We start from the raw sequence: 139,781 nt of genomic DNA, 5'->3' as shown, positions 1-139,781 counted from the left end.
TTGTTCCTTTATTGATGAACATGTAAATTGATCTAGGCTTTTATCACAACAAACAGCACTGCAATAAACGTCCTTATACACGCATCCTTATCATAGGATGCTTTTATTTCTGCAAGGAAGGGAGATGCCCAGTGATGGGACCACTAGATCAAGGCTATTTCCTATTTCGATATATATTGCACACAGTTTATCCAAAGGGTTGCAGCCGTCCCCACTTCCATCAGGAACTTATGAGAGTGTCCATCTCCTCTAGCCTCACCAAGTGCTAGACTAGACACTCTTCCCACCAGCAACTGAAGAAGGGGCGTGTATAAGTATCCTTGGATTGTTTGGGTCAATAGTTTTGGTCTCCAAAAGTGTACACTTTCCTAAATCCATCCTTGTTCACTGAATGCACCTTCTCCTCCTGCTTATTCCATTTTCTTTCTCTAGATTACAAAGATCAGAGCATCTGTAAAGCACCAGATTCTTTGCAGTTAATAATGTGTTTTCTCCCACAAATACAGTTATTCCTAAAGGAAACCAACCAAGAAGAAATCCAAGGATGCCTATGAACAATAAATCCACATCTGACCTTATCTGACCCCTTCTAGTCTCTGAACCTATCAAAACCTGGAGTAGACATCAGGTGGAGAGCACAGATTTGTTCATCAGCAGACTGGAATCCAGGCTTCATCACTTTTTGCCCTGTTATACAATTAAACTCATGATCTCATCTATAAAATGGCAACAGTCCAACTTCTATTTAATATTGCTTATGAGTACAAAGTGTCCAGCATGGTGCTTGGCAAATAGTAAGCTTTTACTAAATGACTGTTGTATGATAGATCCCACAATTTGATATCACCTTTGAAATATCAGCCATACGTTTATATAAGTTGTTAGACATCTAAATCCACAACCAAATGTTATCTTCTTAATGAGATACTTCATAAACAGAACAGAGTTTTCTAGGGTTTTCTGAAAATAATGAGCATTGGTTTCTTTGTATTCATTTATTCCAATTGTTACTTGATGTCTTGTTTGGGACAAAGTGCTCTATCGCACAGGCTCAAGCAGACACAAAGGAAACCAATACTTAATTTCAGTACTGAAGAGGTTGACGGTCTAAATGGACTTAAGCAAGCATCAACCAATGCGTGATGTGCGTTAGGAGAAGGAGCTGAAAAAAATTAACTGCGAGAGTTAGGAAGTGCTTCGAATATATCTGACAATTTCAAGATCATGGCATTTTTTTTATGGCCAGGTAAACACACACACACACACACACACACACACACATACTCACCTTTCTAAGATTTTCTACTAGAACGTTTAATTTATTTTCCTAAAGTGTTTTTGTTTTTTCTTAAGAACAAAAAAGTTGGAAGCATGGATAAGCAAAATATGGTATACACATACAACAGAATATTACTCAGCTTTGAAAAGGAAATTCTAACACATGCTACAATACAAATGAATCTTGAAGACATTACGCTAAGTGAAAGAGGCCAGACACAAAAGAACAAATACTGTATGATTCTTGGGAAGCCCTGGCAGTCCAGTGGTTAGGACTTGGCACTTTCACTGCCGAGGGCCGGGGTTCAATCCCTGGACGGGAAACTAAGATCCCACAAGCCGTGTGGCCAAAAAAGAAGAAGAAGGAAAAAAAGCAAATGCTGGAACTTCCCTGGTGGCGCAGTGGCTAAGAATCCGCCTGCCAATGCAGGGGACACAGGTTCATGCCCTGGTCCGGGAAGATTCCACATGCCGCGGAACTAAGCCTCTGCGCCACAACTACTGAGCCTGCGCCCTAGAGCCCGCGAGCCACAACTACTGAGCTTACGTGCCTCAACTACTGAAGCCCGTGCGCCTAGAGCCCGTGCTCTACAACAAGAGAAGCCACCGCAATGAGAAGCCTGCCTGCCACAACAAAGAGTAGCCCCTGTTCACCGCAACTAGAGAAAGCCCGCGCGCAACGATGAAGACCCAACGCAGCCAAAAATAAATTAATTAAATAAATAAATTTTTTTTAAAAAAGCAAATACTGTATGATTCCATTTACTGTAATATATGAGGGACCTAAAGTAGTCAAATTCATAGAGACAGAAAGTAGGATGGTGGTGGCCAGGGGCTGGGGGAGGGGGAGGGGGAGTTAGTGTTTAATGGGTGCAGGGTTTCACTTGAGAAGGTGAAGAAAGTTCTGAAGGTGATGATGGTGACGGTCGCACAGTAATGTGAATGTACTTAATGCCACTGAACTGTGCACTTAAAAATGGTTAAAATGGGGGCTTCCCTGGTGGCGCAGTGGTTGAGAGCCCGCCTGCCGATGCAGGGGACACGGGTTCGTGTCCCGGTCCGGGAAGATCCCACATGCCGCGGAGCGGCTGGGCCCGTGAGCCATGGCCGCTGAGCCTGCGCGTCCGGAGCCTGTGCTCCGAAGCGGGAGAGGCCACAACAGTGAGAGGCCCGCGTATCACAAAAAAAAAAAATTAAAAAAAAAAAAAAGGTTAAAATGGTAATTTTCATGTTAGGCATATTTTACCCCAATAAAATAAAAGAATAAAAGCATTGGTTTTGTTTAGCACACATGGTTAATCATTTCCATCTGCAACAGTGCTCTGGCTGTCTCCTTCTGTCTCAAGGGCTCTTTTTACCTCACTTTTCCTGGCCATTTTAAACAATACTGGGGATCTGAGCTTAGGCTCACTCCAATCTGGGTTCAATTCCTGGCCTTTCACTTCTAAGGGGATAACACAACTAGCCACCTCCCGGAGTTGTTGTGAAAATTAAATGAAGTGATACTTGTAAATGGTTGAGCACAATACCTGGCGCTCGTAAGTGCCCAGTAAATGTCACCATTGCTGTTATTAACTTCATAATTGCTCATTCTTTTTTTTTTTTTTTTTTTTTTTTTTTTTTTAGCGGTACGCGGGCCTCTCACCGTTGTGGCCTCTCCCGTTGCGGAGCAAAGGCTCCAGACGCACAGGCTCAGCGGCCATGGCTCACGGGACCAGCCGCTCCGCGGCATGTGGGAACCTCCCGGACCGGGACACGAACCTATGTCCCCCGCATCGGCAGGCAGACCCTCAACCACTGCGCCACCAGGGAAGCCCCATAATTGCTCATTCTTAGGCAGGCATGAATGTCCATTTTTGGCTCCCTTTTTGGAGGTAATATAGCTTGGGATAACTAGAATCATAACTTTATCTAAAGAAAATAATAAATCAAAAAAATTGAACTGTCACCACTGGAGACTCAATAGCACAATCTGGCAAAGAGTTACTCCCAAAGGAATTCCCTTTAGTTCCCCTGTTGAACTTTGTGCTGTCGCCCAAGTCTGGACTATATCTCATCATATTAAGCTCCTAGTCATGAGATTAAAAAATAGGAATGTGAATGCGTTTGGGGGGGTCACCTTTTAATGCAGATATAAATAGGGACCTGTAGTCCTCAAAGAGTGGTTTACGCCTATAGCCCGAATGAAGGCTGGGTGACCCAGTATTAAGTACAAACCCAGCCTAGCAGGGCCTGAGCAGTCACCAATCAGGAACCAGAAAAGTTCATTCTAAACATGCATGTGATGAGTTCACTCACCACAACCAGAGCACTTGCGAGGTGGGTGGGAACCCTAGAGTCACCATTCATTCAAGTCAGTCTGGAGGTATGACCGGACCCCACTGTCCCCCATGGACTCACTCACCTGGAGAGTTTGTACCATGAAACATGTACACCAAGTTCATAGCACAACGTGATAGAGGAAGCATCCAACACTGTAAATGTCCTTAGCACTTTACTTGGTACCATGGCTCTAGCCATTGTCTATTTGTTATATGTTTATTAGCAGCTGAAGCCAAGTATGTAGATTTAATTTTATTCCAATGCAATTACATGGCTATATCACGGAAACTCACTGAGCTGCTTGCTCAGATGGAAGATTTCTTTGGAATTAAAAGGCTCTGAGACAGATGCAAACTATTATATATAGAATGGATAAAGAAGATCCTACTCTATAGCACAGGGAGCTATATTCAATATTCTATGATATACCATAACGGAAAAGAATATTTTAAAAAAGAATGTATATATATGTATAACTGAATCACTTTGCTGTACAGCAGAAATTAACACAACATTGTAAATCAACTATATTTCAATATTTTTTAAAAGGCTCTGAGGAATTTAATTTATCCTAGCCTCAGTGGTTCACAAGATTTTACTTCCTTACAGATGTGATTTTTAAAAACTACTGGAACCCTTGAAAACACACATGCATGGCTTATCTTCTTCACATGCTATTTACTTCCCCCCACCTCCCTTTAAGTGACTGACCTCCAGGGCTGAAGCCTGCTGGCAAACACAAGTGACACACACGTCCAGGCTCCACTGCAGCATCCATCCCCTGCTCTGGCCAGTTTCACCTTCAGGACAAGCGGAGAGTCAGCAAGCCGGCTGAGCCGTCAGCCAGGCTGCTTCTTCCCCTTTGTCCTGGCCCAGGTGATATGACAAGCTCAGACAAATAAAACGAGCACGTGGCAAACGGGATATACTTATTCCTATTTTTAATCTGGCCGAAGATCAATAGAATCATGAATTTTGAAGAACTGTCAAGCTAAAGAATGGAAATGAAATCACAATTCAGATGCGAGCTATGGATTTTAATGTGAATGGCTCATCCTTTAAGTTTCTATAGCTCCATATAAAGTACAGCCTGGATAATGTGTGGTTTATCACTCATGCATCGTACTAGTTTGGTTCGGTTTCAGAAGAAATACATTAAGGTGAAATTAGACTATGCCTGCCCAGATGACCTAGTAATCGGGGAAATGAGTACATAAATTCCAGAATTTATATTTACATATAAATTACTGCATGTTAGATGAGATGCCAATTACACACTCAGGGCCCAAGAAAATGACTGTCAGGTGGATGTGTGGCCGTAAGGGGCCAACTGTAAGGCACCCTTTAGCCAGGACTCTGAGGTGAGGAAAGGCTGAGGGGCACACACAGGTGGCATTTCAGATCTCCAGTATCCATGTCAGCTGAGACTGGCCCAACAAGCCCAGGAAAGTCTGGGTACCTCCTTCTCCCCATTGTATAGTGACCCGAGTCAATGGCCAGAGGTCCCTCTGGGCAGTCCTGAGGGAATCGCACAGTGTTTCTTTCCTTCCTCCTGGGGTCTTAGCCATCTCTTCCACCAGTGGATTCTGAACTGAGCCCAGGAACGTGGCTTTTTATTGGGGCAGCTCCCCTCGGCTAACTGCTCCTCTGTTACCGCACGCACGCTTTCACTCATCCAGGGTGAAGTCCCAGAAATGCCTTCTGTTCGAACACCACCTTGCAATCTCCTATTTTCCTGTAGCTTTGTTTGCCTTCCAATGAATGTGTTAATGAACACTTATAGGTCATCTTTCTGAACGGATAAAGAAGATGTGGTACATATATACAATGGAACACTACTCAGCCGTAAAAAAGAATAAAATAATGTCATTTGCAGCAACATGGATGGACCTAGAGATGATCATACTAAGTGAAGTAAGTCAGACAGAGAAAGACAAACTCCATATGGTATCACTTATATGTGGAATCTAAAATATGACACAAATGAACTTATCTACGAAACAGACTCACAGACATAGAGAACAAAAGTGTTGTTGCCAAGGGGGAGGGGAGGGGAGGGAGGGAAGGGCTGGGAGTTGGGATTAGCAGATGCAAACTATTATATATACGATGGATAAATAACAATGTCCTACTGTATAGCACAGGGAACTATATTTGATATTCTGTGGTAAACCATAATGGAAAAGAGTATACATACATATATACATATATATATATTGGTACCATGGCTTGAAGAGGAGAAACGATGGCAGCTGGTATGCAACATATACATCTACCCATTTTATTTTAGCATTTTTACATCTGTAGACATATATGAATGTAGCAATCCAAAATAAAGTGGGATTACAATTTGGCTTTGTAAATGCTTTTTTAAAAACCTCAGATGCAAAAGCAGAGATTACTTGAAAGTAATCATCTTTATCATACGAGTGATTTCAGAGGGAGAGATCAAATTATTTAAGGGGATGAACACGGGAGGAGCTCACGCAAATCCACTAATGTTGAATCGTTTCACTGAGAGGCTGCTCCCGTTCCAGTTATTTGTTTGTCCGTGAGAGCAGGACAACACACTATAGCCTGGCTCTTGTTAACTGGCATGATTTAAAGGAAATCTTCTTTAACGCCATGTGAGCATAAAAGCACTACACTTCCTATCAATAGGCGACAGAATGATCACATTTTCTTTCAGTTTTCACAATTCACCTTCTTCCGTTTCAATCACTGCCTTTTAACCAACCTTAACTTCACGTGTACCGCTTTCCATTTTTTCATATTCACATCAATCATTTTTTTCCATTCTAGAATTTGAAAAATTCCTGATTTTCCTAAACCGTGAAACTTTATCTGGATCCATGCTATGCTGATACCAGTGTTTGTCATTGTTGCCCTGGTAGACACTTTTCACCATGGGTGTTAAAGGATCTCCTGATTAAAGAGTCACTATTATTTCAGAATTTGCAGCCATCTTCTCCTTGTACTTTTTGGTTTATTTTGTTTTTTAGTTAACTTCTATCTCCACAGAATGTACCATTTCACAGTTCCCTTGCAAGATCTTAAAAACCTGCCCCAAATCACAATGGAATTCTCTAAGCAACAATATACCACATCTCTTCCATATTTGCTAAGTATAATTTATTTGAACATTTCTGCCTCAAAAAGACAAACGTGTTGAGCATCCAAGGAGCAGTCTGTACAGATCCCCACTATGAAATCAAATTGCTCATACTTACAGAAAAATAAATTTCTAAAGCGTCACTTAGACCCCCAAACTGTCTTACCTTGTTCATGTCCTTTGCATCTTTCTGAGTATCTAATTGCTAAGTGTTTCATGCTGTCTTTGGATTCATATTCTGTAGGCCATCTTTAGCGAAACTCAAGCGTTACCATAAGATAATTTGTCATTTGAATAAGGCGCGGAGTATATTGATTTCTAAGTCCTATAGATACAGACTTAAGGCAATCAGACTGGATTACAATGAAACGAGAAGGGGTGTTTGAAGGGCACTGGGTAAGTGCCCAGCATCCTCTTATCAGGTTGGGAATTGATTGCTGCTGACCACATTCTTGGTGTAGCCCTTGGTCCAAGGCAGTGTGTCTAACATCATCGCCATCCCCTGCAGCAGACACTCTAGTCTGCCCAGCACCTCTTCCCTCCTCCCCCTCCCCCCGTGGTCCTGCTGAGCTTTGATGCTTTCATGGCACTTACCCTGCTGTGGGGGGCAAAAGTGACCCAGGCCTGCAAGGTCTCCCCCAGGTACTCAGGATGGTTCGGGGATTGGCATATGACTAGACAGTCAAAGTCTTCCCAGGGACTTTGGTTTGAGTTACTAGGAAACAGGCTCACTTTTTGTCTGTGATCGCAAGCCAGCCAAGCAAGCGATGCTAAAATCAACACGAGCAGCAGAGCCAAGAGGTGGAGAACATCAGGTCCCGATGCTGTTGTTTGAACACCCACAACCCCATGAAGCAGTGTGTCCCCCTAGAATCTCCACTTTCAAGATCCAGTACTCCCTCCATTTTTGCTGGAGCAGGTTTGAGTTGGGTTTCCGTCACTTGCCGCCAAAAAGCGAATATATCACCTACCCCACGACACCCCAGATCCCCAAGGCAGTTCATCTCCCAAAAAAGAACTGCTGCTGATTTAGTCTCTATGACTATCTGGCCTGTAAAGCCGGGAAGGCCCAGAGTGCACAGCTGGAACACAGAACCTGCGGTTGCATTCAGCACTCAAAGACTCCACCAGAGCATCCTTGACCTTGGGCCAGTGTGCTCACTCCCCTTTGCTTTGTCCTTCCAAATGATGTGTTTCCCAGCAGTTTCTAAGCAACTGGGGTCTCCAAAGTACTCTTTTAATTGTTTGTTTGGTTTTTTTCCTTTTATTACAAGTAAGCGGAAATAAATAGAATGAAAGAAAAAAATATCCATACAGAGAGAGCCAATGACAACACTTTATGCTTTTCATTCCATTTTCAAATAAAAATAGGGATCATCCTGTTCTTCGTATTTGGACCTTTTTATTCTCTTGTTTCAGTTTTCACTTCTGAGTGAATTTGGAAGAGCAGAATCCTGCTTTCCCGGTCCCCATATGTCTTATAAGCATTGACTGGGGGAAGGAAGGCCTTCCGTCTAGCCAGACCTTAAGGAGGCACGTAACCCAGACCCCACAGCCTGCTCCAGGAGGACTCCGGCCTGTAGCCCTTGTTAAAGCAACTAAACAAGGAGCCCATTAGACAGAAGTGGCTCCAGGGCTTTGGTGGCCTCTGCAAGCCAACCAAAACCAAAGCCTGAGATGCCTCGAGGGTGAGAAATTGAAACCTGAGGATCACAGCCAGCCAGGCTTCAGGCTGCCTCGTCCAACCATTTCCTTGCTTTGCTTCCCCACCTTCTCCGTGTCAGTCTTTCCCCAGCTCTTGTCGGCTGAGCCCCCCTAACCATTAACGGTTTGGCCTGCCCAAACAGAATCAGTTTTTGCTCAAATAAACTCTTAAAAATTGTAATATGCCTCAGTTTACCTTTTAACAGCCTGTAACTATGATTCAGCAATGAACCCATTTTCTTATTCCAGGTAGGTCTTCAGGGCCAAGTTGAGAGAGAGGGGATGGAGTAAGGATGTTCCATAGACAATGTGAAGTCCAGGGACTTCCTGGCAGCCCAGTGGTTAGGACTCCACTCTTCTACTGCAGGGGCTGCGGGTTCCATCCCTGGTCGGGGAACTAAGATCCCGCATGCCGCGTGGTGTGGCTAAGAAATAAGAACAACAAAATAATGTGAAGTTCTAACTCCACTGGAAAAGAAGCAGCCTCGCACGTCATAGGGATAGGTAGAAGAGGTTCCTGCAGGGGAGAGGTCCTTGTGGGATTCGGCAATTCAGTCCCAAAGGAGAGATTCTGTCGTGGAAGTGTGTTTGTTACAGCAGCTGTGCTCTGGATTACCAGAGGATTTAGGGGCATGCTAGTGGGCATTCAAGCTAGTGGGGAGATCTCAGGGGAGACTGGACCCGCCCAAGCCCGAGCCTCTTGTATGGCCCGTGTGGCCCTCCCTCCCTGGCGGTGGTATTCTAAACGGAGTCTCCGAGACTTAGGGAGGAAAGGCTGCTGGGAGGGACTCGAATCTAGGATAAGACCACCCTGTGGGCTAGGGCTTGGGGTTTCTGGAAAGGAGGGTGGAGATTAGAGAAAGGTGATGCTGTGCCGGAGAGCAGATGTCCTGAGTTGAGGAAGCACGTTCGGGACGGGAGCTTATGGGGGCTGGACTTGAACTATGGATGGCTGGACGGTTTTCCTTTAACTACGGGGAGAGATTCCTAGGCCCTGGCCCACAGCTACTGAATCTGATTTCTTGAGAACAGAGGCCTAGGTATCTGAGTGTCTAATGGCACTGCATGTGGTTCTATGACCGCTAGTTTGAGAAACGCTGATTTAACATGACCCTGACCATGCTTAGCTCACTCGCCCTCCTCCTGCGTGGGGAGCAGAAAGGAGTTCGACACGGCCTCCCACTGGCCAGCCTGCTTGAGGGTAGGAAGTCAGAGCATGCCTTTTGCCCTAGGGTACGAGAGCTTGGTGATGGGCCCCCCACTCACCCCCAGGCTTTTTTCGAGGGGGGAGTATCATTTGGAGCAATGGACACCGGCCTCACTGCCATCTGAGGCCTCGGCATCATGGTTTCTCGGTCTGTGCTCCAAGGCCTGCCTTCCAGGGGGACCACAGACCCTCTGGCGCAGTTTCCTCTTGGGCCTTTGAAGAAGCCCCTGTCTCCACTTCAGGGCTGACTCCGCGGGGAATGGGGCAGAGTTTCTTAGGATATACCCCTTCTCTGACATGCAACATCAGGATGTGCTCCCCGGCTCCTAGGCCTTCCTTGGAAATGACTGTGTCAGTGATGCAGCCCAGACGAGTCTTCAGGCCAGGCTCTGAGCCTCATCTTGAGCTGTTAAGGGCTAAATTGTGTCCTCACCAAAATTCATATGTTGAAGTCCCAGCCTCTGGTACCTCAGAAAATGACTGTATTTGAAGATAAGTTCTTTAAAGACATGGTTAAACTAAAATGAGGTCATTAGGGTGGGCCTTAATCCAGTCTGACTGGTGTCCTTCTAAGAAGAGGAAGTTTGGACACACAGACACCCGGGAGGTGTGTGAAGACAGAACGGTGAGAAGGAACCACCTTCAAGCCAGGGAGAAGCCTCAGCAGAAACCAACCCTGCCGACACCTTGATAGTGGGTTTCCAGCCGCCATGGCTGTGAGAGAGACATTTCTGTTGTTTAATTCCCCAGTGTATGGGATTTTGTCCTGGAGCTGTGGCAGCCCAAGCAGACCAATGCACAGGTCAAAGTTCACGAAGGGTCTGCACCCTGGTTGTTCTGCTGTGTTCCCGAGGGTTTGTAGCATCTTAACTCTCATCAGCTCCTGAGTGACTGTTTCCCTACATCCTTGCTAACCCTACTACTAAAGTCTGGTTGACCTTTGTTTGTATTTTTCTATAAGTGAAAAGCGTTCACGTTTATTACCAATTTGTTCTTACCCTAATATGAACTACATCTTTCGCTTATTTTTCTATTGAGGTGTTCCATTTTTCTCACTGATTTGCTGGAGTACATTTTTTAAGTAAAAATATTGACTCTTATGTCATATATCTGGCAAATATTTTTTCAGTTTTTGTTTCTTGTTAATTGTGTTTATATTTTGGAATGGGAACTTTTAAATGTTTTATATGTCCAAAACTCTTTAATTGCTTTTGTATTTAGAAAATCCTTTTCCACCCATGCATCAGACGAATGTTTAACTAAATCTTCTTCAATTTTAAAATGATTTCATGTTTCATTTTTTAAATTTTTTAATCCAATTTTTATTCATTTGGTGTCTGGCATGGGAATAGGATGTGAACTGATTTTTCCCCAAAGATCTAAATTTTGCCATACAGTTGAAAAATATAATATCTAGTCACAATCCTTCAAAGTGAAATGTTTTCTTTTGCCTAAATTACTACTTACACAGCAAAGTCTGATTCTTGGTTATTATTATGTTTCATTAATTGCTTTTCTTCATTCATCAATACCACTATTGGTAACATCACACACACAATTATTATACTTATATAATAATTATATTATAATATAATTATTATAATTATTATATCTGATAGGGCAAATTTTTCTTCATTACTTCTCCTTTTAGACTTTTTCCTACTATTCCTTTCTATGATTTTTAAGTATTTTATAAAGTTCTCCCAATGACCTCCTTGAGATATTGGTTAGAATTATATTGTCTACTAATTAAGTAGAAAGATTCAACATCTTTCCATCTTTCTCTCCAAGAGACTGTGTCTCACTTTCTTCAGACCTATTTGTTGTATATGTCTCCAAACTTTTAGATTTAGTCTTAATAATCCTTACCGTTCTACTTAGGACCATTGCTAGATATTTTATTTTTTGTCACTGTTGCAAATGAGACATTTTCCCATGAAGATTCCCAATTACTGAATCACTGAATCAAAAGGAAACTATTGATTTTGGGATGTTACTCTGAATACTGCCATTTTGTTGAGCTCTCTTATCAATTAAAACAGGTTTTCCATTGATTCTTATTAAGACTCTAGTTAGATTAGCATCATTGACAGCCAATATGATTATCTGGAATCCTCCTTCCAGTTAGTATGGGTCTTACTTCTCCTTCATGCTAAATAGCAGAGGGGATAACAGTTGCTTGGCTCATTTTTTTAAAGTACATGGTTCTTTCTTAATCAGAAAAATGGAATTTCCATACTCGAGCTTTCTGAGTACAGAGAACATACCTTCGTCCTGGCTGCTGTTTGACTATTATCCCGTCAAGAGAAACGGTGCTGAGGGTGGGTGGTTTGAGGAGCACGGACCGATTCTCTGATAGTTCAGCATTTCTCCCTGGATCAGACTAGATCAGAGAGCCACACATTTGCTCCCACTGTCTTGGCCTCAGAGATGCCCTCCCAGAGCTGTGCATTGCCCTCCTCCCTTAACTACATTAGGAGTAATATAAAATCACCTGCAGAATCTATCACAATTTTTTAAGGATTTTTTTTAGGTCATTGTCTATGTCATCACTTGGTAACCTAAATACGAAGAAAGACCTATGATAGAAATGTTTTCAATACTAAGGTCCCAGGAAAAGCAGCTGGTGTAACTCACTAATGTTGGATTTCAGGGTCTCTGGTCCTCCAAATCGCTGGGGGCTCACTAAGTTGTCCAAACAGGGCTTTGGTAACAGAGGGGTTGGGTTAACCCACTGAAGTATGGGCCTAAATAGCTAAGCAGATATAGAGTCATGTTAAAACTAGGCTTGGGACTTCCCTGGCAGTCCAGTGGTTAGGACTCTGCATGCGCTTCCACTGTAGGGGGCACAGGTTTGATCCCTGGTCAGGGAAGCAAGATCCTGCAAGCTGCCCAGCACGGCCAAAAAAACCCCCAGACTTGTTCAACATGGAAAATAGGAAAAAATCCAAGTAAAAAAGTCAGAGGAAGGTCTATCAGAGGAAAAGAGCAGATGGGCTATAAGAATCATAAGTAAAAGTCCTTTTATATGAAAATACAAAAGCTACATGCTTGTGCACCTTGAATCCAGGATTCTTTCATTGAAAAGTGCTTTCTGATGACAGCTTTGGCTTCTATGAAAGATTATTACCAGGATCAGTCAGATGAAAATTGTTTCTGAACTGAATGTAAAAAAACATTGCCAAGAACCTCATCCATTATTCAATGTCTCAAACTTAAGGTCCCAGTTGAAAATTTTCATTCTGAAATTCAGTTGTGGGAAAACTCTGACTCCTTTTTCCAATTCCAAGGTTTGCTCCTTTCCGGTAACAATATCTGGGTATCACTGAGTTTCCCTTTTCTCCCCACACCCCCCATTGCTAAGAAGCTCAGAACAAAATTTGCCACTCAAACAGGGAGTGAAACCAGCCCTCAGATATATTATTGACATATTATTTATTTTTATGCTCCTAATTTCCCCATATTAATTTATTAACCTTATCATTAATACTTTTTGCAGGTCATACTGAATCCTTTTGGAAAAAAAAGACTGGGTATGTATGGTATTTGGGGAGTTTTTTGGGGTTTTATTTTTATTTTTTAATTGATAGATTCCATCATTGATTTACAATATTTCAAGTGAACAGGAAAGTGATTCAGTTATACATATATACCTATTCTTTTTCAGATTCTTTTCCTCTATAGGTTATTACAAGATGTTGAATATATTTCCTTGTGCTCTACAGTAGCATGTATGGTATTTTGTTTGCTGTTGTTAGGTAGTTGTTTTAACGCTCAAACGAGGTCCATGATTGACATATTAAGAAGAGTCAGGGTCGTCACACAGTGGAAGTTGCTGGCACCATCCCACTCCTGCAGCTAAGGAGGGATCGCAACTCAACCACGTAAATGCAGAAGCCAGCCAGGTTCCTCACCAGAGCCGGAGAACACATGCGCCATCCAACGAAGCAAGCTGCCACTCAGCCCCTAAGGTTAGAGCAGTTTCTTGAGGTCATGCAAGCCTGGATTGCCAGATTTTACAATTTTTCAAGAAAAGCTACAATTCAATATTTTAAAGGGAATCCTGGTTTTTGCCATGTGGACAATTGGTTCAAATTCTTTAAAACATTCCAAATCAGCAGAAGATAAGACAGTGGCTGACAGGGAATGGGGGGAAAGGCAGAGTTGTTGTTCAGTGGGTATAAAATTAGTTATCCAGGATGAATAAGTTCTAGAGATTTGCTGGACAGCATAGTGCCTGTAGTTAATATGCTATAGTGCACTTTAAATGTGTTAAGAGGGTAGATCTCATGCAAAGTGTTCTTAACACACACACACACCAAGGAAAGGGACACACAGGGAAAGTTGTGGAAACAGGTGATGGGTAGGTTTATTACCTCAATGGTGGTGATGGTATCATGTGTGTATGCATATGTCCAAACTCACCGAATTGTATATATTAAATAAATGCATATATATGCAATATATATGTGTATACACACATGCACTCTGAGACATCTGAGAACAGGTATCAGAAACCCAGTTACCAGGATGACAAAACAGGAACTCTGCTACTAGTTTGCTGATGTCATAATGGCACCAAGGATCACACTAATTTAAACTTGAACCATAAAGCTCTTGGTCTGAGAAAACCAGAAGTTTTGAGCTGTCTCAGATTTTGTGAGCCTGGATCAGTAGAAAGAAGCCTGAACTTAAAATCTGGAAACATGGCCTTGGTCTCAGCTCTGATACCAAAGAATCCCCTAGATGTTTGTGGAGCCCGTGACATTTCCTGAGGCCTCCATAGCACTTCCCACACATGAAGGAGGTTAGATATATGTGAATCCTTCAAATTCTTTACTTTCTTATCAGATATCCCAAAGGTATGTGAACACCAGAAATTTCCACTCATCATTAAAACATGTCCTTCTACAGAAGAATTGTCGAAATTTCCAATGTTGCCACTAGGCTTACACGAGCTGAATTTTCAACAGTGAGTGAAAAAAAAAATCAAGATTAAAAAATAGGGGACAACTGGACTTCCAATATCTCCACCAAAGGAAATTCTTTTTTTTTTTTTGGCGGTACACGGGCCTCTCACTGTTGTGGCCTCTCCCGTTGCGGAGCACAGGGAGAGGAGCTCCAGACGTGCAGGCTCAGCGGCTGTGGCTCACGGGCCCAGCCGCTCTGCGGCATGTGGGATCTTCCCGGACCAGGGCACGAACCCGTGTCCCCTGCATCGGCAGGCGGACTCTCAACCACTGCGCCACCAGAGAAGCCCCCAAAGGAAATTCTAATATCACACTGTCCCATCAACAAGAACACAGTCACAATAGGCGTTAGGGCTTTGACTACTTTTTGGAAAGGGTTGAGCTACTGTTTCTGATTCACATTCAGGTGCCACTTGGACACACACTTTTGCTTCCCCTCATCTTTTTTTGTAAATAAAAAAATCACAAGCTATGAACAGCCAACTGTTCCTAAAGCTTTCGGAACACACGACCGCTTGATTGCTGTAATGAGTGACTCGAGTTTTTCCTTAAGGGCACCAGAAAATTCATCCACCTTTTCTTCTTTTTTAGAAAACTGAAAGGTTGGGATGCAAACGATATTGCAGTCTTTCGCCAGCCCCTCACGCTCGTCAGCGTCCACTTCCAGGAACACCACATCCTTGTGCTTCATGGACAGGGACTGGAAAAGGGGCTTGATTGACCTGCAAGGCCTGCACCACGTGGCCGAGAAGTCCACAGCCACCAGTCTCTCCCCAGCTTCCTTCAGCACCACCTCGATGTCTTCCTTGCTCAGGATCACCTTCACCAGGTCCTCCTCCAGGACCTCCATGGCTTCATCTGCCGACTGCACGTTGCCTTCTATTAGCTGGGTGGTGTCTTCTAAGGACTTGGGGGTGTCACCCTCCTTGGGCAGAAGGGTTTTGGCTGAGAACTTTGGGGTATCACACTGCTTGGATAGAATGGTTTTGGCTGAGAGCTTGTGGGTGTGGCCCTGCCTGGGCAAAATGAATTTTGCTGGAAAATTGGGGGTATTGCCCTGCTTGGACGAGGTATTTTTTTCTGAGGAATTGGGGATGTCAGTCTGCTTGCACAGGATGGTTTTAAGTGGGGAATTGGGGGTGTCACTCTGCTTCGGTGGAATGATTTTGGCTGGGGAGTTGGGGGCGTCAGCCTGCTTGGGTGGGTTGATTTGGGTTGGGGAATCGGGGGTGTCAGCCTGAGCAGGCAGGATGGTTTTAGCTGAGGACTTGGGGGTGTCACCCTCCTTGGGCAGAATGGTTTTGGCTGAGAGCTTGAGGGTGTTGCCCTGCTTGTACAGAACGGCTTTGAGGGGGGAATTGAGAACTTCACCCTCTTTTGGTGGGATGGTTTTTTCTGGGGACTTGGGAGTGTCACCCTGCTTTGGTGAAACGATTTGGGTTGAGGAATTGGGGGTGCCAGCCTGATTGGGCAGAATGGTTTTTTTCTGGGGAGTTGAGAATGCCACCCTCGTTTGGCAGGATCATCTTTTCTGGGAAATTGGGGGCTTCAGCCTGCTCGGAAGGGATGGTTTTTGCTGAGGAACTGAGAAAGTCACTCTGCTTGGGCAGGATGTTTTGGGTTGGGGAATTGGGGGTGTCAGCCCGCTTGGGGGGGATAGTTTGGGCTGGGGAGCTGAGGGCGTCACTGCCCTGCTCAGGTGGGAGTGTGTCCATGTCCTGTAGGACTTCAGACCGCTCCGCAGGTATGTGTTGAACGTTGCCGACCTCATGGACAAAGGCCTCCGGGGTGTGTGCTGGGATCAGGAGTGTCACGTGGCTGGATAGAACCTGTAATGATGGACTCTCTGAAGCAAAGGGTAAAAAAATAAAAATGTCAAAGAAGAAACAAAAACATTCTGATCATCTACTCCAAGGAAGACGGGTGTCATTCTCAGAGCTCGTGAATGTAGTCTTATAACAGATGTATTCATTTGCATAATCACATTCAGCAGAAGGCCAAGCAGCATGCGATTACATGTACTCTTCATGTAGGTTTTTTGTTTAACTACAACTTTGTCTGCTTAGTTCGACACTGCAGCCAATCCCCTTAGCGCATAGGTGCCCCTTCCCTCCCCCTTACCTGTACCCTCACCTGCATTCATGTCTGCTTGATTGACTGGCCTCATTTCCGGTTCTTCCGGGGCTCCAGCTTCATCACTTTCCATTTCCGGTCCTTGTCGCAGCCCACCCCTACTTCACAGATGCCTCATAGTGCCAGCGAGGCCATCCCCTGCAACCTTTTCCAACTGAACATCATACAAGGAGTAACAACGTGTATTCGGGTGGTGTTCACAGCCGGTTTGCCCTCTTCGTCCTCACAAGGGTCCTCCTTGACAGTTTCATGACAGCCTGGGTTTTGGGGCTGCTATGTGCGTGAGGCTGTGCCCAATGCCTGAAATGAACTCACAGCCATTATTTCCTACAACACAACACACCACTGAGGTAAGTCCCATTACGATCTCCACTTTACAAGTGAGAAAACTGAGTCTTAGAGAAGTTATGTGACCCGCTCAAGGTCTCAGAGCTCACGGGGGGGCAGGTTCTGAGCCCACACTCTGAACACTGGGCTGGGCTGGGCTGCTTGCCGGATGCCCTGGCCAGGGTGGGTAACTTGAGACCACCTCTCCTGCCCTCTCCCTCTAGGATCCCCAGCTCCTGCTTTCTCTTTATGACTCACCCACCGTAACCATCAACATCCTCTTAACCATGTTACTTTCTTCTGCAAATTCCTGTGTGCTGGTCAGATGTCCGGTTTGGACATTGGGAAGGGAGATTACGTCACAGAGGGGTTCCCTAAATGAGAAGAGGCAGAAGTGAAAACATCGCCCCCATCCATGTAGACCAAGAACCAAGAGAACAGTACCTGTGTCCCCTCTCCAGATAGAAACCTCGCCACGGACACAGATTAGATGTGTTCAGAGGAAAGCTGGAAGCATTGGAGGATATGACTCCTGCTCCATCTGGAAGACCAGGGAGGGCCCACATCCATGTGGACTCCACATCCACATGGCAGCATGGGTCACAGGCAGATTCTTGGGCCAGGGATCAGGAAGTCCTCACACCCCGGAGTGGGGCCGTGAGTGTTCTAAGACCAGAGAACCAGTAGAAGCTCAAGGAAGAACAAAGAAGCCACAGTGGAGGTGGATCTGCGGTCAGAGGCAAGGAACAGAGGCACAGGCTTGAACAGTGGGTGACAGCACGGGGCCCCAGCCCTAGATAGGATCTACTGTCCTTAGCAGTTCCCAGTTCAGGGACCAGGCCAGACCAGCCACTTCACATGGGGACTCAGCAAGAGTTAGAAGGCCCAGGGACAGCTCATCCACACAGCCTTGTGCACCCACATATTATGGAGAGGGCAGGAATCAGGAAGACTGAGCTGCCACCAGAATAAAACCATGTTCCTTAGACTGAAATTCCACAAATGGGCAGACTGAATTCCATGGCCCTGCTCCTCACCAACCCTCCCAAATCCCTCTGAGATCAGGCTCATTGGGGAAGAGTAGACACCTTGTAAGAAAATTGTAAAGTCTCATTATATCTGCACATCTTAATAAAAATGAGGAAATCTGTGACCCCGTGACATTCATACTTGGGTATCTGAGTTGTGTTTTTGGTTTGGCAGAGTTTTTCCAATTATTTCTACTCTTGATTCTGAAATTCAGATGGATTCCAGGCAATTTGAAATATTGAAATATTGATGCTGCTGAATAATTTTCACTCAACTTGTCATAAAACGTATTTTTTTACTTTCAGCACAAGCTCATCCCCAAATTGCTCATGAACCCTTATGTTAGTCGTGGTTCTGCCAGTGAAACAATCAGCTATTTTAGGCATAGAAAGATTTGTCTAATCAGAAAATAGCTGGAAAGGCTGCTTTTGGGCAAGGTGTCCAGGAATGATTCCCAGAAAAAGGAACAATGCCGCAGAACTGGCCTGCCAGGGTGGCTGCGACCTCCTTTTGGAGGACAGCAACCACGCAGGGCAGGTGGTCAGGAGCAGGGGCCCCAGCCAGTGGTGGCAGAGAAGGAGGCTGGGCCCAGGTGAGGGGGGATTTGTCACCACAGGTGACAGAGCTGGAATTTTATTTAATTTGCAATTGGTGTCCCAGAAAGTTTTGAGGAAACATGATCTGATATACATTTTAGCAGATTCACTGTTAGCATTTATTCAACCATAGATTTGAGGGCCAAAGACAGAATTCAAAGAGATCTGTTAAGAAACGATCGCATAGTTGAGAGAGAACATATTGAAAGCCTCAACTGGGACAGTGGAAGGATGGTTCAGGGTTGGAGAAATTCCAGACATAGATTTACATTGTTTGATAAATGCTTGAGAGGAGCTGAAATTGAATCTCGAATGTGGAGCCTGGGCAGCTGGGAGAAAGCAGTGCATGAGACACACAGGTAACAGGGGAACGGGGCCTGCGTGCCCAGAGGGGCATCGTCCCCGAGGCAGGACACCCACCTGGCAGCTGGAAATCAAGGTCTGATCTCCGGAGAAAAGTCAGGCCAGACCACCATCTGGAAGACAAACACCCAGAGGCGATAGTTGAAATCCTAAGATTGCAGGGGATCATTAGGAAGGGGTATCAATGGAGGAGGCTTAGGAGCACGGATTTGCAGGAAGCACCTGCTTTGAGCAGGTATGTGTAAAGGGGGAGGAGCCAGGGGAGCCTTGGAGCCCAGGCCAGAGGCCAGAGAAGGAGCATCAGGAGGTAAATCAACAGCCTCGGGTGCCCTTGGGGAAGTGGGGGGAGTGAGAAGAAAGAGGGCAGTCGTGGGGCAATTAGGTACCTAAATTCAGGTGAGGAGTGAACAGAAGGTCACGGTTCTCCTTTAAGAATTCAATTAGTGTGAAGGAAAGAGAGGGCAGCTTGATGGGGAAAAGGAGATGGACTGTAGTTTATCAAACCTAGAGACAATTTATGCATATGTGTAAGTGAACAAGAGGAGAAAACAGTGCAGAGGGAATTTTAAGATGGAAGTGTAAAAAAAAAAAAAAAGCTTGAGTTGGGATCCTTTTCTGAAGGAGCAAAAAAGGAGAGAACAGGTACAAATGTGGAGAAAACTCAAGGTAAAGGCAAGCAGAGAACACTAGCTACCCTTGGGTCATCCGGGCCCACTTGGGGACAGGGTTTGGGGACTGGGTTCTCTGAAGGAACTCAGTGCCTTGGGCCCTGTAAAGTCAGACTTGTCAGACGCTGATCCAGAAGCCATTTCAAAAAGCCAGTGAAGAACTTGAGTCCTGGCTGAATGATGGGGTCAATGTCAAAGTCAGGGACAAGGAAAAGATACATGAAGCAGTCTGAGCAGTGGGTGAAGGGTCAGCACACCCGCAGTTGGGATCAGGTAATAGTTGAGTGAAATCTCGTTAATCATGATTCAGCTCTGCCAGCCTGAGCTGCTTAACCCTTGGGTCCCCGGCCAGCACCTCCTCCTGAGATGCAAGAGTGGTAGCCTGGCCTCAGCATGGTGGGGGGCTGTCCTGCTCCTCAACTAAGTAGACCTCAGAAAGCCAACTGAACCCTCTGTGCTCCTCCTGCACAAATGAGAACAATCGTGCATCCTTCTCAGATTCATGTTGTGGATAAAATGAGATACAGTTTGAAAGGATTTAGCTCATGGGAAGCATTCAGTGAATGTGGATTTCCTTTCCTTCATTATTTTATTTTTACAGTCCTTATAATGAGAGTAAAGAAAGGGGAAAACAGAAAGTCGTCAAAGGTACAAACTTCCAGTCAGAAGATATATGAGTCCTGGGGATAGAACGGACAGTGTGGTGATGATAATTAATAACACTATGTTGCATATTTGAACACTGCTAAGACAGTAGATCTTAAAAGTTCTCAGCACAAGAAAAAAAATTGTAACTTTGTGAGGTGACAGATGTTAACTAGACTTACTGTGGGTGATCATTTCCCAAGATATACAAATATGGAGTCATTATTGTACATTTGAAACTGTTATGTGTTAATTATACTTTAATTTAAAAAGTTAAACTTGGGGGCTTCCCTGGTGGCGCAGTGGTTGAGAGTCCACCTGCCGATGCAGGGGACACGGGTTCGTGCCCCGGTCTGGGAAAATCCCACATGCCGTGGAGCGGCTGGGCCCGTGAGCCATGGCCGCTGAGCCTGCGCGTCCGGAGCCTGTACTCCGCAAAGGGAGAGGCCACAACAGTGAGAGGCCCGCATACTGCAAAACAAAACAAAACAAAACAAAAGTTAAACTTGGGACTTCCCTGGTGGCACAGTGGTTAAAAATCCGCCTGCCAATGCAGGGGACACAGGTTCAAGCCCTGGTCCAGGAAGATCCCACATGCCGCGGAGCAACTAAGCCCACACGCCACAACTACTGAGCCTGCGCTCTAGAGCCCACGAGCCACAACTAGTGAGCCCACGTGTCACAACTACTGAAGCCCGTGCGCCTAGAGCCCGTGCTCTGCAACAAGAGAAGCCACCACAATGAGAAGCCTGTGCACCTCAACGAAGAGTAGCCCCCACTCACTGCAACTAGAGAAAGCCCACATGCAGCAATGAAGACCCGACACAGCCAAAAGTAAAAAAAAAAAAAGTTTATTAACAAAAAAAAGTTAAATTTTTTAATTAAAAAAAAACAGGAGAAGATAACAGAAGCTAGCATTTGACTTCTGCTTCTCTTACCAGTCTATGGTCGTAGGCGACTTACTAACCTCCTGGGTCATGGTTTCCTCATCTGTAGAATGGAGAGAATAGTATCTGCCTGATAAAGGGGGTTGTGAAAATAGAATGAGGTCATATGATGTAAAACACCTGGGACAGTAGCTGGAGCAAAGCAGGTCGCTAAATTCGTGTTTGCTCTCGTTTACGAGCACCTGCTCCGTGCCAGGACCAGAAGAGGTGCTTTCTGTCGAGTGAAACCCGTAAAGCCCACTCAGGAGGCACTGAGGGGTGTCAACGTCTGTGTACACAGGGCCCTGCTGGCTGCCCGGAGCCCCCATGGGCAGCGCTCTTCACACGCATGTTCTCCTTGAATCCTGAGGACACACCTGCAGGGTAGATGTTATGGCTTTATATGGAGGATATCATACCTTGTATGACGCCTTGGGGGCAGATGTTTCCAGAATTCGGAATTTTGTTTGGAATTTATAACAGTAATATGGTGCATCTATTACAGAACATGCAGCAGAGTCAGGGATCGAATCCTACAAGCAAACAGCAGGAATTCTGCAACCGAAATGTGCAGACATTCCCCCGTCACCCCTGCCTGTATGGATAAGTAGCTATAAATAGCATCACATCAGTTCAGGTCTGGTTTTACGGCCAAATGAGTCCATATCAAACTTAAGAAAAAGTCCCTTCCAAAGCTTTTGGGATTCCAGAATTGTGGATGTGTGCATATGAATTATTTTCTGCATTTTATACGTGAGGAAACTGAAGTTTAGAGAGATTGATCTTCCAAACCCTCCCACAGCCAGCAAGTTACTTAAAAAAATTATTCAACTGAACATTATAATAAGAAAAAGACAAACTTGGTAAAACTTAAAATATTTATTAGTATGAATCAGTGTGTGTTAAACCAAAAATTACAGATACAGTTGGGTGATGTGGAGGGCAATGCTTTACTACAGAATATAAGGTGGAAAGGTCCTAATGTCTGCAGCGGCATCTTCTATACATGAGAACTGGGTCCAGCCCAGACAGAAGCCCTTTACAAAAACACGAGCAAGGGAGCAGTTTACACGACTGAGCGGTGACAACGGATCACTGGGTCTGGTTTCAGCAATGATGGTTAAACCAGAACCTAACAGGTCTGAATGAGGCTTGGAGTCCTTTTATTTATGAGCTCACTCTTTCTTCAAGTTGCAGTGAGCGTGGCAGAGCAGGGAGAAGCAGGGCCCCTGAGGGGAGCCAGTTTCAGCCATCACAGGCCACGGTCCTTGATCTCAGGGGGCCATGCTTTGGTCACCCGAGCCTCCCTCGGTCCTCGGTGGGTCCCAGCCCTTTGCTTGGCTAAAGGCTGGCTTTAGGTCTTCAGCCGTCTATGGTTTGCAAGGGAAGTCATCTTTAGTGCCCTGATGTACCACTTTCCACTATGAAAATGGCAGGTCAATTATGTGCGTAGGTAAAATGTTTGCATGACCCTACTGCCATTTTAGAGATTCCCACCGGGAAATAATTCCTCTGAGAGCCCGTGCCTGCATTACATGACACAGAGTCACGAGCCAGACTCAGCCAGTGAAATGGATCACATGTCGGCATAACAAATATGAAATCATATTTACACATATACACACGTGTACCGCACAGGAGAGGAAGGAAAACAGAGGAAAAGAGCACATATGGGGAAATTGGACAAAGGATGCTGCTTGACATTTTGGAGCAACAGTAATTTCCAGGCCTTTACATGATATTACGCGGTTATAGTTCAAAGATTAGAACAGCCAGAAAGTAATCTCAAGGCAAAATAAAGGAAGATCTGAAAGCCTCCTGTGGACAAGGCTCGAGCACTTATCTTCAGGGAAGACGCCGTGTTCCAGTGAATGTGTGTGTGCCCAAGTGCCATCTACTCTTTCTACCAATTGCTCCAAGGACTGACTATAGACACATTGTCAGCTGATGGCTTGAATAGTTAAGGCCATACAGGAAGGCAAAAGAGTGGTTCCCACCCTCGTGGGCTTCTGAAATCAAGTCATGGGCTCATGGGCGGGTAGCTTGCTGGTTAAGACCGGCTGTTTTATGCAAGATGCGAGCACTGAACACTTGCTGGGCTGTGTACCTCCTTAGCTAGGCAACCTTGTCTAGAGACAAGCCCAGGTCCTCGGGGACAGCTGGATGATGAAAGATTCCAAAATAAGCCTACATTACACCTGGAATTAGGTCATTTGAATTTGCAACCCACATTTTTTTTAACTTTGGAAAGAGGCAAGATAATCGCTTGGCCTGCAAGCAGAATCACGGTAGCCCATAATAGTGAGAAGGTGAAGAAAACCCTAAAAATCCGTGCAAAGGCCCTGCCAAGGTGTCCACGTGCCAATTGCTAAGTTTTTGAGGAACCCGTCTGGGAGAGCTAAGAGGCACTCTTGAACCAAAAATAAGTGTTTCCAGCGTTCACGTCCTAAGACTGTCAAGTTACGCTTGCAAGCTGGATGAAGCGGTAAGAACATCAAACTAACAACACATTCTCGAGTTTGAAAAACCTAAATCTTGAGATTTCAACCTGTTTTCTTGATTGCAGTCCTCATGAAGAAGTGTGAGCTCGGCCCTGGTCTCTCAAGGACTCTCGCTTTTTTGGATGGCAGACTCAATGTCCCCGCCCATCCAGGGCTCAGGGGCAGAGCATGGCAGGACCCAAGCACGGTTACTGAAAGTCTGAGGTTTTTACTCAGCTTACGATCTCTTCCCTGATTTTTACATTGCAGGTTTTCAATTAATGTTTGTTGAGCCTTGAAGGTACCAGCTGGCCCTGATGCCATATTACGTGATCAACCACATCTCACCCCCCAAAAAAGGCACCAGTCTGAATATCCTCCAAGAATCACCTCCCAACATGAGCCCTCATAGGAAACCGACTGCTTCTTGATCCCAGGTTTTTATGAAAGTTAGAATGGAAACAAGATTTGAATTTTCAATGGGGATAGCTTTTCCTCCTTTCCATGCCTCCTTTCCTTTTCCTTCCATTGGATTCAGACATCTTTAATTAATTGAGCGGACAGGAAATCTGAAAAGGGTGGGTTCACTGAAGTTTGTTCTCAGCCAACTGGCATTCCAGGGTTGGCCCTCTGGTTAGCCTTAATACCCACACCCCCAAAGCTCGGCATCTTCTTAAAGACTTTCTCTGACTTTGCAGTTTTGGGGGGGTCTAGAATCTTAATGTGCTGGTACTTCCTCTGGCTGGCTTTCCTGTAACCTATTATTCATTGATATCATTAGAAGTTGGCCTACAATTTAGATTCAAACATCCTCCAGGCAATCTGTTCCCTGGATACGACACTAAGACAAACTCTCTTAGTAAAATTACACTCTGTGTGAAACTCCCCTAAGAGGGTAGGAATTTATTACTGTGGAGGTGATGCAAATCAGGTGGGCTCTGGAATAATATTTATACCCTGCGTTTGTCAGTTTACACAGTAGTGACACAGTAGTAATGACTTCCAAACCAGGCCTCCAAATCCCAGAATGACATGATATACTGCAGTCAGATTTGGTTGGTTGGTTTATATGACCACAACTTAGAAAAATGTTCACCAAGTAAAAGTCACAGATGTAGATGAAAGTTCCTAATACATCTTTCTCCACTTTCATGACAGCGCAAGTCTACAGCAGATGGTCCAATTACACTCCACTGAAAGGGAAATTCCATGAACCTTTCAGTGGAGGTTGGTTGAGTAATTAAGGCAATGGCACTGAAGAAGTTCCTGAAATTTGGTTAGAAACATAGGAAATCAGAGTGGAACACCAGTTTCGAATCTCACACACATACGTCAGTAAGACTTTTGTACAAATTTAAGAATATTTTGAGGCTTTTAACAAAAAAACTCAACTAGAATTAATACCTAAAATCCATTCCCTCCGAGTGAATTTCACACACCAAAGGCCCTTTTCTGGCAGTGTGGTGGTTCTTCCCAAAATCCTTCCCAGAATCCAGAAACCTTGTAGAATCCTTTTCCAGGGACATTCCCTGCCCCGTTCCCTGCAGGTCTCACCTCCCTCTGAGCCAGGGGCCAGGCCACCAAGGGTGGTAGGCCCCCGCAGCAGCGCACGGGGAGGGGAGCTCCGGCCTCTTCAAGCACAGGGGACCCCAGCCCCAGGTCAGCAGCACCGCCGGCCGGCCTGAGAGGTTGGCTTCAGTTTGATTGTTCCGTTGTTTCCGTTTTCATGGGGGTCCAACGGTGGGATCTGGCGACCTGGAAGGAACGGAGGCCAAGGTTGAGTTCCTGTTCCCAGCCAACCCCACCCTGCTTCCACTTCTCCAGTCATGTGCGGGTCGCACATGAGGCAGAGGGGCTGTGCTACTAGCTCTTTCCCCCTCTCCCTCAGTTGTACGAAGTCAAGCTCAAGTGTAGAAAGTTAAGGAAAAGTAAAAGCAGCTTTCTGATAATAAGTATTTCCCTGGAGGTGGAAGCCCTGCTCCAGAGCCGGCATCCCTCTTCTCTGCACAAACAGCGGCCACTGGTTCCTCCCAGCCTTCCCCTGCATCCACCACCGGAATGAGTTCCTTCTCAGCTCCCAGTGAGGCCTCATCTTTGTGCTTCTAAAAACAGACCTGGCTTGGGAACTGTGATGGTCCCAGTAATGTCACGTATTAACACTGAGCTCCTGTCCCTCATCCTGCCAAAGCACTTAGAGCATTAACTGGAAAGCCTTTGGAGACATTCTTCACAGGAAACAGTATCTTAAGTGTCATTCGCAGGTAATCTTATTTTAATTTAGAGAATTAGCTGAGAGTCTCTGCTAACAAATCCAAAGTAAAAATTAAACAGGTAGTGGAGGGGGATAGGGTGTCGTAGTTAAAGAGTATGTGTTTTGTTTTTTGTGGGTTTTTGTGGGGTTTTTTTGAAGATGATAAAGAAATTCTAAAGCTGTGCTGATGGGTACACATAAAAAACACTGAATTGTACATTTTGGGGAAATGTATAGTAGGTGAGTTTTGTCTCAATAAAGCTGTCTTCTAAAAACGCAATGGAATGGAAATAATAAATATTTGTGTAGAACCTCACAGTTAAAAGATTTTCACAGGCACATCTTCACTGGGTCCTGTGAAGCTGTGAAATGACTGCTATGATCACCGTTTTACTATTAACTGGAGAACTTAGGCTACACCTGAAGGTCAATACCAAGGGGCACAGGTGGCTCTCTGATTATAACCTACATCTTGACTTTTTGATGGATCTCAAAGCCTGTGTCCCTCCCACTCTACCACGATAGCTCTTGATGCTACTTTTCTAACCCCCATGGAAAAGGCATGAAACGCTAGCTCTAAAACAGGGATTTTAAAAAATCAGCTAATTAGGGCATCAGTTACTAGGTAACCAGTAATTAGAGATGGAAGGGAAATTAGTTCCAAGACAAAGCCCTTCCATGCAAGTGGATGCCCTAAGGACCATAGAGAGTCAAAATGCCCCCGAAGAGGTGCATTTTCACAAGGGTGGAAATCGTCAATTTCACAGGTATTAATGAGTTGTGTAAATTGGGTGATATGGCCATTCGTCAAAGCTCAAGCATAAAGATTAAGGTCATTGGCAATTACTCAAAATTCAAAATTCGTGGTAGAGCTCTTATTCGCTTACGGGGCAGACATGAAGGCTGGAGGGATTTCTGCAGCTACTGCTTCTGCCAATTTGTGTCCTCCACAAAGCTGTACAAAGCTTCTGCAGGCCATTCTCCAAACAGTTCTGTCCTGATCCAGAAGCAAGTATGTACTTTCCTGTTCTGGGCACGCTGTGTCTGTCTTATTAGTCATAAGAAAAGGGAAGGAAACAAAATGCCTCTCCTACTTTGTCAATCTTAAGTGATAGAGGGGAATGTTCCCAGTGACTACCCAATACTCTGATATATTTAGGTCAGATCTTCCTGGTCAAGAGTTCCATACCCCTCCAGAGAAAGCGCTGTGTTTTGGAGGGATGGTAGTGTCAAGTTATAGCATTACTGATGTTATTTATTTATTTATTTATTTATTTATTTAAAGTATAGTTGATTTACAATCTCGTGTTAACTTCTGCTGTACAGCAAAGTGATGCAGTTATACATACATATATATACATTCTTTTCCATATTCCTTTCCATTATGGTTTATCGCAGGATATTGAATATAGTTCCCTGTGCTGTACAGTAGGACCTTGTTGTTTATCCATCCTATATGTAATAGTTTGCCTCTGCTAATCCCAAACTCCCAGTCTTTCCCCTTCCCTCCCCCCGACCCCTTGGCAACCACAAGTCTGTTCTCTCCGTCTGTAAGTCTGTTTCTGTTTCATAGGTAAGTTCATTTGTGTCATATTTTAGATTCCACATACAATTACGTAAGTTGTGTAAATTAACATTTCAGGTGCCTCCTGAGGTTGTTAGGAGCTGTAACAGGGGCTTTTGCATCTGACATATTTTGGGACAAAATTATAATTCTGACCGGTGCATGCCACTGCCCTAGTTAACTAGTCAAGTACTGTTTACCGATCAGTTGTGACTACATCAAGATCAGTATCCTACACTCAAATCAACCTCATGGTATTCTTAAGTTGTTAACTCTAAAGTTAGCAAAAGAGCATTAAGCTGTAAGCCCTCCTATATGTGGCCGATTCCACACGCCAAGTGTCATAAAGTTTCATAAGTTTTTTTCCTAGGAAAAGTACCTCAAATATAGAAAAAGCTCATCCAGAAGATTAAAGTCACAAAAGTGGAGTGAAGAGCTAGAAAGGGCAATGCCGGAGCGGCGCATCCCATGCCATCAGCACCCTCCTTTGTCCCCATTCCTCCTCCTCTTCCCTGCCCCTCACTTCTCTCCTCAGCAGACAGTCAGTAGGACAAGGTCTGGGAGCAAGATGAGGTAACACCCGAGGCAGCCCCTCAAGGAGACGCCCCTCTTGTTTGTGTTAAGCTGTGAGCCACGTTTCTGAATCAGTGTCGAACCCGGCTTCTGAGAGGAGCCAGGTTCTCTTTATCTTCAGAATATCCCAAATCTCACTGAATAGAACAAAATATTTCTCCAAGACAGAATTACTGCAGTTTGTTTACATATTTGGGTTCCATGTAAAATTTTGACAAAAGGGCTGTTTTGCTAAAAAAAAAAAAAAAAAAAAATTAAAAATTAAAAACCGCTGATCCAAAACACCTTTGAGGCCATCTGCACTGGAATGTGAATTAAAGTCTTAGATTGGTGTCCTGTGACACATCAAGGCATTTTTATGGGTATCATGACATTTGTTTCTAGGTTTTGTTCCTGAGAATTGGGCTGCCCAAACCTATTATGCATGTACAATTTTGTCATCATCGTGTAGATGTGGATAAAATCTTTTCATCATGGTCAGTTGGAAAATGTTCTTTACAAATGTAGCAATTTCTCATTGAAATTGCCCTCCTGGGGGAACATAATAGATTTCATGGTTCCCCAATGAAGAGGGAAGGTGCTAACTAGCCATGTGGCTCCAAGTACATCAATTATAGTAACTGCTTCCCTTTAAGGAATAAAGAGCTGGTATTACAGCCTTAAAATTCCCTTTTAGGGCTTCCCTGGTGGCGCAGTGGTTGAGAGTCCGCCTGCCGGTGCAGGGGTCACGGGTTCGTGCCCTGGTCCGGGAGGGTCCCATGTGCCGCGGAGCGGCTGGGCCCGTGAGCCATGCCCGCTGGGCCTGAGCGTCCGGAGCCTGTGCTCCGCAACGGGAGAGGCCACAGCAGTGAGAGGCCCGCATACCGCAAAAAAAAAAAAAAAAAAAAAAAAAAAAAAAAAAAAATTCCCTTTTAATACCAATAAAAAGACATTTTCACACTTGTTCTGTGAAAAAAGTTTCTTCAGTAACTCCTTAAAAAAAAAAAAAAAAGAATTACTGCAGTTTCCTTAAGACTTTGTGTTTCTCATCTGGTGGAAAGAGTTTTGAGATCTGAGTGACAGCGTCCCAGGTGAGTGAATTCAGACATGCTATCTGCTCTCTCCAAGACGGACTTTCCTCACCTGCAAAAAGAACACGGGAAGTAGCCTGACAACCACCACGCATCACAGACGCTGTGGCTAATGTGCCAGGAACCCAGGACAATGGGCAGGTCCCCAGCATCCCAGGCTCTGGATGCAGCTACGTATCAACCTCTGCCTCCCCCTCCACGCAGTGGATGCTTAGGGTTCAGTTACTAGGATGGGGCCCATCCTGCTCTTCTCCTAAACACTCAGCCGGGGAGGGGCCCACATGTTCCAGCTTCAAACAGTAAGAAGAAAGGAAGTGCTTCCATTTTCAGGCAGAGAAAGGAAAGCCGGGCCCTACCAACGACGCAAGCACCTTAAAAAGTGCAGGAAGCCACCAGCGCTGTGAAAACACACCAAGAACTTAGATCTTGTGGTCTGAGTTATTTGGAACTTACTCAAAGCTTAAGTGCACTTACACAATAGAATAGTTCCGGAAAATGCCATAGCGTTTGGTACCAAGGTGATCACCTTGGAACACTGTTGAATCAGTATTAATTACATGGCCACAGAATAGGACAAAAATATACACGCAAACATCTGAAAGAAACATCACTGCATGTTTCTGCTCTTATAAAATGTCCTCTGAGTACACAACCTCCAAACAGCTCGTTCTGGAGTATAAATCCTATGGCAGGGTGTTTATTTTAATTAGGTTTGGACTGTGTAAGATTCTGCTTGGGAAAAGTTAAAAGACTTTTTTTTTTTTGGAGTTCCGTTTTCCTGCAAGTTGATAGTCCAGAGAAAAAGCAGGTTTAATAAATGATTACTCAAGAATTCAATATGTGAGAAAACAAACTCCAAGCCTATCAACTGTATCATGGCTCTGGACTGCGGCTGTAATGCTTTTACACACAACAAAAATAAAACAGCAGGCTCAGCTGCAGCTGTCTTCTCGCCCTGTGTGGCGACCGGCCGCTCTCTGCACAGGCCTGGAGTCCTCCCTGACAAGTCGCTGTTTGCGTTCTTCTCTCTTATCCCAGTCCCAGGATTTATGAGGCTCAGCTTTGTTTGATTGGTGTTAGAGGTGCTGCTGGTTCTTGCCCTGTCACTTCCATTTCTTGATCCTGATTTTCTGAATCATCCAGAGACCAAGTTTACTAGGACTTGGCAGTCTTTGCCCTTGATCATGACCTCCACGTCTCTCCATTTGGAGGGGGGTCTCTATGGCCCACTGTGGTGCTCACAATCACGGGACCCTGCCCTAGAAATACGGAATGGGGCAGGTGACACATGCATGACACTCGAGGTCATCCTCTCAACTGTCCTTTTGCTGTCGTAAAGAAGACAATATTGGGATTATGAGATGACCTGGAACATTAGAGTCTAGACCTCAGAAGGTGCTAACATTCTGTGCAGGACCAGAGTGGCTTACGATTCAGGAAGTGGATTCAGCCGGAGGCTGGCAGAAAATCCAGGTCAGGGATAATGAGAGCCTTAATTTCGGTGCAGTGGAGAGAAGTAGAAAACAGGGTTGGAAGGAGAACCGTAGGAAGACACCTGGCAGACGTGACAATTGATTGGATGTGGGAGGGTGAAGAGATGGGGGAGGAAAACTGAAGTTCAAGTCTAGGAGCCGCAGGAACGGTGATGCCCCAGCAGAGAAGGAAGGGAGGGGGCAGATCACCACTGGCCGTTAGTCCAAAATGCCAAACACGTGTCCTCAGAACGGAGGGGCTTAAGTTACTCTAAAATCATTAGGCTTCTTTACCATTCAAAGGCCTCGTTTCCTTTTATTTATGTTTTTAATTAATAGACTCTATTTTGGGGAAGGGAGGTAGCTTTAGGTTTACAGAAAAAATTGAGCATAAAGTTCAGAGAGTTCCCATACACTCCTTCTCCTAACGCCCAATTTCCTCTATTTTAACGTCTCACAGGGGTGTGGAACATTTATTACAATTGATGAGCCATTACTGATCATTAAGTGAAGTCCATGGTTTCCATGAGGGCTCACTCTTAGTGCTGTACATTCTATGGGTTTTGAGAAATGTATAATGACAGGTAGCCACCATCACAGTATCACACAGAATAGTTTCACTGCCAGAAAAGTCCCCGAGTTCCACCTATTCATCCATCCCTCCCTCCTTCCTGCCCCTAGCCCCTGGCAACCACTGATCGTTTTACTGTTCCCATAGTTGTGCATTTTCCAGAGTGTCATATAGTTGGAATCATACAGTATGTAGCCTTTTCAGACTGGCTTCTTTCACTTAGTAAATATGCATTTAACATTCTCCTGTGTCTTTTCATGGCCTGATAGCTCATTTCCTCTTATCGCTGGAAAATATTCCATTGTGTGGATATATCCCTTTTAATTTTTTACTTTAACATTTAAAAATTATAAGACGCAAAAAAAAAACCCAAAACAAAACCACAAGCCACAAAGAACAAATCTAATAAGCTAGACTTCATCAAAATGAAAAACTTCTGCTCTTCCAAAGACGTTGTCAAGAAAGTGAAAACGCAAGCCACAGCCTGGGAGAAAATATTTGAAAGACAATTATCTGATAAAGAGCATGTATCCAAACTATATAAATAATCTTTAGAACCCAATCATAAGAAAACAACTCAATACAAAACGGGCAAAAGTTGAAAAGACACTTCCCCAAAGAAGACACAAGGACTGCGAATAAGCACATATGAAAAGGCACTCAACGTTATCTGTCGTTAGGAAGATGGACGTCAAAACCACAAGGAGAGACCACTATATTCCCATTCGAACGACTGAAATTTTATCAACTGATCATTCCACATGCTGGCAAGGAGCTGGAGCTACTGGAGCTCTCCTGTATTGGTGGTGGGAATGTAAAATGCTAAAACTGCTTTGGAACACAGTCTGGGGGACCCTTAGAGTGTGAACCATTACCTGTGAGATAAGCCAGTTGCGCCACTTCTAGGTATTTACCCACACAGACTTGTACATGAAAGCTCATCACAGCCTTGCCTGTAATTAATTGCCAAAACCTGAAAACAACCCAAATGTTTAGGTGAATGGATTAACAAATTTTTACTCACGTTATGCAATACCACTCGGTACTAAAATGGAACTCAGCAAAATCCATTGTGTGTTAAACTCGGATCAGGACAACTGACCTAATTGCTCACATAAAGAAATTGCAAGGAGGGAACCTACTGCTAAGAAGGCGCTTAAAAGACACACCAGCTAATTTTATCAATTTTATCCACTGTGTGTGGAGCTTATTTGTATCCTGATCCAAACAAACTATAAAATGCAAACAAAGAAACCATTTATGATAATTACGAACCATTGAAAATCTGAACACTGGATGTTTGATGATATTAATATGATTATAGCATTATGATTATTAATGTGAGCATGTCATTGTTTTATGTAAAAAAAAGTTACATGCTGAAAATATTTACAGATGAAATGATGTCTGGAATTCCCTTCGAAATAATACAGGCGGGGGGTCGGGGGGAGTGGGTGGTAGGGATGAAACCAGCTTGGTTATGAGTACAGTCTGCCCTCTATATCCGCAGGTTCTGTATCCGCAGATTCAACTTACCGCAGACTGAAAATATTCGAGAAAAAAAAAATTCCAGAAAGTTCCAAAAAGTAAAAGTTGAATGTGCCACATTGGCAACTATTTGAATAGCATTTACATTGTATTTACAGCTATTTGCATAGCACTGACATTGTCTTAGGTATTATTTGTAATCTAGAGATTATTTAAAGTATATGGCAGGATGTGCTTATATACATATACTACACCCTTTTATATAAGGGATTTGAGCATCCTCGCTGGGGTCCTAAGCAATCCTCCAAGGACACCAGGTGACGACTGTACATGACGGTTCATTATGTTATTCAGTTTACTGGTGTATATGTTTAAATTTTTCTGTAATAAAGTCTTTTGTTAAGTTCCCTGCAATTTCACTGCCATGAAACAACCACTGTTAACATTTTAATGTGTGTGTATCTTCCCAATACTTGCCCAGAAGAATATATTTACTATTATATATTATATGGTTCATATTTTATAAAATCAGGATATTATACAAACTGCTCTATAACTTTGATTTCACACTCAACAATTTATCTTTTTATGTCACTAAGACAGAGTTACAAACTCATTTTTAATCACTAGTTTATACTGGTGTCCCATGATTTTTAAAAAATTATTTCCCAAGTTTTGGACAGTTAAGTCATTTCCTGTCTTTCACCATCATGAATAATGTTACCATAAACTGCCATCTGCAATAAGTGATACAGACTCACAGTTGAGAGCCTGGGTTCTGGAGCCCTGCTGCCTGGCTTCTAATCCTGACCCTCTGTGACCTGGAGCAAGTCACAAACCTCTCCACACCTCAACTTCCTCAGCTGTAAAACAGGGATGGTAACAGTGCCTATTTCATAAGATAAACGGTGCATTAATGAGCTAATGTATATTTAAGCAATTGCAACAATGGTGCAGAATGACAATATGTTCTATGTGAAACATCATTACTACATTTTGCACGGCAGGTCAATTTCTTCTTTAGAATCACTGGGATAAAAGATATGCATGTTTAGGGCTTTTGAGACACAACTTACCCACATTCTGAAACTACATTCTTTTGCAGAGGTCTCCTATCATTGCATTTGGTACATTAACTTTTGAGGGGTTAAGAAAGTGGACAGGCTTTGTCTTTGTCCTTTCCCTGTCCCACAAAGGCTAAACTTACCTTCATTTGACAGTTTGCTGTACTATTATAAAATGTGCAAATGTTGTGTTTTGTTTTAAAATTTCTTTGACCTGCTCCAAAAGTGTCCACCTAGAGAATTTCAGAATCCAGTGGACTTAAAATAGCTAACACCCTGTGCAACCAATGATTGCAGACAAGACACAATTACTGCCCATAAGCCTTAACTTCCTGTCTTTCTTGTTAACACCCTATTCTAATTTTTCCAAACTCATACGCTTGTACCTCTAATTACATTCACTTTAAAAAAAAACAAACATTTCCGGCTTCCCTGGTGGTGCAGTGGTTGAGAGTCTGCCTGCCGATGCAGCGGACGCGGGTCCGTGCCCCGGTATGGGAAGATCCCACATGCCGCGGGGTGGCCTGGCCCGTGAGCCATGGCTGCTGAGCCTGTGCTCTGCAACGGGGAGAGGCCACAACAGTGAGAGGCCCGCGTACCTCAAAAAAAACCCCCCAAAACCCAAACATTTCTCACCTTGTTCTCAAACTAACAACAAGCAAAAGCCTAGTTTCATCTCCAGGTGTGATGTTCAGGACAAAGCCTGTGTTCTCTAGTCAGTATTCAAGTTAACTGATCAGAAGCACAGCTGTCCGGCCTAGGTCCTGCCCCAATCCAGACATGTTTCTGTTGAGCCTGCAGCCCCAAGTCTTTTTGCTCTCAGGGAGAGATTCTTTTTAAAGGGTAGGGTATTTGAGTTGAATAACTGAAATCCACAAAGCACACCTTGTGTTCCCCATGCTCCAGAATCCAGTCTGCCAGGCTCCTAGCAAATCCAGCCTCAGAGGACTTGCTCCTGTGCTCACCTTCCTCCTTCCAGGGAAGGGAGCCTGGGGTGCATCTCAGGACCATGCTGTTCCTTGTTCCCCATTCAGACCACTACCCAGTGTTCCTGGTTCTACTCCTAAAAGACTTCTGAAATTCACATCCACGTTTTTCCTCCTCATCCAGGCCTCTCTCCTAGAGGACCGCAACAGCATCCTCCTCCGCCAGACACATTCTCCAGGGTGGATCTTCCCACTACAAGGCCTGCAAGCATCTGCCTCGGTCTCTAACACCCCCTTCGTGCCCCCCTCCCCCCGTGTGGTCCCTGAGCTCCCACCCTGCAGCCCACCCACCTCCTTTGTCTTCCTTAAAGTCTCCACCACTTCCTGCCTCAGGAACTCACACACCATGTCCACATGGCCTGACTGCTCTTCCTGAGCTTTCTGCCCTCTTCTCATTTTTTGGGTCTAGCCTAAAACCATCTCCCTGGGGAGACCTTCCCCAGCCAATCTAAAGTCCCCACCTGTAACTGTCCCCACGGTCCTTGTACTTTTGCTTCTCAGCCTTGACTATGATGTGTAATTACACACCCACTTGACTGTACCCACAGCCTGTCTCCCCACTCAACCGTCAGTCTGTTTTGTTCCCCAGGCTGTCCTTGGTGTCCAGCATGGCCCCCGACCCATAAAAGAGAGAGGAAGAGAGAGATAGGAGGCCTGTCCAATGGGCTGGTGCTAGCCAACTTAAGTACTCATAGAAAAGTGACACATTTCACTTGATCTAGTGAATCCACTGAAATATTATCTCCTGGAACAGCATGAGATGAGCTGGAAGGTCTAGATTCAAAAACCTCAATTGGGCACGCTCCTATTTCCTAGCCTCATCTTTATGGGGAATGTGCCAGAATGAGATCAGCTCTCAGAGGACTTACAGCTCACCAGAAGAAGAGATGCATACCTGGAATCCTTGGAGAATCATTCAGAGAAAGAATATGTCCAAGTGTCAAAGTGATGGAGCAGACCATAGTAACCTCAAGTCAAAGGTGAGAGCCATGCATGAGACTTCACGAAGGAAGGAGATTCCAGGGAATTAACATCTGTGGGGAGGAAGGGGGGAGCATCTCATGCAGGGTGGGGCAGGAGAGAGCGAATGTACGAAGGAGGGAGCAAAAATGAAGCCTTTACTGCTGTCAGGGCTCCTCACCTGCCTCTCAAGATGACTGAGACGGGCATAGTAGTTTCATAGTGAAGACCATACAGGTTTGGGACAGCAATCAAGTATTCTCTGTGTTTCCACACACCAATTTAAAAACTCAATGGACAATAATTTTCTTGGCTAAGAATCCTTCCTATGTTTTAACTCAAAGAGGAAAACATTAGTGTTCAAACTGAAGGTATAAAAACCCGGGGAAAAAAAAGAACAACCCCATGGGACTTCCCTGGCAGTCCAGTGGTTAAGACTCTGCATTTCCAAAGCAGGGGGTGTGGGCTTGATACCTGGTTGGGGAACTAAGATCCCACATGCCACATGGCGCAGCTGAAAAAAAAGAACAACCCTGAATGGAGATGCACGCAAGAACATTAGCCACACACCGTTGGGTAAAGCGGGTCCAAAAGTGAGTGGTGGAAAAGGGCACCAGGAGCATACCAACCAGAGAATGGAGTGTGCACAGACCACCCCAAAGGGCAGCACCAAACACCTGACAGGGCAGCTTCAGTCTGAAAACAGTATTTTGCTAGCAATTTCCAGTTATGAAATATATTAACTTATGTTCCCAAAACACAGTTGTCTCATTTCTGGCTTAAGGGCCTTCTGGGAATGTAAAAGGGAAACACTGGTCTCTTGCTCTGAGTCCGTATGAATCAATTTTGCTTAAGCACACCTCTTTAACGGCTTTTCTTCTCACTCCTCCTGCGTGGTTTTCTGTGACTGCTCTCTCCCGGGCATGTTGTCTCTGCAACCCTGCTCTGGGGGGCACAGGTGTCAGCAATATCTTGACCTATTTTGAGTTCAGGGAGGAGCACATGTACTACAAGCTGGAACAGGGGGCAGGAAAATAAACGAGGCGTCTGCTGTAATATATCTAGGTGTGCTCCGTACTGTGTTTTAAGTTAACCTGTAAGTGGGTGACAACATTCCACTCTGGAGACATGCACCTGAAGGAATAGAGGCCAGGGAGGCACCAGGGTCCACATTATAAATATGGACGGAGATCTCGCCACTGTCTGGGTATCCACAGGCTTCTTCGCTAAGGTAATTCTAACCAAAGCCTAATGAAACAGAAACAAACAACTGTTTATTTGACATGGAAGATGAGGAGATATAAGAATTCAATGGCTTCTCTATGAATTAATGATTTGAAGCCATGATTACCCAGTGCTATAAGCAAAACGCTATTTTTTTTTTTTAATTAAATGAAGCAGACCACCAGGCTCTCAGGAATTGCTTATGCAAAGTCCCCGTCACTTTGATCCATAAAGACCTCATATGCATGAAGGGATTTATGCTGGCTGAACAGAGCAAAGGAACAGCTTTTGAGTTGAGAGGCTAATGCTTGGGCTTAGGCTTGTTTTCTTCCTTGAAGTCCTTGTGTCATTTTATATTGAAAGCATGACTTTGCAGAAACCTCAGAAGGCCCCCTAGCTCATGCAGAAATCCCAAGGTGAATTTCAGGTACACAGAGCTGCGTGGATGCTGGGGAGAGGGCTCTGGAAAATACCAGGAGCTGCACAGGGACGGCTGTGAATGTCACAGTTGTCAGGAGCTCTCCTGCTGCATTAATTAAAACCACTAATACATTCATAAAAACAAAATGTTTACTAGCTGTACAACTAGCCTGACGTACCAGAAAAGATGAACGTCCCCAGAAAAGACAGAGTTTGAAGAAATACGAGGTTAGCGGAATGAGCTCAATCCAAACCCTCTGAGACGTCACCCAGACTCACATGACGCAGCCCTGCACCCTCGGCCCAATTTTGGGAAGGAGCAGAATGTTGGGGGTAGGAGTTTATTAATTTATTAATTTATTTATTTTTGCTCTGTTGGGTCTTTGTTTCTGTGCGAGGGCTTTCTCCAGTCGTGGCAAGTGGGGGCCACTCTTCATCGCAGTGCGCGGGCCTCTCACTACTGCGGCCTCTCATGTTGCGGAGCACAGGCTCCAGACGCGCAGGCTCAGGAGTTGTGGCTCACGGGCCTAGTTGCTCCGCGGCATGTGGGATCTTCCCAGACCAGGGCTCGAACCCGTGTCCCCTGCATTAGCAGGCAGACTCTCAACCACTGGGCCACCAGGGAAGCCCAACACTATTGTTTTGAGGGTGAAACCACAGCAGGAACACAAATCCTTCTGAAGGAGGAAGGAAGGGAACCGGATGTGGACCCCAGCGAACAAGTGGGACCAGGGCTGCAGAGAGCTCCACTGCTTCTTTCGCGTGTTCCTGGGCCCTGTAAGTAACCCAGGTCAGAGTTCCTCATGTACGGTGAAGTCTCCTTCAAGCCAAGAGAAACAAGCAAAATATTCCCTGCTGTGGGTTCTCAGAGTCTGAAGTAACAAGCCAAAACCAGCGGAAAGGAAATCAAATCTGTCCTGGGAAGCACAGCCCCTCTGCCTCTGAGAGGCTCGCCAACAGGGACTGCAGGCCGCATGGAGACCAAAACATCAGTTTCCCTTTTGGAATTCCCTTCTGGAATTGCCTGCAGCCCAGATTCTTGAGAACAACTGCCAACTGTTCTGGGGTTCAGCCTTTCCTGAGATGGGCACCCCAGGACTTTGGGTCCCTGCACCTGGCTAGGCACACGCTCCGAGGGCATCTCAGGACACAGTTTCCTGAGACAGCCACCGGCAGGTCGCTCTCTGGGGGGACCCAGGATGGAAAGCTGTTACCAAGGAAGCTGTGAAGGTTTAAGCTGGCCGTCAGCTGGGGAACAGCTGCAGATAAAGGTTATTCGTGAGACCAACATAAAGATAGGGAAGCAAACACGACCCAGGACTGGGGACAAAGACAAGAGCCATCAGCTCCCATAAGTAATTGACCAGATGGACCCAGAGATGATCATGCTGAGTGAAGTAAGCCAGGCAGAGAACGACAAGTGCCATATGATATCACTTCTTACATGTGGAGTATAAAACTATGTATATAAATGAACTTATTTACAAAACAGAAACAGCTCACAGACATACAAAACAAACTTACGGTCACCAAAGGGGCAAGGGGAGGGATAAATTAGGAGTTTGGGATTGACATATACACACTACTATATATAAAATAGATAACCAATAAGGACCTACTGTATAGCACAGGGAACTGTGCTCAATATCTTATAATAACCTGTAAGAGAAAAGAATCTGAAAAAAAGTATATATATATATATACACACACACACGTATAACTGAATGACTTTGCTGTATACATGAAACTAACACGACACTGTAAATCAACTATACTTCAATTAAGAAAAAAAAAAAACTCATCAGAAATGAGGAAAAGTTTTCCACACCAACTCTCCACCCACTTCCCAACTTCAGGTCACATGAGATGGAGACACCACTTTTTGCCCACGATCACCAGGCAAAAGAAATGACTAAAAGCTTCTCTTGTTTCGTTTGCCCAGAGTCATTCAGTTTCATGGGTGATTTTGGTTTTCTATACCTTTATCACTCTCTCTTTTCTTTCTCCTCCCCTGGACATACTAACATAAAATGCTATAAAATACATAATTCTTTGATGAAAATACATTTTATTTTTCAACAGGATTACTTCATTTTGATTCACGAAACCCAGACTCGGCAGGTAAAAGCACAGATTCGTGGAGATGGAGAATGAGGATGCACTGTGCGGCTCCGCAGTAACCAGGGCAGAACTGCAGGGTTTAGTATCTGTGGCCTCGGACAAATTCACACAGAGGAAATGCTCTCCTCTGGAGCTCCCTGGTTTTTATCCTCTGACTCCCAGAGCATAAAAATGCAAGCTATGCGGAAAACACAAATCAGGTACTTACTGATTCCTTGAAAGAGCTCTTCGATATTAATTGCATTCTTTGCACTGGTCTCAACCACAACAGCACCAATGGACTCTGCGTACTCCTTAGCATCCTTCAAGGGCACCTCCCTGGAAAAGAGGGCAAACCCAGACAGAGATGAATGCTCGCTTGTACAGGATAAATAACCCGACAGAGCACAGAAGAAGCTCACGTGCAAACAGCTCCCTTGTGGTCCTGCAGAATAATAACTCGGTTGCTCAGCAAGGATTGAAAACCTAGGATGGGTGAGGCTTTTTCAAGTTTAAAACCTGGTCTCTGGCATCCGTGGAGATAAACTACTGTCCCCGGTCCTACTGAAGGAAAGAACTCCAGAACAGTAGGAAAAGGCTTTAGGAGCAAGGCCAGCTTTCAGAGTTAGGGTTGATTACACAATTTTTTCCCATAATAATGACTCAATATTTTTTAAAAATTGTGTATGTGCGCATGCATGCATACATGATTTTCTAAGGATTTCCAATATACTGCCTTTTATAAATCAGAGAAAATATGTGACACGATCTGGAAGTTTGGCAGTATGTTCACAACTCCAACGGCACATTTAGATGAATAATCTAAAAAGACATTTATTGATGTACTTTTCATGTGAAGATACTGTGGTGCACCCAAACATTTAAAAAGACACAGTTCCTATTCTCCAGAAGTTTGTTGATGTAGTCAACCAATATTTAGTGAGTGCTGTTGTATGCCAGCCTTTCTTTCAGGTGTAGAGAAAACCCTAGTCCCTGCCTTCTGGAATCTACACTTGAGAGCGAAGACACACACACCCACGGACACGGTAAGACACAACATTGTCATATGTGCGTGGATAGCAAAGTGCTCAGGAGTAGCGGGGTAGAGAGCCATGCATTCGATCAACGGAACCCAGGCAGGTGCCTTGGAGGAGGTCACTGAAGTGTGGCCACGAGCGGCAGTGAGAAGATGGACCAGGGCCTGTGATACAGCAGCCTGATGAAGGCCCCCCAGGTGGGGAGCGCCCTCAGTCCCCCATCCCAGGTGCCATGGAAAGTCAACTCTGCACCCAGCACTGCCTTGGGTACAATGGAGGGTTGACAATGAAGGACGTGAGGTCTGAGCGCAGAGAAAGTCAGTGATGGGGCTGAGAGGGTCCAGCAGCGATCGTGGACGGGCAGGTGGGCACCTAGTGGTCACGGAGGGCCAGCGACAGCGTCAGCTCCACATCCTAGGGAAACAGGGGCATGAAAGGGACTAGAGGGGGAGGCAGGGGAGAGAGAGTCTGCCAGCTCCTCCAGTGCTGCAGGCAAGAGAATGCAGGGCTGGGCTAGGAGGATGCTACAGGGAAAGGGCAGAGGGGAGGGGAAAATCAAAACTGGGAGGGCAGTTCTTCCATAGGCCTCATCGATGGTTTCAAGTGGTGCATAAAGTTACTGGGAAGGGCTTCCCTGGTGGCGCAGTGGTTAAGAATCCTCCTGCCAATGCGGGGCACATGGGTTCGAGCCTTGGTCCAGTAAGATACCATATGCCATGGAGCGACTAAGCCCGTGCGCCACAACTACTGAGCCCACACGCCTAGAGCCCATGCTCTGCAACAACAGAAGCCACCGCAATGAGAAGCCCGCGCACCGCAACGAAGAGGAGCCCCCGCTCGCCGCAACTAGAGAAAGCCCGCGCGCAGCAAGGAAGACCCAGTGCAGCCAGAAATAAAATAAATAAATGTATATTTTTTAAAAAGGGCTTCCCTGGTGGCGCAGTGGTTGAGAATCCGCCTGCCGATGCAGTGGTCACGGGTTCGTGCCCCGGTCCGGGAAGATCCCACATGCCGCGGAGTGGCTGGGCCCGTGAGCCATGGCCGCTGAGCCTGCGCGTCCGGAGCCTGTGCTCCGCAACGGGAGAGGCCACGACAGTGAGAGGCCCGCGTACCGCAAAAAAAAAAAAAAAAAAAAAAAAGGTCTTTAGTTTTTTGGTGGCGGTGAATTTTACAGTTGAAATATTTCAGAAGGGGGCTTGTCTAGGTGCAGTTTGGCAAGTCACCCTATTTGTTCTGTCTTCCTGGCAGTCTTTATCAAACCACAAATTGAAGGGTGGGGCTCCTCTCTGCCCAAAGGTGGAGCAGATAAGACGGGCTGTGTCTGCTCATCTCTCCCTGGGGTAGGGGCCCACCTGGCAACCAAGGAAGCTGCAGCGACACCTCCCCTGTGTTCTTAACTCCCCTCTCATCAGCCCCCTCGCTGGACGAAGAGGAGTAGAATAGTTTCTGCCAGGGTTACAGTGAGAACAAAGTCACTTGCAATGCAATACAACCTATCCATCCTGAGGACCACAGTAAACCTCTGAGAAGGGTTAACTGTCTCCGAGCCAACAATGCTGGACCCTGAAATGCAGAGATAAGAGAAGCAAAGCGTGTCCTCAGATCTCCCCCAGGTTTCCAAACGGGTCTCGTTAAACAAATGACTTGCCAAGGTGACACAGTGACTCGGGGCAGAGACAGGGGCCAACGCAGGGCCCTCGGGCTCTGCCCCCTTTGCTCCTGTCACAACCAGCAAACAGGCGCCCACATTCCAGAAGCTGTCCCTTCAATCTTTACAGACAAAGAAATAACCCCAAACTGCAGCACATGCTGGAGGCGGGGCAGAGGCAGGGCCGGGTGCAGCCCGTCCTGTAGAACAGGTTCTCAAGCCAGGAGTCTGGAGGCCAGGCAAGTCCCGCTCCTCTTAGATGAACTGAGATTAGAAGGACCACCCACTCCTGGGTCTGCGAAATATGTCTTTTTGATATCAGACGAAATATGTCTTTGTCCCTGGTTCTTGGTGCAGAGCTCCTGAAGCCCATGGAGCTTCCGAGTGGTTGGTGCGTCTTTGTTATTCATGAAGAGCCCCCAGGAGACCACACCTGAGTTTCTGATGGGGCGGGGCCCAGTCAGAAGTGGCTGCAGGACTGGAGCTGGTTGCCCAGCTGAGTAGAGGAGGGGGAACTTTCAGCCCCACTCCCAACCTTGGGTGGGGGGCTGGAGATTTAATCAGTCACAACCAAGTAATGACACCTCAATAAAAAGCCTTGAACACAAGGCTTGGGGAGCTGCAGGTTGGTGAACACACGGAGGTGCTGGGAGGGTGGGGTGCCCGGAGAGGGCATTCGAGCTCCACACAACAGCCCTTCCCTACCCCCCAAACCTTGTCTTATGTGTCTCTTCCACTTGCCTGGTCTTGAGTTGTACCCTTCATAAAAATGAATCATAAGTCTAGTGCTTTCTTGAGTTCTGTGAGTCTGTTCTAGTGAATTATTGAACCTGGGTGGGCCAGTCATTAGACCCCCAAAATGCGTTGTCTGCTGGGCAGAAGTCTGGGTGACTTGGGTATAACCAAGACCTGAGCTGGTGTCTGAAGGGGCGGGCAGTCTCACGGGACTGAGTTCATGACCTGTGGGGTCGGTGTTAACTGTGGGTCAGTCAGCATCAGAAATGCGCTGAGCTGCGGGACACCTGGCTGGTGTCCAAGAATTGTCGCTGGAACAAATGGTACAGCTACAATCTGAAAGGAGAGCCCTGGGGAGGTGAGTGGGTGCTTCCTCGGGGCCCCTGGCAGATGTGTGACCATCCGGTGATCTTGGAACCCCCCAGCTGTGTCTCGGGGAGGCCACACACAGCCCGGGGAGACTGGAAGGTGCCAGCATCAACCGGTCTTCTGTAATCACCATCGCAGAAGACATGGCATCCATGACTTTCCTTCATTTCTTTCAACAAATATTTACCGAATGTCTGCCATAGGCGGGTGCTGTGATAGGCCTTAAACAGGTAAATTGAAACGAGTCCACCCAAGCCAAGGTATAAACACACAGCTAGTCGATTTTGATGGGAAAGAGTATTTTCAGACTTTCAAGATGAAGCTACATACACAAAGTCAGGACTCCCAGAAGTCACCCTGGAGACCACGGAGAAAAACACCAACTTCCAGGGACCATAAGAAGCAACGGAGTCAGGATGAGCGTGCAGAGCTGGGTGACAGCGGGGCGGGGGTGGTGGTGAAAGCATCACGGGTCAGGATCTGGGACGGGTGGCTGCCTCCAGCAGACTGGCCTGCGTTGGGCATGCGGTTACAGCCTCAGAGGGCTCACGCCGTGTGAAAAGCAAATGGGCCTGGAAAACATCACTTCTCTATTTATACTCACCACCTTTCTGCCACAAACCGGCGGCTCTCCCTGTAAACCTGCTGTTTCCTAGGCCAGAAGTCCTGGAGCTGCCTACAAGGCGTCCCCTCCCCTCTCTCCCCGAAGTGATCAGGCCCTGGTCCCCCATTACTCAGGTTTCTGCTGTTGCCTCTAACTGGTCCTCCAGCCTCCTGCAATCTATCACCGCCAGGCCCGCCGTGGGGATCTTTCAAAACTACAAATCTATCAAGTATTCCCATGAATAGAATTCTTCCATCTCCCAACCAATGAAACCTAGCGCCTTAGCAGGACGAGACTTCCTGCCTTAGTCCTCCCCGTTCATGCCCGAAGGGACAGCCACTCTGAGACCTCGCTGTGCTCACGTCTGTTTCTGGGCCTTGCACCTGCTCTGGTCCACCCCTCCCCACCCCCTTCCACACGTGGCCTCCTGGAGAGCTCCCCGCAGCACCCCTCCTCGAGAGCAGCCTGGGGGCTGCCATCATCCTGGAGAGATTCTGTCTCCCTAATGGGCTGTGGATCTCTTACGATCAGGACCACGTTTTGTTTTTAAGGGGCCATGATCCGAGCGGTGCCAGGCACCTAGGAGGTGATTGGTAAGTACCTGCTGAATGACTGAGTGACAGTCACCCGAGTGGGCTGCAGCAGAGAGGAGGACTGAGGTAGAGGGACCATGGGGTCTTGGGAGGAAGGATGGGGAGTGCTGACAAGGACAACTGGAAAAGTCCTGGGGGGGCGAAGACTGACCCAGCCTTCTGAAAGGGCCAGGAGGGAGGCTTAGGGCTGAAAACACAGGAAAGGGGGCGTCTCCTCCCAGCCCCAGGCTTGGATGGTAATCAGGTGTTATATTTCAGCGGGGTCCTCGCAGCGCAGCGTGGACGGTATGTGTCTGGGACTCAGGCAGAGCCCACCAGGCCTGGGAGGCTCCCTGTGGGGCAGGAGGGCAGTAAACAGCATTCTTGTGGCTCCGGATTTGTCAACAGGCTGTGCCGCCCAATGAGGGTCCATGTTTTGTTGGTGGTGGGTGTAACCCGGCAACACGGCAGCTGACTCATTCCAACCCCAGGGCTATTTAATTCCTCATAAGCCTCCTCCACGGAGGGCAGGGAGAAAGGAGGTCAGGGATCCCAAGAAGGAGCTCCTGGTCCCCACCTGTCAGGAGGGGAATCCAACCTGCAGGCCAGGGCAGAATAGCACTCTGCCCCTAGGGGTTCATTGGCAAGTTCACCTCCTGTGTCCCTCCTAAAAGTCAACGGAGACAGGTGACCTCCACTGGGCCTCCCGTGCAGAAGAGCAGTACTGTGGCAGTGAATTCTCGCTCAGAATCTCTGAATGACAGGTGGCCTAGTCAGGACCCAACGTGAGGAAGGTAGCTCAACGTGCTGCTCAGAGAAGCAAAATGTTCTTCTCCTTCAGTAAACAGCCTCATCATGTCTCCCTCGCTAGGGTCTTAGCCCCTGTGCTGCCAGATGGGCGAACGCTTTACCATTTTATTTTATTTCACTTATTTTTGAATTTTATTTTATTTATTTTTTTATAAGCAGGTTCTTATTAGTCATCAATTTTATACACATCAGTGTATACATGTCAACCCCAATCACCCAATTCATCACACAATCACCTCCACCCCACCGCCGCTTTCCCCCCTTGGTGTCCATACGTTTGTTCTCTACATCTGTGTGTCTATTTCTGTCCTGCAAACCGGTTCATCTGTACCATTTTTCTAGGTTCCACATATATGCGTTAATACACGATACTTGTTTTTCTCTTTCTGACTTACTTCACTCTGTATGACAGTCTCTAGATCCACCCATGTCTCAACAAATGACCCAATTTTGTTCCTTTTTACGGCTGAGTAATATTCCATTGTATATATGTACCACATCTTCTTTATCCATTCAGCTGTCGATGGGCATTTAGGTGGCTTCCATGACCTGGCTATTGTAAATAGTGCTGCAGTGAACATTGGGGTGCATGTGTCTTTTTGAATTATGGTTTTCTCTGGGTATATGCCCAGTAGTGGGATTGCTGGATCATATGGTAATTCTATTTTTAGTTTTTTAAGGAACCTCCATACTGTTCTCCATAGTGGCTGTATCAATTTACATTCCCACCAACAGTGCAAGAGGGTTCCCTTTTCTCCACACCCTCTCCAGCATTTGTTGTTTGTAGATTTTCTGATGAAGTCCATTCTAACTGTTGTGATGTGATACCTCATTGTAGTTTTGATTTGCATTTCTCTAATAACTAGTGATGTTGAGCAGCTTTTCATGTGCTTCTTGGCCATCTGTATGTCTTCCTTGGAGAAATGTCTATTTACGTCTGCTGCCCATTTTTGGATTGGGTTGTTTGTTTTTTTAATATTGAGCTGCATGAGCTGTTTATATATTTTGGAGATTAATCCTTTGTCCGTTGATTCGTTTGTAAATATTTTCTCCCATTCTGAGGGTTATCTTTTCGTCTTGTTTATGGTTTCCTTTGCTGTGCAAAAGCTTTGAAGTTTCATTAGGTCCCACTTGTTTATTTTTGTTTTTATTTCCATTACTCTAGGAGGTGGATCAAAAAAGATCTTGCTGTGGTTTATGTCAAAGAGTGTTTTTCCTATGTTTTCCTCAAAGAGTTTTATAGTGTCCAGTCTTACATTTAGTTCTCTAATCCATTTTGAGTTTATTTTTGTGTATGGTGTTAGGGAGTGTTCTAATTTCATTCTTCTACATGCAGCAGTCCAGTTTTCCCAGCACCACTTATTGAAGAGACTGTCTTTTCTCCGTTGCATATCTTTGTCTCCTTTGTCACAGATTAGTTGACCATATGCATGGGTTTATCTCTGGGCTTTCTATCTTGTTCCATTGATCTATATTTCTATTTTTGTGCCAGTAACACATTGTCTCGATTACTGTAGCTTTGTAGTATAGTCTGAAGTCAGAGAGTCTTATTCCTCCAGCTCTGCTTTTTTCCCTCAAGACTGCTTTGGCTATTCAGGGTCTTTTGTGTCTCCATACAAATTTTAAGATTTTTTGTTCTAGTTCTATAAAAAATGCCATTGGTAATTTGATAGGGATTGCACTGAATCTGTAGATTGCTTTGGGTAGTACAGTCATTTTCACAATATTGATTCTTCCAATCCAAGAACATGGTTAATCTCTCCATCTGTTATCATCTTTAATTTCTTTCATCAGTGTTTTATAGTTTTCTGCATACAGGTCTTTTGTCTCCTTAGGTAGGTTTTTTCCTAGGTATTTTATTCTTTTTGTTGCAATGGTAAATGGGAGTGTTTCCTTAACTTCTCTTTCATATTTTTCATCATTAGTGTATAAGAATGTAAGAGATTTCTGTGCATTAATTTTGTATGCTGCAATGTTACCAAATTCACTGATTAGCTCTAGTAATTTTCTGGTGGCATTTTTAGGATTCTCTATGTATAGTATCATGTCATCTGCAGACAGTGACAATTTTACTACTTCTTTTCCAATTTGTATTCCTTTTATTTCTTTTACTTCTCTGATTGCCATGGCTAGGACTTCCAAAACTATGTTGACTAATAGTGGTGAGGGTGGACATCCTTGTCTTGTTCCTGACCTTAGAGGAAATGCTTTCAGTTTTTCACCATTGAGAATGATGTTTGCTGTGGGTTTGTCATATATGGCCTTTATTATGTTGAGGTAGGTTCTCTGTATGCCCACTCTCTGGAGAGTTTTTATCATAAATGGGTGTTGAATTTTGTCCAAAGCTTTTTGTGCATCTATTGAGATGATCATATGGTTTTTATTCTTCAATTTGTTAATATGGTGTATCACACTGATTGATTTGCATATATTGAAGAATCCTTGCATCCCTGGGGTAAATCCCACTTGATCATGGTGTATGATACTTTTAATGTGTTGTTGGATTCTGTTTGCTAGTATTCTGTTGAGGATTTTTGCATCTATATTCATCAGTGATATTGGCCTGTAATTTTTTTTTTTTGTAGTATCTTTGTCTGGTTTTGGTATCAGGGTGATGGTGGCCTCATAGAATGAGTTTGGGAGTGTTCCTTCCTCTGCAGTTTTTTGGAACAGTTTGAGAAGGATGGGTGTTAGCTCTTCTTTAAATGTTTGATAGAATTCACCTGTGAAGCCATCTGGTCCTGGACTTTTGTTTGTTGGAAGATTTTAAATCACAGTTTCAATTTCATTGCTTGTGATTGGTCTGTTTATATTTTCTACTTCTTCCTGGTTCAGTCTTGGAAGGTTATACTTTTCTAAGAATTTGTCCATTTCTTCCAGGTTGTCCATTTTATTGGCATAGAGTTGCTTGTAGTAGTCTCTTAGGATGCTTCGTATTTCTGTGGTGTCTGTTACAACTTCTCCTTTTTCATTTGTAATTTTATTGATTTGAGTCCTCTCCCTCTTTTTCTTGATGAGTCTGGCTAAAGGTTTATCAATTTTGTTTATCTTCTCAAAGAATCAGCTTTTAGTTTTATTGATCTTTGTTATTGTTTTCTTTGTTTGTATTTCATTTATTTCTGCTCTGATCTTTATGATTTCTTTCCTTCTGCTAACTTTGGGTTTTGTTTGTTCTTCTTTCTCTAGTTCCTTTAGGTGTAAGGTTAGATTGTTTATTTGAGATTTTTCTTGTTTCTTGAGGTAGGCTTGTATAGCTGTAAACTTCCCTCTTAGAACTGCTTTTGCTGCATCCTATAGGTTTTGGATCGTCGTGTTTTCATTGTCATTTGTCTCCAGGTATTTTTTGATTTCCTCTGATTTCTTCAGTGATCTCTTGGTTATTTAGTAATGTATCGTTTAGCTTCCATGTGTTTGTGATTTTTATGTTTTCCCTGTAATTCATTTCTAATCTCATAGCATTGTGGTCAGAAAAGAGGTTTGATATGATTTCAATTTTCTTAAATTTACTGAGGCTTGATTTGTGACCCAAGATGTGATCTATCCTGGAGAATGTTCCATGTGCACCTGAGAAGAAAGTGTAATCTGCTGTTTTTGGATTTAATGTCCTATAAATATCAATTAAATTTATCTGGCCTATTGTGTCATTTAAAGCTTCTGTTTCCTTATTTATTTTCACTTTGGATGATCTGTCCATTGGTGTAAGTGAGGTGTTAAAGTCCCCCACTATTATTGTGTTACTGTCGATTTCCTCTTTTATAGCTGTTAGCAGTTGCCTTATGTATTGAGGTGCTCCCATGTTGGGTACATATATATTTATAATTGTTATATCTTCTTCTTGGATTGACCCCTTGATCATTATGTAGTGTCCTTCCTTGTCTCTTGTAACATACTTTATATTATTTATTTTTGTGGTACGCGGGCTTCTCACTGTTGTGGCCGCTCCTGTTGTGGAGCACAGGCTCCAGACGTGCAGGCTCAGCAGCCATGGCTCACGGGCCTAGCCACTCCGTGGCATGTGGGATGTTCCCAGACCGGGGCACGGACCCGTGTCCCCTGCATCGGCAGGTGGACTATCAACCACTGTGCCACCAGGGAAGCCCAACATTCTTTTTTTTAAAGTCTATTTTATCTGATATGAGAATTGCTACTCCAGCTTTCTTTTGATTTCCATTTGCATGGAATATCTTTTTCCATCCCCTCACTTTCATTCTGTATGTGTCCCTAGGTCTGAAGTGGGTCTCTTGTAGACAGCATATATATGGGACTTGTTTTTGCATCCATTCAGCAAACGTATGTCTTCTGGTTGGAGCATTTAATCCATTCATGTTTAAGGTAATTTTTGATATGTATGTTCCTATGACCATTTTCTTAATTGTTTTGGGTTTGTTTTTGTAGGTCCTTTTCTTCTCTTGTGTTTCCCACTTAGAGAAGTTCCTTTAGCATTTGTTGTAGAGCTGGTTTGGTGGTGCTGAATTCTCTTAACTTTTGATTGTCTGTAAAGCTTTTAATTTCTCCATCGAATCTGAATGAGATCCTTGCTGGGTAGAGTAATCTTGGTTGTAGGTTCTTCCCTTTCATCACTTTAAGTATATCATGTCACTCCCTTCTGGCTTGCAGAGTTTCTGCTGAGAAATCAGCTGTTAACCTTATGGGAGTTCCCTTGTATGTTATTTGTCATTTTTCCCTTGCTGCTTTCAATAATTTTTCTTTGTCTTTAATTTTTGCCAATTTGATTACTGTGTGTCTTGGCGTGTTTCTCCTTGGGTTTATCCTGTTTATCCTCTCTGCACTTCCTGGACTTGGGTGGCTATTTCCTTTCCCATGTTAGGGAAGTTTTCGACTATAATCTCTTCAAATATTTTCTCGGGTCCTTTCTCTCTCTCTTCTCCTTCTGGGACCCCTATAACGTTTAATGTTGTCCCAGAGGTCTCTTAGGCTGTCTTCATTGCTTTTCATTCTTTTTTCTTTATTCTGTTCCGCAGCAGTGAATTCCACCGTTCTGCCTTCCAGGTCACTTATCTGTCCTACTGCCTCAGTTATTCTGCTATTGATTCCTTCCAGTGTAGTTTTCATTTCAGTTATTGTATTGTTCATCTCTGTTTGCTTGTTCTTTAATTCTTCTAGGTCTCTGTTAAACATTTCTTGCATCTTCTCGATCTTTGCCTCCATTCTTTTTCCGAGGTCCTGGATCATCTTCACTATCATTATTCTGAATTCTTTTTCTGGATGGTTGCCTATCTCCACTTCATTTAGTTGTTTTTCTGGGGTTGTATCTTGTTCCTTAATCTGGTACATAGCCCTCTGCCTTTTCATCTTGTCTCTCTTTCTGTGAATGTGGTTTTTGTTCCACACGCTGCAGGATTGTAGTTCTTCTTGCTTCTGCTGTCTGCCCTCTGGTGGATGAGGTTATCTAAGAGGCTTGTCCAAGTTTCCTGATGGGAGGGACTGGTGGTGGGTAGAGCTGGGTGTTGCTCTGGTGGCCAGAGCTCAGTAAAACTTTAATCCGTTTGACTGCTGATGGGTGGGGCTGGGTACCCTCCCTGTTGGTTGTTTGGCCTGAGGCAACCCAACACTGGAGCCTACCTGGGCTCTTTGGTGTGGCTAATGGTGGACTCTAGGAAGGCTCAGGCCAAGAAGTACTTCCCAGAACTTCTGCTGCCAGTGTCCTTGTCCTCACGGTGAGCTAGAGCCCCCCCGCCCCACCGCCTCTGCAGGAGATCCTCCAACACTAGTAGGTAGATCTGGTTCCGTCTCCCCTGGGGTCACTGCTCCTTCCCCTGGGTCCCGATGCACACACTACTTTGTGTGTGCCCTCTAAGAGTGGAGACTCTGTTTCCCCCAGTCCTGTCAGAGTCCTGCAGTCAAATCCCGCTGGCCTTCAAAGTCTGATTCTCTAGGAATTCCTCCTCCCATTGCCAGACACCCAGGTTCAGAAGCCTGACGTGGGGCTCAGAACCTTCACTCCCGTGGGTGGACTTCTGTGGTATACGTGTTCTCCAGTTTGTGAGTCACCACCCAGCACTTATGGGATTTTATTGTATTGTGATTGCACCCCTCCTACCATCTCACTGTGACTTCTCCTTTGTCTTTGGATGTGGGGTATCTTTTTTGGTGAGTTCCAGTGTTTTCCTCTCAATGACTGTTTAGCAGTTAGTTGTGCTTCTGGTGTTCTCACAAGAGGGAGTGAGAGCACGTCCTTCTACTCTGCCATCTTGGTTCAGGGCCTCCACTTTACCATTTTAAATGTAACATAGGGACTTCCCTGGTGGCAAAGTGGTTAAGAATCCATCTGCCAATGCAGGGGACACGGGTTGGATCCCTGGTCCAGGAAGATCCCACAAGCCGTGGAGCAACTAAGCCCCTGCACCACAACTACTGAGCCTGCGCTCTAGAGCCCAAGAGCCACAACTACTAAGCCCGCGCACCACAACTACTGGGTCCGCGCACCTAGAGCCCATACTCTGCAACAAGAGAAGCCACTGCAATGAGAAGCCACGCACCACAATGAAGAGTAGACCCCGCTCCCCACAACAAGGGAAAGCCTATATGCAGCAATGAAGACCCAACGCAGCCAAAAATAAATAAATTAATTTATATAAAAAATATAAATGTAACATAAGTTGATATAATAAAGTGCTCAAAACTATACCCGGCACATAGAAGGTGTTTACTTAATACATCTTTACAAAGATGGCACCACTTTCTTAGAGAATGCCAAAAACATACAGGAAGTGAAGCAAGTGGAGGAAACAAGTAAGTAGGAGGCTCAAACTGCCTCAGAGCCTGAGTACATTTATTTGACTCATGCCCCTCATTTTACGGCCCAAGAAGGCTCTCAGGCCAGTCATCACTATTCCACAGAAGAACAGGGAACACAAGGTACATCATTAAATACACTAACCACCATAAATCATCCCAAGGGTAAAATTACATCATAGTTTAAAGTCCTAACTCCATGAGAAAAATCTGACATTAATTCTGAGTAACTTTTATTCAAAGTTGGTGCACAACTTTTCATAAGCCACGGATATTTCTTGTTCTGTAATATTCTTACCCATGTTCTCTGCACACTTTGGTTTGGATTGTTTGGATTTTTAAAAATTTATTTGTAAGCCCTCTTTGCATACTAAGGAACCTAGCCTTTTGTAATATATTTTCCACATTTTTTTTCAGCTTAGCATTTGTATTTAGACGTTGTGTGTGGCATTTTTTCCACACAGGAGTTTTCATGTAGTCAGACTTATTGATCACTTTCTTCTATGACTTCTGAGTTTTGTATCATGATTAAACAGTTCATTCCAATTCAAATATTATTTTAAAGATTCCACTGCTTTCTCTAAGTTTTATGGTTTTGTTACTTTACAGTTAAATCCTTGATCCACTTTGAATTTATTTTCTCTCATTTTTTTCCCTAATTATCCCAAAACCATGTATTGAACTATCCCCTTTTTTGGACTTATTTAAATATCATATTTATCAGATACTAAATATCGCTATGTATTTCACCTTATGTCTTGATTCTGTAGTCTGTTCATTGATTTTCTGTCTAGTTCTCTGACAATGCTGTACTGTTTTATCACTAAATCACTAAAATATATTTCAATATGTGCTGAGATTAGTCCTTCCAATGCTATTTTTGCCTGTTTTTTTTTTCTAGGTGAATTTTAAGATCATTTTGTAAAAACCTTTTAAAAGTGTAACTTTAAATTATCTGAGGTAATTTGCCTGGAAGCTCAGTGAATTTATGATGCAGGGGCATATAAGTCTTCATTAATTTAGAGCAAACTGACATTTCTACAATACTACTCAGTTTTCTTATCCAAGGAAAAAGTACCTTTTTTGTCCTATCCTAGAACTGTAACATTCATCTATATAGGTCTTGCTCAATTCTTGCTAAATTCATTCCTAGGAATTACAATAGTTCAAATTTTAAAAATGACACACACACCAAAAAAGTCTATTACTCATTTACATTGTTACTTCTAAAGAGGGTTTTAACTTCTACTTGATTTTCTAATTGATATAGGTAGAGAATACTGTTTTTTTTTGGCTGTGTTGGGTCTTTGTTGCTGCACGCAGGCTTTCTCTAGTTGCGGTGAGCGGGAGCTACTCTTTGTTGCGGTGCGTGGGCTTCTCATTGGGTGGTTTCTCTTGCTGTGGAGCACGGGCTCTAGGCGCGGGCTTCAGCAGTTGTGGCACTCGGGCTCAGTAGTTGTGGCTCGCGGGCTCTAGAGCACAGGCTCAGTATTTGTGGCACATGGGCTTAGTTGCTCCGTGGCATGTGGGATCTTCCCAGACCAGGGCTCTAACCCGTGTCCCCTGCATTGACAGGCAGATTCTTAACCACTGCACCACCAGGGAAGCCCAAGAATAGTTCTTGTATATAGGTAAAGAACAGTTCTTCAGTAGATAATCTTGGTTTTCCTAATCCTGCTTGCAATTAAAGAAATTCACATGAAAATGAGGATCGCATCATTCATGCATCTGACTGGCCAAGATGAAAACGTTTACTATCTGCAGTGCTAGCATGTGGAGACAGAGGAGGGCTCAAACACTGCTTACAGGGTAACCATGTGATTCCAGAGTTTGTGGGTAACTGCATAGCAACCATGTCTCCTAAGAAGTTTTCAGGTATCTTGGAGCAGGTGCACAAAAGTCCTCATTTTCCCAGAAAATTAAACACATATGGCAAAAAACAAGACACTCTGATGCTAAAAATAAAGAGACAAAATGACACACATCCAAGCTTCCCCGCACTTCTCTCTGTCACATTAACAACCATCACTAAGCTTCTCTAGACGTCTTCAGAGGACGCCCCATACATCTTGTAGGGCATCAGTCTCAGATGTGTTCTACAGACCTCCTAGCCCATGATTATTCAGGGCTTGTTAGAAATGAATACCCCTGTGCCCCAGACCTACTGAAGCAGAATGTTTAGTGGGCACATCCCAGAAATAGGCATTTTAGCAACTTCACGACAGCTTCTTATGCTTTCTATAGCTTGAAAACAACTCTTTTAGAAGGTAGACTGTAAAATATTGAGTTTGATATTTCTGCAGTCTATCCAATTCGTAATCTGACACTATCAAGTCCAGAGTTTGGAAATCTGTATTAAGATGACTATACGTAGGACATAATAAAGTATACATTTATCAGGCACCATTTTATAAGTGATAAAAGAATAGTGGCCTCATGAGCTCTTCCCAACAGAAAACTTCTGGTGTTTCTGGTGTGTTCTAGCGTGTATATTATATTTCTAAAATACCATACCAGCAATAACCAAGCATTTTATATTCTGCCAGACTCCTGGGATATGACAGTTACCATTTCACTGAAAAATGTTTGCCCTGTAATTTTACTCTCTCCTCCAACCACAGTCCCCTTCCAAACAAGGTCAAACTGAAGCAACCAACTAAGCTAGCCATGAGGACCCAGCAAGGCATTGTGAGCAGGAGAGGCTGTTGAATGTCTGCTGGCATTATTTTTTTCAGAACCCTCCCATGCGTTTAAGGCATTCTAGCCAAAAGCAATACATTCCACCAAAGCCCATCAGAGGAAAGCTGCAGGCTATTTGCAAAGGCTGTTGTGTGTCATGAAGTGGTCTCCGTCAAGCTGGTCTCCCCAGCTCCCTCAAGCAGCCACTGAAATGAGTAATCAGGGCTTACTGTGCTCCTACCAGCTCGTATTTTCTGTAAATATCCAAGATATTTGTGTAGCACCCAGAGGAGGCAACCATGTTAGCAATAATTAAAGCAGCAAAATCTCTGTTCAAAATGCCAGTTCTTTTAGACCCTCAGATTGGTTTATCTGCCAGGTGGAACTAAAACTTAAATGAACTTAAAAAAAAAAAGAATTACTACCTTCTCAATAAATATCTGATTGGACAATAACTCTTTACGATGATCTAAGCGCTTACAGTTAAAGCACTTGGCATGTGTACCCTGGGAAGGATTTCTGTTCCTAGGGGGCCGAGGCTGCTTATTAATGTGTCTGCAAATGCTATTAACCTGGGGCCAAATTCCTGGTGTCAAGTTCAAACAAGCAGTGTCAGGTTCCTGCCACAGACTTAGATGGACTGTTCCTCATGGAAAATGTCAGAATTTGAATCGAATGAGGACTGAGCAGAAAACACAGATTCCTGATGGGGGCCTGGCCATTGCTTTGTTTCCAAATACCCCTTCTCCAGACAGAAATGTAGGCTAGTCCCAAAAGGCCAGAGAAACCACTGGAAAAAATCATTAGCTCCAAATTCTCTGAGCAGAATCAAATCAGCTGCCATTTATTTTCTCTCGGTAGATCAGAAATTATTTTCCCTCTTGGATCCTGTTTGTACTTCTTAGGAGAGGAACACAGAACGAACATCGGCTCTGGGACAGACTACCTGGGTTTTTTGTTTTGTTTGTTTTTGTTTTTTTTGCGGTACGCGGGCCTCTCACTGCTGTGGCCTCTCCTGTTGCGGAGCACAGGCTCCGGACACGCAGGCCCAGCGGCCATGGCTCACGGGCCCAGCCGCTCCGCGGCACGTGGGATCCTCCCAGACCGGGGCACAAACCCGCGTCCCCTGCATCGGCAGGCAGACTCGCCACCAGGGAAGCCCCAAAACTATTCTAAACTAAAGTTTATTTAAATATTTTTAAAATCGGCCATAAAAATAAACACTCTCCAACACACACATGTAGATGTGCGCCCCAACACTCTCCTAATCTCCACCAGACCACGACTCACACATCCACACCCACACCCTACACTCTCAGGAAACCTTCCCTGGGACCAACAAATACCGGTTACAGAGATTCCAGACTATATCAGAAGTCCAAGACCATTTATCAAGACTCATGATAAAGCTGTGATAATTAAGTCAGTGTAGTATAGGTATGAGGATAGGTAAGTCGGCTTGTGAAACAGAACAGAGAGCCCTAGAAACAGACCTGTGCACCCAGGACACGTGACAAACGACTGAGGTGGAACTTCAGTGGGGAGAGAATGGGCTTTACAACCAAGAGTGCTGAGACGACTGGAGGTCCACATAGGACAAAATAGGCAGCACACATAAAATCAGTGCCAAGTGACTTAAAAACAGACAGGAAAACAAAACTGTAAAGTTTTTAAAAGATAACCAACACAGTGGAATAGCTTCATGATCTCGGGGGTACAGAAAGATTTCTTAAATGATTCACCCTCCCTCAACCATTGCCCCCCAAAAAAACATAAAGGAAAAAATTGATAAATTCTCTTAGGTAGGAATTACAGGCTTCTGATGCTGTAAAAATATAAAGAGAGGACTTCCCTGGTGGCGCAGTGGTTAAGAATTTGCCTGCCAATGCAGGGGACACGGGTTCTAGCCCTGGTCCAGGAAGATCCCACATGCCGCAGAGCAACTAAGCTCGTGCGCCATGGCTACCGAGCCTGTGCTCTAGAGCCCACGAGCCACAACTACTGAGCCTGCGTGCCACAACAACTGAAGTCTGCGCACCTAGAGCCCATGCTCCACAACAAGAGAGGCCACAGCAATGATAAGCCCGTGCACCACAACGAAGAGTAGCCCCCGCTTGCCGCAAAAGAGAAAACCTGCGCACAGCAACGAAGACCCAACGCAACCAAAAATAAATAAATAAAAGTTTAAAAAGTATATATAAAGAGTGAAAATACAAGACATAAATTTGAAGAAGATATTTCAACACATACCATCAAATTAGATAGATAGACAGATAGATAGATAGATGAATAAACAAGATGAAGGTAAATATCCCAAGAGAAAAAGTGGCAAAGTCTTGAACAGGCTCTTCACACAAGATGAAACTTGAATGGCCAATAAATAAAAACATGCCAACTTCCCTGGTAACTGGCGAAACACAAACTGAAATTCTTATCAGATCTCGCTCCATGCCCTGGCGTCTTACAGCACTAAGGGCGTTGAGTAGCAGGAAGTCTCCTGCACTACTGATGTCCTCTTTGGAAAACATTGGCATCACCTAGTAAAACTGAGCTTGCGCCCACCCTGTGACTCAGCAATTAGACTCTTACACACCTGAACCTAGAGGAATGCTAACACGTGGCACTATGAGATATGCAAGAATGTTCAAGAAGCAATGTTCATAATAACAAGGCAGAAATAACGCAAATACCCATCACCTGTAGGATGGATAGATAAGCTGTGTTGCACTCATCAAATAGAACCGTGCACAGGACTTCCCTGGTGGCGCAGTGGTTAGGAATCCACCTGCCAGTGCAGGGGACACAGGTTTGAGCCCTGGTCCGGGAAGATTCCACATGCCGCGGACCAACAAAGCCTGTGCACCACAACTACTAAGCCTATGCTCTACAGCCTGAGAGCCACAATTACTGAGCCCGCGTGCCTAGAGCCCGTGCTCTGCAACAAGAGAAGCCACCACAATGAGAAGCCCGTGCACTGCAACGAAGAGAAGTCCCCGCTCGCTGCAACTAGAGAAAGCCCGCGCGCAGCAATGAAGACCCAACGCAGCCAAAAATAAATAAATTTGTAAATAAAAATTAAAAAGTAAACAAAGTGTATTAAGACTGCCTTTAAAAAGAAACAAAAAACGTGTACAGCCGTGGAAACGGACAAGGTACAGCTAACGTTCGTTGTGATGAAATCTCCCAGGCATGTTGAGGGTAAGAGACAAACCATCATATAATACACTCATGGTTATTCCATTTACACAAAGTTCAAAAACAGGCAAACCTAAATCTATTGTTTAGATATGCAAACATGGGTGGCAAAGTACAAAGAAAAAAAAGTGATTGTTATCACAAAAGTCAGAGCAGCAGTTACTTCTGGATGGGGAGAAGGGGATGTGATTGAGTAGGTACAGAGCTGTTCATTTTATTCTTTAAAATTCGTATTATTCTTTAAGATATATGTAAATGTGTTATAGATTCTTCATTAAGAATACTTTATAACTGAAACAGAGAGCAATTCCAGATCCCTCTCTGGGGAGGTCAGTCTTCAGTTCCTTCCCTCCCACCTGGATAACAGCAGTAGATACAGGCTCAGCCGCTGCACAGCGTCAGAAGAAGGTAGAAACACGGGAAGGTGCATCTCAGGGCCCAAAACACGCCTTTAACAGTGCAGACTCTACTCTGCTTCCTCATCTCATGTAAGGAAAATGCTGGATGTGTTATTCATTCACTCATTCATTTACTTGTTTGTTTGTTTGTTTATGCTGTGTCGCGTGACTTGTGGGATCTTAGTTCTCTGACCAGGAATTGAACCCAGGGCCCCGGCAGTGAAAGCTCGGAGTCCTAACCACTGGACCGCCAAGGAAGTGTTTTAATACTTGTGTTTTAATACTTGCCATAATATTTCCACACCTTGCACAGTAGTGGCTTTTGATGTTTGTTGGCTTTTTTGCTCTTTAGTATTTGGAATAAACTGGATTTTTATCATCCAACATCTCAAGTTCTGTTATTTGGTCTGTATAATTTTAAACAAACTCTTATACCCATTTTTGGCCCACTGTCAAGACTGGAATGAGTTTTGGAGTCACACGTAAGAAGTGAAGGCAATTCATGTATTCTTAGTAAAAAAATATTTATTTCCAAATATATTGTTCATCTACTGAAGACCTCAACTTTCTCCCCAGAACTTGAAACCACTGGTGCCTGATGATTTCTGACTGGGTTGGCATGTGTTTCAGGAAGCTGCACAGGGGGCACTGAGCCTGCAATGTCCAGCTCTCACCCTGGTTTCCCGCTGTAGATGACACAGGAAATTGCAAGAAGCCTTACTTGCTCAAGAATCCAGAGAGGCTCCCACGCCTACCGTGGTGTTGGCAGATAGGTTCCATTGCTTTAGCTGGTGGTGAGTACATGCAGCTCTGTGTTAAGAAGAAGCCTGAGACCACAGAGGCTCAGGAGAAGACAGAGCCATGACTGATGGGCAATGGAGCCCAGGGAAGAGACACAGAAGTAGGAGGCAGGACCTCGGGGGTTTGCCATCCTGGCCCTGCACATTGAGCCCAGACACTCTGCATACTTTTAAGCCACTCACCACCCACCCATCTTCTCCCCATTCCCGAGGGCAGATGATCAGGTAGCTACTCTTGATGTCCCCCCCACCCCTCCATGACACCTGTCAAAGGCCCTCCCACGCCCATGCCTTTGTCCATGATCTTACCTTCCTGGAATTTCCTCCTACCCAACTCATCCTTAACAGCTCAGCTTGTGACACATTTTATCCATGAGCCTTTCCAAATCACCATCTGCAACTACAGACTTTCCCCTTCCTGAATCCCTTTATCCTTCCTGCACCTTAACTTTGGAACTTTATTAAACATAGTCTTGTATTACTCATTAGATATTCCCCCCCCCTGTATATTCTTCTTGGCTCCCCAAATAGAAATAAATAGCTCTAAGAAAATATTTTCTTCTCTTTTCTTGTACTTCCCATAGTACTTTGCTCCACACAGAACTACCAAAAGTTATTTGCTAATCGAATAACTGAAAACTGGTAGAATAAATCGCCTTCCTCGTCCCCCAGCCTAGTTTCACTTCCACCCCAGCTGCTCTGTTCTTGGAAGACAACCTCTACTCCAGGAGAAAAGTCTTGACTCATCGGCAGCAGCCCAACCAATCTCTCACAATGTTTCTCTTGGAGACACCAAAAGTGTTGCTATAAGATCTCAGAGACCCTCATTCCATTCCTCAGGATTCCATCCCTGATCATCTCCTGGGTTGTATTTAGAAGGGGAAGGGAGGAAGCTTGGGCATCCCCAGGTCATCACCCACCACCTCTCCAAGCCCCAGACTCCACCACTACTTTCGGTGGGTAACTTCCATCTGCTACCATGGGCAAGATAAAATAAATCAGGCCTCAAAGGCTCTCTCCTATCAGCACTTCTACACCATCACTCCTTCACCCTTTCTGATCCGTTCACAGCCCTAAGGATGTCAGAAGACCCCTGAGCTTGAACCCATTAGAGGAAGGCCAATGTCTAAGTGATCAAGAAAGGCAGGAAGAGTTCCTAATCTGGAGAGGTCACAGGGGGGTTTGTGTACAGAGTCAAGAGTCCAAAATCAGGAAAAGAAAATCAAGGAAACAGAACTGGAGCCTGCTATGAGGTAGGGGTGGGGTGGGTGTAATTTCTCCAATAAATTACTTATTATGATGGCTACAGATCAAGGCTGCTTGAAAGGCTGATGGGGAAAAGTGAAGGGGGGATTCTGGCTGAAGTGTCAGGGGTGGGATAGGGAATCCTCTTCTTCCTCTAACCTCAACACCTGGAGGATCCTTCCCCCCATCATTGATTAAAGCAGATGGTTCCTGAAATACCTGCAGTGCCTCACATGAAAGCACCCAAGCAAGGTGATCCAAATTCCTGGCCCAAGCCAAGGCAACCAAGTACAGGCTGGATCTGGGGGAGCCCCAGCATCCAGGAGGGGGCTGGGTGCAAGATGCTGGTCCAGCGGCATCTGATATCAATCAGATGGAGGCAAACCAACCCACAATTGCATCTTTTCTCCTGATGACTATCATCGTGAGATGCAAAGAAGGGGGCAGGGGCTTCCCTGGTGGCGCAGTGGTTGAGAGTCCGCCTGCGCCTGCCAATGCAGGGGACGCGGGTTCGTGCCCCGGTTCGGGAAGATCCCACGTGCCGCGGAGCAGCTGGGCCCGTGAGCCATGGCCGCTGAGGCTGCACGTCCGGAGCCTGTGCTCCGCAACGGGAGAGGCCACAACAGTGAGAGGCCCGCGTACCGCAAAAAAAAAAAAAAAGGGAGCAGAGAACTGGAGCTGCGTCTGAAGGGGACAAGATGGTGGGTCAGTGGTGCTTCTTCCATATCCTGAATGATGCTGGACCAATGTTTCCAGCCTCCGTGAGCTCCGAACGGCAGCAGGGAGGCCCGGGCAGGTGTGGCCCGCAGTCAGAAGCCCAGCCAGGTTCCAGGACCACCACCCCCACCACCACCCCCACCCCCGCCCCCCCGTCCCCAGCCTGCTCCTGCCCTATTGAATCAGAATCTACGGAACTGAATCCTGGAATCTGAATTTAAACAAGTGTGCTAAGCAATTCTTATGTTCATGGAACTTTTAAAACTCCTAAAGCGAGGTGATCTATTTCTTCTTTTACTTTTCAAGACTTGTTTGCCCAAAATTTCCCACCAGGCCCAGGACAAGGCCGTGCAGTCTCTGGCAGGCTCTCCAGACTTTCTGAGAAGAAGGTTTCTTTTCTCTCTAGACCCCAGGCCAAATGTGCCCTCATCAGAGCCACCTGGAATTAGCCCGAGGCCTCGTGTTACTAGTTCAGAAGCCTGGGACCCACCCTACTCAGCACGTATCAGCAAATGGTCACTGTCCGGGCTCCAAGCTGGCTGTGCTCCTCCAGCTGGCCACCTCCGGCCCTACACAGTCAGTTCAGCACAGGTTCTCTGATTTTCTTTCAACTATGTATGTTCCTAAAATGTCCCTAATCTGCAACGCCCCCTCCCAGCATCAGCAGATGGTAAGGAGAAGGGAGGTGCCCCATCCCCTAGGCTCCATCAGGAGTCACACACACTTCTCCCCAAGGCCTGTCCTCACTGGGGAGGGAGGGGGCAGGAAAGCAGGGAAGGGACGTCCCCGGAACACCTGCTGTGCACAAGCTGGGGACAGTCTTCTCACACATAGTATCACCAACTCCGGTTTGCTTCCTCGCCTGGGTTCAGAGAGACCACACATCACTCCAACTCCACAATAATCTGAGCCTGAGGAGATTCTGTCTAGAATTCTTCAAGATATTCAGGAAAATCTCTCACAAAGATCAGGAGCCTTAAAAAAAACACCCAAACTAGAAGTCCTGAGTTCCTCTGACCAGATGCCTGTGAGGGCCTTTCACGCTGGGGTGTGGTCAGACCCTTCTATCCTCTTCTGGAATATCGGTGGATGTGAAACCCACGGACCCCATGATTGGCATCTCCCCTGCGAAGCACTTCTGCATACAAACGCCTCCAGCAAGCTGAGTCAAGTTCAGGGAGTTAATCCCATTTCAAGTCCAGGCACTTTCAAAATATGCCAGGCCTAGCTCTACTCAAGGATTTACAAGCTTACACAACCAAAGTCTGTTAGGTGAGCCCGGCTCCCGCTACACACACACACACACACACACACACACACACACACACGCACACACGCACACATGCACGCGCGCACACACACCAAATCTACATACTCTCCTTCTCCAAACCCCAGTGAAAAAGAAACTATAGTCTTGTGGCAATTACAGAAGAGCAAAGTATTTTAGATTAGAGTAAAAGAAGGTTAAGCTCTAAATAAGGTCTGGGGTGGAGACACTTGGCTAACTCCCCAGAAAAATCGTACCGGCAGGCGGAATCTGGAGCAGCTGGATTGGTTGGCCAAGAACGCAATTCCACTGCCATGGAAAGGAGTCAACAGCAGGTGTCGTTAGGCTCGAAGGCCTATCATTTACCAGACTATTTCTGTCTAGCGGGAGAAAGTTTATCCTCTGGGCAAGGACCAATCCACCAGACTTCCCCTTCCCCACTTTCCTAAATGGGAGTTTTTAATATAGTTCCCGTTTTTCTTTTGTACAGTGGGTGTGGCGGGGGAGTGGTTAAATTCATCCTTTGGCTCAGTGTTTACAAAACTTTAGTTAATCATATATAATATACATAATATGCATGTATATGTGCACATATACATGTCCACACACACACACCACTGCCTAAGATTTACTTACTATTTTTATCTAAATCCAACTTTAACTGAAATTTGTACTGGGGTAGCTGTGGATTCACACGCAGTTACAAGAAATAATACTGAGAGACTCCTTGTACGCTTTGCCCTGTTTCCCCAAATGGCACCGTTCTGCAAAACTGTAACATCACACCCAGGATACTGACACCAGTACACTCCATCTTGTTCAGATTCCCCTGGTTTTACTGGTGCTTGTGTGTGTGTATTATCACTCGTGTAGGTTCGTGTCCTCCCCACAGAGAGGTGGACGTTTCCAGCATCACAAGGATGCCTCGTGCTGCCCTTTTACGTCCATGCTGTCCTTCCCGCCCCCCTCCGCCCACCTCACCCCGACCATAACCACTAATCTCCCTCTAATTCTAAAATGGTTTCATTCCCCAAAGTTATACAAGTGGAATCATACAACATGAAACCCTCGGTACTGGCTTTATTCACTCAGCATCTTTCCCTGGAGGTTCGTGCAGGTTGCTTGTACCCGTTTTGTTCCTTTTCACTGCTGAGTAGTATTCCATGGTGTGATGCACCCTGGTGTGCCCACGGAAGGACATCTGGGCTGATTCCAGCACAAATAAGGTTTCCGTGGGGACTTCCCTGGTGGCACAGTGGTTATGAATCTGCCTTCCAATGAAGGGGACATGGGTTCGATCCCTAGTCAGGGAACTAGATCCCACATGCATGCCGCAACTAAGAGTTCACATGCCGCAACTAAGGAGCCCGCTGGCCGCAACTAAGGAACACACATGCCTCAACTAAGACCCAGTGCAATCAAAAGTAAATAAATAAATAAATAATTTTAAGAAAAGTTTCCATTAACTTTCATGTGCAGGTTTTCTGTGAACGTAAGTTTTCATTTCTCTGGGATAAATGCCCAAGAGTGTGATTGCTGGGGCATATAGTAATTTTATATTTAGTTTTTAAAGAAATCGCCAAAGTGTTTTCCAGTACTTCAGCAATGTACGAAGGATCCAGTTCTTCCCCACCCTCACCCGCACTAGTCGTTATCCCTCTTTCTTATTTTAGTCATTCTGATGGTCTGATTATGACATTCAACATCTTTTCAGGGCTTTGCTCAACATCTTGATATTCTCTTGAGTGAAATGTCTGCTCATCTCTTTTGCCCATTTTAAAATCAGACTTTGTTAACCATTAAGTCTTCAGGGTTCTTTATGTAGCCTACATGCTACTCCTTTGTCAGACGTTTGGTTTGCAAATATTTGCTCCCAGTCTGTACATTGTCTTTCATCCTCTTCACACGGGCTTTCACAGAGCAAATGTTTTTAATTTTGAAGAGGTCCAATTGATCAATTTTTCCTTAGATACACTGGGCTTTTGCTATCAAGTCTAAGAACTCTTTGCCTAACCCCAGAGTCTCAAGATTTTCTCTTAAATTTTTTCTAAGAGTTTTACATTTTACATTAAAGTCCATGCTTCATTGTAGAGTAATTTTTATGTAAGGTGTGAGGCTAGGGTTGAAGTTCTTTTTTTCCCTCTTTTTTAAAGTTTGGCAGTTCCTCAAATTATTAAATACTGAGTTACCAAATGACCCCCGAATTTTACTCCTACGTATACACCCAGGAGAAATGAAAACATATGTCCGTATAAAATTTGTACATGATTATTCACAGTAGCACTTTTCATAATAGCCAAAAGGTGGAAACAACTTGAATTTCAACTGGTGAATGAAAAAATAAAATGTGATATATCCACACAATGGAATAACAGTCAGCCATGAAAATGAATGAAGTAACTGATACAAACTTCAACATGGATGGACCTTGGAAGTATGCTGAGTGAAAGAAGCCAGGCACAGAAGACCACATTTGTATGATTTCATTTATACAAAATGTCCACAAAGGGCAAATTAATAAATACAGAAAGGTAGATTAGTGGTTGCTAGGGGCGGGAAGGAGGTGGAAATTGGAAGTGGCTGTAAATGGGCATGATGCTTGTTTGTAGAGTGGAGATGTTCTGAAATGAGATGTGAGGCTGACTAGACAACTCTATACGTACACAAAATTCATTGAATTGCATACTTGAAACAGATGGGTCTTATGGTTTGTCAATTATCTCAAGAAAATATATTAAATGCTTAAAAATTTTAAATTTACTAGCATCAAACTGGGTTTTCTTGTTGAGTTAATCAGAGGTTTGAAGGAGAATCGCAAAGGGAGTTATGTCCTTGATTCAATAACAAGGAGAATTTAAGAGAGTTTTGTGTCTAACAAGAGATCCACATTCTACCCGTTAAACCACAACTACGGGAGCTGGAGAAGCCACATTCAGACCCACTGAGGCCAAAACAGGGGGCGTGGGCTCATGGGACAGTGACGCCATGATGTCACACTGGTAGCTGGATGTAGCGCTGGATCGTCTCCCTTTGGGGATGGAGTATAGATAAGCAGACAAAGCAGAATGTCTGCTGAGGAGAATACAAAACAGTGAATTCCACCCGGAGAAACGGTGTGACTTCGGTGCCAGCGGCCAAACCAACATGTCACAGACATCAGGCTGGACTTTTCCAGGAACTGCCCCTCTTCAAAACCACCCACCCTCCCATTCTTGTGATTATGGTGGGAGAAATCATCTGTCCCACCCACATCCCCTCCCTTGGCCACAAATGCTTTCTCATGAGGCAATCCTTTTATGGCAATGTAGAAACAAAGAGAGCGCCAGGCCAGGATCTTTCTAGAAACCAAAGCTGGAACGTATCAAATACCAGAGCTAAAGGCACCCCTGTTTTTTTTACCATGTGGATCCCAGTACCTTCCAAAAAGTTCCCCTTTTTCCTGAAATTTCAATTGAGTTTCAATTCCCTATAGGCAACAGTCCTAACTAATTCCATTCACATTTAAATCGTTTTCTGCGTAAATTGTCATCCATTAGTTCTCCCACGACACACAAGGCTTAGTTCACTGAAAGTCACAACTTTATCACAATTCGATGGTGTCAGATGAGAGCAAAGGCTTTCTCTCAGCAGAGGCTGCCTCAACCCACCCACCCCAGCTCCTTCCCATGACAAAAATTAAACCATTCATCTGGGAATTCTAGACAAGCAGGCTGTTTCAGGATTACTGCAGAAGGCAGAGATGTGAACTAAGTCTGGGGAGTTTAAAGATTTGTCCAGCCCCCAGAAAAACAAACAAGTAAGTGGTGGTTATGGCTGTTATTATAAACCAACCTGATGCAATATGATATAAAGCTTCTGAAATCCCAAAGAAATAGAGCAATTTGGCAAAGGCCATCTTAAGGGCTTTTGCAAGATCTATTCCTGTTGTTCATTACACTTTGGTTTAATTATGTTTGGATTAGCAAAACCTGAAGCATGTGTCATTGTCTTTACGAAAATCAACTACTCGAATTGCTGAGAATTAAATTAACCAGGGGATGGAGACAACACAAATTCACTGTTTTCTTTTTTACTTCAGTTTTATTTAGTAAAAATAGTTAGCTTATCAGGCTAGATAAAGCTATCATCACAGCTCTAGTCTACGCAGACTGGGTCCCTACAAACCTCTCTCCTGGCAGAGGAAGTTCAACATCCAGTGTCTCTGGGGGAAGCCAAAATGTTCACATACAATGCATCAAATTCAGATCTTAGAACAAAACAGTGAGATCGTATAGACTGGCTACATCCTTAAGTTAAAGTCTAGAACTAAAACAAGCAGGGATGCTGTGGAAAATGTGAAGAATTCTAACCCTCCTCACCATTTGAAAATGTTACTAAAATGGTAATAGTAGTAATAATGACAAAACAGAAAAGGTAACAATAAACAATAATAAGGGAATTCCCTGGCAGTCCAGAGGTTAGGACTCTGTGCTTTTACTGCAGGGGGCACGGGTTCGATCCCTGGTCGGGGAACTAAGATCATGCAAGCCGTGCGGCGTGGCCAAGTAAATAAATTAATTAATTTAAAAAAATATTAAAACCATTCAGCCCAAAGACATCTAGAGTCAGGGGTGTAACTGTACTCTGTACAGGAGATTTGATTTAAATATTCATGAGTGGGTCCTCCCTCAAATGTGCATCTCCCTATTATTTTTCCCTCAATTCTACTCTGGTTGAATAAATACCACCTTGATCACCACAAGTGAATGACATCGATTAAATTATGACACCGAGAACGGACTTAACCACACAGTTGTGACAGCCTTTTACGCACAGACATTCGGGATGGAGGACTTGAACCGCACAGATATTTTTTAAATGCATCTTACCTAATATCTGAGAGGTCGCACTTGTTTCCAGCGATAGCCATCACAATGTTTTCTGGACCATGTTCTTTCAGTTCTTTCACCCATTTCTTCAAGGTATGAAATGAATCCTAAACCAAAAGTGTAAATCAATCTTGGGAAAGACCCATCAGTGTAATATTTGAACCATGTAAAAATACAAGCCCAATATAATTTAATGAAGAAAAACATCTTCAGGGGGCACACAAAGGTTAACATCCTACCCCAACCTTGGCACAAAATTTAATATTAGCTAAGTTATACTTACAGAGCCTGTAAAAAGTTCCCCTTCTAAAATGGAAACTTGAAGTTAAGATAATCATATCAGTAATTTTCTTTTATAAATAACATTAATGTTAGCCTTACCTCAACTTGAGTAAGACAAAGCAATAGGACTGAACCAATGTTCTTGCTTAATCAGAAAAGAAAAAATATATACGTACATACACACACACACGCGCGCACGCGCATAAACACACGCTTTATAGAGTCCTATTTTCCTAACTGCTCTTCCCTCACAATGACCTCCAGGAAACAGCCAAGGTAGCCACTCCATTTAGGAAGCAGTGGTCAGGAACTCATGGATGGTCACAGCATCGAATTAGTTAAAGCAGTTAACTAAGCTCAGTCAAGCAGGTCCTGAATGCTGAGTTCCAGGAGTGGGGGAAATGCCAGCAGACCACTGCCGTTATTCATTGACGGGTATCCTGGGTCCTCAAAATAATAACTAAAAATACACTCATCCCATATGCATGCAGACACACTATACATATATAAACATCATCCTTGGCGTTTCAAGTTGTATGATCGAAACACTAATAGGAAATAAGTATCTATAACCATCAAACATGCAAAATTTAAAAGTAATTTTCCTTTTCCTAGAAATCTGACATTCTGGAGACCAGTATTAGCAGGCATAACCTTGCCCTTACAAACAGTCGATTTTAAAAACGAATGATCATTGTTGTTTATTTAATTTAGCAGGTAGATTTGAAAGGCTTAGCTACATATAGATGAGAGAAACTCAAAATTTGGTGTTCACTCTCCCCAACCAGCATACTGTGGAATCTCACCCCAGGCTGCTGGTAAGACTCAGTGATGTCTCTGCCTTGGTCTTTCTAGGAGGATCACCATAAACAGCACCTAAATTCTAAAGGGGACCTTCTTACCTGTTTGGTAATATCATACACTATGACAGCTGCTGCGGATCCACGATAGTACATGGGAGCCAGTGAATGAAACTGTTTAGGAACAATGGATAGTTTTAGGCCAAAGTGAACATACTTTATGCAATCCCAAATTAAACATAAAATTATCACCCTACATCATCCCTATAGGATCCCTAGAATTTCCCCAGAATCCAGATCAGATGACAAACTTTCCTCCTCGATGGCACCCTCCCTTGTAGTTCATAAACCATGAAATTCATTCTTGGGAAAAACCAAAAATAAACGTTATTTTCAATGTTGCTATCCTATGAATTTTCTTTTCTCTACCGCTCATCACTTATCTAATATGGTGGACCCAGGGCAATCTCATTAGGATGATACAGCGATGAGAAGATGTTTGCCAAGGGAAGGAAAAGACAAGACTGGCATAAATCACACCACCCGGGCCTGGCTGCTAAGGAGAAACACTGCAGCAAGGGCATCTCGGCCCCCACCCTCGGGCCTGGAAGGCTGCCGTCCCACAAATTCACAACAAATGTGAACAGAGCATGTGTTGCTGGTCATGAGAATCATTCATCCCCAAGCAGGACAGATACTTATCCTGGGGATACATACAGATTTTATGAATATTTTGAAGAATATATCTTTAAATATATTTGAATATATCTGAAGAATATACCACAGAGGTGTTTTGAAAGACAATAAGAAAAAGATAACTCAGCTCAATAGAAAAATGAACAAAGGATATATAGATAGATAGATAAATCACAGAGGAAGAGTAATAAATTGCCAATAAATATTTTTAAATATGTTTCATGATAATAAGAGAAATGAAAATCAAAACAATGATAGGGTATTTATTAATTTATTAAGTATTAAAAAGATTGATCATATCCAGGGTTGGTGTGGGTTTGGGGCAGGAGACACTCATACACTACACAGGAACATATTTTAAGACCTGTTTATGGAAAGGTGCTCAACACCACTAACCATCAGGGAACTGCAAATCAAAACCACATGAGATATCACCTCGCACCTGTTAGAACAGGTATTATTAAAAAGACAAGAAATAACAAGTGTTGGCGGGGATATGGAGAAAAGGGTACCCTCATACGCTGTTGTTCGGAATGTAAATTGGTGTAGCCACTATGGAAAACAGTATGGAGGTTGCTCAAAAGATTAAAAATAGAACTACTAAATGGTCCAGCAATTCCTTTTCTGGATATTTATCTGAAGAAAACAAAAACATTAACTTGAAAAGATATATTCGCCCTCATGTACACAACAGCATTATTTACAAAAGCCAAGACATGGAAAAACTACCAGTGTCCATCAACTGATAAATGGATCATCAGTAAGATATGATACACACACACACACGTATACACACTCACACACACACACACACACCACACACATATATAAACACACCACACACACACAGGAATATTATTCAGCCATAAAAAAGAATGAAATCTTGCCATTTGCAATACCACGGAGGGAACTTGAGGGCATCATGCTAAGTGAAGTAAGTCAGTCTGAGAAAGATAAACACCATATGATCTCACTTACATGTGGATCTAAAAACAAAAACTGAATTCACAGATACAGAGAGCAGATGGGAGGTTGCCAGAGGCCGTGGGCAGGGGTGGGCATAACAGGTGAAGGTGGTCAAAAGGTACCAACTTCCGGGCTTCCCCACCAATGCAGGAGACATGGGTTGGAGCCCTGGTCTGGGAAGATCCCACGTGCCGCGGAGCAACTAGGCCCGTGCGCCACTACTACTGAGCCTACGCTCTAGAGCCCACGAGCCACAACTACTGAAGCCCGCGTGCCTAGAGCCCGTGCTCTGCAACAAGAGAAGCCACCTCAATAAGAAGCCCGCACACTGCAACGAAGAGTAGCCCCCGCCCTCCGCAACTAACGAAAGCCCCGCGCAGCAACAAAGACCCAACGCAGCCAAAAATAAATAAATAAAATAAATTTATTTTTTAAAAAAAGGTACCAACTTTCAAGTATAAAATAAATAAGTCAGGGGAGAGAATCAGTAGCATAGTGACTATAGTTGATAATACTGTATTGTATATTTGAAAGTTCCTAAGAGAATAGATCTTAAAAGTTCTCATCACAAGAGAAGAAATTGTAACTGTGCAGTGATGAATGTTACCTAGGATGTGAACTAGACTGATCGTGGTGATCATTTCACAATACATACATACACTGAATCACTATGTTGTAAACCTGAAACTAACATAATGTGGTATGACAATTATACATCAATTTTTTTTAAATGTCAAGTACATAGAAGCAAAGAACAGAGTGGTGGTTAGCAGGAGCTGAGGGCACTGGGTAGGGGTGGGTGGGAAGACAGTGATCAAAGGGGACGAGGTTGCAGCTATGTGGGTAAGTCTAGAGATGGAATACACAGTGCGATGACTGTGGTTGATAATACTTGAACCTGGAAATTTGCCAAGAGAATAGATTTCACATGTTCTCACCACTTAAAAAGGGTAACTATGTGAAGAGAAAATATGCTAATTAGCTTGACTGCAGTAATCATTTCACTATGTATACATACATCAAATCATCGTGTTGCACACCTTAAACATATACAATTTTTATTTTTTTTTAAAAAAAGAGATCTTCTTTCAAAGCTACTGTTTGGTAACATATAACAAAAAGTTGAAATGTGCATATCGTTTGACCCTAAAGTTCCACTTTTGTGATCGTCACACAAAGATCCTCATCCCTATGTGGTAAATGGGAGAAAAATATTCAAAACAACCCAAAGGTTCATCATAGAGAATTCATTAACGGTGTATGTATATCATGGAAATGCCACAACCATTAAAATGATGGTGAGGATTTTTATTTCTAGGAGAAGAGATCCTTGACACACCATTCAATGAAAACAACAGTCTCAGAGCAGCAGACGCAGCATAATATAATTTTGGGTAAAATGTGTCTGGGTGTGTCCGTGTGTATAGGCATAACATAATGTTTCTCAAAATGTTAACAGTGGGATTTCTCATCACAGGTACCTTTTCCTCATAAGAGTCTGTATTGTATAAATTTTTATGATGATTTTTAAGTGATTTTTAAATTTTATAAAAGCAGCCATATTTCAGCCATAAAAACTAATGAAATAATGCCATTTTCAGCAACATGGAGGTATCTAGAGATTATCATACTGAGTGAATGTAAATTAGACAAAGACAAATATCATATGATATCACTTATATGTGTAATCTGAAAGAATGATACAAATGAACTTATTTACAAAACAGAAATAGACTCACAGACATAGAAAACAAACTTATGGTTACCAAAGGGGAAAGGTGGGGGGAAGGGATAAATTAGGAGTTTGGGATTAACATATATACACTATTATATATAGAACAGACAATCAACAAGGACCTACTGTACAGCACAGGGAACTCTACTCCATATTCTGTAATAAACTATGTGGGAAAAGAATCTGAAAAAGAATGCACATATGTATATGTACAACTGAATCACTTTGCTGTACACCTGAAACTAACACAACATTGTAAATCAACTACACTCCAATATAAAATAAAAAGAAAATTTAAAAAAAGAAAAAGAAATAAAAAGCAGCCATATTTACTGGGGAGTCAGGGGGAGGGGGGGAGCAGGGAGAGAAAGTTCGGATCCTGATGTTTTTCTGGCAAACAACAAAACCATCGTTCATTTTTACTTCCCATGCAATACTTTTCATTGAAACAACACTGGCCAAGTTGAAATGATCCTATTTGGAAATTGGAAGCACATCCATAGTCGAGGATTCCTTTTACTGCAGGATGCTAGTGTGGCCTCACCAGAGTGTGCAAAGAAGCAGGCCACCCACCCCAGCCCCACGGCCCTCGTGCAAGTCTCCACCTTGATGAGAAACTGCCCTGCTCCTGTGTGTCTTTCTGAAAAGGGAATGGGTTGGATGGAGCTCAGGATGGACCCAGGAGTTCCCAGCTGGAGGACCATGGCTGCTGACCAGGAGTCACTGAGGACAGAGCCGTTCCATAGGCACTGGCTGCCCAGCTCTGTGTTTGTTGTCTTGTCAGGCACCAAAAATCTATTTTTAGTCCATCCTTTGGCAACGCACTCCAGATGCAGAAAACAAAATCAGAATTCCTGCCATAAAGGAGAAAAAAGCCATATATTTTTAAAAACATTCCTGCTTTGCTAATGGAAAGGAATACATATAAAGTGTCCTTTTAGCCCAATTATACAAAATGTCTATTTTTCCAAAATAGCCTCCATCTAAGAATGGTCCACTTAAACACTCGAAGCAGAAGAGTAAGTACAAACTGTATACACAAAGAGGAACAAATCGTGGATTTTCTAAGACAGAATTTGTTTTCAGCTGTAACACCGTGAAGTGAATCTGAAACGGTCACTGCTGTGCAGGTCTCATGAATTATTTACTAGAGCTTTGTATATAATGCATTACTTGCTCTTTCCTTCCTCCAAATGGAATCATTTTGAAATAAATCTGTTGATGAAGCCACTTAAACTTTATTACCAGGGACCTGGGGGTTTTAATGAGTTAAAGTTCGTGTCTCAGTTCCACAACCCAGTAATGCATTGGCCAAAGGATAATGCTTGTGGAGGACAAAAAGATAAATCACGTCTGGCCTACAATGTGTATACTTTTCCCCTACAAATAGAAAACAAAAGCCACAATCAGCTTCAACACTCAATATGACATCATTCCATTTCCGAGGGGTTGGAATTAAGACTGATGAAACACTCTCATAAAAGATTCTTCTAGAAACAAAGTTCTCAATCACAGGAGGTTGATAAAACTTTTTTAAAAATCTCACCTTGAAAGGTTATTTGAAAATCAGCACAATAGATGCCAATTCAAAATCCCTTCTTCCCTAACTACCCAACAAAATATCCAGAATGCCAAATTAAAGTGTTCAGGGCTTCCCTGGTGGCGCAGTGGTTGAGAGTCCGCCTGCCGATGCAGGGGACGTGGGTTCATGCCCCAGTCCAGGAAGATCCCACATGCCGCGGAGCGGCTGGGCCCGTGAGCCATGGCCGCTGAGCCTGCACGTCCGGAGCCTGTGCTCCGCAATGGGAGAGGCCACAGCAGTAAGAGGCCCGCGTACCGCAAAAAAAAAAAAAAAAAAAAGTGTTCAGATAATTCTCAGGTGACATTTGTTTAGAAGAAGCACAGGCATTGTGAACAGTCAATCTGTCCCTCAAAAGAAGAGGCTGTTTATGTCCATGTGTGTGACTGTAATTGCTGGATGTCTACAGGGTAAGGGCAAGGGAATGGCCTTCTCTGAGCTTCTAAGACCCTCAGCTTTCACAGGTGCAAAGTGCTGCTCTCACTTCCAGCAAGGGGCAAAATGATAAGTGGACATGACCTTTCTGGAAAGCATCTGGACAATGTATTTAGAAAGTCTTACCTAAATGTCCATCGACAGAGGAGTGGATAAAGAAGATGTGGTACATATATTCAATGGAATATTACTCAGCCATAAAGAAGAATAAAATAATGTCATTTGTAGCAACATGGATGGACCTAGAGATCATCATACTAAGTGAAGAAAGACAGACAAATACAAATATCATATGATATCACTCATATATGGAATCTAATTTTTAAAAATGACACAGATGAACTTATTCACAAAACAGAAACAGACGTACAGACAGAGAAAACAAACTTATGGTTACCAAATGGGAAATGTTGGGGGGAAGGATAAATCAGGAGCTTGCGATGAACACATGCACACTACCACGTATAAGATAGATAACCAACAAGGACCTACTGTAGAGCACAGGCAACTCTACCCAATATTCTGTGATAACCTACATGAGAAAAGAATCTAAAAAAGATTGAATATATGTATATGTACAGCTGAATCACTTTGTTGTACACTTCAAACTAACATAACATTGTAAATCAACTATACTCCCAATAAAATTTAAAAGTCTTGAAACATTCATATGCTTTGACTCAACAATTCCACTTCTGAAGGGGATGATCAGAGGTGGCCTTGAAGAAACCAGAATTCATTCTAGAATCATCAGTAATGCTGAAAAATTGTAATCAACCTCAATGTCTAACCATCAGGGACTGGAAACATAACTTTGGCTCAGCCATATGATGGAATACTGGGCAGCAATTACACTCAAGTTTCTGAAAAATATGAAATGGCACGTGAGGCAGGATGGCTTAGTATTTCCCAAGGAAGGGTTTTCTGCAGAACCCTGTGCCCTTGAAGTACTTTTTGGAAAAAAAGGTTTCTTGGTCATGTAAGTTTGAGAAACTCTACATATTACAATGTTCCCCTGGAGGTTTGCAGAGTTTTATTAGTACATGAAAGGCTCTGAAAATTTCCGTAGTAAAGGAACCTATTTATTTTGCTTTTAACTCAGAATTTTTGATTTACTTTTTACCTTTTTTCAAGTAATATTTATTAACATCTAGGGACCTAGTGAGTGTCCTGAGAACCCACCTTAGGGGCATAGGATGAAGACCCAAGGCGGGGTGTTGACCTGCGTCTGGCTCTGTACCGGTTTGGGGGTGGCGGTGGTGGGGCGTGGGTGGTGACAGCTCAGGTTTTCCCAGCTCTGTGAGGACACTCACAGTTCAAGGTGAGACAGGCTCTGCATGGAACCTCCTTCCCCTGCTCTGCTCTTGCCATACCTGCAAAACAAAGCTCCCAAGCTCCCTTCTTCCCATCCCACAGCATCCTTTTTTGTGCCTACACACACACACACACACACACACACACACACACACACACACACACACACACTCAGCACACAGGCAGAAAGTGTTATTCCAGGAAACCTAATCCTTTAGACCACCCAGTCTGCTTCAGGCAAAATTCCTTACACTCAGGTTGGTGGTGTCATAAATTCCACAGCAGCAAAATCCTGCACATCAAGGATGAGCAGTGGTGGAAAATACATGAAATTTCCAAACAAGGACAGGCCCCAGCTGGGCTCTCTCTCCCCAGATGAGTAACCCAAGACAGGGGGCTCTGGCATCGGGTCCTGGAACTTCAGGGATTGGTTGGTTTAGGATTTTCAGAGAACACTCTGTCCCTGGTGAGATGCTTCCACGCAGCCTGGGAGCCAGTGCTGGTCTGTCTCGGGGGCCAGCGCTCGAGCAGAAATTCTCACCCTCCCCCAGAACACCAGGGCCACGCACACTCAAGGGCAGAAGCCAAAACACATCCCAAGGTCCCTCAGGATTCAAACAAAGAGAGAAGTGGTAGAGGAAAATTCCTGACGTTCCGACATTCTCAGCTGGCAAAAGTTGAATGGAAAAACCACTACTGAATGTACTCTCTGTGTCATTCAGAAGAGCATTTCTAAGTTTTACACAGACCCTCTCTCTCCACAGAAAAGCAGAGGCCTATTTAATAAGCCTACTCAGATGTCCTAAAATCCAACAATAGGTAAAGTTTAAGAGAAAAGCCTATGAAAATGGTTATTTCTGAATAATGCCATTATAGGGAAACCATCACTTGTTTCCATATTTCCTAATTATTTTTAAAAATTTTTTAACAGGATACACTACTTTTGCAATGAGAGGGGAATGTTTTCCCCCTCTGCTTTCTTTTTTCTTTTAATGTGCCAGTTAATGTCAAAGGGCTTCCTCTGCATGCGGAGATCAAAGGGTTAAAGCAAAAGTCCCAGGAGGAAGCTGGGGTTTAGGGTCACCTGAGAAGGTGCGTGCCAACCTTCTGTAGCAGAAAATGATAGGACCAAATCCAAATGTCTTTCCACAAAAACGGTGTCGGCATGGGAGTAAGGGGAAGCGGATCAGTGTGTTTTAAAAGACAAGGTCATGAGCTGGCCTATTCTGATCCCTAGAATAATGTGTAAGACAGAAGTCAAGGTTTCGAAGCGCTGTAGCAATTCACGTTTCTCCCACCCATGAAAATCCCAACCACGGGGACCCTCAGCTCTCAGTCCAGTTGGCTGCGGGGGTGGGGAGCGGTCCTATAAGTGCAGAACCACGTGTGCCCCACTTGCCCCTAAATCATCGGAGGAAAAGTGGTGATGGGGTCACATCTCCCTCTCTCTCTCCTCCAGGCTCTGCGTACTCGGCCCTCTGAGCTTCCATGTCCCATCGTGGAGGCGAGTCCCCCATGGAGTGGGACCACAGAGCATCACCCGGGATCGTACCCGAGCTGGCGACCCCGCACTCCCAGGCGCCGGCCACCCCGGTGCCAGCAAAGCTGGCCCTCGATGCAGCCACGAGGAAACCTCCCCCCACGCCCCGTGCATCACCTTCCTGAGCCCAGGTCGGCCTCCCGTGACCCACTGTCCCAAAGCTTTCATCAGTGCATTTAGATGTCGCCGTGGCCTCCACGCTGGCTGCACAGCGGGGGCTGGGGGATGCTGTCTTTTACTGCCGGGTTGTGATTTTTGTTTACATACACTGTTGAATCTATTTTTAACTTTTTATCATGGAAATTTTCAAACACACACACAAGAGAGCAGAGTATAACGCACGTCAGTGCTCTTATCCCCCAGACTCACCACCCCTGACACGCGGCCCCTAATATCTGCCCCCACCTCACCGCCCAGACCACCCCCACCACTGGAGTCCAATGCAGCAAACACTTGACATCATATCATGTTAACTGTAAAGCAGAAGGACTTTTCTTCAAATATAAGTCAAATGTGTCACCTTCCTGTTCAACATGTCTAACTTAGCATAAAATCCACCCCCGGACTGTGGTGTCTAAGGCCCTCGTCGCTGGGGCACCAGGCCTGAACCTGCAGCCACAAGGAGTTGCAGGTTTTCCCCCAGCCTGGACCCTCCTCCACCCATACCCACACGGCTCGCCCCCTCCTTCATTCACACATTTCTCAGCTGCCACCTCCTCCTCCGAGAACCTTCGGTGACCCCCTATCTGGGCAGCAGCAGGAACTCAACAAACATTCAGAGACTGAACCCACAGGATGAGCCAGTAACCCTGTGCAGGCAGCCTAGACAGGGGGATGGGGTGGGGTGGGGGTGTTCCCATTCTACAGATGAGAAAACTGAGGCTCTGGATGATTACGTAAATTGCCCACAGACACACAGCTCTTAAAAGACCTTGAACGCAGGTCTTCTGACCCCAAATTCCACGCTTTTTCCACTCATCAGCTGATTCTCTGAAATGAAGCATTGCTTACAGAGATGAAGATACGGGTTGGCACTAACGTCACTCATTCATTGATCAGCTATCACCTGGACACCTGACACGTGACAGGGACCGTTCTAAGACATGGAGACTCACGGTTGGTAGGTAGGGTGACAGTCCCCAAAGGTTTCCACCTAATCTCTGGCCCTGTGGTGATGTTACGGTGCACAGCGACGGGGCACTGGGTTCCTGGCCAGATGATACTGGGACGGACAATTACCCTGGGTTACCAGGTGGGCCCGATGTCACCACAAGGGTCCTCTCACATGGAAGAGGGAGGCAGGAGAGTCAGAGAAACTTGAAGATGCTCTCCTGCTGGCTTTGAAGATGGACGAAGAAGCCACAAACCAAAGACTGGGCGGACTCTGTAAAAGGCCAGGAAACGGATTCTTCCCAGAGCCTCTGCGAAGGAACCTCCCCAGACCTATGAGAGCATGAGCCCGGGTTGTTTGAAGCCACAGGAGACAGAGAAGGTGAAGAAGACAGACAAATCCCTGTCCTCCAAAGCGCACATTCTCCTTGGGGTGGAGGGTGGAGGCGCCGCCTTCAGAGGGGCTGCTGCTCTGGAGATAAAGGCACACACGGTGAGGTCCCTCTCAGAGGGCACTCCTCTGTCCCTGTGTAGACACGACCTGCTCTCTGCCCCAGGTTGCTTGAGAGTCACAGAGGGAAACTGGCCTCGACCCAAGCGGCACAGACCACAGCCTCACAATTAGAAGCCACTTAGGGTGTCACGTCCCAGACTAGATACACACGCTAAAAGCCCAACTATCGAAGCATCTTCATCTAGAGGAGCCACATCCCTCCAGAGGACAGGGAGATGCCCTCTGAGGAATCAAGGAAGACAGTGGGGTGTGTCGTGATGGGGAGGATGCAGAGGGCAAGGGACTGGGCCCCTTTCAGACCAGCTCAGGGCTGAGATTCCTGCCCCCCCGCTCCTGGGTCCCCACTCCCCACCCCCTTCCCCAATTCCAGTGTCCCATCCCACTGGCCGTGGGCAGAGACGTTTACAGTGTTTCCCGAAGGATTTATTATTTTAGTACATGGACGTGTCCTTCCTCTTGCTCTCCTGTCAGCAGCATCTCTGACGCACAGGAGGGCAATTCTGAACCTAAAGTCCTATTTTCCTCAATGACACCAACACCCACACACGGAACGACCCTAGGGACCAGGTCTATGAGCAACTAGCTCTGCCCCCTTCCCCACGCCACTGTCAGGCTTTGTTCCTGAAGTTTCTGCCGCCAGATAACTGTCCCTCTTGGGCTGTACCACTTTTAACTAAAGGAGACTCCTGGGGCTTCTTCTAAGAGGAGCCGCTAAAAAAGAACGAAATAATGTCATGTGCAGCAATGTGGATGGACCTAGAGACTGTCGTATAGAGTGAAGTAAGTCAGACAAAGACACGTATCACATGATAGTCCTTATGTGTGGAAACTAAAAAAAAATGGTACAAACAATCTTATTTATAAAACATACATAGAGTCACAGATGTAGAAAACAAACTTATGGTTACCAGGGAGGGAAAGGGGAGGGGAGGGACAAATTGGAAGATTGGGATTGACATATAAACACTACCATATATAAAATAGATAACTAGGGAGAATCTACTGTATAGCACAGGGAACTCTACTCAGTGCTTTGTAATGGCCTATATGGGAAAAGAATCTAAAAAAGAGCGGATATATGTATATGTATAACTCATTCACTTTGCTGTACAATAGAAACTAACACAACATTTTAAATCAACTCTACTCCAATAAAAATTTTAAAAAATAAAAATAAAAATAAATAAATAAGAGGAGCTGCCGTGACCCGGCCCCGTCGACAGCTGTTGATCTCATTTTAATAGCACACAGCACATGTGCAGGTTTCTAAGCTGTCTTCTTCCCACAAAACCTTCATCCACTTTTCCTTTCTGGGAGCATTCTTGGTGGGTGATGGAGCGAGGGGGTAGTTCCCTTATTCGGACCTTGATTCACACCGTGACAGCACTGTTCTCTGGGGCGGGGGGTGCATGTACTCTACCTCCTCCCATTGAAGGGAGACCCCCATGGAGGTTTGTGAGGAGGCGCCCCAGGGTGGAGCCCCCCCCCCCCAGCCGTGCTCCAAGTGTGTGCTCCGTGCTGGGAGCTGGGCCTCTCTTTCCAGGGGCTGCAAGGCGAGTGGGGGAAAAAACAAAGAGCAGCTCATTTGGAGCCTGTAAGAGGCCTCTTTCTTCAAGGATTCCTGAAGGTCAAAATTTCCTCTGACTTTAGCTGCAGCCTATGAATAGTGAACCACTTTCCTGACCATGGACTCCAGGGCCCTGAGAAAGAAGGAAAGAGAGCAGACAGGTTTCTTTTGATGTTTGTAAAAGAGCCTGAACTTGACCTCAGATACTTGCTGTCTTCAGTTCTCTTTTCCTTCTCAAGGACCCATTCAGACCCAGCAGTGAGGCCATGGCATTCTCAGCTGCATCCCAGCACCCGACCTCCAATCACCTAAGTTTCCAAATGATGGGAGACTGGTAGGTGCTGGCAGAATTCAGCCAAAGTAGGGGAACAAGCAGTACTGCTAATCAGCCCGGGCACCCAAGTTGTCACAACTGCACCCAGGAAGCCGTCAGCTCCTGGGGCCTCAGTGACTATTCCTTCTTCAGGCACCCGGGGCTCAAAGAAAACTCCTGACAGAAGGAACAAGTAAAGATTAAACAAACCCGGGTGGTGCCAATATAGCTCTTTAGTATATATTTTCTAGAATCTTTAAAAATCTCTCACAATTGGGGGGAAAAAAAGTCTGTGCACTCACTAGGAAAGTGACCCATAAGCCTTTTGAATCAATGGGTTTCAGAATATGATCACATTATCATTAGCAGTATGTATTAAGTCATTTTAAAGTCTGGTCTTGGGTTAGATAATATTGCTGAAATAAAACTAAATCAGCTGCAAATACTACTACTTTGATGACTGATTCCTTCTTTTAAAAATATATATTTAGGGCTTCCCTGGTGGCGCAGTGGTTGAGAGTCCACCTGCCGATGCAGGGGACACGGGTTCGTGCCCCGGTCCGGGAAGATCCCACATGCCGCAGAGCGGCTGGGCCCGTGAGCCATGGCCGCTGAGCCTGCGCGTCCGGCACAACAAGAGAGGCCACAACAGTGAGAGGCCCGCGTACCGCAAAAGAAAAAAAAAAAAAAAAAAAAAAAAATATATATATATATATATTTAGTCAAATACCATAAATTTCAAGTCTAATAATGGTTTGGTACATTGTAAGTGATAACTTCACAAATATGACCTTGTTTATGGTACTACATGAATTTACTACAGGAACCACATTTAAACATTTAAAAGATTTAATACTTTATTCAACATTTTTTCTTTAGGTACTACTCTGAGGTCAAGACTGCACTTCCAAATCACAAGTAATCTCCAAAAGGATGAAAGACAGTGTGAAACTCACTTATCACTTATAATTTAAAGGTTTAACGAGTAGGTAACCTCAAATTCACTATGGATTCAATACAATCGCTATCAAAATCCTAACTGGAGTTTTTTTGATAGTCATTTACAAGCTGATCCTAAAATTCATGTGGAAATGCAAGGGACCCAGAAGAGCCAAAAGAACCTTGAAAAAGAATAAGTTGGAGGACTCATACTTCCCAATTTCAAAGCTTACTACAAAGCTACAGGAAAATTTTAGATCAAAGGAATAGGAGCGAGAGTCATTAACCCCTCACACGTGTGGCCAACTGATCCTCAACAAAGGTGCCAAGACAACTAACTGGGCAAAGAATAGTCTTTTCAATTGTGTGTATGATACTGACATACAAAGAATGAGGCTGAATTCCTTTCTTACCAAGAAACACAAAAAGTAACAACAAATGATCAGAGAGCAAATGTAAGAACTAAGACTATAAAACTCTCAGACGAACATACAGGAGTAAATCCAGTGACGCTGAGTTAGGCAAAGACAAGTATTGGCGAAAATGTGGAGAAATTGGAACCTCATGCATTGCTGGTAGGAATATAAAATTGTGCAACCACTTTAGAAAACAGCTTGGCAGGTCCTCAAAATGCTAAACTTAGAATCACCAGCCTGCTGCAACCACTTTGGAAAACAGCTTGGCAGCTCCTCAGAATGCTAAACTTAAGAGTCACGACCAATTTCACCCCTCCATGCATACCCAAGAGATTTTTAAAAATGCATCTGCACAAAAACTTGTACAAGAATGTTCACAGCATCACTTATTCATAAAAGCCAAGAAGTGTAAACAACCCAAACGTCCATCGACTGATGGATGGATAAACAAAATGTAGTAATCCATACTATGGAACATAAATCAGCCGTAAGGAGGAAGTACTGACCCAGCTACAACATGGATGAACCTTGATGACATTATGCTCAGTGAAAGAAGACAGTCAGAAAACCCACAGACTGCATGAGTCCATTTATATGAAATGTCCAGATTAGGAAAATCTAGAGACTGAAATTAGCCGAGGGCTGGGGGATTTGAGGGGAGGCTATTTTTTAGTCTGTGTGTTCTTCAATTTCATCCTTAAAAAAGGATAAAACAATGAGCTTGATTTCAGAAGCCAGTCTATCCAACTTCAGATGTTTGCAGAGGACTGGAGAGTTTTTATGCTAATAACAGAATCATCAACTCACCTTTGTGGAGTCTGTGACTGTGGTTCATTTGAAACCAAAATTACACAAATGCACCCGTTACGGCTCAGGCAGTCCACTAGGAAAGACAGACGGCTATAACACTGACTCTAACCAAATGAAACAAAAGAATAAGATGAGGGCTTCCCTGGTGGCGCAGTGGTTGAGAGTCCGCCTGCTGATGCAGGGGACACGGGTTTGTGCCCCGGTCCGGGAAGATCCCACACGCCGCGGAGCAGCTGGGCCCGTGAGCCATGGCCGCTGAGCCTGCGCGTCCGGAGCCTGTGCTCCGCAACGGGAGAGGCCACAACAGTGAGAGGCCCGCGTACCACAAGAAAGATCCCACGTGCCACAGAGGAACTAAGCCCATGCACCACAACTGCTGAGCCTGCGCTCTAGAGCCCGCGAGCCACAACTACTGAAGCCCGCGAGCCACAACTACTGAGCCCACGTGCCACAACTACTGAAGCCTACGCGCCTTAGAGCCTGTGCTCCGCAACAAGAGAAGCCACCGCAATGAGAAGCCCGCGCACCGCAACGAAGAGTAGCCCCCGCTCGCCGCAACTAGAGAGAGTCCACACGCAGGAACAAAGACCCAACGCAGCCAAAAATAAATAAATTAATTAAATTAATTAATTTTTTTTAAAAAAGAATAAGATGATCTAATATTTTTCCAGGTTAGATTCTTAAAATAATGCTGCTCTGATGGATCAGACCAAGAGAAGGAAGCCTGACATTCTTCCAAGATACTGACATTTTCAATGGCGTTATTCTATAGATTGTGATTGTGTTTTAAAGCAGGCACAGAAGGATCTGGAAGCACACATCTAGAAACTGAAGGTTGCATCTCATATTGTGATATTTAATAGCAATGAGGATATGCTGGTCCCCAGTTTAAGTGAAAAAACAAAGGAGGAAATCAAAGGAAACTCCAAGGGAAGGAATGACGTGTTGATACCGGGGGACAGAAGTCTCATTTCCCCTCACAAACTCTGACGATGGGAGGACAGACCGGGCAGATAAATACCTTTGTCTTCCCGCGTCTCTCTCTGAGCTGCGGTCCCTGAGTGCATCCTTCTTGGGGCTTTGCTCACCTACCGATGCTCCTCCTCACAGATCAGCATGAAGCGGAAACCAGCACCCAGGCGAACCGGGCAGGAAGGAAACCCCAGAAGCCCCCACCGAGCTCCAACAGGGGCACTCTTCCCTCGCAACAGCCCTCTGGGGAGTAGCAAAGTAAATGCACACATCTCGAAAATGGTAAGCTTTTAACAAATCGGATTCAACAATCAATTGAAAATGGTTACATTTTTTTTTTTTTTTTTTTTGCGGTATGCGGGCCTCTCACTGTTGTGGCCTCTCCCGTTGCGGAGCACAGGCTCCGGACGCGCAGGCCTAGCGGCCATGGCTCACGGGCTTAGTTGCTCCGCGGCATGTGGGATCTTCCCGGACCAGGGCACGAACCCGTGTCTCCTGCATCGGCAGGCGGATTCTCAACCACTGCGCCACCAGGGAAGCCCCAATGGTTACATTTTTTAAAAACCATTTTTCTTACAGAGGCACTCGGTGGATTACCATTTGCCATTGAAAGAACTGGAGAACGCCCATCATATATGGCTGAACTGAAAGCAAAGTTAAAACAACATACCAAGAAAGAATGCACTCTTAGACCCAGACGAAACTCTAGTTTGAAAAGATACATGCACCCCTATGTTCATAGCAGCACTATTCGCAATAGCCAAGACATGGAAACAACCTAAATGTCCATCAACAGAGGAATGGATAAAGAAGATGTGGTACATATACACAATGGAATACTACTCAGCCACAAAAAGAATAAAATAATGCCATTTGCAGCAACATGGATGGACCTAGAGATGATCATACTAAATGAAGTCAGAAAGAGAAAGACAAATACCATATGATATCACTTATGTGTAAAATCTAAAGTACGACACAAATGAACATATCTATGAAACAGAAACACACTCACAGACAGAGAGAACTGACTTGTGGTTGCCAATGGGGCCGGGCAGGGAAGGACTGGGAGTCTGGGATTAGCAGAGGCAAACTATTACATATAGGATGGATAAACAACAAGGTCCTGCTGTACAGCACAGGGAACTATATTCAATATCCTGTGATAAACTGTAATGGAAAAGAATATATATATGTATAAGTGAGTCACTTTGCTATACAGCAGAAATCAACACAACACTGTAAATCAACGATACTTCAATAAAATTTAAAACAAAAAAAGAATGAATGCACTCTTATACAAGGACAGGAGAACCGGGATCCTTTTACATCTTCAGTGCCCAGAGGGAAAAATAAACCTTCAAGAGTATGAATCTGTGCCACACGTATAATGCAGGATTAGTACCGGCAGTAAGTAGCGCATCGACGGAAGTGCTGTGTGCGCCAGGCAGACACAGACTTGGTCTAATTTTGAGGAATTAACATATGCAAAGCACTGCACTCAGCAGTCTCCCTCCTTGAGGACACAGAAATCTGTCCTGATATCGTCAACTCATAAATCCAAAGAGATTGGGTTTGTTTAGCGTTGTGAAAACTAAGGAGAACAGCAGCAGATTTCTATGAAGATAAGCAGGGAAAATAAAATGCACTGGACTCCAACAATCAATGAGAGAACCAACAGCAGGGAATTTATTTTTAGCTCAAACATGAGGCAATGTCATTACGAGCACGATTAAGTCCCGCCAGGAGATGCCCAAACGACTGAAAGACTGCCATCCTGGAGAGACCGCACAGGGGGACCACAGACAAGGTCAACCGGAAGTCACACACCAGCCCTTCGAGGGTCAGAGGCATCGGACAACCAAGAGTCTGGGTGGATACGGCTCACTAGCTCGCCACAAACTGGATTCACCTGAAGTTACCACCCAAACCCCATCCCTCCTCCCTGAAGTATAAAGAGAATCACTAGTTCGGAGTTGTGCCTTTTGCACTTACAAGGCAACACTTTTCAAATTATAGGCATAGTAATAGAGTCACAGGTGTCTATAACCTCTAAGGGTCAAATTTCAGAAAAGCAATTAGAAGAATTAAAAATACGGTCATATGAAAAAAAATTTTATTGCTATGTTGCTTTGAGATGCTAAGTGGGCCAGACTCCAAACGAAAATAGTCACTTTAGAGCCAAATTTCATCAAAAGCAATCGACCGCTTGAATATTTCATTGGAATAAGTAAGTAAATGTCAAATGTCCTGTTTAGATTATACAGAAATCTCCCTTTAAGGACACTATTATCAAGTGAAAATGGCAGATTATAAAGACTCAGGATCCCATTGATATGAAATTACCAGCACACACAATGAGCTCTCTGAAGGATGGTCACCTACTGTCAACAGTGGAAATATCTGGGGGTTGGGATTTTGGATAATTTTACTTTCAACTGTATGGTTTTGTATGATTTTTCTATCATAACGGAACTATAAGGCACAGGACCCAGACTGCTAGATTCAAATTTCAGCTTTATACCTTATTAGCTGTGTGATCTTGAGCAAGTTACTTAACCTCTCTGTGCCTGGGTGACCTCCCCTGTAAATGGAGATAAAGACAGTCCCCAGCTCAGAGTGCTGTGAGCAGGCTAAATGCATTGGTGCACAGAAGGCACTCAGCACAGGGCTGGAGCACAGCAAGCCTTCAGGACACGGGAGCCAGTGGTAGAAGCCGCAGTGCTGCCAGATCTATGTAAAATTGACTTATTACACTCATTAAGAGCAGCTGCAAAATCAACTATTTCATGGGCAAAAGTAAAATGGGGAACAAGAAAATCTTACTGCTTAAGTTTAAATAACAACCCCTCAAACTCCCAAAACAAAAAGCTAGCAGATCTACTACAGAGAACACACAAGTACATGCAGAAGAGGTCCCTAAAAAGACATTTCCCCTGGAATCCATCCCCCTCACTTCATGAAACAGAGAAAGAGGGGCCCCAGGCAGCAGCTTCATATGTGCATATCTGCACTCTCAATTCCACAAAGAAACAGAAGACATTCTAATGAGGTTAGCATTTGTGGGACAGAAGATTCGTCCCAATTAAAGAAAAGGAAATCTCTGAAACACCTTAATCTACAAATGCTGGAATGTTCATTTTAAGAGTGGATTTATAGAAGATGAAAATTACATAAACACACACTTGATTTGTCAGGAGCTGATGATGAAAAATGATGGATTATCCCGAAGCCCGGATTCTCTTTCTTTGACAGGGAGACGGTCCACAGAATCGATAAGTGAATTCAGTGGTGTATTAGAGGCTGGTAAGGGCTATGGAGAAAACTGGGGTGGGGAGGGCGGGGAGGAAGTGCTGACATTCTAGGCAGGGTGGGCAGAGAAGGTGACGTCTGAGCTGGGACCAGATCAGGGGAAGTTCAACCTGTCACTCCACGATCACAAGCTCTGGTGAAAGTTTTGATCAGGCTGAAAGCTCTCGTTGAAGACAAAGTATTGGTTACCGCTGTGTTCACTTCTCCTGGCCACCCCTCTCAACTTTGATAACACACACGCTACTTACTACACACATTCTCTGCTCTAGACAGTCTGCTGGTGTTTGTTATTTCACTTTTTAAAATCTAAAGACGTGAGGTTCTTGAGTAATCTTCTCCATAAATATCTTCAGCAAAGAAAAAGAATCAGGAATAAGAAAGCAGTCATCTGCTGTTTCTGGTAACCCAATGTCCATTGCCCTGTTTCCGAGCAAGAGAACCCAGACTTTCCTCAGGGAACAAAGCCCGTCCGGCTCCCAGACAGCGGGGTTCAGGCGCAACTCAGCGTAGCCCTCACCTCCAGGGGTAGGTGTACTGCCTGGCCCCACCAGTAGGGGTGCCAAAGCCCCCGAGCACATGACCAGGTGAAGGAGGACCCCAGGGGCAGGTCTGGGAAGAGGTGCCTGCTTCCTGGGGTTGCTGATTGAGGCCTCCTTGCCACCTTTGTGGAAGGGAAGCTGGTGGGTCAGCCTAAAAATGAAGTCAATTTAAAGGTAAGCAAGCCAAGGACTTCCCTGGTGGCCCAGTGGTTAAGAATCCGCCTGCCAATGCAGGGGACACGGGTTCAAGCCCTGCTCTGGGAAGATCCCACATGCCGTGGAGCAACGAAACCCGTGCACCACAACTACTGAGCCTGCGCTCTAGAGCCCGTGAGCCACAACTACTGAGCCCACATGCCACAACTACTGAAGCCCGCACACCTAGAGCCCGTGCTCTGCAGCAAGAGAAGCCACTGCAACGAGAAGCCCTCGCACTGCAATGAAGAGTAGCCCCTGCTTGCCACTAGAGAAAGCCCGCACGCAGCAGTGAAGACCCAGTGCAGTCAAAAATATAAATAAATAAATAAAATAAAGAATTAAAAAATTAAAAATAAATAAAATAAAGGTAAGCAAGCCAAGAAAACCGAATAGAGACGGACGCCCTGGACAGCACGTTGGCAGGAGTGGAACTCAACCTCACCCTAAGATTATTTTGCCCCCTTCTTTTTCTCATAGCTGAAGAGTACATTTCCTTTTTTGCTTATATTATTGCAAGCTGGGTTTCTATCACTAGCAACCAATAGTCTTGCCAAATACAAAGAAACTGTTGGTCGTTGGCATTTTTTTTCCCCCAGGATTTTCCCTAGAAAGCCAGCAGCAGTACGTTCTTACCCGTTCCTGACCAGCAGTGTCCCAGATGAGGAACTTATGAAGTTCATTTCCACAAGGCACTGTTTTGGTCATAAAAGATGCCCTGAAAAAGAAAACCGACATCTCCACGTTACCGATCACCCCTACAACCTTCACGAAGACTCCTGTTTCCAACAAGTGAAGGTGGAGCCTCTGCAGGCTCCAGAAGCTCTCCTCTCAGTGGTCACGGAGAGGAAAGAAGGGTGTGGAGTCCTGTCACCAAAAAAAAATATTCTGCATTTTCTGTTAGTCCAACGGGGGGTTTAGCAGGGGAGAAGGCAAAGAATGCATTCAAAACACTGTTTCCAAAACATGTATCTTCAATTGTTCTAAGATATTATGCCTGAAATCAGGAAAGAAGATAAAACCTTAGATTTTAAAAACATATTATCACCACAGTGAAGAGTGAAAGAGCAGCTGGTATTTGGGCATTTGACAGTGTGGGCCCTGCAGAGGTGCAAACAGTGGCGCATACTCCCTGCTCTATGAATCCAGCACTGGTAGAAACAATTAGAATACTGTATCTCATTCCCATCCTGCTTGCCTAAGCGCAGGGATAAAGATGCGTAGCTTAACAAACATTTGTTTTCTCCAAGAAAAAGGAAGGATTTGAAATTCTCAGTAGATAATGAAACCTTGCTATTTTCTCTTTTGCATAGTTCCGCTTAAAGCTTTTTCTTTGTGCTCAGGAAAGATGTAAAAATCCTTGTACTGGATAAAGCTTCCCATTCATTAAAAAAATAGCAAGCCTCTCCAATCCTGTGACAGCCAGACATGACGAGCCTCCTGATGTGATGCAATTAGTACACGTATCACCTGTGCAGCATTCCGGGCAAAAAATGTTTAATCTGAATTTAATCATGAGGAAGCAATCGAGCACATCTGGAATGGGGAACATTCTACCAGACAACGGCCTGGATGCTCGGAGGTAAGTCAGTGTCATGAAAAGCAAACAAAACAAAAGGCAGGGGAATTGTTCTAGATGAAGAGAAAGAGACAAAACAACCAAATGCACTGTATGGACCTTGACTGGACCCTGGACACCGTGGATTAGGAGGAAAAGCGCTTCCAAAGATATTTTGAGGACAATTGGAGAAATTTAAATTTAGCCTATATGTCAGCTATTATCATTGAATCGAACTAACTTTCTAGGTACAATAATGGTATCCTCCTCATGTTCTCCTTAGGAGACGCACACTGGAGTCTGCAGGGGAAACATGTCAGGGCGTCTCTCACTTTCATGGACCCCGCAGGCCCTCCTGGTCCAGTGCAGAGTCCAGCCCTGCGACCAACCACTCAGAACTCATCCCAGTAATATTTCCTCAATTTCTACTCCTTTCCCCCAAGACTAAGAGGCAAACTACAGAAGTCCCAGGGAGAAAGGTATTCGGCCCTGCAGTTCCCACACTGTTCCCACAACATACACACACACCAAGGTTAATAGTTCTAATTATCAACATACAATTGTACTAAATGGAAATTCTAAGTATATTTCTAAGTGATATGACCTAATATGATCAATATCGCATCTGTTCCATGACATTTCATTTCTTTAAGAGTTCTTAAACTATACATCCCAGATTACCAGTCAGAGCAAACATACTCCAAAAATAAAAATATCTTTACTATTTTTCTCATTATAAAAGCAATATTAAGGGGCTTCCCTGGTGGCGCAGTGGTTGAGAATCCGCCTGCCGATGCAGGGGACACGGGTTCGTGCCCCGGTCCGGGAAGATCCCACATGCCGCGGAGCGGCTGGGCCCGTGAGCCATGGCCGCTGAGCCTGCGCGTCCGGAGCCTGTGCTCCGCAACGGGAGAGGCCACAACAGTGAGAGGCCCGCGTACCACCAAAAAAAAAAAAAAAAAAAAAGCAATATTAAGTATTTCACAAAAAAGAAATTCAAAAAATGAAAATAAAGCAGGAAAGTAAAATCAACTGTAATTTCACTACCTAGCCACAATCACTGCTAATAAGTTGGTATATGTCCTTCCAAAGGAGCTTTACACAACTTTTACCCCCAAAGTGATGATACGTAAATGTTGTTTTTCCTCCACTTTATATATTGTGGACATCTTTCTATTTCTATGAATACAGATCAACATCATTATCTAAAGGGACTGCATATTACACACCATGTTATGGATGTAAGTTCATCTTCATCACCTATTTTTCACTATTATGACAATAGTTACATGAATATCGCTGTACCTAAATCTTTGTGTCCTTGTACAACTATTCTTTGGACTTAATTCCTAGAAGCATATATTCTCCACGTTGCTATGTTCACCAAATGGTGGGTTGTACCAACCTATATGCCCACCGCAGTGTATGAGATGACCTTTTCCCAACCAAGAATCTTTCAAATCTTTCAGGATGACACATAGAAAATGGCATCTCATTCCTGTTTTTGTTATGGTTATCGTAAGTCTGGACATCATTTTAGTGTTTACTGTTCACTTGTTTTGCTTTTGTGAATCTTTAGTTCATGACCTTTTCCCACTTTTCAGTTGGGATGTTCATCCCTTTCTTATGTACTTTTTGAGTATTTTACACCAACTTTTTGTCACAGTATATTTTAAAAAATATTTTTCCAGTTAAATCTTTGTCCTTTAACTTGGCTTATGGATTTTTTCCAAAAATGCTTTTTTAAATTTTATGTGGACATCTATATCAATATTTTGTCTCGGTACTTATTTTTGTTTTTGTTTCTACTTCGATGTAAGCAGACTTTCATTCATTTTTCAATATATTCTAGGCAATGGGATAAATAATACAGCAACTCTGCCCTTAAAAAGTTCTCAGGCTTAGAAAACTAAGTTTGTGCCTTTAAAATTGTAGACTTTACTAACTGGGGAAAAAAAAAAAAAATCCAGGCCAACCCCTTCACTTTACACATAAGAGGGGCGTAAATCTGAGACCTGAGAGATGGCCTTGACCCTGGTCAAAGAAGAATCTGATGACACAGTCAGGAGGGAATGTAGAGGTCCCGCCGCCAGCCTGTGGGACGGGGGCTCACAAAGTCCCTCAGTTTGCTCACCTGTGAAACAGGTCCCAAATCTATTCTGCATGATCTACAGGCTGTTGTAGGGTCAAATGAGGAAATGATAGCTGTGAAATCCCGCACTTGGTACACAGTAAGCCCGTGAGGAACAGCTCTAGTCATAGCAGTAATGAGTATCATATATATATGCACGTATATACCTACACGTGCAGACACACTACACACACGCGCGCATGCATGTACACATGCACACACCCCTCTCTGTTCCTGATTGCCTGCCACTAGGAGAAAGACTATCACTATTTGAAATGAAGACTGACAACCATTGCTCTTTTGGTTGGTTGGGGTTTTTTTTCAGCCTCCTTGCTCGCTTACGACTTCAGACTCTCAGGCATCCTCTCTTCCCTCTGGTTGCCTTCTCGAGCGATGGGCATAGCAATGCTGAACTGACTTCGTTCTCTGCGGGAAGCAAAATCTGGCAGAGAAGTTACCACAAATTCCTTGTAAAGGTCGAAATAGAAAGGGAGGTGCACACAGACGTCTGTTTAGGGTGCCGACAATCTGCCTGAACAGCAGCCTGGGTTTCTTATGAGTCACAGGATGATAAGGATGAACTTTCGCTGCTGAAACGCTGCCCTTGCACAGCCTTCCGTCTTTCCCCAGCTCAGTGATCACAGTGGGAGAGAGCCGGGCTCCCAGAGGACTCACTTGTTGTGAGTCAGAAGCTCGCTGTGTGCCCCGCCATAAATTTTCTCCACTTACGGCTGATGGAGACCATTGTCCTGTCCTCATCAATCCCACCCAGTTCTCAAAATTTACACACACGTTGTTTCTCTGCTGAGGAAGACCAAACCTTGCTCTCTGCAGAGAGCATGCTGTCTTCAGGGAGAAAAATAAGCCAGGCCAAGTTCTAAGACAGTGAAATATCAGGCACCTGCAAAACAGCACAGCAAAAGAGCATCTGGCAAAGGCATCCGTAGGAAAGGGGAAAATGGAACAGGAAAATGCTCCTACATTCCAAGGTCGTGGTCTGGGGTGAGCAACCCTCCCCTCCCCTCCCAAGCATTAGAAAGGAGACGCTGACGTTGGATTAAGCCAGGAAAGGAAAATCAATCGGCCCACAGGCTGCGCAGACAGCTCTGCTGTTGAGTGGATGCGCTCCCGGTTTCCAGGCAGGTGAGTCAAAGCAGAACCCTCAGGGATTTGCCCCAAGTCTCGACTTCCATCTGGAAATAAAGCCAGCATGATTTGCAGAATAACGCTCTTGGAGATCAAGGAAATGGCCTTAGGCTGCAGTGTGAGGAGGCTGGTTGGGGGGATGGAGGGGATTGACAGGGACAGTAAGGCCGGACACACTGCCTAAAAGTCCCTGAATTTCTGTCCAAGTCTTTACAGTTGGGACTGGATCTCACTCACTGGCTGGGATGAAACCCACTTGAAGGCTCAGACACAGGTGACCTCTCTGAGTGCTCAGAAAGGAGGAAAGGTGAATTAGAAGAACAGGTGAGAACTCACCCAATGGTTGGGCTGATGTTGTGGTCAAAGTGATCCTGGACAAAGCGACACACGATGCTCGATTTCCCGACACCGGTGTCCTGGAAGAGGAAGAGAACACAGCCGTGAAGATCGAGGCTGCCGATTCTGACTGAGTCTAAACAACCCAGGACACGGGAGCTTACTTCCAGTTGGTGGGAAGCGGGATATTTTCCTCTATTTCATACCAGCATTTTCAACAGTGAAATCGTATTGCTTTCATAAAATGAAAAGAAGTATGGTAAAAATAAGTTTAAGAAACATGTCCGGGCTTCCCTGGTGGCGCAGTGGTTGAGGGTCCGCCTGCCGATGCAGGAGATGCGGGTTCGTGCCCTGGTCCGGGAGGATCCCACGTGCCGCGGAGCGGCTGAGCCCGTGAGCCATGGCCGCTGAGCCTGCACGTCCGGAGCCTGTGCTCCGCAACGGGAGAGGCCACAACAGTGAGAGGCCCGCATACCGCAAAAAAAAAAAAAAAAAAAAAAAAAAAAAAAAAAAAAAAGAAACATGTCCCATCTGTATACAATAACTAACCTAGAACTGGCATGTTCACAGTACATTTATTTCCAGAAATTTGGAAATTTTTGGAGGGGTCTAAGACATATGGCAATGCATCACATTGTTTTGCTAGAAATAGAATTGATTTTGTTCAAAATTTTAGCACTCTAAAGAGATGTAATCTATTTTTCTAGGTATCGCCCTGTAAAAATGATGAATTCTAATTCTTGCATTTCTAACATTTTCTCTCTAGAATCTGATGGCTGCATAAGAACCTCCAGCTTTGCTCAATTATATAAAGGTCGCATCTCAGCTCTTTCTCTGTTAAATAATTCTTTAAAGATGATTAGGATAGGGTCCAGTTACACACTGGAACTAGGACACATGCGTTTTTCTGCAGTCCCTTCCAAAGCCCTTGGTCAAATGGTTCAAGGAATACAAAACACAAATTCACAAGGTCAAAGAGATGGGAGAAGAGACAACCATCAGACCGGTGATGACAGGGAGAAGCAGTGTTGGGGGAGGGGGTGTCCCTGGAGCCAAAGGGCCTGCAGGGAGGAGAGCAAGTCAGTCCACTCCGACATTCCCTGAAAGAATCAAGAGCTGGAGGGCAACGCTGGAATCAGAATCAGGTGAAAAGCTGCGCAAAATAACACCCCGGGCGCCCCAGGCACGTTACCAGAGGGACATTCCATAAGGACCCAGGAGGCTGACTCTCCAGGAACTGGGTATCAGCCACCGGCTGGCTCGGGACTCCATACGCAGCTCAGTGGGCCCCGGGGCTACTGCCCTGGCCTGCGAGACCCCAGATGAAAGAGGCGAAGGTGCCCCTCTGGGGAAGAGGAAAACCCTGCAGACGCTGATATGTGGCGTCCCCCAACTACAGGCCACGTGTGCACCCACCCACAAGTCCCCGTGCAAACAGAGCTTTGGGGATGCATTTTAATCTTTTAAAAAGAAAGGCTCAGCTAAGAAATACCAGACATTTATACCCACAAAAAAAGAGCAGTACGCAATTTTAGAAGATCATTCAGAAAGTTAAGAGGGACCCCTCAGAAATAAAAAATACGATGGTAGAAGTGGAAATTTCAAAGGGAGAGTTACAAGGTGAAGTCGAGAGATTGCCCAGAAAGCAGGGGAAGGAGAGCAAAGCAACTGCCCCAGCTGCCATTAGCTGTGCTTTGAGAGCGGCCGCAGGGTGCGCGGAAAAGTCCTGTCGCCCTGCTCTGAGGGCATCACGGAGACTTGAGATGGATAGTGAAAGGGAAACGAGACACATTTAGCCCAAGAAGGAAAAAAAATACTGATACACTTCTCTTAAAAGTATAACGTTAAAAGCCTACAGATCAAGGGGAAAAGGCTGAAACTCAGAAAAAGGTGTTTTCCTCTAGACACTGCAATATGAAATGAGATTTGAAACACCACTGCCCATCTGAATTACGGGCATGCCCTCTCGTTCCTACATTCAGGGGACCATTCCAGCAAACCTAGGGCGAGAGGGCTGCGGGCTCAGGATCCTCAGAAAATCAGTGTCCAGAAGGTGTCGCCTGCCGGTGCGGTGCACGCGGCCTGCGCTGGTCCCCAGCCCCAGGGAAACCGCACCAAGCACTGTCTCTCTGCAGTGCGGGGATGGATGTGCGGGGCTCAGAGAGGTGAGGACAGAATGGAAACATCAGCCCCCCAGACTCCAAATCAAGGCCGCTGCTATCTCTGAGCTGCACCTTCGGGAGGGATTGCAGCTAACATTCCTCACTCCCCCCAAGCCATAAGGCCCGCCTTCCCATCTCAGCTGCTCTTAAAGCCCCCGTGGATGAGCAGACCCTTGCCATCCTGAGGTCCTCGCAGCCCAGGAGACACTGGACACGGAAGCACGGGGCTGCCACCCAGGCCGCCCTCCTTCCTTCTCAGCTGGGACCACGGCCCCTTGACAGCCTCCGCCCAGCAGCAGGGAGCTCGCCCTCTAAGGGAGGGGCTGGCGCCAGGGCTCCAGCCCGGTGCATCCTTGAGGTCAGGATTCTGCTCCGGGGGGGGGGGGGGGGGGGGAGCATGTTTTGGAGTACATCCATTTGCTCTACCCGAGGGCTCAGCTCAAAACTGGCTCCAAATCCTCCAAACAGCCCAAGGGTCCTGCGAGGCCAACCCTTAAAATTCCCTTAAAGATGAAATATTCCAAAGCTAAAATTCCAAATTATTCATCTCTATTCATCATCTTCTCTGGGTAACTCAAGCTAAAATACCCCTGGTCCTGCATAGTTAAAGCAGCCACAGCCTCTGCTCCAATTTAGATTGAAGTTCGTTCTTCCACCAAATAAACTCAGTGCTTCTTTTCTTTTTACAATTTAACTCCCAACATCTCTCTCGTATAAAACTGACAGGAAGGAAATAACAGGACAAAAGGATAGGCAAAGTTTTAGTTTCTCTCCAAAAGGAAAATATTCTTACAAAGCACGGCCTAAATCATCTTGTGGGGCCAATGGCTTTGTGATGACCTGGGGACCTCGTCATCCTCCCGTGCCTGCTGTTCCCCCTCCAGCCACGAGGGGAAGGCCCGGCTTGAGGATGGCAGAGGAGCCAGGCAGGATGCCGGCGCTTCTCATGAATCACTCAGCTTGGTGACTTCCTTTTCCTGCAGGACCTCATTCATACCGTGACACACAGACACAGGAGGAAAACGCCCTGAGTCACGACTATCCCACAGGAAATCGCAAAGGTCTGAAGCAGGAAAGCCTGGGTGGATAAGGAGGCAGAGGAGAAAGAGAAGGGCCGAGGCCCGGGCTGCTCATCGCTCTCCGTGGCCCTGTTACTTCTGGTGGACTTGACACCGATGGAAGGAAGCTCGTTCACTCCCTGAGATGAGGAGACTGGCACAGCCCTGTCCAGCCTCTAGTTCTGCACAAGGGGAAGCTGCGTGGCTGCCGAGGTCACACAGACAGGCCGCAGAGGCAGAATCTAATTTTCTGAGTCCCGGTGAAATCTTTAAAGGCTCTCATCAGGTTAAATCAACCGCCCTGCCAAATGTAAATTTCTTTTAAAAAAAGTCCATTTCTAGAACCCACAAGGAGTGCTTTTACTATTGCTTTCCAGAGTTACCTTCCATAGTAGAGTCACACGTCCTAAAGATACGTCTGCTGGGTTTTGCCTTAATGAAAGGGGGACATATTGCCAACTACCGGGGAGGCATTAGAATAAAACCAATTTTTTTTTTAAAACTGAAGTATAGTTGATTTATAATGTCATGTTAGTTTCAGGTGTACAGCACAGTGATTCAGCTATACATACACACACATCTATATCTATATCTGTATATTCTTGTTCAAATTCTTTTCCCTTATAGTTTCTTACAAAATAGTGAGTACAGTTCCCTATGCTGTACAGTAGGTCTTTGTTGTTTATCTGTTTAATATACAGCAGTGTGTATATGTTAATTCCAAACTCCTAATTTATCCCTCCCCGCCTTTCCCTTTTGGTAACCATAAGTTTGTTTTCTATGTCTGTGGCTCTGTTTCTGTTTTGTAAATAAGCTCATTTGTAACTTTTTTTTTTTAGATTCCACATATAAGAGACATCATGTATTTGTCTTTCTTTCTCTGACTGGTTTACTTCACTTAGTATGATAATCTCTAGGTCCATCCATGTTGCTGCAAACGGCATTATTTCATTCTTCTTACGGCTGATCTAGCAGATATATACCACATCTTCTTTATCCATTCATCTGTCGATGGACATTTAGGTAGCTTCCACGAGAATAAAACCACTTCTGACTGCACAAAGCAGGAATAAAATTTACTACAATCCTCCCTGGGGGATAATCAGGATTTCTTTGTATTCTAACTTGTATGGTTGACACCAGAGCCATTGTGAGGCCGAGCTATCGGTTCCTGCTACTTCCTGGGAAATGGACCCCTCTTCTGATATTCCACAGACGTTGCTATTATTTGGGGCTAATAATACAATGCTCTGTGAACAATCACATACTCTGCCATGATACTCTCTGCTGTTTGAACGGTCCCAATTATTAATCACATGTAAATCTGGAATTATGGAATCACGTACCACAAACTTTCAGCTGTTGCCACATAAACCTCTAGGTGTCACTTACTTCACTCCTGGACTAGGGCAACAGGCTGCAGATAGGGTTCCCACCTCTCAGAATAGAGAACGGGAAACCCTTGGCAGCTATATCACTGCTACATGATCCTGCTCTAATGGAAGACATCACAAATCAACTCAGGACACATTATTTCAGGAACCTTTTCAACCCAGCTCTGCAGAGAATCACTATGGCCCGATCAAGGTGGGTTCCCAGGACAGACAGCTGCCCTCTCCCGACCTTCCACCTACTCCTCCCAGCCCCTCCACTCCAAACTCACGAAGCGCTGCTCTACAGACGCTCTAGACATCTTTACAGGCAGTAAGGTTGAGAAACTAGTAAGGAATGTATACTGTTGATAACATTATAAATCCACATGCCTCTTGTGGAAAGGAAACTGCAAACGATAACAAGACCTACAGACTCAGGAATTCCATTCCTAAGAATGAAGTTAAAAGAAGGGAAAAAGGGGGCTTCCCTGGTGGCGCAGTGGTTGGGGGGTCCTCCTGCTGATGCAGGGGACGCGGGTTCGTTCTCCGGTCCGGGAGGATCCCACATGCCGCAGAGCGGCTGGGCCCGTGAGCCAAGGCCGCTGAGCCTGCGCGTCCGGAGCCTGTGCTCCGTGACCGGAGAGGCCACAGCTGTGAGAGGCCCGTGTACTGTGAGAGGCCCGCGTACCGCAAAAAAAAAAAAAAAAAGAGCACAAAAAAAGTTCACTGAGGTATTATTTATAAAAATTAGAAATCTCCTAAAACGTAACTTTAAATAAATTATGGCATAGATGGTACTCGTGAAGCTTTCATCTCAGACCTATCAAAACATCAAAGAGGTAGAATACTATTTGCACATAATGTGAACTATGGAAATGATAACTCCAGCATCTGTCTCTGGTCTGGCAATCAGAACCCAAACAGCAAGGATTTTTACATTTATTTGTTTATTTGTTTCACTCAGTCACCCATTTATTTCAGTGTTTAGACTTTAAGTGTTACATTACTTCTAAAAAGCCTTAAGTGTGTGATGTGTGGAGAGGGAGTTAAGTCAGGAATTTAGGAGGATGAGAGAGGCCAGCCAGGTCTTGTGGGTGGAGAGAAACAGGCAGAACCGCGGGGTGGCTGACAGTTTGATCCTCTGAGCCCAAAAGTGAGGGAAGCTGAGAGCAGGGTGGAGTCTGACCCAGGGGAGTGAAGGCCTTGCCCAGGACACTGGACACACCTCTGCACATGACACCCATGTGGGGAGGCACTAGACTTTGTTTACTCTCATGGGAAAAACTGCTTACAGACCGAATTTTAAGCATACAAATAGCATAAATGAATTTAAGCACCTAGATTGAGGTCCCAAGGACAATAGTGAACACAGCTTGGAAACGTCCACAATCCTCTAGATGTATATGAACACAGTCTCAAGTCCACACTGAGGGAATAAGGTGCCATGTCTGAGGTACAGAAATTGCCCAGGAGAAATGTAAAAAAATCCTGCTAGAGCATAGGAAGAAATAAGCAAAAATGAGGAGGCCGAAAGCCCCAAGAGAGATGATTAGATGGTTCAACAGGGAACATAGGCACACGTCTACTTCCTTTATCTCACTGGGTGCTCACACCAACCCTTCAGAGGACAGATGTACTGTCCACATTTCCCACGTTAGGAAGCTGTGCTCTAAACGTTTACGTGACTTGCCTGCAGTCCTATAATCAGCAAAGGCTTCATCGACCTCCAGACTTCCCCTCCCCCATACCCACTGGCCAAACCATCTCTCTCTCCAGAAGGCATGCATCCATGCCCTCATTGACTTATTGGTGCCTGTGCAGTCCGCAAGATACAAAGACGGGAGGCAAGATTAAGTCCTGATCCCTGCAATCAAATCACTTACACATCAGACCTAAACTTTCAAAGGAATCAAAGACAGAGCCGTAGTGACTGAGATCACACAGGCCACCCCAAGACGTCAGTGGGACAGTTGACAGCTGTGTTCCAAACTGCATTTGTTGACCCATCATTTGAAACTCAGGTGTGTATTCTTCTGTTGACATAATGCTGTAAATAAATGATTATTTCCCAAGCTTGCCCCTGCACTATAGCACTCTACAACAGAAGACCCCGACATCCATTTGTACTATTGTTTCCATAGGAAAATTTATTCTACTTCCAACCTGGGGGTTTCAGCCAGTGTGAACCAAGCCTGCAGTCCAAGCAGAACGCCCCAGAAGTAAAGAGATCTTTGCGGAACACGGTCTCCTGCATTTGGACTCCAGTAATATTGCCAATAATCCCAATCTTTCGTAGGAGCAGAAGTGGGCCAAACAGTCATAAGGACAGTGACTAAAGCTCCTGCTATCCAGCCAGGCATTTTCTATGGAGAAATGTCCACTGTCACTTCTTCGAGCATCGTCTCTGGTCTATCATACCTCTTCTCGCCTTCTGGGACTCCAACTGTGCCTGTATTAAACTTTCTTCCCTTACCATATATGTCTTTTATATTCTTTTCTTTATTTTCCATCTTTTTGTCTGAGTTTCAATTTGGAATTATTCTAACCTATCTTCCAGTTCTTTCTACAGATGTACCTAATGTGATGATGAACCCATTTACTGATTCCCTGATATCAATTATTGTATTTTTTCACCATAAAATTTTTATTGTACAGTTTTTGATGCATGCCAAAGCTTGAAATCATGACTTTTATTTCCTTGAACGTAATGAACACACATGTTTTAAAGTCCATGTCTGATTAAGTCCATTATCTAGATTCTCTGCAGGTTCTGTTTCTATTGCCTGTGGAAAGATCTTCAGTCAAGTTGCCTTGTCTCCTCCTATCACTGGTCAAGTTTAAATCTTGGAAGCATCTCTCCAGAGAAGGGAATTAGAGCAGCCTGTCTGGTGATGATGACTGATCTTCTCTGACTGTTGGATGGGTGTTTCAAAAGCACAGTGATCTCACTTCTAGGATGTCATCCACCCCCAAAAAGCTGTTCCTAGTAAGAAAATATTTATACTGTTTTAAAATGCTGTCCTGGACTTCCCTGGTAGCGCAGTGGTTAAGAATCCAGCTGCCAATGCAGGGGACATGGGTTCGACCCCTGGTCCAAGAAGATCCCACATGCCACGGAGCAACTAAGCCCGGAGCCACAACTATTGAGCCCGTGCGCCGAGAGCCTGTGCTCTGCAACAAGAGAAGCCACCGCAATGAGAAGCCGGCGCACGGCAACAAAGAGTAGCCGACGCTCGCCGCAACTAGAGAAAGCCTGCATGCAGCAACGAAAACCCAATGCAGCCAAAAAAAAAATGCTGTTCCTTTCTAGTATTATTAAATTTATGTGCCTCTTGCTATTCCAGAGTTGGCAGATCTGGAGGATTCCAAAGTCTAGCAATCTTTCAGTCATCAAGTGCTCTGGCCCCAGAGAGGGGGTGGCTTCTCCACCCTGCTGGCGGCAAAGGAACGTCCTAGAAGTTCTAGGGAAGCCAAGGTCACGTATCAGGCATGATAAAAGGTGAGCAGCAGAGGCCCCGGTTCAGAAAGAAGTTCTCCTCCTGCCTGACTCCTCAGACAAGTTAAAGAAGGAGAAGAAGAAGGAAGACACTTCTTAAACGGGGAAGAAAGGCAAGTTCCATCACCCCTCCACTTCCGTTATTCTTATAATAGCCTCCACTGCTTCTCGGCGTTTCCAGAGCGCACTCTGTCCCGATGTACAAACTCTGTGCAGCTAAGCAGAAATTTCAGAGTATCTGAGTCTTAGAAGGTGTGACCTTAACTGTTAAAAAAAATTTTTAACCCAGTGTTTTACTTAAATCGCACCTCCTGCCCAAGGAACCAACTGTTCTTTTACCACCTTTGTTTCCTCTCAAGCAACGCACGTGTGGGCTGGTGACTGGGCAAGACAGGTCATCAGACAAACGGCAGAGACGCGAGCTGCCCCGTTCCTGGTGGGGAACCCACTGGCTCCACGGGACACCTGGCCTGCATAGGCTCCCGGCACCAATGTGGGATCTTATTGTTCTATTCTGTCGTGTTCTTACAAAACACTCAATATTCACTGTTCCCGAGTTGCAGATCTAGCAAGTAAGGATAAAGAATGATCATAATTGCAGCTTCTAAAGTGGTTCCCAGTGATCCCTGACTCCTGGTGTTTGGTCACCTGTGTGTGACCTGGACCTAACGACTTGCTCCTAAAAAGTAGAAAAACGGTAAAAGTGATGGACGTCAGTCCCCAGGTTAGGTTATAAAACACTGACACTTGGCCTCCCCTTTCTCACCGAGCTCTCTGCCCCCAGCCAATGGGGTCCTGAAGCAGACACAGTCCTGGAAACGGACACATCAGAGCCCTGGCACCCCATGACCATCCCGGGTGCTCTGCCCATCCTTAGGATCGGCTGGTACGGCCACACCATGAACTTAGCCTTCAGGTGGGAGGGGCTGCCGTAAACCCCAAGGGCGCCGGAAATCGGAAATCAGATAAGGAGGCTTCGCCCTCCTCCCCTCCCCTCTTCTCCAGCAGCCTTTGGAGCCTGGACTTGTCCTAAGGGCAGTGGAACCAACGATCCCCACCAGGGGTGGAACTTTAAGAGGATTGGAGGGAAACCAAAACAGGAAACAGAGGTATTTAGGAGGCTGCGCTCATCTGCTGCATTTTTATTGAGCACCTACTATGTGCCGGGCATCTTCACAGATAACGGTGGCCAGTCTATCGTGTCAGAGCGAAGACTCCACATCGAGAGCTCGCCTGGTGCTCACGTTGGGTTGTGCAGGGAGGACAGAAGGTACCGTTTTTTTTGTTTGTTTTTTTGTTTTGTTTTGTTTTGCGGTATGCGGGCCTCTCACTGTTGTGGCCTCTCCCGTTGCGGAGCACAGGCTCTGGACGCACAGGCTCAGCGGCCATGGCTCACGGGCCCAGCCGCTCCTGTGGGAATCTTCCCGGACCGGGGCACAAACCCATGTCCCCTGCATCGGCAGGCGGACGCTCAACCACTGCGCCACCAGGGAAGCCCAGGAACCGATTTTTGTTTGTTTGTTTTTGACACAGGACAAGCTTTATTCAGTGGCCAAAGAATAAAGGAGTGAGAACTAAATTCACAGATGGACTTCTCACCCACCTGGCAAAAGGGATTTACTTTTAAAGGGTAAAGACAAAGGGAGGAGGAGGGAGGCTCATGATGGGGAGGCAGATGCTTTAGTTTACAGGGGAAGGGGCAGGGCTTTTTCAAGGGAGTAGGGTGCCACCCCCTTTTTAGGAAGGAACCGTTCTTACATCCCGACTCTGACAAGCCTGACAGCTGGCATCCTCAGACCACTTGCTCATCTGAATTAATGCTCGATGCTTCGCTGACCCCCAAGCCGAGATCCTGTGTGATGTAGATAGTTAACTGCTGTGATCCTTAATCACGACACTAGATTACAGAGGATGCACACGCACCCTTGTCCCCTTGTCGGCTGCAAACAAGAGCAAACACCTGCATGGTACTGATAAGCTGGGGATACTAGCTTCTGCTCACAACTAACCTACCTTCCTGACTCTATCACTGTTCCCATTAAATAACCATAGTTTTTGACCCATGACATGTAAGGAATCGTCCTATACGTATGACAGTCAACTCTATCAAGCCCCAGGCTTGATTCCCACACTAGTGTCAGAAAAGGGACTTGCATGAAAGGGAGGAATTGTGTCCGAGGGAGGGGCTGGGCCTACAGTGTGAGAAAAGCCATCCTGTAACTATCACGCTGGCATGACTTTCTCATGGCGTAAGTTCCTTCGGTCAGCTGGCACTTTTGCAAGCATTTCAGAGACTTTACAAAACACACATAGAAGGCAGCAGTGGGAATTTCCAGCTCGAGGGAAATTACTACCCCCCTCACTTTCAATCTATGCTCTTTGGGAATAAGTGCTAAACTATCACACTTAGTTTAAGACATTCGTCCAGGAAACACAAGGCTGCCTGCATCACAGCTGCCCCTGCCAGAAGAACCCCTACCCGGCAGCCTCTGAGCAGGGCTCAGCCTCCAGGATGAGCCTCCAGGGTCAAAGATGGGGCACCCTCTTACTTTCATTGTCCAAAGGAGAGAAGACGGGTGTGGCTTCTGGGGCTGGAGATGAAGACGGACCACGTGGATGAATTCCCCAGGAACAGCCTGAGTGGGTGCGCTGCCGACAATAAGCAGTAAAGCCATGGATACGTGCCCTCTGGTTCCTGCACGGTGTCCCCCACTGCTCCCCAGCCAAAGACCAGCTGAAGGTCAAAGAGGAAAGCACATGACCACAGTTCTGCCCTCCACTGCTGGCTGGATGCTAAATTGCAGAGCCAACGCCATGTCATTAATGCTGAGGCACAGCTCTGGTCTGAAAAATACCAGCCACCACCCCCCACCCCCAGAATGGAAAACTAATCTGAAACCTTGTCAGACAGGAGGATGTTCCCGCCGACAGAGGTGAAGATCAAGAGCGCTGCAGTGAACCTGAGCTAAAAAGTAAGTGCACGTGCCCAGTTGAGCCAAAATTACAATGAAAGTGATGACTCAGGGAAAAAGGAAGAGAAGGCAAAGACTCCAGGCAAAGCTCCAGGACAAATGGGGCTTCTGGGCTTCCAAGTTCCGAATCACGATGATCGATGAGCTGTTAATAACACCGACCATGTTAGTCACGTGATGATGGTGATGGTGATGGTGATGGTGACGTTTTGTTCAGCTAGACTCCATGTTAACCTGCATCATCTCGTTTATTTTCAGCCCAGATCTCTGAGAGATGTACTACTATTGCCCATCACAGTTGGGAAAACAGGCCCAGGAAGGGTCAGCAACTGAACCCAGTCTGTGCTTCCAAGCCTGAGCTCTTGACCTCCATCCTTTACCCTAGTGCCTCCTGACAAACACCACCCGGGGCCCCACCCTGCGACAGGTGTGATGGTGCATTTCTCTCCCGCTCGCTAACCCATCCCGCGTGTGAGACACAGCAGGCCCCGTGTCGGGTGCTGGTGAATCAGTGGGATGTATCCTCTCCTGCAAGCACAGGAGAGACACACCCAGGAACGTGACCCAGAGCAAGACCTCAAGGTCTGGAGTTTCTTCTTCGTGACACAGAAGGAGCATCACGCCCAGGACAACATGCCCCCATCCCGGGGGAAGACTGCTCGGGCCCATGGGTTTTCCTTGACCCCTCACGATGCCCTCTCCATAATGTTCTGGCACATGCCCTTGCTCCGAAGTTCAGGAGAAACTGAAGCCATGGCCTTTCTTGACCTCAGCCTGCGTTCTGAAGGCTTTCCAGCTGGCAGAGCACTCACATTTATTACTGCATTCATTCTTCATGGTGACCCTGTGAGGTCATCATTCCCATTTCTCAGATGGAGAGCTTGAGGCCCAGTGCCCGTCATAGCACACTGCTGGCAGAAAGGAGGTCCAGCCGACTCCAGGCCTCGGCCTCCCCGTACGCTCTTTCCCCAACACGAAACCATCTCCAGTCCCAGGTCAACAAATCCTTAGAGAATCTCAGCGTGCGGGGCCAGGAGGGCTTTCAAAAGCAAAACGTGCAAAGGGGGTCAAAAGGCACAAACTTCCGGTTATGAGATAAACAAGTCCTGAGGATGCAGCAGATGGCTTGGGGACCAGAGTTAACAATACTGTGTTGTACATTTAAAAGTTCTAAGAGAGTAGGCCTTAAAAGTTCCCATCACAAGAAAAAAAGATCGTAACTATGTGAGGTGATAGATCTTAACCAGACTTATTGTGGTGATCATTTCACGAGATACACAAATGTCAAATCATTACATTGTACACCTGAAACTAATGTAATGTTATATGTGAATTACATCTCAAAGAAGAAAAAAGATGCAAGCTAAAAAAGAACTTGGTCAGGCTTTCATAGACATAAAAATGCTTTTATCATGCAAATATATGCTGCATGAACCTAATAAAATAATTTGCAATTTTAAAAAAGATTGAACAAAATGTTAGTTATTTCATGTTGGTACAGATAACTTACCTTAACTAGAAATACGGGCAAAGTAAAAACAGAATTCTTTCCAAAAACAAAAGTTAGGGAGGAAAAAGTCCAGAGCTAAGAAATGTCAAAGTGAAATAACAGGCAGTTTGTTTCCTATAAGTGAACAACTTTGGTTAATTTTTATATTAAAACATAATTTTATGTAAATAGGTATAGATACATTGGTTACAACTCTACAGCGTGGGATACCTTCCTCTTCACGCTGGTAGGAGGGTATCAGTACGTCTTTGAACTTCATGTACCAACACTGTGAAATTCTGCTTATGGATACTTCTAGATCTGTGGATATAAATCTCTTTTAAAAGTTTATTTTGGGGCTTCCCTGGTGGCGCAGTGGTTGGGAGTCCGCCTGCCGATGCAGGGGACGCGGGTTCATGCCCCGGTCTGGGAGGATCCCGCGTGGGCCCGTGAGCCATGGCCGCTGAGCCTGCGCGTCCGGAGCCTGTGCTCCGCAATGGGAGAGGCCACAGCAGTGAGAGGCCCGCATACCAAAAAACAAAAAAAAAAAGTTTATTTTGGGCTTCCCTGGTGGCACAGTGGTTGAGAGCCCACCTGCCGATGCAGGGGACACTGGTTCGTGCCCCAGTCTGGGAAGATCCCACATGCCACGGAGTGGCTGGGCCCATGAGCCATGGCTGCTGGGCCTGTGCATCCGGAGCCTGTGCTCCGCAACGGGAGAGGCCACATTAGTGAGAGGCCCGCGTACCACAAAAAAAAAAAAAAAGTTTATTTTAGGGTCAAGAAAGAAAATATGCAGTTTATGCTTCTCAAGATAGGAGCTGTTCCTTTGTATGAATCACTGAGTATTCCCAGAGACGCTGTGCGTAAACATCCTACATGTAATGTGAACAAAGGACAAGTCCCACATTGCAGAAAATGAGCTGTGTATACTGATAGGTGTATATCTATTTACAAGTGGCACATATGCAATACTGTATGTACTAAGACACTATACAATGCATAAGATATAATCAGAAATAGAAATTTTAAGAGAATGATCTATTAGGATCTTCTCAATACTGTGCCACCAAATACAGAAAATCCCTGAGCTTGTGTAAGCTGCAACTGCCCCCAAGCCCCTGATTTCACATTTCTGCTCAACCAACCAGCCTCGGTGGTGTCACAGACAGACTTACAATCGACACAAGCCAGCGCTGGGGGAAAGGACTTTCAGTGTGCCCCGCTACCCACCCAAACACACACAGAGGCTGGGAAACACAGGGATGAAGCCCTCTGAGGCTAGAGCCACACCATGCGAAGTGGAGGCTGGAGGCGGCCACCTTTCAACTCCCTGCATCGGAGAAGGGAAGCAGCTCTGCAGAGAGACATTAAGCCAAGCAGCCCAAAGACGGGATTCTGGTACATCCCCTACCTTCCCGAGGCCCAGCTGCATTCCTGCTCTGGGTTCCGTGGGACACCATGTATCTTTCTTACTTTTTTAACTGAGTCTCAAGTGCACGTTGGAACCTCCCAATGGCCACTAGCAGCGCAGTAGGAGGCTGCCCATCCGAAGCTTGACCCCCAGGGGGAAACATCTGTAAGGATTTTACAGCTGACCCCTGGTCATATCACACCATCTCCATGCTCCTTTCCTTCCACCCCTGACTCTGTCATCACATCATCACACATGCTATTTTTTTGCAGGAAGTTATGGCCAAGCCACAACTTCATAACGTGCTGCTCTCCCATCAAAAGAGAGCCTGGAAAATGCCACCTGATGTCTGGGCCTGGCCAACACCAACGTCCGGCTGCCTCCGGCCAAGGCATCTAGCCACTCGCTAGCCCTGGGTGTATTCCATCTGCATCACATGTCAAGGTAAGGTCTAAAGGCATTGCTACACATGCACTCAGAATCTAAGTGACATGTGCAGCCTCTAATTTGTTAGGAGATGTCCACCTGTATGTTCTAGCTTTACAAAAAGACAACTGATTGACTTTATTAGAAAATGAAACAAGGAAGAAAAATCAATGGTCTAGGAAAGACAATGACTTGTTCCAGGAGTGAAATCACCTTTCTGGTTTCAATTTGGACCCTGTTATCTGTTCATGTTCTGACTCCGGGGACCCATCACACACTGCCCTGCCTCCCCCACCAAATTGTCTCTCCAGCAGGCAGGAAGATTTCAGCTAGATTGAGGCAACCAGGCCAAAAGTTGACAGAATAATTTGGTCAGATGAACCAAAGGAAGTGTGTTTCTTCACTTGGTGGTTTGGACACCTTCGGGGGTGAGGAGAGGGATTGCAGACCTTCTCTGTCCTCAGAGCACAAACTTCTGCTCTATTGCAATCTGACCACGTGACCTGAGCAGCTAATTTCAAACTCTGATTTCCTACCCACTAATCTGTGTCCTACCCAACCTGGCATAAAAGAGACTTTCCCAAGCATCTGACGCATATGAAAACACGCTGGTAAATCCGCCTACACGGTCTCCTATTTTGTGTGCCATCCTCTCTCCCAAAAAAGGATTAGAATATTTAAGAATGAGCTCCCAGCACACGCCCAGCCTGCATTTTTATGAGACGGGATCCTTTTCTGCTAAATGGATCTAAATGGCAAACTGTAGCTGGCGGCCAGAAACACAGGGTCAGCCAGGACACACAGACAGCGGCAGCATCCTGCTGTTCTGCTGACCAAAGGAAAACATTTTGGAGTCTGAGTTTTCTATGACGTTTAATCTTGACTCTAGATCCAAACCGGCTCGCTGTTATGCTTGCTCAAGACAGTAGCAACAGGCTGGCCGGCAACACTGCAGTATCCGTTTGCTGCTTCTCCGAAAAAGCCAAAACGTGCGTCCGCAGTGCACAACTGTTCTCCGCAATATGCCCGCATCTGACAATGCCACGAACTCACAGAGTACCCCAGCGCCCCACCCTCTGATCCGTGGGCTGGCTTACCAGCTACAATTCAATCTGGAGCTCATCAGCTGGGGAGACACAATGACCCAGAGCAAAGAAGAGGAAGAAATAAACAGCAAGGGCTGAGGTGCCCAGGGATTAGGGGCTTCCTCAGCCCCGCCTTTTATCCTGGGGACCCATTCACCACGTAGCAGGGCAGGCAGGGGACACCCAGAAAGTCTCAGTGTGGTTCTCAGCCATGTGGCATCCCAGGGGGACATCTAGGACCTACCTCCCCTACAGGAGAGAAGAGTCTCCGTGATTTCTTTCTGTATGCACGCCAAGCTATCGAAATTATGCACACTCTCTTTTCTGGGCTAAAAGATCAAAATCTGATAGCCACTCTTGGGAATAATTTTGCAAACCTGAATCATAATTGTTTTGCTCTTCTGAGTTATTCCCTATCTCTTTTAACTGCAGGACAACATGAAGAGAACTCCAATAAAATAGAGACCCCAAGAGGTCATAGCCTGGAGTGTGAGACACACAGGGCACACACATCCGAGGGGATGCTGTAACGAAGGAGGAAGAGAAAATAACCGTCAGGGGTAAACCAGAAGCAGTGATAACCCCCGCCTTCCCACAAACTAACTGCACAGGGGAGGAGAATCTGGGGTGGTCAGAGCGTGGGTCTGGGGCCAGACGCACGAAATTTAAATTTCTTCCTAGTTCTCTCTGTAAAAGAGGCGCAATAGGAGGGACTGCCTCATAGGGCTGTCGTGAAGATTAAATGAGATAACACGTCCACAGCACTTAGAACAGCGCCGGCATCCCGCAGATGTTCATAAATGCTGATTATCATCATGACGATTACACAGCCATTCAAAAGAATAAAGTCCATCTGTAGGAGCCAATACGTATGGAAAGCGTTCCAAGATATACTGATTGAAAAAATCCATTTACAAATTTGTTATGACACCTTTATTAAAAAGAAAAAAAATCTGGGTGTGTGAGCACAAGCCTGAAACATTTCCTTTAAAAAAAAAAACCACAAGGACACATTAACAGTGATGATCGAAGGTTAGGAAGGCTGCACTTTTTATTCTGTACCTTTCTGACGCATTTGAACTTTGTATTCCAATACAAAGGGTTCCTTATATCTATTTTTAAGTATGAACAGATGTGATCCAGGTACAGGGATCAGGGTACAAATTCTGTATTCTGTATTATTCTTTAAGCTTCTCTATATAAAGGTAATTTTAACGCTAACATTTTCTCCCCAGACTCCTGAATATCATCTAAATGTTAAATGGCCATCACCCAAATCATAGATTCTTGCCTCTGTGGGGTATGGCTCGTGTAATCTGTATGAATCAACATTAGCAAAGCTGACGAGGTGGAATTATAGGAAACTTGCTGGAAACTTCATGAGCCTAGGAACTCGTGGGAGTGTGCTTCCTGGGTCAACTCCTCTGTCGGTGTCCTATGTGTCATGTGTTTCTGGTAGGAAAACATTAAAACTGCTGAGCTAAACCCTCCCCCTCCTAATTACTCAAGATGTGGAAGTTGCCTATGCTCATTTTTGCTGCTGTTGAGGTGCAATTCGCATAACCCCAAATTAATCATTTCAAAGTGAACAATTCAGTGGTACTCAGTCCATTCACAGTGTTGTGTAACCACACCTCCATCTAGTTCCAAAACATGTTCTTCATCCCCAGTAACTCCATACTCATTAAGCAATTACTCACCATTCTCCCTGCCCCACAGCCTCTGAATCACACATTTACTTTGTCCCTATTGATTTACCTATTCTGGACACTTCATACAAATGGAATCATACAGTACGTGATCTTTCGTGAATGGCTTCTTTCCCTTAGCGTCATGTTTTCAAGGTTCACTCACATCGTCCTGTGTATCAGTACTTCATTCCTTTTTAAGGCTGAATAATATTTCATTGTGTCTAAACCACAATTTGTTTATCCAGCCTCCACTGATGGACACTCGGGTTGTTTCCACCATTTTTGGTTGTTGTAAATGGTACTGCTGTGAGCGTTCACATTACAAGTATTTGTTTGCAGTCCTGTTTTCCACTGTTTGCAGTATATACCTAGGAGTGAAATCGCTGGGTCGCAGGGTAATTCTGTCTATAACTTTTTAAGGAGCAGCCAAATTTCCATTTTCCACAGCAGCTGCACATCTTACGTTTCCGCTATCCATATATGATGGCTCCAATATTAAGAGAAAAACTTCCCATGTCTTGAACCCTTTAGGATTAATTCTTCCACTTTCTGCATCCAACTTCCTCTTACTAGGGTCCTTTCTTGTCACTAGTTAACCAGGAAGCACAGAGCACCTTTGTTATTTTTTGATTCTTTAACATATTTGTTATGTTAAAGAAGAATTACCGTAGGCAAAATTCTGACTTGTAGATATAGAATGAACATGTGTTAAAGTCTTTTTTTTTTTTTTTTTTTTGCGGTATGCGGGCCTCTCACTGCCGCGGCCTCTCCCGTTGCAGAGCACAGGCTCCGGACGCGCAGGCTCAGCGGCCATGGCTCACGGGCCCAGCCGCTCCGCGGCACGTGGGATCCTCCCGGACTGGGGCACGAACCCGTGTCCCCTGCATCTGCAGGCGGACTCTCAACCACTGCGCCACCAGGGAAGCCCTAAAGTCTTTATTAACCTCATTATTAATGAGAGTATTAGTGAGGTGTTACAACCAATTCACAGAAGTCAGAGAAGCACAAATGTATATGGATTAAAGGAATGATCCAATTAAAGGTTGAAATGAATTTACAAATGGACAAGAAACTGACTTTTTTTCCTGATGCTGGGGGAGGGCATTTTAACCAAATAGATGTTTTTTCCATGTCTGTAGACTGTAATTATTTTGCATTGCTATCAGTTATCTATAACTTACAGAGGCAAAAAGCAGACCAAGGACAAGAAAGGGCTAGAATCAGACACCTTGGAAGGCTGTTCTTTACATGATGCATAGTTTTCCACTGGGGACACCCAGAAACCTTTTCTGCTTATTCCAAATTTCCTCACAATATGACACAGGAAGTAAAAAGAGAAAAAAGTAAAGGTGTGGACGAGAAAAGGAACTAGGAGAGGCAACTCCACACTAAATAAAAATGAGAACTAAAATGGGAAAAGATTAATGGGCCACCGTGCACCAGGGGGTCCCACGACCGCTGTACCGTTAGGGAGGACACAGGCCACACGTCATGGAGAAATCTGGGGGCTAACGAGGAGATCTCTCTGCAAACAAGACCCTGGTCTAGGGCTTCCCTGGTGGCGCAGTGGTTGAGAATCCGCCTGCCGATGCAGGGGACACGGGTTCGTGCCCTGGTCTGGGAAGATCCCACATTCCGTGGAGCGGCTGGGCCCGTGAGCCATGGCTGCTGAGCCTGCGTGTCCGGAGCCTGTGCTCCGCAATGGGAGAGGCCCACATACAGGAAAAAAAAAAAAAAAAAAGACCCTGGTCTAAAAGGGAGGACACCAAAGGCAGCGGACACGGGACAAAGAACTGACCGGGGCTGCAAGACGGCAAACGCGGGTAGTGGAGACCCAGGAGTTTTCCCAAACCCACCCAGGGTCCAGCCTGGCATGCACCTGGGAGCCCGGATGGAGAGTTGGCCCTCGTGTGAAACAGCCCTTGGAGAAACCTAGGCAGTCACAGGTTGGCTTCATATAAACACTCGGCTATTATTATTTGACCTAATGCAATACTTCTTCTTTAAGTGACTGAGATATATATATAAATATTTCAGTTATTACATCTGTCCTCTTTATTCCCTGCAACAAACGCATTGTTTTGAGGCTTTCAAGCATATGAAAATTATTTGTACATCTGTTAATCATTCCTCCTCATATGCTGGTAATGCCTGTACAGGGAAAGTTATCACACAGAACTGAAAAAGAAAATCACAATATTCAAGGAAAATAAATCAATTTAAGCAAAACTGTTTCCATCCAAAGCAGGTCTAGGGGCTGACTTTACTAAAGCATTGTCACTGGTCTTCAGAGCCTGTTAACACTGCTTTTTTTTTGGCTGCGTTGGGTCTCTGCTGCTGCGTGCGGGCTTTCTCCAGTTGCGGCGAGCGAGTGGGGGCTACTCTTCGTCCCAGTGCGCGGGCTTCTCATTGCAGTGGTTTCTCTTGTTGCAGAGCACGGGCTCTAGAAGTGCGAGCTCAGTACTTGTGGCACGAGGGCTCAGGAGTTGCGGCGCACGGGCTTAGTTGCTCCGCAGCATGTGAGATCTTCCCGGACCAGGGCTTGAACCCGAGTCCCCTGCTTTGGCAGGCGGATTCGTAACCACTGCGCCACCAGGGAAGTCCCTACACTGCTTTTAAAATGGGAATCTTCCCATTTACGTTTATGAATAAAAACCTATCACTTATTAGAAGACAAGAGCTATGATGAGAACTGAGAACAGCCTTAGCACGCAGCTGGCAGAGAGAAGGCCCAGCCCCCTCCCGGCCACTTCAACAGGACTTGGCTGTTCCCTGTGGCATTAGCATTTCTTTACTCTTCCTGTTGGGACAAACGGGGTGATTGTTTGTGACAGGAACTTCCCAGAAGGCCCACCAGCTCTTCAACGGGAAGCATCCACAGGCAGTTTGCACCCTAGGATTCTATGAAACCCTCAAAAACCTTGCCTTGCTGTTTGCGCCCATTCTGCATGGTGACAGTGATTCTTACCCAATGACAACACCCTCCTGCTTGGAAAGACCTCCTCAAATCAAACTTAATTCTCAGCATCGGACCTTGCCTCCCTCCCCTGGCGCTGCCAACACTGGCTCTGCCGGGTGGTCAGCAAGGAACTTCAGTATCTCCCGGACAGGCTGTTGGTGAGGACAGCTCTGGACAGGAGAGAGGGTGGCTATGGAGCCACCATGACGCCACAGGCCTCCCATCAAGAGGCCACCGACTCCCCCTGCCTGACACCAGGGCCCCGCAGCAGTACGACCTGTGGGCACTGCATCAGCTCAGCAAAGACACGGGTGCCATGCGGAAGGCAGGGGAGCGTTTCCAGATGTCGTCCCCCCAGACAGCAATCAGGGCGCCAGTGAAAAGTAACCACAACCGGGGGGAGGGCTTCCCAAAGCCGGGGTGGCAGCAGGGGCTGCCGAAGTGCCGGAAGGTAGATGGTGCCTTAAATGAAACATGCACGGAAGCTACAGGAAGTCCAGGCCAGGAGGCATGGCCCCACCCTCTGCCACAGCCCTGCGAAGCGAGCAAAGCACCGGGGGAGCCGCCTGGTAGCCCACATGTGGGACCCCAGCCGGGGAGGCAGAGATGGGAAAGAACGTGGCTTCCCAAAGGTCAGGTCCTCCCAGTGAAGGCTCATCAATTCCAACCCCACGACTTCAGTTCTTGTGATGTGTCTTTGTCACTTAGCGATGCCACCCAGTTCTGGAGCTGCCTATCCCAGGACCCTGTCTGCCACATCCCAGGGATGCCACTGGCCACTTCACACTTCACAGCATGCGATGCCTCAGTAGGAGTCCCACCTGCCTCAAAGCAGCATGTGCCGGGGTCTTGCCCAGGACCAGCAGCTTCCCTGACAGGGTCTGGGCTCAAGACCCAGGGACCCCAGGGTGCCGGCCAGGAGGAGCACGTCTGCACTGCCTGGAGACCACAGCTCACGACCCCCAAAGCCTCCTTCGAGGCCATGGCTGCCACTGCAGACTCCCACAAGGCAGCGCGCATACCTCATTTCCCAAATAAACTTGCTTTTTTGTTATCCCTTCTTTCTAGCACGCGTGCAATGGGGCCAGAAGATGTGTCATGATGGTATGAGTTGCCTCTGGGTGAACATTAGTTCACCACAGAATTTTAAAATTTGCATTTGGAGAACTAAAAATACTTTTACTGTAAAGTGGTGCAATCCTGGTGCAATAAGGCAAGTTAAAGTAACTTCTGAGCAAGTCAACTTGTTTTTCCAGAAGCATCAGGGAAGTAGATGACCTCTAACAGTCCTCTTAGAGAGGAAGAACAAACTTAGTCCTACCGAGAAGTTATCATATGACAGGCAGGAGCCCCGGTGTTCTCAGGTTACTTGTGCTGTGTAACCGTTACAACTTGCTGAGACAGACACTGTTATCAACATTTGACAAGTGATGGATCTGAGTTGAAGAGGTTCCGCAAGCCAGCTTAAAGCTTGCTCCTCTCTCCTTTGAGTCCAGAGTCTGAAAAGACAAATCAAGTCAAAGCTCCAGTTAAGCCATAAACTCACAGTCTTCAAATTCATAGTCCGGCAGTGACCTTGTTGGAACACAAAAGGTGCTTATGGGAGACACTATCATTGCTCCACGATATCCACGCTCCCCTTCACCATCAGAAAAAGAGCCCTGAGGTTCAGCAGGCACTCGGCCACCCCTGCTGGTCGAGGTGGTCAGGGGTCTTGGTTCTGGCCAACGGGGTGGAAGCAGAGGCAATGTGTTGAACCCATAAACCATCAGAGCATCCTGAACCAGCCACCAAGACCGATCAAGAAGAAAGAGACGATTTCTCTCCTGCTTAAGTCACCAGACTTGGGGGTCTCTTATTCCAGCATCTCAGCCTGTATCCTCAATACATCTCATCGAAGAAACTTAAAAACCTGCATATCCCTCTAAACTGGCTAAGAATTATCCTTAGAGCTTGTTGAACCTCATCACCTGTTTATTCCTCATTCATTTATAAGGTACAATCATCCTGGCCCTGCGTCTGAATTCTCACAATTTCCAAATCCCAATTTATGAGATTTACCTGTAAGGTATGACAATATACCATTTCTTTAAACCCATATTCTTCCCAGAATATGTCCTTCTTTGGAAAATGCCACTCACCCATATTTAGCTATTGCAGGTGGTCTGTCCACCACCCAGTTTCCCAGTGTCCCGGCTGGCAGGGCATCATTTGAACCGGGCGGTACTCTCTGCCCTGCTGGGTGGCTCTGGTCCTTCTCCAGCAGCTGCATCTACTTTCACACACATAAGGCCCAGCGGGGTTGCCACGGCAGCGAGCATCCTTTAAATGCTGGCTGGCAGGCCGCATGCCAGCACCAAGTCGTTGATAGTCCTGTCTTGTTGGTTAGCGTTAGAGCAGACAAAACTCTTTTTATGACCATTCAGCAACAACAGACCTTAAAAGAAGCAGAAGGGGGTGGGGTATCTGCTGGAACCCTCTGACCTATTTAGAGACCCCCAGCTTGGATGCCTTATGCTATATATTTCAGCTGCACCACACATAACCACCCAACCGTCATTACCTGAGATTATATGACAGGTATGGGTCAATTTGTTCTAGCCTGCGGTTTTCTGCCTTCTCAACGACCTATTACCAAGCTGAGACTGATTTGCTGTGACACCTGCTGTGCCCCACGACCAGAATAATAAACACAACCAATTCACTTCGGCCACTCCGTTTTTGGTGAAGAGCTGCAGTCGAGAACAACAGACATCTGCCCATTAAGAGCAGCACGTAATTAACAGCAGTGTTTACCCACCCAATACCAAGCAGTTAGAGGGGCAACAGACTGTCACCACGAGAGCCCAGCATGACCCTCGCCATCCTGAATTACGGACGCTACACTCTACCTCCCACTCGGCCTCAACTACAACCAAAATAAATACACTTTCAGATTGAAATGACCTATGCTATACATCCATATTATCTATGCTATGTATTTTCATTATATTACATGTATTAGGAAACTAGGTATTTGCGTGATCACCTGCTACAGAGGCAGGACTGGGCTAACCTTAGATTGAAACAAATGGAATTGCCAGCTCTGTGACGGAATTAAACTGGCATATGGAACCGTACTTTTTATGGCATTTGATTGGAATTTTTATGTGCCTGACCTTGTCACGGAAGCGGAATCCATCATCTATGAAAAGTCATAAAGCTGACAGTGCCACCTTGGCAAACCATGCAAAACCAATTAACCGATCTTCTGCTACACACATAAATCCATTGATCCATCCTTACAACTGGCATATAAAACATTCATAAGTGCAGACAGGTAATACATTTTAATAGACATTTGAAAGAGTAAACTAGAGACAACACAGATTTTAAAACAAAAATAATGAGCCCTTGTCCCTCTTATCCAACATCTCAAAGCACTACTTTTTAGTCTTAGGGGAAAACTTGGACGTTCACATAAAACAGTACTGTGCTTTTAATATACATTTGTGTATTCTAACACAAATTATACACCATTTTCAAGCAAATTTATCACCACTGTAGTAGTCTAAAGGCTTTTTAGAAACTGAAAGCATAACCCACTTAAGACTTCTGTTGCCTTTGGCAAATCTAATTATTAACATTTGCTGAATTGGCTTTAGACACCTGATATCATGCTAACACAATCAGCAAATATTTACCAAAAATTTCCAGGATGAATGACACAATTTTGATGTTCCGAGTTGTCAAGGAATTTACACATGAACAAATACAAATCCACACACATAGGGAAATTTCAGCTCTAACAATCAATCAATGAACAAGAGGGACCCCCCTCAGTCACAGAGAAGGCTCCCTCCCTCACCTCCAGCGTCACTGAGGCGTCATCTGCTTGGAGGCCCCGGGCCAGCTCCGGTCCTCTGCAGTCCCGACAGGGGGACAGAGTAGTGACAACTGAGGGCGGCAAGCTTCTAGAGCTTCAGTTCTAGGTTTAGGATCTAGAGTCCAGAATCAAAATTTAAAGTTTCAATATGACAAAGAAGATGCTATTTACTCTCTACGTCAAGATGGTAAAGACTGGGAAAAAGTGCCCCTTTTCAAAAGAAGAAATAGATTTTGCTAGAATAAAATCACACACAACACGCCTGGCACACGATGCTGAGATGAGACAGCCTTGGCATCACCTGGGGAGTCTGTCCCTGCACGGTGACTCGGTCCCAGAGCCCAAGAACACAGAGCAGTCCCCACCCCAGGGAGCTCCCAGGGGCCAGAGCCGAGGACCGCCTCCCGGTGCCCCTTCTGTCACCCACAGCTGCGTCTTCCATCTCCCCTGCATTAGTCACTGAGGCCGGGTCTGCCGTGTGGCCTTCAGGCCGAGCCCTGCATGTCGTCAGCTGGCTGGCCCCTCACCCCTCATCCTTAGGTGGCCTGCACAGGCCCACAGAGCCACTGGGAGCCAAGGCCAGGGAGGTGTCGTGTGCTCGTGACCTTCGCTCGATAGGACCTAGCTGTCCACACCTGCAGCTCCGGCCAGGGCTCCATGCAGGGCATTCAAGCTAAAAGAGATTTCCTGAAAAGATGTCGGCCTGGAAACAAAAAGGCAAAATAAGCACAGCAGAATGGTCGGAGCTGGGTTGAGGGCCGGAGGAAAATGAATTAATTAGAGCTAAAAAATGAGAGAGAGGATGTAGGCAGGCCTGGGCTGACGAGGCATTAGGTGAGGGGTGTGTCCATTGAACCCTCAGCACCTAAGAGCACAACTGAGGGATGGGGTGAGTTGTACCGATTAACTGAGGATTTTCAGGAAGCTGGAGAGCTGCGGTCACAGCCGAAATCACACCAGGACATACGGCTGGCCGGGGAAGCCTGCCAGGCACAGCTCCCCACGGCCGCCTGCAAGGTCACTGCCATCCCGGCTCCTGGGCAAGGGCCAGGGCGCAGGCCCCAGGCTGGTCAAACTAGGTCACCTGCCCGTGACCAAGCTGCCAAAGAGCTTCTTGGCCTTCTTTGCCTCTATTCAGAAGGCAGGATCTGCTTCCCTCTGAAATTAATGCTACAAGGAGTTTCCTAAAATAAAAGACAAACATTGACCACATTCCCTGCATCTAATTCCATGGCCTATACAACTCAGACTGGACACTGCACCCAACTGCAGACAAAATTCAGTTTAGTTCAAGGGGAGAAGCAGCTCTTTCCTCAGGCACTTTTCAGGTGCTCTGAGAATCGTTCCCTCCCTATGTTTGATCTGGAAACTCAGCCAAGGATGTCTTCCATCTTGTGATATTTGAGAATGATAGGCAACACAAGCGTTAACATTCCGGCTAAAGTGAGTTCCGTCACAGAGCGATGAGCCTGTTTCACACGCGTGAAATTTCACCAGTCACGTGCGTGAATTCACGGGTGAGGGTTCATAGGAGGAAAGGTGAGCCTAAAGACAGAGGAGAGGCTGGCGGCAGAGGGGCTGGGACACAGCGCCTGAGGGAACGTGGACTGGCCCCCCCAGGGCAGGAGCACAGGCTGTGAACTAGGAGGCAGGCGGCAGCCTGTCCACACCCCTCCTGGGCGACTCCTGGAAGTGATGACGGCCCAGGAAAATGGGAGGCTGGGGTTTGGGTTGGGACTCCACGCGGAAAGAAGGAATCCGAATTCTCCTGGGAGGACGGCGAACCTGTGCCTCTGGATTCGCCCTCATTTCTGAAGTGCGTCCTCCTGGAAGCAGCCTCTGCCCCACCTGACTGGCAACAAGCAGTGCTGGACCCGCCGTGATGTGGGGTCATCGCTTCCCCGACCGGAGCGTATGCCCTACAGTCCAGCGCTACAGGCATCAGAAAGCGTTAATTTGTCACGAAGAAGGACTCCAGCCCTGCTCGCTATTTGGGGGAGGTGAAGAACCCAGGATCTAGGATCATTTTAAATGGACTGTGTTACACATTAAGCTCGATGTATCCCTAACTTTTAGACTCACACTTCCCACTGACATAGCACTTTCTGGACTAACTCCAATAGAAGTAATCCCACGCACACTGAAGGGGAAAAATATAAAGATTCACAGCACGGAAAACACCCAAGTGCTGTTGATGGTGGAAACTCTAACTCACCACTCCGCCTGCTTATTTTTCTACAACTGGTCCAAACACAGAAGCCATCGCACTTCAGAGCCAGGTACCACCCAGCTAAGCTCAGCTCACAACAACACTCTTTCCCTTTAGCCACCCTCAAATTTTTCATTCATTAAAGCACCTTCCGGTAACCACTGAATGAATTCAATATATGCAGTGTTCCAGATTATCATTCTCGGTAAGATGGACATTGTCACAGACGAACGAAACTCGCAATACACTTGTACCTACAAAGTTCGTACACGTTAATAGTGGTTCCAAGAGCGAACCAAGGAACTAGATCCGAATTGCAGCCCTGAGTGTCCAAGGCCCCCTGCACCATTCAGTCCCCAAAAGTGATTCCTTCATGCTATTTCTAAACTTTCCTGAATCTGATGGATTCAGAAATCAGTGGGTTTTTTTGTTTGTTTGTTTTTTTTGCAGTACGCGGGCCTCTCACTTTTGTGGCCTCTCCCGTTGAGGAGCACAGGCTCTGGACGCGCAGGCTCAGCGGCCATGGCTCACGGGCCCAGCCGCTCCACGGCATGTGGGATCCTCCTGGACCAGGGCACGAACCCGTGTCCCCTGCATCAGCAGGCGGACTCTCAACCACTGCGCCACCAGGGAAGCCCAGAAATCAGTGTATTTTTAATAGAACAATACAGAGTCCAGAAACAGACCCACATACACATGGAGATTTCATTTATGATAAAAATAACCTATCAGATCAGTAAATAATGATGAATTAACCAATAAACAGTATTAAAACAACTACCTAGACACTTGGAGTGAAGAAAAATACAAAAACAAAAACAAAAGACTTGAATCCAAGCCTGGCTCTTTGTACCAAAATAAATTCCACATGATCAAAAAAAATTTTTTTAATTAAAAAAAATGTTAAGACACTATGAAAGTACAAGAGCAAAATTAAAATATAGGTAAAAAATTTTATAATACTAGAATGTGGCAGGACTTTCTAGCAAGACATAGACAACAAAACCATAAAGGAAAAGACTGATATATCTGACTAAATAAAGATTTTAAAATATTGATATGATTTTTTTAATTCAGTAAAAAGGTAAACTAGAAGGTAACAAACTGAAGAAAAGTTTGTACAATACAAATGACAAAGGATTTGGTTTCTTTTTTTTTTAAATTTTTGATAGGTAAGAAGTGGATTTCTTTAGAGAGAAACACACTCCACAGACAGAGTGTGGGACATCTCAGAATGTGAGAGAGGCCAGGATTTGGTGTCTTAATATACAAAGAGTTCTCACAAATCAATAAGAAAAACAACCCAATAAAAATTAGGTAAATGATGTGAATGTGTAGGTAACAAAAAATACAGTAAGTCAGTAAACATATGAAAAGATGATCAGTCATTCATAATTAATGAAATCAAATTAGAACATATTATCATTTTTAATCTATAATATTAGTGAAGATTAAAAGTTTTGGTGATATTCAGTGTTGGTAAAGTCGCAGAAAATCATATCCCAAACACTTAATGGGAATATTCTGTTTTTGATCTGGGCATTTACATAGGTCTGTTCAATTTGTAAAAATCCATTGTACACTATATTAAGATTTGTGTACTTTTTTGCATGAATGTCATACTTCAGTATAAAAATGTAAAGAGGGACTTCCCTAGTGGTCCAGTGGGCAAGACTCTGCACTCCCTATGCAGGGGGCCCAGGTTTGAACCCTGGTCTGGGAACTAGATACCACATGCATGCTGCAACTGAAAAGATACTACATGCCACAATTAAAGATAATGAATGCAACAACTAAGACTGGTGTAGCCAAAATTTTTTTTTTTATTTTTTTTAAACATTAAAAAAAATTTTTTTTAATGTAAAGAATATGTTACATCACCATGAGATATCACCTTATACCTGTTAGAATGGCCATCACCAAGAAGAGAACAGGTTCTGGTGAGAATGTAGTGCAAAGGGAAAGCTTGTGCACTGTGGCAGGAATGTAAATTGGTCCAACACTATGGAAAATAATATTGAGGTTCCTCAAAAAATTAAAAATAGAGCTACCATATGATCTACCAATTCCATTTCTGGGTTTATACCCAAAGGAAATGAAAACAGGATTTCAACGAGATATCTGCACTCCATTGTTAACCACAATATTACTCACAAGAGCCCAGATATGGAAACAAGCCAAACGCTAATCAGCGAATGAATGGATAAAAAAGATGTGGTACATACACACAACGGAGCATTATTCAGCCATGAGAAAGGAAGACATCCTCCCATCTGTGACAACATGGACGGACCTTGAGCACATGATGCTACGTGAGATAAGTCAGATAGAGAAAGACAAGTACTGGGTGATACCACTTATATGTCGAATCTAAAAAAGTGAAACCGGGCTTCCCTGGTGGCGCAGTGGTTGGGAGTCCGCCTGCCGATGCAGGGGACGCGGGTTCGTGCCCCGGTCCGGGAAGATCCCACATGCCGTGGAGCAGCTGGGCCTGTGAGCCATGGCCGCTGAGCCTGCGCGTCCGGAGCCTGTGCTCCGCAACGGGAGAGGCCACAACAGCGAGAGGCCCGCGTACCGCAAAAAAAAAAAAATAAAATAAAATTAAAAAGTGAAACCTGTAAAAAAACAGACAGTAAAATGGTGGTGACCAGGGGATTGCGGGTCGGGGGGATAAGATTGCTATTGTTCAGGGCACAAACTCGTAACAAGTAGTACATAAGCCACAGAGATCTAAGGAACAGTATGATTAATACAAAAATTGTGCTATAATTATGCAATGTGACAAATATTTATACGACTACACTGGCAATCGTGTTACAACACATAAGTGTATCAAAGTAACATGCCTACACTGTATACCATCAAATTCATAAAAAAAAAATTTTAAAGAGTAGGTTAGAAATTTGTTCAAATTCATGAAAGGAATGAAATTCTGAAGTATAACACAGTAAATCGAAAGCTATTACTTACCACCTATGCTTTGCCAGATCCCTTAGCTAAGCAGAGTAAAGAAAACTTCTAAACTGGAGATTCTCTTGTGGAACGAACCTACTTAAACTCTCTTAAGCCTTGAGATTCTCAGGGTGTAAAATGGTTTGGGGAAGAAGAGGTAAGAGAATATTCCAGTATGACACGCCAGGCAGGGTTAGAAGGGATGTCTATGCAAACTGCCAGCATTTTACAAAGGAGGGAACTGGACCCAGGCAGTTATGTGATTTGCCAGGGGAATCGAGCTAGGAAGTGCCAAAGCCAGAGTAAGCACCCATGTCTGCCGATCCACTGTGCTCCGCTGGCAAGAGGCCCGTCCAGCTGCGCTGACAGTTCAACTGCAGCCCTAGAAACTCCTAACACCTGCAGGCCCACCATCCAGCAGGTGGGCCGTCATGATGGACCACAGTTTGCAACCTGACATTTCCTGAACCCAATTACAGCACTTAACACGGATCCCCTGAGGGAGCGAAGGAAAAAAGGCCTGGAAATCAGGGCTTCCTGCACATGAGCTGGAAAATGGGCAACAGATAAAGCCAAGCTCAAGGCCGCTCCACACACACAGCCCTGGGACCTGCCAAGGCTCCTCTCACACCACAAACCAGAGACAGGGGCCCCCACACAGGGCGGTCCGAGGACTCAATGTGACAACTTACAGACCCCACGCTGCCCCTGCAAGGTGCTAAGCAAACAGAGGGGACGTCTATGTCACTGTCACCGTGCATGGTGGTATCCTGGATGTGTCCCAGCCTCCCAGCTGATACAGCACTTTGCCTCTTCACAGCTAATACAGGCCCCTCCATCACACCTCCTGAAGCCTGGCCAGGACCCTGCCTTTTTCTTCCAGGGAAGTACTTCAAACCTGGTTCAAATTGTTGAACTATTTTTTAAATAGTGAGAAGGAAAAATAAATTGTTACTTTAAGCACTATTTGGGCTTAGTGGCTTGTCACAAAGCAGTGGAAAACTGAAACAGCATGGTGTCCGGTATGTGAGTTACATTCAGTAGGTGTCGGCTGTCTTGATTACAGGGATACTCATAAACTAGAGTGATTTCAAGACATCCCTCTTCATAAAAGGCATTCTGAAGCACTTTCTTGATTGAGAAAGAACAGAATAAGGTTTTGCTTCAATTCTTTCTCAACTGTTACTGCTGTCACTGTTGCTGTGATTAGGGCTGGGGGCAACTACAAATTATTACAGTGCTTGTGAGTTTATAGTTACTGTTTTTCTTTTACCCATGGATATTTTTAATAAGGAAGAAGTCAATGGGCTTCCCTGGTGGCGCAGTGGTTGAGAGTCCGCCTGTCAATGCAGGAGACACGGGTTCGAGCCCTGGTCTGGGAGGATCCCACATGCCACGGAGCAACTAGGCCCGTGAGTCCCAGCTACTGAGTCTGCACATCTGGGGCCTGTGCTCTGCAACGAGGGAGGCCGCGATAGTGAGAGGCCCGCGCACCGCAATGAAGAGCGGCCCCCACTCGCCGCAACTAGAGAAAGCCCTCGCACAGAAACGAAGACCCAACACAGCCAAAAATAAATAAATAAATAAATAAATAAATAAATAATTTTTTTTTTAAAAAAAGGAAGAAGTCAAGGACATAAGGAGAAGACTCCAGCAGAGCACCTGTAACTACATTGCTCACAAGCAAGAATAAGGGTGTGTACATGGTTAGCTGTGACACAATAACTATGATTACCAAAACGGAAGCACAGGGCTGATGGGAGTGAAATGTGCAATAATGCAATTCACACCAATAGCAGCAACAAATTCAAATCAGTAAATTACATCAATGATAACTTTAGCAAAAACTTCTAAAATATTTCTGTTCTTATTGAAAAAAAATATTCTACTAGTTATCTTACTAAGATTAGCCTAACCTGAGGTGGAGGTCTAGAAAGAATACAACTCATCTTTTTAAACAGACGTCTTTCTTTACAAAATATTCTCAGGGCCGTGCTTCTCAGACCCTGTTAAGGTTCTATAAGCTCTTTTAAAGAGAAAAGCAACCCCAGGGACCCGACACAGATATTACTTGTTGTGTAAATATACTGTATACAAATAGTAAAAATACTGTAATAGTAAAATAATAGTAATAGTAAAACAAACTGTTTTTGTTATTCTAGAGCTATAAAATAAAGATAAATGCATTAATTAAATACAAATTAAACTATCAAACCGGTGCCATTCAAATTAACCTCATACGATGGATGGTGTTGCTCCCTGAAGAAAAACAGTTCAGGGCTGTCTGTGGTCAGTCCCAAGGGCAGTGTGCTCTGTCACCCTGTGCCCGGGATGGGTTACTTCCCTTGCATTCCACACAACATCTGTCAGCAAAGTTTGTCAGTTCTTCCTTCCAAACAGCCCGATCGGGACCCTGCTTGCGACCAAGGTCACAGCCTGCCACGGGCTCCCCTGCATGCATCCTCCAGTGGTCCACCCTCCATGTGGCCGCTAGGATGACCACCATGATGGACGAGCCAGATCCCTGTCACTGCACAAAAACCTCCCGTGGCCCCCGCTGGATTCCCAGGAGACGCCACAGTTCTCACACCGGCCCACGAGACCCCAATTAACAGGCCCCCAACCCCACTTCTGCCCTCTTCCCACTGGTCACTGTTCCGGTCACACTGGCCAGCCTGCTGCTGCCACCCCAGCGTGGGGTCCCGTCTGCCAGGAGGGCCCAGCTGGCTCAAGAATACGGTCTCTGTGTTTACTTAAAGGCTGTCTTGGCGAGGACTTTCTCAAGCCCCTACTTGGAGCTCCACCCTCCAAGTGCAGGGGAGGGGTGCAGCTCCAAGCAGGGGATGGGCCCACCTGGCCCATCCTGGCTTTCTCTGCAGGGCGCCTGTCAGCATCTGTCACACCAGGGACCCAGAGCCCTCAATCACGGTCACTCCTAGGATGTAGGCTCCATGAGGTCAGGGACAGTGGGTCCACTCCGCTGCCTGCTGTGCCCAACCTTGGAGCAGGTCCATCAATACCTGAGGCACCTGCTCTGGAAATGCTCGGTCATCATGCGGCCCCAACGCGGTATCTGTGCTGACTCTGCCTCGGTTCTCCTCTCCTTGGCCAGTTTTAATGGACATTAAAGTTGCTACAGTTTTGTTACAGGAGGATCACCTGGAAGATCCAGATGTAATTTTATTTACCTTTCAAACAGCAGCATAGAAATGAACAGGCACAGACAACCTGCAGACCCCACAGGACAGACAGGTAGGCCCACGCCTCTCCTAGACCCATTTGGAGAAACCCTAGATCAGGGACCGGTGGGGAAGCCAAAGGACGAAGGACGGACCAGTGTGGGGGGCCCCTGCCCACCCCCCAGCCCCTGCCACGGTGATGGAACAGGAGCCTGAATAACCACCCAAATTTACTTTCTTTTTCTTTTTTTTTTTTTAACTTAAGTATAGTTGATTTTACAATGTTGTGCCCAAATTACCTTCCAATTTTATTATCGGTGTACCCGTTATTTCCAGCAACAACCAAACGATCTCTACCCAGCAAACATCTCCTTGGGTCCTGCAGTAAATTTTTACAGGTTTTAAGTTAATTACACTAGTAATCCAGGCTCACTAAATAAACCAACACACAGAAGCAAACGAGGAAGGATAAGTTATTTCTGAGCACGAATAAGGCCCAGGCGCACCTGCATAACCACTTGGACATGCATTCGAGCCCTTTCGGAACCTTTTCCTGTCTCTGCTCGGTGTAAACAGGGACACTCCCGGTCCCTCCTCTGCACCCAGCCTCATCCTCAGACACCTACAGCCCCCCGCCACCAGCCATGCCCAAACTCTACCCCCTTACCTGGCAATTGAGCATCATGTGACATCCCAGGGGTCTCCTGGCGCTGTTACTTCACCTCCCCCTTCCTGCCCTATCAGCCCAAGGGCCCTGCTGGGCTGGAAACCCAAGGACAGACCTCACGACGCCGCGGGAAGTCATTACACCTGCCCACACGGCAGCCATGCACACACCTGGTAAGGGTCTCTCTTAATCCCCACAGCACACGACCCCCTAGTGAAATCCTCATTTACTTTACACAGACGCCTTTTTGTTGTTTTACTTTAAATTAAGACAAGAAGATTCATGAAATGCCTTCGTTACTCCCCACAGGGTAAGTCTGGCCGGGTTTCTGGTCTACGCTGGCAGCAGGAGGAAAGGTCAAGCACTGGGGCTCAGCACACTCCCCACTCAGTGGGGAAGGGAGGGATGGTAAGCAGAGTCAGAAACATTTTCCTCTTAGAGCCAAGCCCCTGGTGTCTCTTTAAAGGACAGACTGATGATTCATTGACGAGAAGGGCAGAGAAAAAGGAAACAAAACAATGGAAGAATGTGGGGCTGAAAGAACAGAGACGGCAGGAAAACTCAGGACCGTGGGCTGGATGTTGACCATAAAATAAAGGAGCCGGCTGAACATAAAACAAAACACAGAGGAAGAAGAAGCATGAGGTGAACTGCGAGGTGAAGGAGGGCAGGCAGGATGCTGTCTTCACAGCTGCAGGGTTTCCAACTCCAGAGGAAACAGGACATCAGCAAGTTGGTACAGTTACGTGTCATTATAAAGAAACAAGGCTAAAGGCGCCATCCTGTATCCCTGGCCTTTGCCATCTCAAACCCAAATCGACCTTCATCTTTTTACTCCTTAATCCCTTCCCCCACCTCATCATTAGGTTCAAAATCTAATTAAGATGAGCACGGATAATGAAAAAAAAATAGCTTTTCAGAAGTTTGTTATGAAAAGTTTAGAAAATATCTTAGCTCCCAAAATGAAATATGTCTGTGAAGTATGTGGTATTGATGCTATGAGATTTTTTTTTTTTAAAGACTTTCTTAATTAAGCTTGTTACAAATGTAAATGCCCTGGCCAATCGTTTGATAAAGGGAGGGAGGGAGGCTTTGCTCTTTTCCCCTGCCAGCAGAGGGCAAGCTTTATGTGATACCCCGTGTGTGTGTGTGTGTGTGTGTGTGTGTGTGTGTGTGTGTCTGTGTGTGTCTGTGTCTGTGTGTCTGTGCTTGGCATTCTCCCTCTCTCTCTCTCTCACACAGACTTCTTTCCCCTTCTCTGGTCTTCTCCAACCCACCCCACCCTCGCATAGCCTCTCCTTCCCTCCATCCCTTTTCTCTCCTCCCCTTCCAGGGCAGGCTGGGGTAGAGGCACTTTTTAGGACGATGCATTTTATTTGCAGGTCCTAGTTAGAACAGTGATTCCACGAGGGCAGAAAGGAAGTAATTCTGAAGAATTCAGGTATCTGTTTCGTCTAGAAAAACGCATACTGTTGATACAAAGGCATCCAACTTCCCGGCATCTTGCTCAAAGAAGAGAAAATAGGAGGGAAGTGACCTCCCCTAGGTTCCGCTTCTCTCCAGGGCCCAGTTTTCTGATAACCTGGGTCATCTGGGCACCTCTAGGGAAATTGAAAGTAGCCCAGGCTAAATCCTGAGTAAGCAGAAGCACAGTCATCACCTCCAGAGAATTCAGAGCAGGGCTGGGGCATCAGGAGCAAGGAAATAGATCAGAAAAAGACTCCTTGAGACAGAAGTTTCTGCAGGGAGAAGCTTGCTCCAGGACCCCAATGTTAAATCCCGCTTTTCTTTATTTCTGCTGATGAACTCCTCAGGACACCTGCAACTCTCAGCAGCTTTAGCAATTATGTGGGGAAAATAAATCATGTGGTCTGTCAGGAGGTGGTCAGTGCTCTGTGGAAAATCAGGACCCAGAGCCTGGGAAGGGTCGCGGGAGCCCCGGGGGTGGGAGGTGGGTGGGCAGATGGGTAGGTGGGTGAGCTCAGCATCTCACTCACCCCGAGTTGATTTCGGTTGTGCACCTTCAGTCCCTGCTAAAGCGTCTGACCCACATGATCAAGGCCCTTGGTTTTGTTCAGACACACCACTGCCCGTTGCTCATAGAAGCCAGGAGTATTTTCTGAATGAGTGCCATAGAGGTAAATGAGAAAGAGTTATTTCCATATGAGCACAGAAAAAAACTACAACCATTCAACATCACCTAGGTTGTCTTCCCACCACTTGACCCAGAAGAAGCAACGAGGAAGCAAACAGACAAACCGAGATGCTAGGACTTTCTACAGGACAACTGGCCAGATTCTTCAAAAACACAAATGTCGTGGTGGGAAAAAAAAAAAAGAGAGGAACGGTCTTAGATGAGAGATGTTAAGAAGCAGCTGTGAGAAGCAAACGTAACACATGATCCCTGACTGCATTCTGGATGTGAACTATACGACTGACACTATTGCTGTGCTCAGTGTCAGAGGTGAGATGATGATGTCACAGTTGTCGGGGGGAGAATGTCCTTGTCCCTAAAAGATACACACTGAAGACTGCAGGGGTGAAGTGTCATAATGTCTGCAACTCACTTTCAGATGGTTCAGGGGGAAAATCCAATATTTTTTGTGTACTAGAGAGAGGAAAGCAAGAGTGACAGAAAGTCATCCCTTCTGACTCCACGTGAGAAGGCTATAGACATTCGTTCTACTGAGTTGAAAATTGCTTTGTAAGTTTGATGTTTTTCAAAATACAACAGGAAAGAGGAGTTAAAATAAAAGACCCCCTGCTAGAGGCTGTGGGGTCAACAGGAGAGCCGTCAGCCTGGGAGCGGGAGGCAGTGCTCCTTACCTCTCCACACCCTCCCACCACCTAAGCCTTCCAGAAAATAGCACGAGATCCAGAGCCTGCTCTCCCAGTCCTGGGGTCCATGCCCACCTTTCCTTCCCTGTCCAAGCCCTACGTGTCCTTTGAAGCCCTGTGCAAATCCTTCCCACGCCAGGAGACCTTCCACATGGCTCAGTTCCCAGCCCCCCACTGCACTTAACATAACCTGCATGTCTCCCATGGCACCACGTGACACCTCCAGCATCCTTTTTGTCCCCACGGCCACGGATGCTGGCTCCTGTCTTACCTGCTCAACCAGGAGCCTCTCCACCACAAGCGGGACCAGAACCCAGCCTCCCGACTTTCCACCTTCAGTAGAGCTGACACAGCACCTTATCCACCGCAGGTACTCAAGACAGACCTTGAGCAAAACCTTTTTGTCCCTCACCTGTCCTCACACCTGATAAGATGGACAACAGTCAATATTTATCATCATCCTACTCTGTTACTTCTATTGGGCGTGGCTCCGTGGTGAGAGCTGTCGCACGGATACTGGTGATGTCATTTAGTTCATGTGTCATTGTGTCCATGTCGTGGGAAAGGCAGAGCGCCTTGAAGACAGGGATCGTGGCTGTCCTGTCCTCCTGCAGCCGCCCAAGCTCCCGGCATGAAAGAAGTGCTCGATAATCAGTGAATGACTGAGTGAAGGAAAGTCTATTCCAATTTCCAACACATATGACAAATTATAAAAACTAAGACTAATGAAAGTGTAATATGTACAGACACGGGAGCACCGAAATTAGTCTAACCTGTTGGACACAACTGAATTTGAAGACCTGTTCTAATGCGTGACCTCAAAATCTTTTCATGTCCTGGCACCTTAAAAATGTAAAGTTTTCTCTTTTCCAACGGCCAGAGCCTTGGAGCAGATCTGGGGGATACAACACACTCACTGAAACAGGGACACTGGGCGGCGGTAGAGGTGGGGCAGTGCGCCTGAGAGCTACAGACAAAGGCTGGGGAGGGATCAGAGAGGTTTGAAAATGCTCCACAAATGAGTCTGATGCACATGCTGGGCTCAGGGTGAGATGCGGCCGTACTGACCCTAAGCAGAGGAGGAACGAGGGCCTGGTGGACCCCAGCAGCCCGGCTCGGGTACTCTGTGTCACTGCCCGCTGGGCCCTGCTGGGAGACATCCCACTCTATCGTGGATATTTATTCTCATCCCAGAGTCACCAACGCTAAACCACACTTTCCACAGGGGTCCAATTTAATAGAGGAATCAGGTAAGAAACTAATTACTCTAAGTTCCTAGCCTCTCTGCATCTCCCCACTCCCCTCCCCACTTCCCCTGCAAAAAGAAATGCTAGTTTCTGGGAAAGAAAAAAAAAAAAAAGGGTATATGTGGTTTTTTAAAATTTTATTTATTTTCTATTTATTTATTTTTGGCTGCATTGGGTCTTCGTTGCTGCCTGCAGGCTTTCTCTAGTTGCAGCAAGCGGGGGCTCCTCTTGTGGTGTGCGGGCTTCTCATTACGGTGGCTTCTCTTGGTGCGGGCTTCTCATTACGGTGGCTTCTCTTGTTGCGGAGCACGGACTCTAGGCGAGCGGGCTTCAGTAGTCGTGGCTCGCGGGCTCTAGAGCGCAGGCTCAGTAGTTGTGGCGCATGGGCTTAGTTGCTCCATGGCGTGTGGGATCTTCCCAGACCAGGGCTTGAACCTGTGTCCCCTGCATTGGCAGGCAGATTCTTAACCACTGCGCCACCAGGGAAGCCCTCCTCCCCCCCCCCGCCAAAATGAGTATGTTAACAGAATCTCAGGCTTGGACAGCAATACTGATGGCTGCCTGGGCTGCGCCTCCCCATCTTATGCATTGTTCCTTCCACAAGGACCCCACGATTCACATAACCTTATGCAACGCTTTCGGTAAGGAGCGCTCACCCTCACTCAGCCGGCTGTGCCGACGTCCACAGCTTGGGCTGATCTGCTGGCTGCGAGCAGCCTATGGGTCCTCGGGGGTCCCACAGCCCTTTCTCGTGAAGGTCCGGACAGGCTAGAAGTTCCCACTGACCACGTGTCACAGCAAATCCCAGGGACTGGACTGCTCTGTGATGCAGCGCTAAGCAGATTCTAACAGAGGCCAGAGGAGAGGCCTCACCAAGGCCCTGACGGTGGCCTCTTAACCATGCCACTCAGCTGTGGAGGAAGTGGCAGAGATCTCTAATCTGTCGTCAAGACAACCAAAGTCCAAATATAAATCTCTCAGGGATTCCATTCGGAAGCAGTTTTTCAGCGTACACACCCAGAGGAAATAATAAAAGAAAAGAAATATCCTTTCCTCCTTCTCTCCCTCCCCCTCCCCCTCTCCCCTCCCCCTTCCCCTCCTCTCCCTCCTCTCACTTTCTGCCACGTGGTGATGTGTTTTAAAAATGCATACTGGGAAGCTTTCCACCTTTGGGGTTGGAACAGCTGCTGCCTCAATATTGTTTTTGTTAGTTTTTTTTTTTTTTTTAACATACTTTGCTGTTTTTAATGGAGTTGTTTTTAAGCTACATGTTTCATAATACCAGCTGAGATTCACAAAGCAGGATGATTGGCACTTTATTGGCAAGAATGAGACTCATGGGTCCTAAGACTCCAACGCAGACCCCCGTCAACACCCTCCTGCCCGGCTCACTTCCACGACAGCCCAGGAAAGGGCACTCACGAGGGCTTGGGAGAAACACGACAAAGTCCACCCATGAAAACAGCAAGAGTCAAGAATCTCTAACAGGTAGGCTAAATAAACCCTGCGCTAGCACAAAGCATTCAGGGAATGTTCCACAGATGGCTGTGGTTCCATCTGAGAGCACTCACCAAAAGAAATAAGATCAGACACGCCTAACATCAGGGTTCTGAAAGGCACAGGTACATGCCACCTGGCCCACTCCACTGCCACCTTCTGCATATGACCCTCCGGTGGGGAACCTGCATCCCCTCGAGGAGCAGGAGGCTTCAGCTGAGAGGGAGGAAAGCCTGCACCGCCCGTGCCAAACACAACTATGTGCCTTAAATGGGAAGCACATCCCCAAGTAATCACTGAGGAACAGGGACAATCACCAGGCACAAAAGGACCAGCCCCTCAGCCTCTCCAGTGAGCAAGCAAGGCTGCAGCTAAGTGGTCCTCATACCCATCACCTTTTCAGTGGGGCCCAACAGAAAGGGACGCCCACAGTGGGCATGGCTGCTAGGGCCTGGGTCAGACTGAGATTTCAGGGAGGGGGGGCCATGGCTAAAAACAGGAAGCTGAGGGCTGGCTGCATGCAAGACTTCATCCAGAAAAAACAGGCCTCCCACACAAAGAACAAAGGAGCCGAGACGCCTCTTAACATTTTGAGAGGACGCTGGGTTTGGCACTGATTCCCTCTTCCAGCCCCAGATCCACAGGCTTCTCTCCCAAATCAAGAGAGCAGACCCAGCAGTTAGAATGGCTGTAGCCTCACCCAAGTGCTGTCTCACCCAGAGCATTGCCCTGTTTGGAGGAGCAGCTGAGAACATACCCTGTCACACACATCTTGCCCAGGACGGGACCAGCCAAACGGGGGGAACTTAAGACCTATTACTCAGTGTGATAATAAGATCACTGGCCCTTTCAAAGATTTCAAATAAGATGTCTTCCGACCTAAGCAAGACTAAAACCTAGAGCCACTCTCAAAAGAAGAAGGCCACGGATATGGTGTGATAGGATTGGAGCTTCAAGGTCTCCATCTGCTCAGAAACATCTTCTTGCTCTGCTTTGGGACCCTTCTTCCCTTCCAAGTCCAACCTCCTACCAATTGAGCCACTGCAAAGGACCAGCAAACAAGGAGAGGCACCATCTCCAGGAAATCACTGAACGAGTGTGTTCTGTTCTTAGAGATAAGACAAAAAGAAGTATAGGGAGTTCCTCCAGCTTTCTCATCTCCCAGGCTTGGAATCACAGGGTAGCAGGAAATGGTACCATGTATCTTAGGCAATCATCTGCTATAGTCCTCTGCCTTAAAAGGGAAAATGCTATTATGTCCATTTCACAGACGATGCAACTAAGGTACTCGTCCAAAACAGCACAGCCAATGAATGGGAGAGAATGAGAACCCAGGCTTGCTGCCTCCGGGTACAGGTCTCTTTCTACCTGATCAGTTCCTTGTAGAAGGAAACAGACTCACCCCTAAGTAGCAAAATTGCAAATAATTCATGCGGTGGGACAGGCAAGTCACTTCCGACTTCATTTATTCCCAAAGCCAATCCTGACACACACAACACACGTCAAAGCTGCCTCTTGATTCCTTGGGATCCGACCTTCCTTCTGAGTTTTTGAAGGCCTGCCTTGAGGCTGAAATGCTTCCTCACAAGGAAAACATGCGATTCCTGGAATTTACATCTGGCTTATGTTGGAGAGCCTGGCAGATGGTGCAACCTACCCCTGCAACACCGATAAAGGTCAACAGAGGAAGACCAGAACAGCATCCCATCCAAATCCAGGCCGTGGCAGAACAAGCAGGGGGTGGGTCACAGGGAAGGGAGGGGGGGCTTTGCCTGATCCCCTGGAATTCGAGGCCAACCCGAAGACCTAGTGTAAATGGGGGGTTCCAGCAAAGGACAGTGAGGGCAGACAGCCAAGAGCATCGTTCTGCCCCAGGTTCCAGAAGAGCCTAGAGGGAGTTCAGACAGCCCCTTGGTCTGGGACAACCCAGTCCTAACCTAGAACCATTTCTTCTTTATATACTTCTGCACATCCGTCTCGACAGACCAGCTAGTCCAACCTTTGCTGCTTTTTTCAGAAATGGTTTTCTTGGGAGACCAGATGGACAGAACTCTAGGCATCCCTACCAAAAGCTGCTGAAAACAGAGCTTCAAACCAGCTCTTCCCAAAGAAGTAATTCTGGAATTTGATATGGGCACCCAAGAGGAGGCGACCCTTAACACCATCTGAATTCCACGGGCGGTCCCCAGGGGGCTGCCCCGTGCCATCTGACAGGTCCGCACCACTCGGGTGTTTGTGTCTGTCTTTGTTTCTGGCTTCTTCCAAGTTTCTTCGGGCTCAGAAGGACCCACTTCGGGAGGGGAAGTGGGGACAGGGGAGGACTCTCTCATCCTGCCTTTATCCGCGGCACGAAAAGTTTTCTAGGCGCGGTTTTCTACCATCCGTTCTCTCTCTCCACCTTCCCGCCGGGTCATCTCCTCGCGCATTTTCTCACCCTGAGTTGGGCTTTCTTTTTAAACAAGTAAATAAACCAGTTGGCCCCGGGAGGCAAAAGGAGTCGGCGCCTTGGCTGAATAACTTAAAGTTTCCGCCGGAAGGAAATTATTAAAGGCGAAGGAGAAAGCCCTCAGAGGTGGGGGCCGCGGCTCCTGTCCCCGCGGAGGGGTCCCGGGCGCCCGGCCCGGCCCGAGCGGCTCCGGGGACGCGGGCCGGCGGCGGAGGAACGAGTCTAGAAAGCTCCCTATCAGGTTCGGGCCCGGACCCAGCAGGGCCGGGAGGGGAGCGGGCCCGGGGGAGCGGGAGAGGGGGGTGCAGAGGACACGGGGGGAGCACGCACAGGGGTAGGCAGGAAAAGTTGGGGACGAAGGAGGCACGCCGACCAGGGGCGCGCGGACCCGGGTCCCCGGCGAATGGCGGCGTAGGACTCACCCCGAGGAGACAGACTTTGAGCTCCCGGATGGCCATCATGAGCTCGGGGCCGGGCCGGACAGGGGCTCAGCATCCTCCGGAGCCGCGCCGCGCCCCGCCAGCTGGCGTCCTGCGGTCCCCGCCTTCCCCTCGTTCAGTCCGCGGGCGGATCCGCAGCCGCTGCTATTTCTGGGCCGCCGGCGGCGCCGCGGAGGGTCACGTGGCCGCCGCCGGCTCCTCCCGGGGCTGCGGAGTAACCTCGGCGGCCCGGCTTCTGGGAACGCCCCCGACGGCGTCAGCCACCCGGCCCCCCGCCCCCGGGCCTGAGGCGTCCTGGCACAGGGCCTCTTCCCACCCGCAGGCCGGCGGCCTCGGACCCGGCTCTGCAGAGCTTCCCTCCCCCTCGCCCGCACCCGACCCACAGGCTGCCGGCTGCAAGGCCCCCGGGGTGGAGAGAGGACCCGTCCCGCCTGGGGCGGGAACCGGGCCCAAGGCTGGAGACTGCATCCCCCTCCGGAAAGTGGGTGATGCCAACCCAGGCCATCTGCGGGGAGTATTTCCAAGTCATAAATGGCACTTGACAGAGGCTGGGCGGACGGGCAGGAAGGTCTGAGGGTGCAGCCCACCCTCTCCCGCAGTTCCTAATATCATGGGGAGGGGGCTTCAGTTTACCCCCACGTAGCTTGTCACTCTCAGCCCTGAGCTCATTTTTCTGTATGTAATCGAAATTGGTTCTAGAAGCTACGGTCTATTCCTCCCTCCCAAACAAGGGTGTCCGTGTCCGAAAAGAGAAGCGCCTTCTAGAGAGGAAGCTGCCATGCTCAGCACAGAAACGCTGCCACTTGCCGGGGGCAGACACCCAGCCCTCAGAACGACGCTACAAACAGGGAGCTCGGCGGACCTTCTGCATCCTTCCTGGACTGGGAAACCAAGAGGCTCTGGCTTGAGACAGTGGAGGCAGGCTTGAGGAACTGCCCTCCCCTCTCCACGGTGGCTCACGTACCTCACCCACTCAGGCCACCTGTGTTGCCGCCATAGAAATGTCTGCCTTTCCGACATAGGTACCTCAGTTATTCATGTCATTTCAGATCAGAGAGAACTTTTTTCTTTAAACTTCATCCCCCAACCCAAACTCTCAGGCCTCTGTCCTGAGTTGCCAATTTTGATCGATGACATTTGTGGCCCCCAGTGGACCACCCCACCTTGATTATCTGGCTTTGTTCCTACTGAGGCCATGTTGAAGCTACCCAGCACCCAAGTAGCACATACAATAGGGACTTCCAATCAATCAAGACCTCCAGAGAGAGAGAGAGACTGGAGTCAAAATAGCCCTCCCCCACCCCCGAAAAAACCCCAGACAGTTGGCCATGAATTCCCCAGGGCAGTGGAGGCTTCCGCTGGCTTGGGCAGGCTGTGGAGGATTATTCACTCAGACAAACCTGGACTGAACTGTTCAAAAAGTAGCCGTGGATGAAACACAGGTCCTGTTCAGCGTGAAGATTATTGTATCGGTACCTGTCCTTGGTTTAGTATCTAAAGCAAGGACAGAATGACAAGAGGCCTGCCCAGAGTCACCCAACCCTGGTCACAGGGCCTCACTGTCCTCAGATTCACTGAGCAGAGAACAGCTGCTACACAGCTGCAGAGCTGTTGTGGTGAAGCAGCTCTGTCAAGGCCACCTCGATTCCCCAGCAGAAAGAACAACTAAATCTCCACGTCAAAGTGCTCCCTTTGGCCTTTCTTCTCACTTCCCCAAAGTCGGCCAAACCAGTTCTCACTTCCCCAAAGTTGGCCAAACCAGGGTGGGAGGCTTTTCCATTAAAACTGCAATAGGTCACTGAGGCAGAACCATCCCCATACACATGGGCGGGCAGAATTTCTCGTCGGTTCCCCTGCTCTTCTCATGATTCTTCCCATTCCTCTCGCTTCTCCACTAGCCTGGGTGTCTGCCATGCTTGTGTGGTTTCTGGGTTCTCCCCAGACAGTCGCTGATCCAGACCTTCTCCCCTGAGAATCACCCCTCTGTGTATTCTGCCCACACCTACCCCCTTAAAATCTCCTCACTTGTGTCTCATTCTGACCAGGCCGAGCACTTCACAAAGTGCCAACCCTGGTCTGCCAACCGCACCACCCCCTCATCAGCCAGATCACCCCTGGGGACTTAAAAAACTGGACTCATGAAAACCCTGGTCCCCATGATCACCCCAAGGTTGTGCACCGTGCTCTCCCAGGAAGGAGGGACGGTGGCTGCTCCAAGATGTGTTTGGGGAGTGTCAGGTCCTGGGTGGGTCTCAGCTTGTTAGAGGTATAATGTTCCCTAGGAATGCTGTCATTATACTCTAGGATTACTGTATGACGGGCCTGGCCTGACTCCTCTGGAATTCTCTGCAAATATGAAGAGGTTCTGATATAACTTAAGCAGGGATAAAAATCCAATGGTACATAACTGAGGAGTTATCAAGTTTTTAAAAAAATGGAACATGCAAGGTTTTCTTATGAGACTTTTGTAAAGCAAAAGGTTATTGTACTAACTCGGATTTCTGCCTTTCTGCTGCCTTGAAGTCCTCAACGGCACCTACAAGATGCAGTTGAAGTGTTCAGCACATCTTGCAAAAACGTGGCCCAAACCAGCCTCTTCTCTGCCCCTATGGTGGAATCCATCAGCCTCCAGAAACCTGCTCAGATTCCACTCACCCCTGAGGTCTCCTCCTGAGCTCGCCCATGCTCTGCTGACAGCTCTTCTAGCACCGACTCAGCAACTCACCTGCCCGCGAATCCCCAACCAGCGTCCTGCCCAGCGTCGTTCCAACAGAATGAGGCCGAGTTCAGTTCGGAAGCAAAGGAAAGCTTTATTCTTTGATCAAAGAATGGAGAGGTGGGAGCTCATGCTCCAGAGCACGTGCTCTCCCAGCAGGCCCCATTGGGTCTGCTCTAGCGGGGAGGGGCGGGGTTCTCGCCAGCAGCACAGGCGCAGCTGCTGCGCACGCCCCCCCACCCCCATCACAGTGCCAGGTGCTGCGTCTCTGCAGGCGGCCCGCCCGCCATCTTGAACTGAGTGCGCAGGGACGGACCTTCTGTGTAGCGCCCTGAGCTGAGCAGTCGGCGCTGCCGTTTTGCACCAGGAACCCTGGTCTGAAGGGCCGGTTACAAGGCCACTGCACGCGGAGCCCTGGGAGCCAGCCGACTAGACTGAGCGCAGAGGAAACAAGGTTAGACTTTATCAACCAGGTTCTATTTTTATTTCCCAGGAATTGTTAATGGACTTTCCTGCTGACAAACATAATTAGCCACTAAACCCCTTTTGAAACAGGTCAGGGTCTAAACTGATACACAAAGGGAATTATCTGTCTGTATGAGAGGTGCCCATAGATGAAGCAAGGATCGTCTTTGTATCACCAGGGTGTGAAAATGACTAGAATTTTCTTTTAAAAAAGAAGAAAAAAGAAAAAAAGGTGATTAGAAATGGATCTTTTTGCCTAGGACTTGTCCCAGCAGGGTCTTTGCCCTCTCGTGCGATTCAAACGAGACTCCTGTTTGATGGGTCTGGGAGACCGCAGTCGTCTTCATGACGGGACGCCAGGACTGGGGCATCCACATAAGGGGATGGTTGACCTGGAATACTCACCCTGGACCTCATCTCAGAAGGTTCTCTGTGGGGATTTCTTCTAAAAGAAACAAGTAATTCACCAGCAAGTGTTTAGTGAAAGTTCACCAACAAGTGTTTAGTTAAAGTCCACCAAGGGACTGGAAAAACCACCCCATTCTTTCTTTAAAATCTAGCCAATAACAGCCATAAAACTGATCATGTTTCTTGATCCAGCAAATCCTCTTATGGACAATAACATGGTAACACACACAGAAAAGTGAGGAAATAGAAAGCCTGCCTGTGTGTGCACAAAGAAACATGCACACAAAGAAAGAGATACATTTAAGAAATAAAAATTCATCTCTGCTGAGATGGAGGAGTACAGCTGCATTAATTGGGGCATTAAAGGGGCAAAACAACTGAAATCTCTTAACATTTGGGAATGATTAAGCAGACTGGTGTCTTTACTCGGGTATATTTAATGGTGTGCAATGGTATATGTCACTTAGGTATTACATGACATGTGTATATGATGTAGATTTAGAGAGACATTTGTAGTAAATAAGTTTCTGTGAGTATAACATGACCCCAAAATTGGGTCTGCATGTTAAACAGTTAAGCCACACCAGTTTGTTATAACCCGTACTGAGGAGTGTGATTGCTCAATTATATGGTACTACTACTACCTACCTATTAGAATAGCAAAATCTGGGACAATGACGACACCAAATGCTGACAAGGATGTGGAACAACAAGAGCGCTCATTGCATTGCTGAATGCAAAATGGTGCAGCCACTTTGGAAGACAATTTGACAGTTTCTTATAAAGCTAAGCATACTCTTAGCATCCAATCCAAAAATCACGCTCCTTGGTATTTACCCAAAGGAGTTGAAAACTTATATCCACACCAGAAATCTGTACACAGCTGTTTATAGCAACTTTATTCATAATTGCCAAAATGTGGAAGCAAACAAGATGTCCTTCAGTAGGCAAATGTATACATAAACTGTGGTCCATCCAGACAATGGAATATTATTCAGTACTAAACAGAAATGAGCAATTAAACCATGAAAGACATGGATGAAACTGCAGTGCATATTACTAAGTGAAAGAAGCCAATCTGAAAAGGCTACATGCTGTATGATTATGACATTCTGGAAAAAGCAAAGCTATGAAGACAGTAAAAGGATCACTGGGAGTTGGGGAAGGGGTAAACAGGCAGAGCACAGAGGATTTTTAGGGCAGTGAAAATACTCTGTATGAAACTGTAATGATGCATACATGTCATACATTTGTCCAAACCTGAAGAATATACAACACAAAGAGTGAACCCTAATGTAAACTATGGATTTTGAATGCTTATCATGTGTCAGTGTAGGTTATCAATTGTAACAATTGTACCCTCTGGTGAGGGATTTCTATAATGGGAGAAATTATGCATGTGTCAGTGTAGGGGGTATATGGGAAATCTCTGTACCTTCCTCTCAACTTTGCTATGAACCAAAAAGTGCTCTTAAAAAAAAAAGTCTTTAAAAAAAAATAAGCAGGCCCAATCAAGGAATCCACAAGTTGGAAATGAATATATGAAGAAAGTATTCAATTTCACAAGTGAGTAAAAATACAGATTAAAGCATTAAGAAACCATTTTCCACTTATCAAATGAGCAAAGTCATAAAACCTAGACCCCCATGCTTCTGTGAGTGGGACAGAAAGAGCAGTGCCCATTCAAGCTGGCTGGGCTGCACTGGTTTGACCTTTTGAGACACACATTCTTTCTTTATGTGTGTGTGTGTGTGTGTGTGTGTGTGTCTTTACATATGTTTATATATCTTTATATATCTTCACAGCCATTCTCTCACATGGGTGCCTTCATACATCTTTTCTCTGGTGCAATATTTCTCTTTTACTTTCCATGAGCAAATTTATACTCTCATCAAGCGTATTTTTAGGTTCTGGTGGGGGAGAAGGATAAACAGTCTGTAAGTTGTCTGCTCTTTGCTAAAAATACAACATTTACATATAGAGGATAAGGAGGGGAGGAAAGGGACCTGGAAGGTTAAGTCAGGGTCACTGGTGACATTCTCCCCTTTTGAACCTGAAAGTCTGGAGGGGAGAATGACTCTTAACCATGAGAGTAAACACTTACTGAGTGTCGACTGCCAGCTGGGTACCACCGTGCCTAGCATCTCATAACAACTGTGGTACTTCCTCCTGCCTAGAAAAAGTTGCTATTGTCCTTGTGACCGAGGCAAATGGTCTTTCTGAGGGTCTGCCCTCGTGGCCATGGCCGGGATTCCAGCCCAGACAGGTTATTCAGTGAGCCTTTTAACTACCACACCATGCGTTGAACTGTACTTGGTT

General features: G+C 45.8%; 2 protein-coding genes across 2 annotated transcripts; both read right to left on the bottom strand.

Moving 5' to 3' along the window:
- Positions 1 to 15,062: 15,062 nt before the first annotated feature.
- Positions 15,063 to 16,732, bottom strand: TXNDC2 (thioredoxin domain containing 2). Its single transcript, XM_059039654.1, has 3 exons — positions 16,715 to 16,732; positions 16,203 to 16,422; positions 15,063 to 16,021 (listed from the first exon to the last, which is right to left on the bottom strand). Exons 1-3 carry the CDS (start codon positions 16,730 to 16,732, stop codon positions 15,063 to 15,065), a joined length of 1,197 nt encoding a protein of 398 aa, XP_058895637.1.
- A 5,412-nt stretch (positions 16,733 to 22,144) lies between these two features.
- RAB31 (RAB31, member RAS oncogene family) lies at positions 22,145 to 134,083 on the bottom strand. Its single transcript, XM_059041277.2, has 7 exons — positions 133,856 to 134,083; positions 92,409 to 92,488; positions 87,874 to 87,955; positions 68,388 to 68,459; positions 67,204 to 67,310; positions 39,733 to 39,842; positions 22,145 to 25,515 (listed from the first exon to the last, which is right to left on the bottom strand). The coding sequence occupies exons 1-7, from the start codon at positions 133,892 to 133,894 to the stop codon at positions 25,421 to 25,423; spliced, it is 585 nt and encodes a 194-aa protein (XP_058897260.1). The 5' UTR covers positions 133,895 to 134,083; the 3' UTR covers positions 22,145 to 25,420.
- Between the last annotated feature and the right edge of the window lie 5,698 nt (positions 134,084 to 139,781).

The sequence above is a fragment of the Kogia breviceps genome, chromosome 15 (genome assembly GCF_026419965.1).
Source record: "Kogia breviceps isolate mKogBre1 chromosome 15, mKogBre1 haplotype 1, whole genome shotgun sequence".
NCBI classification, from domain to species: domain Eukaryota; kingdom Metazoa; phylum Chordata; class Mammalia; order Artiodactyla; family Physeteridae; genus Kogia; species Kogia breviceps.
Note: the sequence above shows the minus strand (reverse complement) of the source record. Positions and strands in the feature narration are given on the sequence as shown.

Coding starts and splice junctions, on each gene's coding strand:
- TXNDC2 (XM_059039654.1), bottom strand. Junction 16,022..16,202: donor TTCCCCAACCCAAAACATCC/TGCCCAAGCAGA, acceptor CCCAAATCGTTT/CACCAAAGCAGGGTGACACT.
- RAB31 (XM_059041277.2), bottom strand. CDS start 133,894: ATGATGGCCATCCGGGAGCTCAAAGTCTGTCTCCTCGGG. Junction 87,956..92,408: donor AACATCAGCCCAACCATTGG/GTGAGTTCTCAC, acceptor TTTCTTTTTCAG/GGCATCTTTTATGACCAAAA. Junction 25,516..39,732: donor AGAGCTCTTTCAAGGAATCA/GTAAGTACCTGA, acceptor CGTTCCTTCCAG/GTCGCCAGATCCCACCGTTG.